The sequence below is a fragment of the Argiope bruennichi genome, chromosome 4 (assembly GCF_947563725.1).
Source record: "Argiope bruennichi chromosome 4, qqArgBrue1.1, whole genome shotgun sequence".
NCBI lineage: Eukaryota > Metazoa > Arthropoda > Arachnida > Araneae > Araneidae > Argiope > Argiope bruennichi.
The window spans coordinates 96,582,564-96,726,742 of record NC_079154.1 but is presented as its reverse complement, the minus strand read 5'-3'; the positions used below and the strand labels follow the sequence as shown (position 1 = coordinate 96,726,742).

Below are 144,179 nucleotides of genomic sequence, written 5' to 3'. Positions count from 1 at the left end.
TGCTCATCCGATCATTAGGAAAGAAAAATGAATCTAAATAAACATTCTAAAACTGATGCTATTAAAAGCATGTAAAATTTAGCTCCTTTTACAAAACTTAGTGAATGAATACTTTATTCAGTTTTAATTCACTTATCGTTAAAGATTTACTAAGATAAAAATGCCTTTAAAGAAAATGCACACACAGCATAATGTGGAAGAAATAATCATAATTCATTTATAGAATAGGATTAAGGCGTTTCTTCATATGCAAATTTTTTCCAAAGTTCTATTTGGAAAATTTAAATTGCACTAATCTTATTAAATAAATTGCAAAATTAAAATATTTTTTATAGGGATTTTTTTTTGCACCATTACTTTGACAATTAACAAAAAATCTTAGATATCAATAATTTTAACTAACAATAAAAGATAAAAGTATGCTGACATTAATCTGAAACAATTTATAATAATATTCATTTGCATAAGGATGATAAAAGATCCATTATTCTTTGACACTTAATGTGAATAATAATTATTAATAAAAGATTATGTACATTATACAATATTATTACATCCACTAAACTTAACAATTTAGTGGCAATTTATGTGCTAAAAGTGCCATGACACAAAGCCATTACACAAAGAGTATTATAAAATATGGGTTATATACAAAAAGTTTACATCAGAATCTGACAACAGAAAATATCAAAATATAATATACTGGTTACAAATATAAGCATTTTAAAAGGGGAAATTCTCATTTTTTCCAATTTTCATTTTTATATATTTATTTAATTCTTTTTCATTCTTTTATATTTTTTCTTCAATTTTCTTCCATAAAAATTTTTTAATAATTTTTTTTTTCATTTTTTTTCATTTTTTCAATTTTTTTTTCATTCTTTTTTTTTCCATTCTTTTATTTTTTTTCATTTTATTTATTTTTTTTCGTTTTTTTTCTCATTTTTTTCATTTTTTTTATTCTTTTTTTATTTTATTTTTTCATTTTTTTCTTCATTTTTTTTTTATTTTTTTCATTTTTTTATAAAATTCACTTTTAACAATAAAAATGCAGTTGAGAAATACACAATAACAGACAGAAAAATGTATCCTATTAACAGACATTTCCAAAAAAAATTGATAAAACTTAACCCCGTATAGCGCAATTAATTTTTTAACCACAACTGTTCAAATCGAAGTAAAAGGCCTTTAGAATACATACAATACTGATATTAATTTATCAGCTTAATTTTATAGAATTAAATTTTAATAAAGCAATAACTCATTCTAAATCTTAAAATGTCATTAAGATTTCTTTATAAAAAAAATCTTTACTACTCCAAAATAAAGTAATAAAATGATTTTACATTTATATTCAGAATCTAATCGCAATATTAAAATATTTTTATATATTCAGTAAAATTATTGCGCAACATAGAGTTAATATACAGATTAGGATATCAAATAATGTCGCATTAATTCGTTTCAACACATTTTGAAACCAAAGTGATGATCGGAGAAATTTCTGGGCATAAACTTTCTAGTTCAGAAATTCAATTTTTCTGCATGGACTTTCACTTTAAATGCAATTCTTAGATTTAAGATTTTTTCATATATAGACAAAAAGAAAAAAAAAATGAAATTCAATAAAATACTGCAGCCTTTTAATTTTAAACTCCTAAAAAATTTAATATAAAATTTCCACGGAATAAAGTCAAACCGATTTTTCAAATTTTACGAACTTAAACAGAAAATTAATATTTAAAAACAGAAAATATTTTCCGTTTTTATTAATTCGGTATAAGATTATAGCGACGTATAAAATTTTACGACTTTGCATGTCGCATGCATTTCATTAAGCATTTTCATTTGAATTGAAAACTTGAAAGACGTTCATGGCACTTTCACATGTTTGAAATTAAAATATTTACTTGTAGACTGAGACGCCAAAAATATCGCTTTCAATATATTCATACTTCCGACAGCGCTTAAATTATTCATGTCAGATTAATAATAATCTTATTGTTAAATTTTATTTAAATTTAATTTCATAAATGTAATTCACTAAAGCAAAGTTTTTAGTCTGAGAATCAAATTCCAATTTTTAAAAATTTAATTAACATTTTGCATAATTTCCTGCTAACAGTTAAATTTGAAATCATTGAGAAAAATTGAAATAACGAAGTTTTATAAATAACAAAACTTTGATAAAAATAGGAAAATGTTGAATTAACACACATTTTATCTTCAGAAAAAAAGTCTCCAGAAATTTTACAAAGTAAAATTGTTTATCCGATGTTGAAGCTAATATATCCACGATAAATTATTTGCACCAATGTATTACCATTGCATTTGTCAAACAAAGAATTTATTTACTAAATAAAAAATTTAATGAACATTTCCTTTGGATCTCTTGTTCAATTCATCATTAAACATATTCATTCGATGATTTATAATAAACGCGGGAAACCGTAGTACTACTTTCATTCGAAATTGCAACATCACAAATACTTGGTATGGCTATCATGGATTTCAATATACACAAATCAGTAACACTAACATAAGAAATGTAATTAATATCTATACAATAAATGTATGTAAATGGTATAAACATATGAAATAAAAAATTATTAGAAGCAGCAGTCAATATTAATCAGATCTTAAAATAGCCATTTGAAGACAGCAACACTAGTAGCAGAACGCTGTGCAATTCAACTGGGGAAAAGAGTTCAAATGGGCTTCACAAACTGCTTTGCTGCTTTTTTCGCCAAGACCAAGGAAAAATGTGCGACTAGTCATTTGAGTCTGAATACACACATCCGAGACTTTTATAAAGGAGCATAAGGTATTATTTTCGATGCTGTGAGGAACGCAACAATCAGAAAAGATGTCCAGTAACAGCCCACGCAATGGTAGAGTATGTTCGCAGTACAGTTGGTTTTGATGACAGCATAGTGACGTCTTCATTACATTTTTTTTTTTTTTTTTGTAATAAGAGGATTCCTTTTTCACTTAAATGTTTCTTTATACACCGATAACTTCAGGTAAATTTACAGCCTTGAAATAATCACTCGTGCAATTAGAGGCATTCTCCTCCTGCTAAAAGAAAACAATGTTCGTTCTTTTTCTTTTTTCAAAAGGCGTCATAACTTGGTATTTTTTCTCTCTCAAACGAAATTTCCGAGGGAATTTTTGGTAGTTCTTTTTTCGATTGATTTTGTGTGGAAGATTCAATCATGAAGAATCAGTTTTTTGCCCAGAAAAGTATCTGCAGTAAACAAAGTTTTTCCCTCCATTCCACAGCAATTTCTTTTTAATTTCAGCATTTGAGTAATAAGTTATTTTTTTCCAAATTCAATATACATGAAATTTTTCATAATATTTTTGCATTTTTTTTAAAGAGGGATAGTTTTATGATTTTTTAAAAAATAATTACTTGCAAGCTTCATTTCTTCTCTTGCAAATGTTTAAAATTTTTCCTTTTCTTATAGCAAGAATTTTATTTTTTTCTGCAATTCTTTTATTTCTTTCAAGTGTTTGCAAAAGTTCTTTCATTTCATCAAAGAGCTTTTTTTTTAATTTCTTCGTTTTTTTGTTTTTTTTCCGGAAGAGTCGATTTTTTTGCAAGACTATTTCTTCTTGCAAAAGAGGTTATTCATTTGAAAAATTTTTTCTTAGGAGATTTTTTCCCCTCGCAATAATATTTTTCTTGCAATAGTTTATTTTTTCTCGCAATAAGTTTTTATTTTTCTTTCGCGTAAGAAATTACTTCTCCTCCGTGCAAAGGAATTTAATTTTTCATAGTATTTTTTTTTTTATTTATTTATTATTTCTTCTGCAGGAAATTTTTTTTTTTAAATTTCTTCTGCAGGAAGGGTTTTTTTTTTTTAATTTCTTCTGCAGGAAGGGTTTTTTTTAAATTTCTTCTGCAGGAAGGGTTTTTTTTTAAATTTCTTCTGCAGGAAGGGTTTTTTTTAAATTTCTTCTGCAGGAAGGGTTTTTTTTAAATTTCTTCTGCAGGAAGGGTTTTTTTATAATTTCTTCTGCAGGTAGGGTTTTTTTTTAAATTTCTTCTGCAGGAAGGGTTTTTTTTTAAATTTCTTCTGCAGGAAGGGTTTTTTTTAAAAAATTTCTTCTGCAGGAAGGGGTTTTTTTTAATTTCTTCTGCAGGAAGGGTTATTTTTTTAATTTCTTCTGCAGGAAGGTTTTTTTTTTAAATTTCTTCTGCAGGAAGGTTTTTTTTTTAATTTCTTCTGCAGGAAGGGGTTTTTTTTTAATTTCTTCTGCAGGAAGGGTTTTTTTTTTAATTTCTTCTGCAGGAAGGGTTTTTTTTTAATTTCTTCTGCAGGAAGGTTTTTTTTTTTAATTTCTTCTGCAGGAAGGGTTTTTTAAAAAAATTTCTTCTGCAGGAAGAGTTTTTTTTTTTTAATTTCTTCTGCAGGAAGTTCTAGTTTGCTTTCCTTTGTTGTATATCTTCATATGCATTCACTTATCACAAAACTGTAAATTTAGATACTCTGCCCGACGTAATCAGTCATTTATACCAGTATTGGTTATCACAATGCCAGTGGTATGGATACAATGACTACAGCAAATTGATTTTCTCAATGGAATGATGAAAGTCCCGGAAAGGCACAATGGTGCAGTCAAAATAGAGCTTTGCAGAACTGAATTCTCTTCTAATAACGACTACACAACTGTTAAGAAGTCACAAGTTAATATCACAGAAAAGAAATATATATGCATTTCATTGAGACATTTGAAATCAGTTATGATGTTGCAATATTCGAAAGATAAAAAAGTACAATCTATTTCAAAGACATAAAACTAAAATTTTCGAAAATTGCATTATTAACAATGCTATGTAGAATTTTTTAAAACTACTTATCCCTATTATCAATTTTAAAATAAATAGCATCGTCGAATTTTTTTTCCTTTTGAGAGTCATACTACATGAATATCATTTTAATTTTATGCTTGCAAATTATCATCTGTTATAACTTGAAGTCAATTAAAGGAAATGTTCGAACCGTTTCAATCTATCTGTATAAATATATGGATAGAAATAAATTTAAGAGAACAAGAATATTAAATTAACTTCAATTATTATGTTAAGTTGACAAAGACTTAATATTTCACGATTGAAATTATAATAGCTTTTTTTACAATCACAATTGAAGAAAACTATAAACACATGTAATGCTTTTCTGCAAAATAATTTTATAATGATATAAAGAAACAATTTATCACGCGTTTATAATAGCAGATTAAATCAATTTCTCTTATAACATCTTATTTCAGACATATTTTAATCACGTTTTTTATTTCAACAAAATAATGCTTCAGAAATTGTACTGAAATGTTTAATACACTGGTGCAAAGCATATAAAAATTTCATTTCCGTTCTAAAAAATATTTTTGAAGTCTCAGTCTTTACAACAAGAATTATGCACATATTTAGCGGACGTAAGTCACTTCTCATTTGACAAACAGTACTTTGTCTGCGATTTATAAAAAATCTAGTGTCCGTAAAGGGCAAAATTATATTATTCATATCATCAAATGAATATAACAATATGCATACTTAAAAAGAATGCATTGAAAAGCTGCAAAAACAGAACATTACAAATAGCATACCAATATAACTTCATTTATAATTATCTTGAAAAGAATTTATTTTTCAAACATTTATTAACGTAAATGAGCTGCATTTCTAGAATTAAAGTAATAAAGCAATCTGATGCAATATATACAGAAATAGGAAATAAATGAAATGGAAAACAATGTTTTTTAATATTGGCAATTTGAAATGGTATCTAAAAATAGATGCCATAAAAATGTAATTAGAAGAATAATAAATTAGAAGAATTAGAATTAATTTCTAGGTTGGAATTTTTTTTAGAATTACTAATTTAAATATAATATTTTTTCATTTAAATAAATTGTAAGAGAAAATATTATTGTTTAAATTTATTTAATAGTTTAATTTGATGAGCAAACTGGAGATACATTTCAATAGACAAAAGTCATCCTAACTGCATTTATAAGTTTTAGCAATCTGCAGTATTAATTATAATTACTGCATATTCTGCTGTAATTATTATTAATACTGTACATTAAATTAATGATAAAGAGCAATCGATAATCGATAACAAGCATAAATTAATAGACTTCATGAAATCGTAATTTCAAGACATATTTGATTTTGTTTTCTAAAATGAAACATTTCATACAAATAAGCAATTGTTTTAATTGCAATTTAGATTTCATATTAGAATTTATCTTCGTCTACAAATCGAAACTCGGACCTAATAGGACAAATAAAATCTTCAGAATAACAAAATTTTAATTGAATTAAACAAGAAACTAATAATTTGATGTGGAAATAAAATATCAAAGCTTAACAATCAAATACAATTGGGATAACAAGGAATTTCAAAAATTCTCTTACATTTTTATAATAAGAAAAAGTAACCTTAATAGCTAGCTTAAAGTTTTTATTTTATTACCCAATCGGAAGACTTCTGGATATTATAAGCATTAAAACACTCGATATTGAATATTCTACATATTCTCGATATATGTTACTCGCCAAAACCTGCGCCAAATTTCAAAAAATTAGCAACAAATTATACAAGAATGGATCATTTCATGCCTATTGCATGAATTTGAATTAAATTCATAATAGAGGGAGAAATTTGAAATTAAATTTTCAAGCTCACTGCAAAAGTGATAGGCGTACTGGGCGGCATATCATGTTATATAAATTTTGGGAATTCATACCATATTTTATATTAACCACAAATTAAGGTAAAAAAATGAGAAATACAAATTATTGCTTAATGGGCTATTGTTTCCTTGACCATAGCGAGAATTTGCAAAATTTCGATGCAATCTGTATTTGCCTTTTTTTCTTTAAATATATGAATGAGCAGTTAACTGAAAATTAATCATTCATAAGCTCATTACTCTCATTTGTGAAGTGTCGAAATCACGAGAAATCACACAGAATATTTGAAAATTTGAACTAGATTATTAATGTGAATCTCGTGCCACTGTCCAATTCTGGAATTCGTTTAGAAATTCAATTTCAATCGAATCATTGAGCCCCGTCCCAGATTTTTGTTTTAAAAAACTTTATCGTAAATAAAAATCCTAGAAAGTCATCCAAATTACAGAAGATTCTTATATCAAAATGAATCTCTGCATTAAAATTTTTAAGAATTTCTGTACTTGAATAAAATCAGAAAATGAATTTTAGTAAATCGTTAATATCAAAATGAAATATATTCCTCCTTTTGAACTGTGTCGTTCAAACAACCAACTAGTTTCTTTTTGTTAAATATGCAAGAAGAATGTAAAGCGAATCTGATTAATAACTTGAGATACACATGCAGCATCATTGTATTAAATATACTGCCGAAAATTTTTTTTTCGACTGTTACCATAAAAACTGTTTTCTTCTATTATCAAAATGGTTCACGCGGTTTGATAGCAATATAACATTTCCATGAAAAGCCTATTAATTTTTGATATTTATTTTTAAAAGCCATTATTAACGCGACCTGTAAGTGACTTAAAAAAGGCAGTGTTTAAAAGGATAGAAAACTGGAAAATAATTTAGAAAAACAGAAGTTAACTTCCTCCGACACTGATCATTTTTCCTGAAGGATTTTTTTAAAGTAAATATTGTAATGAAAAAAGCTAAAAATTTTTAATATGGAAATGCCTTATTTATGCACTTAAAAAGAAACTGGAGAAATAATTTTAAATATTTTTGATTCATTGGCAAACGATTATGAATTCCTTGCAATAGTTTAATATTTCACCGTAATGAATTTGGTTCAGTCCACATAAAATCTATAAATATTTCATTCGTCGCGAAGTAATAATAAACATAGATTTCGGTAGTTGTTTATTTTTATCAACAGCGATAAATTCCCCCAAAATTGAAATCATCGCCAAACAACGTAACGATATCTTGACATTTGCATAACCTTGGTGATCTTGGTCTAAACTAAATATTTCAAAGTATTTAAGAAATTGCAAAGTAAACTTGTGGGACGCAAAAATAAGTACCAAGATTTCTTATTCTCTTTCAAGGAAAGGATGTGTCGGAAGTTTCTAATATGCATTATTTTTCATCAATTGGATTAGAATATATTTGTAACTACACAAAATGAATATAAAAAAGTGAAATAAATAGAGATGTGAAATGTATTTATCCTTGTTCAAGATTTTCAGCTTATTGATTGCGATCTAACTTTACTTTCAGCAAAATTTGTTCAAGTTTTTTTAAGATTAAATTTGTAAAAAAGCATGCCCAAGTTTTTTTAAGAAATACATTATAATTAATCAATTGAATGACTGCTGATTCTGAAAAATTTACAAGCATTCATTTCTTTACAATTGCGTTTGATTTTAGGAAAAAATGATATAATTCTTCGGTTGGCTATTAAAATTTTAAAACAATTGTCTTGATAGATTGAGAATGGTTGCACTTAGTTATATTAGCATTCTATTTCACAGCATAAAAGCTATTATTGCGAAATGAATCTCATAGTTCTGGAATGTGATTAGAGGACGAGGATGATACCAGGGTCAATAGTTTTCCCTCCAATTTACGGACATGACCATTGGGAGAACTCATCTTGCCCATTCGATTTTAATTTTACTAGATTCGTATATACTTGCTTCCAGTTTCGAATCTTGAATTTTGATGTTGGATATCAGAGAATAAAGATTTTGTTAGACAGAACTTTTCTGATATTTTCGGTTATGTATCACTTAAGTTTTGATAAAAATTTATATATGCTTCGCTTTGGGTCATTTCATCAGTGTGCCCTTTATCTACTTTTGCTGGTTTATATATAAAAATATTTCATCAGCGCAAGTTTCCCCCCCCCCATTTACAATTTTTCCTAGTAAGTTTTGGAAGATTTTTTTTGTCTTTATTAATTTACAATGCAAGTAGTGTCGCACAATTTCTTAGAATAAAATATAATCATCGTATACTTTAAGGTTTTTATACTTTAAACTAGAAATACGCATTCCATAATGGATTTGCATCATAATTATTCGTAATTTGATGATCAGAAATTCATGATTTATTAGATAAATTTTCATTAAAATAGAGAAACGATAAATTTATTTAAATTGTTAGAAATTCATAGTCTATTGGATTTAGAGAGTTTATGTTGTTCATTTTTCTCATTAGTTTGAGAATAAATTTTGATGCATTTGTCAGTTCCATTATGATGTGCATTTTGCATTACTTATGAAAATTATGTCTTTAGATTTTCTACTGACATCCAGTCTTTTCGCTACAGTAAAGAAATTAAATTTTCCCCCATCAGGGAAATTAAATATTGGAAAGGTAGAGAATGTAGAGAGTATTAAAAAAAAGTCGCTGAACTAATCCGAGACATTGAGAGGTTTGGGTTAAAAAGCGTGTTTTTTCCATTGCATTACTTACGCATTCAAACACCCTCCATGACAGTAATTTTTTTATTCGATAAATAAAGTCATGTAAATCTATGTCATTTAATGTAAGGAATGCAGGGAAAATAATTTTAAGAACTAAATTTAAAAAGGTTTAATTATCAACATTTTTTTTTCAATTACATAAAAAAATTGCAGATTAAATGTAGTCAACGTTAAGAAGTGGCGAAAGCAAATGTGGCAGGATATTACAATGTTCACGATTTTAACTAGCCCTCTTTGCGAAAATTCCATTACTTGAAACAATAAGTTTTAATCTGGATTAGCACTGGTCATCGATACTAAAAAAAAAAAAAAAAAAATTCAGAAATGCATAGACCATTTATTTACATGTCGTTACATAATAAAAGGTACCAGTTAGCCATTGTGCAAAACACTAAAATTACTAAAAGTGGTGCACAAGGTTTGAAGGGCTTATACAAGAGGAAAAAAACCCAATGATCGGCTGCGTTTTAATTAACCAAAATAAAATATTTAAGAGTAAAAATTCCATTTGATGTCAAATTTTTTGTCTTCGCAGTTCGATTTCGTTGTACACGAATATATTGATATTTAGGTCTTTCTATTTGTATATCATTCGTAATCCACATTTAATAGCTATATGTCAAGTGGTCTTTCAATTTCTAAAAGGTAAATTTTATATTCGTAACTTTTGGCATTCCAATTTCCGACTGCATTTTAAGTTAAGTAAGAATTTATCACAATAAATTATTGCTTCCAAATATAAGATCAATTTAATAACGAAATTTTTTAAAGAGGATGAGAGGATAAGACTGGATGTACTCGCAAAGAAAACTAATATCGAAATTTAAAACTGAAAACAACATGTATTTTCTTATAGAAACGCTTTCATCATTTTTCCCAGCATTTTACACATTGAATGATGAATAGCATTCCGGTTAGGTGCAGGTGGAATTGAAATGTTATTGCTGGAAATATTTTTAACAGTAATTTGCATCTGATAAATTCGGAAATTCTACTATTCTCTGTAAAATATTAACTCAGCATTAGAAATTATTCTACAAATTTAGCATTATATCATAATTATAACATTTTTTAAAAGTTTGAGCAATTTCAGGGATTGAACATAAGGTCCTTTTAAACAAACATAACATCTGGTCTAAAATTAAATAATTCTTATGAATATGTTAACATATTTCTGCATTCAGCTTGTGCTTTTACCTAGTGACAGTATAGATAATATTTCCCCATTATAGAGAGGTGCGTGAATTTTTACTTCAACATTTCTGAAAACTAAGATAATAAGCATCCAAAAGATGAAAAATTGAGTTACCCAGACTATTGCAAGAACATTTGCATTTGAAGGCAAACAGAACTGTAACCGTACAGAATATTTCTTCCGAGATTTTGTTGATAGCACAAAAAGAATCACCAGTAAAAGAAAAGAACAGATTGTTATTTGTTATTTTCTTTTTAATTCAAAGACGATTAAAAGATTATCATTAAGAACAAGAAGTCATGATCTCAAAAATTTAAAACCCAACAAAGCTCTTCAGATGAAAAAAAAAAATCTGAATAGATTCAAAGCCTCGTAATACATCCTTCAATCACTGAAAAAAAATATATGATGACACATTTTACTGTCCAAATTCAAGTTTAAATCTGCAAAAAAATAAGAATCGGAGTACTGACTTCGAATCGAACTCACAAAAGTTAATGTTTTTATTAATAAAATGATGCGACTTTCTTCACGTATTTTTATTTTATATCTCAACAATTCGGTGAGGTAGAAAAGAAATGTATTCTTCTAAATTTATATTCAAGATATTTTTTTCAATCAAAAAAAATTTGAATCTAACAGAACAATTTTTATGCAAAAGCAAAGCTAAAATATTTGTCAATATTCTTGATCCTAAAATATGAACTAAGCCAAAACAAAATTAGCTTTAAAATATATAAATAAAGAAGTAAAAACCATTTGCGTAAATGCACATCAAACTACTTCACATAGATTTCAGAAGAATACAACAGTTATCAAATTCCAAGGAGGTAGGAGTGAAAAATGAGCGACACAGTTTTAAAAATGCTTATTCAGGAGTGCATTATAGATTTAATCTTCAAAACGAATTATATTTTTTTTATTTTCCGAAGCTAAAGTCAGAATACAGTGTGATATTTCTTTCACAGTTAAAATATGTATGAACATATAAAAAAATTTCAATTACTGCGTGTCAGTTAAAAATATCATTAATTTTTTCTAAGGAATTTCATTTGCTGTGCCATTTCGGAATGAAAAAATTCTATATGCAGATCAAACAAATAGGAAACTCCCAATATTTTAAACCATTATTTTTTAAACTAGCGCAATGAAACAAATACTAACTAAAATTTGACAAGGGGCTAATTTTGACGAGGGACTAGCTAAAATTTGAAGTAAAACTGATCTGAAAGGTCAAATATGTGGCAAAATTAATTCTAAATAGAAATCTTATTTGATAATATTTCATTTATATTGCATAGAGTGAGTGGTATATAAATGATCTCATCGAATGTGTGCTATATAAATGTTCGCGCATCGAATAACAGTAAATTCATTAAGGTAAATCGAAAGCATATCGCTGTTTATTTTCTCATGTACGAATAAACATTATAATTATCAAAATATAATCATTAAAAAAAATTCTAACTCAAAATTTTCATGAAACTCCATGCTGTAGATCTCCCTAAATTCGAAAAAAACTTTAAAAAAATATCTGAGACAAAGATAACTCAAACATGCTTTGAGCTAGACGGATGAAATTTTGTATGTAGACTTTACACCACATTTGTAGATTTCTATCAACTTTTGAACAAAATAATTATAGATTTAATAATTTGTAAATTTCTATCATATTTTGAATAAAAGTTGTTACACAAATTTAACATCTTTAGTGTAGACATTTGTCAAACTTTTCTGGAAAATCGGTGAACAATAATTTTGAAAGCAAGAATTTTGCAGCAATAACAAAGTATAAAAGACAAACAGTAACAAGGTATTAACTGAGCATGGAAACGAGATGGAAAAATTCATCCCACTGAATATAGGGTCCGAAGAAGTTACCAGTAATGACTCCCAACAAATAAATGGAATATTAGCAACCATTATTCACTCAGCAATTTAGAACCAAGTATCTGTACAAAAATTGAATAAATTGATTATCTCATAAGCTATATATTTAAAACAAAACATATAATCTTAATTCTTTCCCATGCGTGCATGTGAAAACTATGTTATGTCCTAACAGTGATGAATATGGAGTTTATGCAATGATGATAAGGCAATGATCATCACAAAGCATTGATGATATGCTTTAATATGGCTGAAAATTTCTAACTATATATATCAACGTACATGCTAAGAGGTGAATATTTTTTTCAATTCAAGCTATTCATAAACATTCGTGGAAAATGTTTCCATATCCTTTTTGCAAGTGAAAGACTTTTAGAGAGAACATCTAAAACCTGTTCTAACATTCCAAAAAATAGTGTTCGTTTTGAAATGATTAAACATAAAATGATCATGTATATTTTATACAGTACAGCGATATTAATCTATAGCTGTTCTTTAGCCAATTATAATTTCTTGGAATTTAAATGACTCTGCGGGAAGATACAACACTTCACATCTGTAGACATGCAAAATAATTGTGAATTTCATTATATCCACCTTTTACAGCCAAGACTTGAAGGACATCTTTTGAATATTCAACTTTTAATTCTCACCCATTCTCTCTCAACATATTGCTTTTTATTTTCATAAATTATATTTTAAAAAAATTAAAGCTCAAACTAAAATTGCTCAATTTATATTTTAATAATCCTGACGACTCGAAACAACTTTCGATTAAGCATTTAAAAATAAAAATTCACTCAAGTTTTCAATTTATTTTCTTTCTTAAGCCGAATTTACCATTCCAAACTAAATTTTATTTGTATCTCAGTATCATTTTGTTTTATCTTCCCTAATGAAATCCTGCTTTCTCCTATTTTACTACTCGCGAACTCATATTTGGAAAAAATTCCAAAGTTTTAGTTCATATCTGCAGATCCAAAACGAGAAAAATAAATCACTCACGAGTATGAAAGTATAAAATAAAATTTATTCTGCGACTCTTAAATTTTAAAATGAGAAGAATAGTAGCAATTTATTTTCTCGTTAAACAATGAAATATTTGATTTCTAAATTCCTAGCAATTTTAAATATAAACTGTAAAGAATTCATTAAACTTTATTTCAATTTATCATGTAGGGCCAATTTTATGTTTCTATGGTCACTCGCAGGAGAAAAAATACATTTTTAATTAACCTTCAACAAATATGCATTTCGCACAAAGGAGGAATTGAAGAGAGTAAATTCATTTGGAAAAAAATATTAGCGGCTTCAATGAAAAGCCCAGTAAACCAAACATATTTACTTTTGAAAATTTTCGATTAATATCTTCATTGAATTTCGGTACGAATCGCCGCATCATCTACTTTCGCACTTCCGCCTACATTTTTTCACGAGAAGAAAAAAAAAATTAAAGCCTATTGACTATAGTTTCATTAAAACTAATGAGAAAAATATTCTTTTAGAATGGAAATGACGCAAATTTTTAATTGCTGCAGTTTCAAAATTCAGAGCAATTACAACAAAGTTAATTACAAACAATTTAATAAAAAAACTAAAAATAATTACGAATTAGATTTTGCATGTGATGTATATATTTAGAATACACAGTAAAGTCAAAAATATTTATTTTAAAATTTAGTTAGCTTTATATTTTTCAACTATTTCTCCTGCATTCTTTGCTCTTATTAAAAATTGTGAAAGACTACATTTAAAGAACAAGGTTCGAATAAAAGAAGTATCAAACTGTTTATAAATATGAAAATTATTTGCCAACATCTTATAAGTGTAATTTTTAAATACTTTCAAAAATTAATAGTTATACCTAATTTTTCATTGTTTCACTCATTTTTCAAATTTTTATCACACATTAAATTAATCACAATAAAATAAAGTTAGAAGCGGAGTGTATAAATTCATTTACAATTAAGTTATTCAATAAGAACTTCAAACAATATGATGGGGAATTTGCACAAACAATATGATGGGGAATTTGCACAAACAATATGATGGGGAATTTGCATATTGTTATTTTTATCATCATGTAAGAATAGATGGAAATTGGGACTACGTCAATAAATTTAATTAATGTACGTTCTAGAAATATTGTTCTAATCATACAAATTACGGCTTAACTTTTGAGTTGTGCGGGCTATTATATTTTCAAGTAACGCCGTGTAGGCTGTTTCCTACTCTCTACTGATGGATATTCTCGCCATGACTGACAAAAAAAAGCGAAAACATAAAAATTGGACCATTTCGTTTACTCATGAACATACATTACTGATGCAGTTTGGCAGTACCTTAAAAGAAGTTTCCGAATTGACATAATTCAACTGAAAGATAATGTGAACAGCTTGAACTAATTTTCAAAACAGTTTTCATGTATGAGCAAACTAAGGAACGTATTAGAACAAAATGATTTCATGAACAATGCATAAAGTAAAATTGTTTTATGCTCTTTCCATTAAACTAAGGGATTTTAGCAAGTTTTTCAGATTTTATTTTGAGCCCAAATTTCCACGAAAATTCCTATGATGTATATGCTACAAATAACACGAATTCCATTCCCAAAATTTATGATACTAAAAACACTACGATACTAACGAAACCAAAAAAAATACAAATCTATATACTAATGATTTTTACTTCATTCAAACATCCTAAAAAGATGCATGTAAAAATTTTTTCCGCGCTGAACTTCGATACCACAATTTTACAGCAATTAAATATTTTATCGTATTTTTAATTTAGATTGTTTGTATCATAATAGTGTCTTACATTTGTTCAGCATATGGTTTAAATTGCAGCAATTTTGATCAGGAAATTTTTATTAAATAGCGTTTGAGATTTTGTTTAAGTGCCAAGTCTGTTACTCAATTAGTACAAGGAAATTCAACTGAAACAAAATCGTTTTCCAATGAATAATAAATATTTACTTGTAACTCAACTACGAATTTAAAAATAATTTAAGCGAATTTAAATTTCCATGAAAGTTATCCGACGGAAGATAGCACTTCAAGCATTATTTGAACTAAAAAAACAAAATGAAAATTTGAACAATACTAATGCATTACCAAAGATTTGTAAGCGATAACAATACAGGAGGACGATAAACTTAAATGTCTCCATCTTCTTTTAGTTACAAGATATGATATACAATAAAAATTTGATTACATTCATCGAATGAACAACTAGATTTGAAATTATTCCAAGGACTAGACAAGAAAACATTGATGTAAGCCTAATACAGCCAGTAATGTTTCAATAATCTAAGATCCGAATTTATTACGAAATCGCTAACTGATTATATACACAAATGCATATATGTAATCAATATTACTAAAACAATTTTAAAATATTTCAATCATTCTTCTTGCATTTTTAGTGTGTCGTATGCGAAGAGAGTATCATAACCACCAAAAAAATTCGAATGCGAGATTTTGACGAAATCGTCCACATATCAGACTTCTCTGAATCTGAAAAACACATTTTTGGATTCATACTTATCTGTGTCTGAACACAGTAACTCAAACGCTTTGAGCTATACAAATGAAATTTCGTATACTGTTTCTAAGGCCAAATTCATGAATTATCAAATTTTGAAGGAAGTCTCTCAGAATATACATAATTAGTACGATAAGAAAGGGTACACAGATTTAATATCGATTGCGTAGATATGTATCAAGCTTTGAACGAAATCGTTCAAGGAAGTCACCGTCTATCGGTTTGAACGTTTAGCAATCGTGCAAATGCGTTTATTCAAAATCGTAATGATTTAAAATATAAAATAAGATACGTTATTTTGAAACTGCAGAGCAGTGACAAATTTTGTTTTCTGTTGGTCGGAAAAAATACGTCCAAAACATGCACTCAACTTTCTGGTACTTGTGCATTACCCGCATTTAAGTGGCTAAACCTCAAAGATCGTACAGTAATATGATCTTTCGTTGCTATTATAATCTAATGGCATAGGTTAATAATGCAGAAGTACGTTTATTACAGAGTAGGGAGAAAATATTTACTCTTACTGATTTAATCCTGATGAGAACTATAAGGTTTAAAACGCACAATTGGTCAAATCTGCAATGGATCTCTTACGATTCATTGCTTAAGAATGAATTTTAATTATTTTATACTCTTTAAAACATACTGGAAAAGAAACCATGTTTAAGAAGAGACATGAAATACCGCAAGCGCTAGGAAAGGACTCAAATACTACCGTATCATTCAAGCCTACTAGAAAGATCAAAACAATATTTTAATACTAGATTTTTCGTATTACTAATATTAAGAGAAATAAATAATATTATTAAGAATTGTTGCTTAAAAAATCAATACCTAGATCACTTATTGCAGTAAAATAAATTTCTAACCTAATTACTAATAACAAGACAAAAATTATATAAAAATATTTGATGTTTACATGTTTAAATATTTTATTAGAAAATAGATTTATCCTAGCCTCGAGGAATGTTGAATACTCTTATCTTTGATAATGGAAAAAAAAATTCACATTGATATGTAATAATTTGCGACATTTTTTTCCATTTTACCTTACCTTAGCTATTAGGATTAAACTACATTGCCCTTCGTACAATATAGTTTTATCTTCTTTCGTCAAACCAGAATGAAGTGAATGTTTCATTATTACGTACAGCACAATGTCGAACACGAGTAATAGATTAGTGACTGCAAACTAATTAATAATATTGAAAAAATTACAAAAATTCCAGTTTGCTCATCCGATAATTATGAAAGAAAAATGAATCTAAATAGAATAAATATTCTACAACTGATGCTATTAAATGCATGTAAAATTTAGCTCCTTTCACAAAATTTAATGAATGAATCCTTTATTCAGTTTTAATTCACTTATCGTGAAAGATTTACTAAGATAAAAATGCCTTTAAAGAAAATGCACACACAGCATAATGTGCAAGAAATAATCATAATTCATTTATAGAATAGGATTAAGGCGTTTCTTCATATGCAAATTTTTTCCAAAGTTCTATTAGGAAAATTTAAATTGCAGTAATCTTATTAAATAAATTGCAAAATTAAAATATTTGTATAGGGATTTTTTTTTTTGCACCATTACTTTGACAATTAACAAAAAATCTTAGATATCAATTTTAACTAACAATAAAAGATAAAAGTATGCTGACATTAATCTGAAACAATTTATAATAATATTCATTTGCATAAGGATGATAAAAGATCCATTATTCTTTGACACTTAATGTGAATAATAATTATTAATAAAAGATTATGTACATTAAACAATATTATTGCATCCACTAAACTTAACATTTTAGTGGCAATTCACGTGCTAAAAGTGCCATGACACAAAGCCATTACACAAAGAGTATTATAAAATATGGGTTATATACAAAAAGTTTACATCAGAATCTGACAACAGAAAATATCAAAATATAATATACTGGTTACAAATATAAGCATTTTAAAAGGGGAAATTCTCATTTTTTCCAATTTTCATTTTTATATATTTATTTAATTATTTTTCATTCTTTTATATTTTTTCTTCAATTTTCTTCCATAAAATTTTTTTCATTTTTTTTTTATTTTTTTATATTTTTTTTCCATTTTTTTTCCATTTTTTTTTTTATTCTTTTATATTTTTTTTTCATTTTTTTTTCATTCTTTTTTTTATTCTTTTATTTTTATTTTCATTCTTTTATTTTTTTTCTCATTCTTTTATTTTTTTTTTTCATTCTTTTATTTTTTTTTCATTCTTTTATATTTTTTTTCATTCTTTTATTTTCATTTTATTTATTTTTTTCATTCTTTTATTTTTTCATTCTTTTATTTTTTTCTTTTTTCTTTCTTCATTTTTTTAATATTTTTTTCATTTTTTTATAAAATTCACTTTTAACAATAAAAATGCAGCTGAGAAATACACAATAGCAGACAGAAAAATGTATCCTATTAACAGACATTTCCAAAAAAAATTGATAAAACTTAACCCCATATAGCGCAATTAATTTTTTAACCACAACTGTTTAAATCGAAGTAAAAGGCCTTTAGAATACATACAGTACTGATATTAATTTATCAGCTTAATTTTATAGAATTAAATTTTAATAAAGCAATAACTCATTCTAAATCTTAAAATATCATTAATATTTCTTTATAAAAAAAGCTTTACTACTCCAAAATAAAGTAATAAAATGATTTTACATTTATATTCAGAATCTAATCTCAATATTAAAATATTTTTATATTGTCAGTAAAATTATTGCGCAACATAGAGTTAATATACAGATTAGGATATCAAATAATGTCGCATTAATTCGTTTCAACACATTTTGAAACCAAAGTGATGATCGGAGAAATTTCTAGACATAAACTTTCTAGTTTAGAAATTCAGCTGTTCTGCATGGACTTTCACTTTAAATGCAATTTATAGATTTAAATTTTTTTATATATAGGCAACAAATGAAATTCAGGAAAATACTACAGCTTTTTAATTTTAAACTCCTTAAAAAATTAATAAAATAAAATTTCCATCGAATAAAGTCAAACCGATTTTTTTCAAACTTTACGAACTTAAACAGAAAATTAATATTTAAAAACAGAAGATATTTCCTGTTTCTATTAATTCAGTACAAGATTATAGCGACGTATAAAATTTTACGACTTAGCGTATCACATGCAGTTCATTTGAATTGAAAACTTGAAAGACGTTCATGGCACATTCACATGTTTGAAATCAAAATATTTACTTGTAGACTGAGACGCCAAAGATATCGCTTTCTATGCTTTCAATATATTCATACTTCCGATAGCGCTTAAATTATTCTTGTCAGATTAATAATAATCTTATTGTTAAATATTATTTACGAATTAAATTTTATAAATGTAATTCACTAAAGTAAAGTTTTTAGTCTGAGAATCAAATTCCAATTTTTAAAAATTTAATTAACATTTTGCATAATTTCCTGCTAACAGTTAAATTTGAAATCATTGAGAAAAATTTTAACAACCAAATTTTATAAATTAAAAAACTTTGATCAAAATAGAAAAATGTTGAAATAACACACATTTTATTTTCAGAAAAAAAAGTCTCCAGAAATTTTACAATGTAAAATTGCTTATCCGTTGTTGAAGCTAATATATCCACGTTAAATTATTTGCACCAATGTATTACCATTGCATTTGTCAAACGAAAGGTTTATTTACTAAATGAAGAATTTAACGAACATTTTCCTTTGGATCTCCTGTTCAATTCATCATTAAAAACATTCATTCACTGATTTATAATAAACGCGGGAAACCGTAGTACTACTTTCATTCGAAATTGCAACATCATAAATACTTGGTATGGATTTCAATATACACAAATCAGTAATACTAACATAAGAAATGTAATATCTATACAATAAATGTATGTAAAGGGTATAAACATATGGAATAAAAAATTATTAGAAACAACAGTCAATATTAATCAGATCTTAAAACAGCCATTTGAAGACAGCAACACTAGTAGCAGAACGCTGTCCAATTCAACTGGGGAGAAGAGTTCAAATGGACTTCACAAACTGCTTTGCTGCTTTTTGCGCCAAGACCAAGGAACGAAAACGTGCAACTAGACATTTGAGTTTGAATACACACATCCGAGACTTTTATAAAGGAGCATGAGGTATTATTTTCGATGCTGTGAGGAATACAATAATCTGAAAAAGTGTCCAGTAACAGCCCACACGATGGTAGTCTATGTTCATTACATGAATTTTTTTTTTTTGTAATAAGCGGATTCTTTTTTCATTTAAATGTTTCTTTATACACCGATAACTTCAGGTAAATTTACAGCCTTGAAATAATCACTCGTGCAATTAGACGCATTCTCCTCCTGCTAAAAGAAAACAATGTTCGTTCTTTTTCTTTTTTCAAAAGGCGTCATAACTTGGTATTTTTTTTCTCTCAAACGAAATTTCCGAGAGAATTTTCGGTAGTTCTTTTTTCGATTGATTTTGTGTGGAAGATTCAATCATGAAGAATCAGTTTTGTGCCCAGAAAAGTATCTGCAGTAAACAAAGTCCCCCCCCCCCATTCCACAGCAATTTCTTTTTAATTTCAGCATTTGAGTAATAAGTTATTTTTTTCCAAATTCAATATACATGAAATTTTTCATAATATTTTTGCATTTTTTTAAAGTGGGATAGTTTTATGATTTTTTAAAAAATAATTACTTGCAAGCTTCATTTCTTCTCTTGCAAATGTTTAAAATTTTTCCTTTTCTTATAGCAAGAATTTTATTTTTTTCTGCAATTCTTTTATTTCTTTCAAGTTTTTGCAAAAGTTCTTTAATTTCATCAAAGAGTTTTTTTTCCCCCGGAAGAGTAGTTTTTTTTTTTTTTTTGCAAGACTATTTTTTTTTTTTTTTTTGCAAAAGAGGTTATTCATTTGAAAAATTTTTTTTCATGGGAGACTTTTTCCCCTCGCAATAATATTTTTCTTGCAATAGTTTATTTTTTCTCGCAATAAGTTTTTATTTTTCTTTCTCCTAAGAAATTACTACTCCTCCATGCAAAGGAATTTTAATTTTTCATAGTAGTTTTTTTTTTATTTAATTATTATTTATTTCTGCAGGAAGAGGTTTCTTTTTTTTTTATTTCTTCTGCAGGAAGGGTTTTTTTTAATTTCTTCTGCAGGAAGGGTTTTTTTTTTAATTTCTTCTGCAGGAAGAGGGTTTTTTTTTTTTAATTTCTTCTGCACGAAGAGTTTTTTTTTTAATTTCTTCTGCAGGAAGAGTTTTTTTTTAAATTTCTTCTGCAGGAAGAATTGTTTTTTTTTAATTTCTTCTGCAGGAAGAATTGTTTTTTTTTAATTTCTTCTGCAGGAAGAATTGTTTTTTTTTAATTTCTTCTGCAGGAAGAGTTGTTTTTTTTAATTTCTTCTGCAGGAAGAGTTGTTTTTTTTAATTTCTTCTGCAGGAAGAGTTGTTTTTTTTAATTTCTTCTGCAGGAAGAGTTGTTTTTTTTAATTTCTTCTGCAGGAAGAGTTGTTTTTTTTAATTTCTTCTGCAGGAAGAGTTGTTTTTTTTAATTTCTTCTGCAGGAAGAGTTGTTTTTTTTAATTTCTTCTGCAGGAAGAGTGGTTTTTTTTAATTTCTTCTGCAGGAAGAGTTGTTTTTTTTAATTTCTTCTGCAGGAAGAGTTGTTTTTTTTAATTTCTTCTGCAGGAAGAGTTGTTTTTTTTTTAATTTCTTCTGCAGGAAGAGTTGTTTTTTTTAATTTCTTCTGCAGGAAGAGTTGTTTTTTTTAATTTCTTCTGCAGGAAGAGTTGTTTTTTTAATTTCTTCTGCAGGAAGAGTTGTTTTTTTTAATTTCTTCTGCAGGAAGAGTTGTTTTTTTTAAATTTCTTCTGCAGGAAGTTCTAGTTTGCTTTCCTTTGTTGTATATCTTCATATGCATTCACTTATCACAAAACTGTAAATTTGGACACTCTCTGGTCGACGTAATCAGTCATTTATACCAGTATTGGTTATCACAATGCCATTGGTATGGATACAATGACTACAGCAAATTGATTTTCTCAATTGAATGATGAAAGTCCCGGAAAGGCACAATGGTGCAGTCAAAATAGAGCTTTGCAGAACTGAATTCTCTTCTAATAACGACTACACAACTGTTAATAAGTCACAAGTTAGTATCACAGAAAAGAAATATATATGCATTTCATTGAGACATTTAAAATCGGTTATGATGTTGCGATATTCGAAAGATAAAAACGTACAATCTATTTCAAATACATAAAACTAAAATTTTCGAAAATTGCATTATTAACAATGCTATTTAGAATTTTTTAAAACTACTTATCCCTATTATCAATTTTAAAATAAATAGCATCTTCGAATTTTTTTTCCTTTTGAGCGTTATACTACATGAATATCATTTTAATTTTATGCTTGCAAATTATCATCTATTATAACTTGAAGTCAATTAAAGGAAATGTTCGAACCGTTTCAATCTATCTGTATAAATATATGGATAGAAATAAATTTAAGAGAACAAGAATATTAAATTAACTTCAATTATTATGTTAAGCTGACAAAGACTTAATATTTTACGATTGAAATTATAATAGCTTTTTTTACAATCACAATTGAAGAAAACTATAAACACATGTAATGCTTTTCTGCAAAATAATTTTATAATGATATAAAGAAACAATTTATCACGCATTTATAATAGCAGATTAAATTAATTTCTCTTATAACATCTTATTTCAGACATATTTTAATCACGTTTTTTATTTCAACAAAATAATGCTTCAGAAATTTCCCTGAAATGTTTAATACACTGGTGCAAAGCATATAAAAATTTCATTTCCTTTCTAAAAAATATTTTTGAAGTCTCAGTCTTTACAACAAGAATTATACACATATTTAACCCTTAGCGGACGTAAGTCACCTCTCATTTGACAAACAGTACTTTGTCTGCAATTTATAAAAAAATCTAGTGTCCGTAAAGGACAAAATTATATTATTCATATAATCAAATGAATATAACAATATGCATACTTAAAAAGAATGCATTGAAAAGCTGCAAAAACAGAACATTACAAATAGCATACCAATATAACTTCATTTATAATTTTCTTGAAAAGAATTTATTTTTCAAACATTTATTAACATAAATGAGCTGCATTTCTAGAATTAAAGTAATAATGCAATCTGATGCAATATATACAGATATAGGAAATAAATGAAATGGAAAACAATGTTCTTTAATATTGGCAATTTGAAATGGTATCTAAAATAGATGCCATAAAAATGTAATGGAATAAATTAGAAGAATTAGAATTAATTTCTAGGTTGGAATTTTTTTTTAGAATTACTAATTTAATTATAATATTTTTTCATTTAAAAAAATTGTAAGAGAAAATATTAATGTTTAAATTTAATTAATAGTTTAATTTTATGAGCATACTGGAGATACATTTCAATAAACAAAAGTCATCCTAACTGCATTTATATGTTTTAGCAATCTGCAGTATTAATTATAATTACTGCAAATTCTGCTGTAATTATTACTAATACTGTACATTAAATTAATGATAAAGAGCAATCGATAACAAGCATAAATTAATCATGAATTGTAATTTCCCGACATATTTGATTGTTTTTTAAATTAAACATTTCATACGAATAAGCAATTGTTTTAATTGCAATTTAGATTTCATATTAGAATTTATCTTCATCTACAAATCGAAACTTGGGTCTAACAGGAAAATAAAATCTTTAGATTAACAATATTTTAATTGCACTAAACCAGAAACTAATAATTTGAAACTGGAAATCAAATATCAGATCTTAACAATCAAATACAATTCTGATAACAAGGAATTTCAAAAAATTTCTTACATTTTTGTAATTAATAAAAGTGCCCTTAATAGCTAGCTTAAAGTTTTTATTTTATTACCCAATCGGAAGACTTCTGGATATTATAAGCATTAAAACACTCGATATTGAATATTCTACATATTCCCGATATATGTTACTCGCCAAAACCTGCGCCAAATTTCAAAAAGTTAGCAACAAATTATACAAGAATGGATCATTTCATGCCTATTGCATGAATTTGAATTAAATTCATAATAGAGGGAGAAATTTGAAATTAAATTTTCAAGCTCACTGCAAAAGTGATAGGCGTACTGGGCGGCATATCATGTTATATAAATTTTGGGAATTAATACCATATTTTATATTAACCACAAATTAAGGTAAAAAAAATGAGAAATACAAATTATTGCTTAATGGGCTATTGTTTCCTTGACCATAGCGAGAATTTGCAAAATTTCGATGCAATCTGTATTTGCCTTTTTTTCTTTAAATATATGAATGAGCAGTTAACTGAAAATTAATTTATCATTCATAAGCTCATTACTCTCATTTGTGAAGTGTCGAAATCATGAGAAATCACACAGAATATTTGAAAATTTGAACTAGATTATTAATGTGAATCTCGTGCCACTGTAAAATTCTCGAATTCGTTTAGAAATTGAATTTCAATCGAATCATTGAGCCCCGTCCCAGATTTTCGTTTTAAAAAACTTTATCGTAAATAAAAATCCTAAAAAGTCATCCAAATTACAGAAGATTCTTATATCACAATGAATCTCTGCATTAAAATTTTTAAGAATTTCTGTACTTGAATAAAATCAGAAAATGAATTTAAGTAAATCGTTAATATCAAAATGAAATATATACCTCCTTTCTAACTGTGTCGCTTAAACAACCAACTAGTTTCTTTTTATTAAATATGCAAGAAGAATGCAAAGCGAATCTGATTAATAACTTGAGATACAAGTGCAGCATCATTCTATTAAAAAATATACTGCCAAAAGATTTTTTCGATTGTTACCATAAAACTGTTTTCTTCAATTATCAAAATAGTTATCGCGGTCTGATAGTAATATAACATTTCCATGAGTAACCTATTAATTTTTGATATTTATTTTTAAAAGCCATTATTAACGCGACCTGGCAGTGACCTAAAAAAGGCAGTGTTCAGAAGGATAGCAAAGTGGAAAATAATTCAGAAAAACAAAAGTTAACTTTCTCCGACACTGATCATTTTTCCCAAAAGAATTTTTAAAATAAATATTTTAATGAAAAAAGCTAAAAAAATTTTAATGTGGAAATACCTTATTTATGCATTTAAAAAGAAACGGGATAAATAATTTTAAATATTTGAGTCATTGGCAAACGACTATGAATCCCTTGTAGTAGTTTAATATTTCACTGCAATGAATTTTGTTCAGTCCACTAAAAATCTATAATTTAATATTTTATTCGTCGCAAAGTAATAATAAATACAGATTTCGGTAGTTGTATATTCTCATCACCAACGATAAATTCCAGCAAAATTGAAATAATCGACAAACAACGTGGCGATATCTTGGCATTGTTTGCATAATCTTGGTGATCTGGGTCTAAAATATTTGGAAGTATTTAAGAAATTGCCAAGTAAACTTGAGGGACGCAAAAATAACAAGTACCAAGATTTCTTATTTTCTTGCAAGGAAAGTATGTGTCGGCAGTTTCAAATATGCATTATTTTTCATCAGTTGGATTAGAATATATTTGTAACTACACAAAATGAAGAATATAAAAAAAATTGAAATAAATACAGATGTGAAATGTATTTATCCTTGTTCAAGATTTTCAGCTTATTGATTAAAATCTAACTTTATTTTCAGCAAAATTTGTTCAGATTTTTTAAGATTAAATTTGTAAAAAATAAAGCACGCCCAAGTTTTTGAAGAAATACATTATAATTAATCAATTGGATGACTACTGATTTTGAAAAATTTACAAGCATTCACTTCTTTACAAATGCGCTTGATTTTAGAAAAGAAAATTATAAAATTCTTCGGTTGGCTATTAAAACTTTAAGCAATTGTCTTGATAGAGTGAGAATTGTTGTACTAAGTTATTTATATTAGCATTCTATTTTACAGCATAAAAGCTATTATTGCGAAATGAATCTCATAATTCTGGAATGTGACTAGAGAACGAGGATGATACCAGGGCCAATAGTTTTCCCTCGAATTTCCGGACATGACCATTGGGAGAACATTTGATCTTGCCCGTTCGATTTTAATTTTACTAGATTCTTATATACTTGGCTTCCAGTTTCGAATCTTGAATTTTTATGTTAGATATCAACGAATACAGATTTTGTTAGACAGAAATTTTCTGATATATGCGGTTATGTATCAATTAAGTTTGATAAAAATTTATATATGTTTCACTTTAGGTCATTTCATTAATATGACCAGTACCTACTTTTGCTGGTTTATATATAAATATTTCATCAGCGCAAGTGTTTTCCCCCATTTACAATTTTTCCTAGTAAGTTTTGGAGGATTTTTTTTTGGTATTTATTAATTTACAATACAAGTAGTGTCGCATCATTTCTTAGAATAAAATATAATCATTGTATACTTTAGGGTTTTTATACTTTAAAATGGAAATATGTCTTCCATGATGGATTTGCATCATAATTATTCATAATTTGATCAGAAATTCATAATTTATTAGATAAATTTTCATTAAGATAGAGAAACGATAAATTTCATTTAGGTTGTTGGACATTCAATGTCTGTTGGATTTAGAGCGAGTATGTTGTTCATTTTTTTTTTCATTAGTTTGAGAATAAATTTTGATGCATTTGTCAATCCATTATGATGTGCATTTTGCATTACTTATGAAAATTATGTCTTTAGATTTTCTACTGACCTCCAGTCGTTTCGCTACAGTAAAGAAATTAAATTCTTCCCATCAGAGAACTCTAAATATTAGAAAGGTAGAGAAAGTAAAGACAGTAAAAAAAAAAAAAAAAAAAAAAAAAAAATCGCTGAACTTATTTGAGACATTGAAAGGTTTGGGTTAAAAAAAAGCGTGTTTTTTCCACTGCATTACTTATGCATTCAAACACCCTTAATGACATGAATTTTTTTATTCAATAAATAAAGTTATATAAATTTATATCATTGAATGCAAGAAATGCAAGGATTATTTTAAGAACTAAATTTAAACCTTTTTAAATCTAAAGTTAATTATCAATAATTTTTTTCAATGACATCAAAAATTGCAGATTAAATGTAGTCAACGCAACAAGTGACGAAAGCAAATTTGGCAGGATATTGCAATGTTCACGATTTTAACTAGCCCTCTATGAGAAAGTCCCATTACTTGAAACAATAAGTTTAAATCTGGATTAGCCATCGACACTCAAAAAAAAAAAATAATAATAATTCCAGAAACGCTTAAGCCATTTATTTACATGACGTTTCGAAGACAATTAGGCACTTTAGGCAGTTATTACATTTTAAAACATCGTTCATTACCGCATATACTTTACTTTAGCGAGCAACACAGTCTTGGATAATATAATAAAGGTATCAGTTAGCCAGTGTGCAAAACATTAAAATTGCTAGAAGTGTTTCACAATGTTTGAAGGGCTTGTATAGAAGGGGAAAAAACCAATAATCGGCTGCCTTTTAATTAACCAAAATAAAATATTTAAGAGTAAGAATTCCATTTGATGTCAATTTTTTTGCCTTCTCAGTTCGATTTGGTCGCACACGAATATATTGATATTTAGGTTTTTCTATTTGTATATCATCGGCGTCCTTGCATAGCGCGTCTTCCCCGTGATCTGGGCGTCCCGGGTTCGAGTCCCGGTTTGGGCATGGTTGTTCTTCCGTTGTTCTATCTGTGAGATGCGTGAATGTGCCATCCTGTAAAAAAGGGTTGTGCAAGCGAATGAGTGATGCGTGAGTAGCTAAGTCGTACTCTTGGCCCTAGTTGGCGCTACTAAACAAACAAGAGACGCTCCCCCACCGGCTTAAAATCGCTGTCTTCGTAACAGCGGGCTTATCCGTGGCAAGTGCCATAAGAAACAACAACACATATCATTCGCAATACATATTTAATAGCTGTATGTCAAGTGGTCTTTCGATTTTTAAAAGGTAAATTTTATATTCGTAACTTTTGGCATTCCAATTTCCGACTACATTTTAAGTTTAGCAAAAATTTATCAAAATAAATTATTGCTGGCAAATATAAAAAATTTCGTTATTAAGTTGATCTTAAGGAGGATAAGACTAGATGTACTCGCAAAGAAAACTATTATCGAAATTTAAAACTGAAAACAACATGCATTTTCTTATAGAAACACTTTCATAATTTTTCCCAGCATTTTACACATTTAATGATGAATAACATTACAATTAGGTGCCGGTGAAATTGAAATGTTATTGCTGGAAATATTTTTAACAGTAATTTGCATCTGATAAATTAGGAAATTCTACTATTCTCTGTAAAATATTAACTCGGCATTAGAAATTATTCTACAAATTTAGCATTATATCATAATTAAAACATTTTTTAAAAGTTTGAGCAATTTCAGGGATTGAACATAAGATCTTTTTAAACAAACATCTGGCCTAAAATTAAACAATTCTTATGGATATGTTAACATTTTTCGTATTTTTGCATTCAGCTTGGACTTTTACCTAATTACAGTATAAATAATATTTCCTCATTATAGAGAGGTTCGTGAATTTTTACTTCTACATTTCTGAAAAGTAAGATAAGCATCCAAAGATGAAAAATTGAGTTACCCAGACTATTGCAAGAACATTTGCATTTGAAGGCAAACAGAACTGTAACCGTACAGAATATTTCTTCCGAGATTTTGTTGATAGCACAAAAAGAATCACCAGTAAAAGAAAAGAACAGATTGAATTAAAAAGAAAATAACAAATAACAAAGACGATTAAAAGATTATCATTAAGAACAAGAAGTCATGATCTCAAAAATTTAAAACCCAACAAAGCTCTTCAGATGAAAAAAAAAATCTGAATAGATTCAAAGCCTCGTAATACATCCTTCAATCACTGAAAAAAAATATATGATGACACATTTTACTGTTCAAATTCAAGTTTAAATCTGCAAAAAAAATAAGAATCGGAGTACTGACTTCGAATCGAACTCACAAAAGTTAATGTTTTTATTAATAAAATGATGCGACTTTCTTCACGTATTTTTATTTTATATCTCAACAATTCGGTGAGGTAGAAAAGAAATGTATTCTTCTAAATTTATATTCAAGATATTTTTTTCAATCAAAAAAAATTTGAATCTAACAGAACAATTTTTATGCAAAAGCAAAGCTAAAATATTTGTCAATATTCTTGATCCTAAAATATGAACTAAGCCAAAACAAAATTAGCTTTAAAATATATAAATAAAGAAGTAAAAACCATTTGCGTAAATGCACATCAAACTACTTCACATAGATTTCAGAAGAATACAACAGTTATCAAATTCCAAGGAGGTAGGAGTGAAAAATGAGCGACACAGTTTTAAAAATGCTTATTCAGGAGTGCATTATAGATTTAATCTTCAAAACGAATTATATTTTTTTATTTTCCGAAGCTAAAGTCAGAATACAGTGTGATATTTCTTTCACAGTTAAAATATGTATGAACATATAAAAAAATTTCAATTACTGCGTGTCAGTTAAAAATATCATTAATTTTTTCTAAGGAATTTCATTTGCTGTGCCATTTCGGAATGAAAAAATTCTATATGCAGATCAAACAAATAGGAAACTCCCAATATTTTAAACCATTATTTTTTAAACTAGCGCAATGAAACAAATACTAACTAAAATTTGACAAGGGGCTAATTTTGACGAGGGACTAGCTAAAATTTGAAGTAAAACTCATCTGAAAGGTCAAATATGTGGCAAAATTAATTCTAAATAGAAATCTTATTTGATAATATTTCATTTATATTGCATAGAGTGAGTGGTATATAAATGATCTCATCGAATGTGTGCTATATAAATGTTCGCGCATCGAATAACAAACAGTTGCAGTAAATTCATTAGGGTAAATCGAAAGCATATCACTGTTTGCTTTTTACTATCTCATGTACGAACAGATATTAAAATTATCAAAATATAATCATTAAAAAAAATTCTAACTCAAAATTTTCATGAAACTCCATGCTGTAGATCTCCCTAAATTCGAAAAAAACTTAAAAAAAATATCTGAGACAAAGATAACTCAAACATGCTTTGAGCTAGACCGATGAAATTTTGTATGTAGACTTTACACCACATTTGTAGATTTCTATCAACTTTTGAACAAAATAATTATAGATTTAATAATTTGTAAATTTCTATCATATTTTGAATAAAAGTTGTTACACAAATTTAACATCTTTAGTGTAGACATTTGTCAAACTTTTCTGGAAAATCGGTGAACAATAATTTTGAAAGCAAGAATTTTGCAGCAATAACAAAGTATAAAAGACAAACAGTAACAAGGTATTAACTGAGCATGGAAACGAGATGGAAAAATTCATCCCACTGAATATAGGGTCCGAAGCAGTTACCAGTAATGACTCCCAACAAATAAATGGAATATTAGCAACCATTATTCACTCAGCAATTTAGAACCAAATCTCTGCACAAAAATTGAATAAATTGATTATCTCATAAGCTATATATTTAAAACAAAACATATAAACTTAATTCTTTCCCATGCGTGAATGTGAAAACTATGTTATGTCCTAACAGTGATGAATATGGAGTTTATGCAATGATGATAAGGCAATGATCATCACAAAGCATTGATGATATGCTTTAATATGGCTGAAAATTTCTAACTATATATATCAACGTACATGCTAAGAGGTGAATATTTTTTTCAATTCAAGCTATTCATAAACATTCGTGGAAAATGTTTCCATATCCTTTTTGCAAGTGAAAGACTTTTAGAGAGAACATCTAAAACCTGTTCTAACATTCCAAAAAATAGTGTTCGTTTTGAAATGATTAAACATAAAATGATCATGTATATTTTATACAGTACAGCGATATTAATCTATAGCTGTTCTTTAGCCAATTATGATTTCTTGGAATTTAAATGACTCTACGGGAAGTTGCAAGACTTCACATCTGTAAACATGCAAAATAAAAAATGTGAATTTCATTATATCCATCTTTTACAGCCAAGACATGAAGGGCATCTTTTGAAGGTTCAACTTTTCAATCTCATCTATTCTCTCTCAACATATTGCTTTTTATTTTCATAAATTATATTTTTAAAAAATTAAAGCTCAAACTAAAATTGCTCAATTTATATTTTAATAATCCTGACGACTCGAAACAACTTTCGATTAAGCATTTAAAAATAAAAATTCACTCAAGTTTTCAATTTATTTTCTTTCTCAAGCCGAATTTACCATTCCAAACTAAATTTTATTTGTATCTCAGTATCATTTTGTTTTATCTTCCCTAATGAAATCCTGCTTTTTCATATTTTACTACTCGCGAACTCATATTTGGAAAAAATTCCAAAGTTTCAGTTTATATCTGCAGATCCAAAACGAGAAAAATAAATCACTCACGAGTATGAAAGTATAAAATAAAATTTATTCTGCGACTCTTAAATTTTAAAATGAGAAGAATAGTAGCAATTTATTTTCTCGTTAAACAATGAAATATTTGATTTCTAAATTCCTAGCAATTTTAAATATAAACTGTAAAGAATTCATTAAACTTTATTTCAATTTATCATGTAGGGCCAATTTTATGTTTCTATGGTCACTCGCAGGAGAAAAAATACATTTTTAATTAACCTTCAACAAATATGCATTTCGCACAAAGGAGGAATTGAAGAGAGTAAATTCATTTGGAAAAAAATATTAGCGGCTTCAATGAAAAGCCCAGTAAACCAAACATATTTACTTTTGAAAATTTTCGATTAATATCTTCATTGAATTTCGGTACGAATCGCCGCATCATCTACTTTCGCACTTCCGCCTACATTTTTTCACGAGAAGAAAAAAAAATTAAAGCCTATTGACTATAGTTTCATTAAAACTAATGAGAAAAATATTCTTTTAGAATGGAAATGACGCAAATTTTTAATTGCTGCAGTTTCAAAATTCAGAGCAATTACAACAAAGTTAATTACAAACAATTTAATAAAAAAACTAAAAATAATTACGAATTAGATTTCGCATGTGATGTATATATTTAGAATACACAGTAAAGTCAAAAATATTTATTTTAAAATTTAGTTAGCTTTATATTTTTCAACTATTTCTCCTGCATTCTTTGCTCTTATTAAAAATTGTGAAAGACTACATTTAAAGAACAAGGTTCGAATAAAAGAAGTATCAAACTGTTTATAAATATGAAAATTATTTGCCAACATCTTATAAGTGTAATTTTTAAATACTTTCAAAAATTAATAGTTATACCTAATTTTTCATTGTTTCACTCATTTTTCAAATTTTTATCACACATTAAATTAATCACAATAAAATAAAGTTAGAAGCGGAGTGTATAAATTCATTTACAATTAAGTTATTCAATAAGAACTTCAAACAATATGATGGGGAATTTGCACAAACAATATGATGGGGAATTTGCACAAACAATATGATGGGGAATTTGCATATTGTTATTTTTATCATCATGTAAGAATAGATGGAAATTGGGACTACGTCAATAAATTTAATTAATGTACGTTCTAGAAATATTGTTCTAATCATACAAATTACGGCTTAACTTTTGAGTTGTGCGGGCTATTATATTTTCAAGTAACGCCGTGTAGGCTGTTTCCTACTCTCTACTGATGGATATTCTCGCCATGACTGACAAAAAAAGCGAAAACATAAAAATTGGACCATTTCGTTTACTCATGAACATACATTACTGATGCAGTTTGGCAGTACCTTAAAAGAAGTTTCCGAATTGACATAATTCAACTGAAAGATAATGTGAACAGCTTGAACTAATTTTCAAAACAGTTTTCATGTATGAGCAAACTAAGGAATGTATTAGAACAAAATGATTTCATGAACAATGCATAAAGTAAAATTGTTTTATGCTCTTTCCATTAAACTAAGGGATTTTAGCAAGTTTTTCAGATTTTATTTTGAGCCCAAATTTCCACGAAAATTCCTATGATGTATATGCTACAAATAACACGAATTCCATTCCCAAAATTTATGATACTAAAAACACTACGATACTAACGAAACAAAAAAAAAATACAAATCTATATACTAATGATTTTTACTTCATTCAAACATCCTAAAAAGATGCATGTAAAATTTTTTTCCGCGCTGAACTTCGATACCACAATTTTACAGCAATTAAATATTTTATCGTATTTTTAATTTAGATTGTTTGTATCATAATAGTGTCTTACATTTGTTCAGCATATGGTTTAAATTGCAGCAATTTTGATCAGGAAATTTTTATTAAATAGCGTTTGAGATTTTGTTTAAGTGCCAAGTCTGTTACTCAATTAGTACAAGGAAATTCAACTGAAACAAAATCGTTTTCCAATGAATAATAAATATTTACTTGTAACTCAACTACGAATTTAAAAATAATTTAAGCGAATTTAAATTTCCGTGAAAGTTATCCGACGGAAGATAACACTTCAAGCATTATTTGAACTAAAAAAACAAAATGAAAATTTGAACAATACTAATGCATTACCAAAGATTTGTAAGCGATAACAATACAGGAGGACGATAAACTTAAATGTCTCCATCTTCTTTTAGTTACAAGATATGATATACAATAAAAATTTGATTACATTCATCGAATGAACAACTAGATTTGAAATTATTCCAAGGACTAGACAAGAAAACATTGATGTAAGCCTAATACAGCCAGTAATGTTTCAATAATCTAAGATCCGAATTTATTACGAAATCGCTAACTGATTATATACACAAATGCATATATGTAATCAATATTACTAAAACAATTTTAAAATATTTCAATCATTCTTCTTGCATTTTTAGTGTCTCGTATGCGAAGAGAGTATCATAACCACCAAAAAAATTCGAATGCGAGATTTTGACGAAATCGTCCACATATCAGACTTCTCTGAATCTGAAAAACACATTTTTGGATTCATACTTATCTGTGTCTGAACACAGTAACTCAAACGCTTTGAGCTATACAAATGAAATTTCGTATACTGTTTCTAAGGCCAAATTCATGAATTATCAAATTTTGAAGGAAATCTCTCAGAATATACATAATTAGTACGATAAGAATGGGTACACAGATTTAATATCGATTGCGTAGATATGTATCAAGCTTTGAACGAAATCGTTCAAGGAAGTCACCGTCTATCGGTTTGAACGTTTAGCAATCGTGCAAATGCGTTTATTCAAAATCGTAATGATTTAAAATATATGAAATAAGATACGTTATTTTGAAACTGCAGAGCAGTGACAAATTTTGTTTTCTGTTGGTCGGAAAAAATACGTCCAAAACATGCACTCAACTTTCTGGTACTTGTGCATTAACCGCATTTAAGTGGCTAAACCTCAAAGATCGTACAGTAATATGCTCTTTCGTTGCTATTATAATCTAATGGCATAGGTTAATAATGCAGAAGTATGTTTATTAGAGAGTAGGGAGGAAATATTTACTCTTACTGATTTAATCCTGATGAGAACTATAAGGTTTAAAACACACAATTGGTCAAATCTGCAATGGATCTCTTACGATTCATTGAATAAAAAATGAATTTTAAATTATTTTATACTCTTTAAAGTATACTGGAAAAGAAATCATATTTAAGAACAGACATGAAATACCGCAAGCGCTAGGAAGGGACTCAAATACTACTGTATCATTCAAGCCTACCAGAAAGATCAAAACAATATTTTAATACTAAATTTTTCGTATTATTAATATTAAGAGAAATAAATAATATTATTAAGAATTGTTGCTTAAAAAATCAATACCTAGATCACTTATTGCAGTAAAATAAATTTCTAACCTAATTACTAATTACAAGACAAAAATTATTATATAAAAATATTTGATGCTTACATGTTTAAATATTTTATTAGAAAATAGATTTATCCTAGCCTCGAGGAATGTTGAATACTCTTATCTTTGATAATGGAAAAAAAAATTCACATTGATATGTAATAATTTGCGACATTTTTTTCCATTTTACCTTACCTTAGCTATTAAGATGAAACTACATTGCCCTTCGTACAATATAGTTTTATCTTCTTTCGTCAAACCAGAATGAAGTGAATGTTTCATTATTACGTACAGCACAATGTCGAACACGAGTAATAGATAAGTGACTGCAAATTAATTACTTAATAAATATTGCAACATTACAAAAATTCCAGTTTGCTCATCCGATCATTAGGAAAGAAAAATGAATCTAAATAAACATTCTAAAAATTGATGCTATTAAAAGCATGTAAAATTTAGCTCCTTTTACAAAACTTAGTGAATGAATACTTTATTCAGTTTTAATTCACTTATCGTGAAAGATTTACTAAGATAAAAATGCATTTAAAGAAAATGCACACACAGCATAATGTGCAAGAAATAATCATAATTCATTTATAGAATAGGATTAAGGCGTTTCATCATATGCAATTTTATTTCCAAAGTTCTATTAGGAAAATTTAAATTGCACTAATCTTAATAAATAAATTGCAAAATTAAAATATTTTTATAGGGACTTTTTTTGCACCATTACTTTGACAATTAACAAAAAATCTTAGATATCAATAATTTTAACTAACAATAAAAGATAAAAGTATGCTGACATTAATCTGAAACAATTTATAATAATATTCATTTGCATAAGGATGATAAAAGATCCATTATTCTTTGACACTTAATGTGAATAATAATTATTAATAAAAGATTATGTACATTAAACAATATTATTACATCCACTAAACGTAACATTTTAGTGGCAATTCACGTGCTAAAAGTGCCATGACACAAAGCCATTACACAAAGAGTATTATAAAATATGGGTTATATACAAGAAGTTTACATCAGAATCTGACAACAGAAAATATCAAAATATAATATACTGGTTACAAATATAAGCATTTTAAAAGGGGAAATTCTCATTTTTTCCAATTTTCATTTTTATATATTTATTTAATTCTTTTTCATTCTTTTATATTTTTTCTTCAATTTTCTTCCATAAAAATTTTTTAATAATTTTTTTTTCATTTTTTTTATTCTTTTATATTTTTTTTTTCATTTTTTTCATTCTTTTTTTCATTCTTTTATTTTTTTTTCATTTTTTTTCATTCTTTTATTTTTTTTTCATTTTTTTTCATTCTTTTTTTTTATTCTTTTGTTTTTATTTTTATTTTCATTCTTTTATTTTTTTTTCATTCTTTTATTTTTTTATTTCATTCTTTTATTTTCATTTTATTTATTTTTTTCGTTTTTTTCATTCTTTTATTTTTTCATTCTTTTATTTTTTTTTATTTTTTCTTTCTTTATTTTTTTTTTTCTACTTCATTTTTTTAATATTTTTTTAATTTTTTTATAAAATTCACTTTTAACAATAAAAATGCAGCTGAGAAATACACAATAGCAGACAGAAAAATGTATCCTATTAACAGACATTTCCAAAAAAAATTGATAAAACTTAACCCCATATAGCGCAATTAATTTTTTAACCACAACTGTTTAAATCGAAGTAAAAGGCCTTTAGAATACATACAGTACTGATATTAATTTATCAGCTTAATTTTATAGAATTAAATTTTAATAAAGCAATAACTCATTCTAAATCTTAAAATATCATTAATATTTCTTTATAAAAAAAGCTTTACTACTCCAAAATAAAGTAATAAAATGATTTTACATTTATATTCAGAATCTAATCTCAATATTAAAATATTTTTATATTGTCAGTAAAATTATTGCGCAACATAGAGTTAATATACAGATTAGGATATCAAATAATGTCGCATTAATTCGTTTCAACACATTTTGAAACCAAAGTGATGATCGGAGAAATTTCTAGACATAAACTTTCTAGTTTAGAAATTCAGCTGTTCTGCATGGACTTTCACTTTAAATGCAATTTATAGATTTAAATTTTTTTATATATAGGCAACAAATGAAATTCAGGAAAATACTACAGCTTTTTAATTTTAAACTCCTTAAAAAATTAATAAAATAAAATTTCCATCGAATAAAGTCAAACCGATTTTTTTCAAACTTTACGAACTTAAACAGAAAATTAATATTTAAAAACAGAAGATATTTCCTGTTTCTATTAATTCAGTACAAGATTATAGCGACGTATAAAATTTTACGACTTAGCGTATCACATGCAGTTCATTTGAATTGAAAACTTGAAAGACGTTCATGGCACATTCACATGTTTGAAATCAAAATATTGACTTGTAGACTGAGACGCCAAAGATATCGCTTTCTATGCTTTCAATATATTTATACTTCCGATAGCGCTTGAATTATTCTTGTCAGATTAATAATAATAATCTTATTGTTAAATATTATTTACGAATTAAATTTTATAAATGTAACTCACTAAAGCAAAGTTTTTAGTCTGAGAATCAAATTCCAATTTTTAAAAATTTAATTAACATTTTGCATAATTTCCTGCTAACAGTTAACTTTGAAATTATTGAGAAAAATTTTAACAACCAAATTTTATAAATTAAAAAAAACTTCGATCAAAATAGAAAAATGTTGAAATAACACACATTTTATTTTCAGAAAAAAAAGTCTCCAGAAATTTTACAATGTAAAATTGCTTATCCGTTGTTGAAGCTAATATATCCACGTTAAATTATTTGCACCAATGTATTACCATTGCATTTGTCAAACGAAAGGTTTATTTACTAAATGAAGAATTTAACGAACATTTTCCTTTGGATCTCCTGTTCAATTCATCATTAAAAACATTCATTCACTGATTTATAATAAACGCGGGAAACCGTAGTACTACTTTCATTCGAAATTGCAACATCATAAATACTTGGTATGGATTTCAATATACACAAATCAGTAATACTAACATAAGAAATGTAATATCTATACAATAAATGTATGTAAAGGGTATAAACATATGGAATAAAAAATTATTAGAAACAACAGTCAATATTAATCAGATCTTAAAACAGCCATTTGAAGACAGCAACACTAGTAGCAGAACGCTGTCCAATTCAACTGGGGAGAAGAGTTCAAATGGACTTCACAAACTGCTTTGCTGCTTTTTGCGCCAAGACCAAGGAACGAAAACGTGCAACTAGACATTTGAGTTTGAATACACACATCCGAGACTTTTATAAAGGAGCATGAGGTATTATTTTCGATGCTGTGAGGAATACAATAATCTGAAAAAGTGTCCAGTAACAGCCCACACGATGGTAGTCTATGTTCATTACATGAATTTTTTTTTTTTTGTAATAAGCGGATTCTTTTTTCATTTAAATGTTTCTTTATACACCGATAACTTCAGGTAAATTTACAGCCTTGAAATAATCACTCGTGCAATTAGACGCATTCTCCTCCTGCTAAAAGAAAACAATGTTCGTTCTTTTTCTTTTTTCAAAAGGCGTCATAACTTGGTATTTTTTTTCTCTCAAACGAAATTTCCGAGAGAATTTTCGGTAGTTCTTTTTTCGATTGATTTTGTGTGGAAGATTCAATCATGAAGAATCAGTTTTGTGCCCAGAAAAGTATCTGCAGTAAACAAAGTCCCCCCCCCCATTCCACAGCAATTTCTTTTTAATTTCAGCATTTGAGTAATAAGTTATTTTTTTTCCAAATTCAATATACATGAAATTTTTCATAATATTTTTGCATTTTTTTAAAGAGAGATAGTTTTATGATTTTTTAAAAAATAATTACTTGCAAGCTTCATTTCTTCTCTTGCAAATGTTTAAAATTTTTCCTTTTCTTATAGCAAGAATTTTATTTTTTTTCTGCAATTCTTTTATTTCTTTCAAGTTTTTGCAAAAGTTCTTTAATTTCATCAAAGAGTTTTTTTTTCCCCGGAAGAGTCGTTTTTTTTTTTTTTTTTTTTTTTTTTTTGCAAGACTATTTTTTTTTTGCAAAAGAGGTTATTCATTTGAAAAAATTTTTTTCATGGGAGACTTTTTCCCCTCGCAATAATATTTTTCTTGCAATAGTTTATTTTTTCTCGCAATAAGTTTTTATTTTTCTTTCTCCTAAGAAATTACTACTCCTCCATGCAAAGGAATTTTAATTTTTCATAGTAGTTTTTTTTTATTTAATTATTATTTATTTCTGCAGGAAGAGGTTTCTTTTTTTTAAATTTCTTCTGCAGGAAGAGTTTTGTTTTTAATTTCTTCTGCAAGAAGAGTTTTGTTTTTAATTTCTTCTGCAGGAAGAGTTTTGTTTTTAATTTCTTCTGCAGGAAGAGTTTTGTTTTTAATTTCTTCTGCAGGAAGAGTTTTGTTTTTAATTTCTTCTGCAGGAAGAGTTTTGTTTTTAATTTCTTCTGCAGGAAGAGTTTTGTTTTTAATTTCTTCTGCAGGAAGAGTTTTGTTTTTAATTTCTTCTGCAGGAAGAGTTGTTTTTTTAATTTCTTCTGCAGGAAGAGTTGTTTTTTTTAATTTCTTCTGCAGGAAGAGTTGTTTTTTTTAATTTCTTCTGCAGGAAGAGTTGTTTTTTTTAATTTCTTTTGCAGGAAGAGTTGTTTTTTTTAATTTCTTCTGCAGGAAGAGTTGTTTTTTTTAATTTCTTCTGCAGGAAGAGTTGTTTTTTTTAATTTCTTCTGCAGGAAGAGTTGTTTTTTTTAATTTCTTCTGCAGGAAGAGTTGTTTTTTTTAATTTCTTCTGCAGGAAGAGTTGTTTTTTTTAATTTCTTCTGCAGGAAGAGTTGTTTTTTTTAATTTCTTCTGCAGGAAGAGTTGTTTTTTTTAATTTCTTCTGCAGGAAGAGTTGTTTTTTTTTAATTTCTTCTGCAGGAAGAGTTGTTTTTTTTTAATTTCTTCTGCAGGAAGAGTTGTTTTTTTTTAATTTCTTCTGCAGGAAGAGTTGTTTTTTTTAATTTCTTCTGCAGGAAGAGTTTTTTTTAATTTCTTCTGCAGGAAGAGTTGTTTTTTTTAATTTCTTCTGCAGGAAGAGTTGTTTTTTTTAATTTCTTCTGCAGGAAGAGTTGTTTTTTTTAATTTCTTCTGCAGGAAGAGTTGTTTTTTTTAATTTCTTCTGCAGGAAGAGTTGTTTTTTTTAATTTCTTCTGCAGGAAGAGTTGTTTTTTTTAATTTCTTCTGCAGGAAGAGTTGTTTTTTTTAATTTCTTCTGCAGGAAGAGTTGTTTTTTTTAATTTCTTCTGCAGGAAGAGTTGTTTTTTTTAATTTCTTCTGCAGGAAGAGTTGTTTTTTTTAAATTTCTTCTGCAGGAAGAGTTGTTTTTTTTTAATTTCTTCTGCAGGAAGAGTTGTTTTTTTTAATTTCTTCTGCAGGAAGAGTTTTTTTTTAAATTTCTTCTGCAGGAAGTTCTAGTTTGCTTTCCTTTGTTGTATATCTTCATATGCATTCACTTATCACAAAACTGTAAATTTGGACACTCTCTGGTCGACGTAATCAGTCATTTATACCAGTATTGGTTATCACAATGCCATTGGTATGGATACAATGACTACAGCAAATTGATTTTCTCAATTGAATGATGAAAGTCCCGGAAAGGCACAATGGTGCAGTCAAAATAGAGCTTTGCAGAACTGAATTCTCTTCTAATAACGACTACACAACTGTTAAGAAGTCACAAGTTAGTATCACAGAAAAGAAATATATATGCATTTCATTGAGACATTTAAAATCGGTTATGATGTTGCGATATTCGAAAGATAAAAACGTACAATCTATTTCAAATACATAAAACTAAAATTTTCGAAAATTGCATTATTAACAATGCTATTTAGAATTTAAAACTACTTATCCCTATTATCAATTTTAAAATAAATAGCATCTTCGAATTTTTTTCCTTTTGAGCGTTATACTACATGAATATCATTTTAATTTTATGCTTGCAAATTATCATCTGTTATAACTTGAAGTCAATTAAAGGAAATGTTCGAACCGTTTCAATCTATCTGTATAAATATATGGATAGAAATAAATTTAAGAGAACAAGAATATTAAATTAACTTCAATTATTATGTTAAGTTGACAAAGACTTAATATTTTACGATTGAAATTATAATAGCTTTTTTTACAATCACAATTGAAGAAAACTATAAACACATGTAATGCTTTTCTGCAAAATAATTTTATAATGATATAAAGAAACAATTTATCACGCATTTATAATAGCAGATTAAATTAATTTCTCTTATAACATCTTATTTCAGACATATTTTAATCACGTTTTTTATTTCAACAAAATAATGCTTCAGAAATTTCACTCAAATGTTTAATACACTGGTGCAAAGCATATAAAAATTTCATTTCCTTTCTAAAAAATATTTTTGAAGTCTCAGTCTTTACAACAAGAATTATACACATATTTAACCCTTAGCGGACGTAAGTCACCTCTCATTTAACAAACAGTACTTTGTCTGCAATTTATAAAAAAATCTAGTGTCCGTAAAGGACAAAATTATATTATTCATATAATCAAATGAATATAACAATATGCATACTTAAAAAGAATGCATTGAAAAGCTGCAAAAACAGAACATTACAAATAGCATACCAATATAACTTCATTTATAATTTTCTTGAAAAGAATTTATTTTTCAAACATTTATTAACATAAATGAGCTGCATTTCTAGAATTAAAGTAATAATGCAATCTGATGCAATATATACAGATATAGGAAATAAATGAAATGGAAAACAATGTTCTTTAATATTGGCAATTTGAAATGGTATCTAAAATAGATGCCATAAAAATGTAATGGAATAAATTAGAAGAATTAGAATTAATTTCTAGGTTGGAATTTTTTTTTAGAATTACTAATTTAATTATAATATTTTTTCATTTAAAAAAATTGTAAGAGAAAATATTAATGTTTAAATTTAATTAATAGTTTAATTTGATGAGCATACTGGAGATACATTTCAATAAACAAAAGTCATCCTAACTGCATTTATATGTTTTAGCAATCTGCAGTATTAATTATAATTACTGCAAATTCTGCTGTAATTATTACTAATACTGTACATTAAATTAATGATAAAGAGCAATCGATAACAAGCATAAATTAATCATGAATTGTAATTTCCCGACATATTTGATTGTTTTTTAAATTAAACATTTCATACGAATAAGCAATTGTTTTAATTGCAATTTAGATTTCATATTAGAATTTATCTTCATCTACAAATCGAAACTTGGGTCTAACAGGAAAATAAAATCTTTAGATTAACAATATTTTAATTGCACTAAACCAGAAACTAATAATTTGAAACTGGAAATCAAATATCAGATCTTAACAATCAAATACAATTCTGATAACAAGGAATTTCAAAAAATTTCTTACATTTTTGTAATTAATAAAAGTGCCCTTAATAGCTAGCTTAAAGTTTTTATTTTATTACCCAATCGGAAGACTTCTGGATATTATAAGCATTAAAACACTCGATATTGAATATTCTACATATTCCCGATATATGTTACTCGCCAAAACCTGCGCCAAATTTCAAAAAATTAGCAACAAATTATACAAGAATGGATCATTTCATGCCTATTGCATGAATTTGAATTAAATTCATAATAGAGCGAGAAATTTGAAATTAAATTTTCAAGCTCACTGCAAAAGTGATAGGCGTACTGGGCGGCATATCATGTTATATAAATTTTGGGAATTCATACCATATTTTATATTAACCACAAATTAAGGTAAAAAAAAATGAGAAATACATATTATTGCTTAATGGGCTATTGTTTCCTTGACCATAGCGAGAATTTGCAAAATTTCGATGCAATCTGTATTTGCCTTTTTTTTCTTTAAATATATGAATGAGCAGTTAACTGAAAATTAATTTATCATTCATAAGCTCATTACTCTCATTTGTGAAGTGTCGAAATCATGAGAAATCACACAGAATATTTGAAAATTTGAACTAGATTATTAATGTGAATCTCGTGCCACTGTAAAATTCTGGAATTCGTTTAGAAATTCAATTTCAATCGAATCATTCAGCCCCGTCCCAGATTTTCGTTTTAAAAAACTTTATCGTAAATGAAAATTCTAAAAAGTCATCCAAATTACAGAAGATTCTTATATCAAAATGAATCTCTGCATTAAAATTTTTAAGAATTTCTGTACTTGAATAAAATCAGAAAATGAATTTAAGTAAATCGTTAATATGAAAATGAAATATATACCTCCTTTTGAACTGTGTCGTTTAAACAACCAACTAGTTTCTTTTTGTTAAATATGCAAGAAGAATGTAAAGCGAATCTGATTAATAACTTGAGATACACGTGGAGCATCATTGTATTAAAAATATACTGCCGAAAAATTTTTTTTCGACTGTTACCATAAAACTGTTTTCTTCTATTATCAAAATGGTTCACTCGGTTTGATAGCAATATAACATTTCCATGAAAAGCCTATTAATTTTTGATATTTATTTTTAAAAGCCGTTATTAATGCGAACTGGAAGTGACTTAAAAAAGGCAGTGTTTAAAAGGATAGAAAACTGGAAAATAATTTAGAAAAACAGAAGTTAACTTCCTCCGACACTGATCATTTTTCCTGAAGGATTTTTTTAAAGTAAATATTGTAATGAAAAAAGCTAAAAATTTTTAATATGGAAATGCCTTATTTATGCACTTAAAAAGAAACTGGAGAAATAATTTTAAATATTTTTGATTCATTGGCAAACGATTATGAATTCCTTGAAATATTTTAATATTTCACCGTAATGAATTTTGTTCAGTCCACATAAAATCTATAAATATTTCATTCGTCGCAAAGTAATAATAAACATAGATTTCGGTAGTTGTTTATTTTTATCAACAGCGATAAATTCCCCCAAAATTGAAACCTTCGCCAAACAACGAAGGGATATCTTGGCATTATTTGCATAATCTTGGTGATCTTGGTCTAAACTAAATATTTGGAAGTATTTAAGAAATTGCCAAGTAAACTTGAGGGACGCAAAAATAACAAGTACCAAGATTTCTTATTTTCTTGCAAGGAAAGTATGTGTCGGCAGTTTCAAATATGCATTATTTTTCATCAGTTGGATTAGAATATATTTGTAACTACACAAAATGAAGAATATAAAAAAAATTGAAATAAATACAGATGTGAAATGTATTTATCCTCGTTCAAGATCTTCAGCTTATTGATTACAATCTAACTTTATTTTCAGCAAAATTTGTTCAGATTTTTTAAGATTAAATTTGTAAAAAATAAAGCACGCCCAAGTTTTTGAAGAAATACATTATAATTAATCAATTGGATGACTACTGATTTTGAAAAATTTACAAGCATTCACTTCTTTACAAATGCGCTTGATTTTAGAAAAGAAAATTATAAAATTCTTCGGTTGGCTATTAAAACTTTAAGCAATTGTCTTGATAGAGTGAGAATTGTTGTACTAAGTTATTTATATTAGCATTCTATTTTACAGCATAAAAGCTATTATTGCGAAATGGATCTCATAATTCTGGAATGTGACTAGAGAACGAGGATGATACCAGGGCCAATAGTTTTCCCTCGAATTTCCGGACATGACCATTGGGAGAACATTTGATCTTGCCCGTTCGATTTTAATTTTACTAGATTCTTATATACTTGGCTTCCAGTTTCGAATCTTGAATTTTTATGTTAGATATCAACGAATACAGATTTTGTTAGACAGAAATTTTCTGATATATGCGGTTATGTATCAATTAAGTTTGATAAAAATTTATATATGTTTCACTTTAGGTCATTTCATTAATATGACCAGTACCTACTTTTGCTGGTTTATATATAAATATTTCATCAGCGCAAGTGTTTTCCCCCATTTACAATTTTTCCTAGTAAGTTTTGGAGGATTTTTTTTTGGTATTTATTAATTTACAATACAAGTAGTGTCGCATCATTTCTTAGAATAAAATATAATCATCGTATACTTTAGGGTTTTTATACTTTAAAATGGAAATATGTCTTCCATGATGGATTTGCATCATAATTATTCATAATTTGATCAGAAATTCATAATTTATTAGATAAATTTTCATTAAGATAGAGAAACGATAAATTTCATTTAGGTTGTTGGACATTCAATGTCTGTTGGATTTAGAGCGAGTATGTTGTTCATTTTTTTTTCATTAGTTTGAGAATAAATTTTGATGCATTTGTCAATCCATTATGATGTGCATTTTGCATTACTTATGAAAATTATGTCTTTAGATTTTCTACTGACCTCCAGTCGTTTCGCTACAGTAAAGAAATTAAATTCTTCCCATCAGAGAACTCTAAATATTAGAAAGGTAGAGAAAGTAAAGACAGTAAAAAAAAAAATCGCTGAACTTATTTGAGACATTGAAAGGTTTGGGTTAAAAAAAAGCGTGTTTTTTCCACTGCATTACTTATGCATTCAAACACCCTTAATGACATGAATTTTTTTATTCAATAAATAAAGTTATATAAATTTATATCATTGAATGCAAGAAATGCAAGGATTATTTTAAGAACTAAATTTAAACCTTTTTAAATCTAAAGTTAATTATCAATAATTTTTTTCAATGACATCAAAAATTGCAGATTAAATGTAGTCAACGCAACAAGTGACGAAAGCAAATTTGGCAGGATATTGCAATGTTCACGATTTTAACTAGCCCTCTATGAGAAAGTCCCATTACTTGAAACAATAAGTTTAAATCTGGATTAGCCATCGACACTCAAAAAAAAAAAATAATAATAATTCCAGAAACGCTTAAGCCATTTATTTACATGACGTTTCGAAGACAATTAGGCACTTTAGGCAGTTATTACATTTTAAAACATCGTTCATTACCGCATATACTTTACTTTAGCGAGCAACACAGTCTTGGATAATATAATAAAGGTATCAGTTAGCCAGTGTGCAAAACATTAAAATTGCTAGAAGTGTTTCACAATGTTTGAAGGGCTTGTATAGAAGGGGAAAAAACCAATAATCGGCTGCCTTTTAATTAACCAAAATAAAATATTTAAGAGTAAGAATTCCATTTGATGTCAATTTTTTTGCCTTCTCAGTTCGATTTGGTCGCACACGAATATATTGATATTTAGGTTTTTCTATTTGTATATCATCGGCGTCCTTGCATAGCGCGTCTTCCCCGTGATCTGGGCGTCCCGGGTTCGAGTCCCGGTTTGGGCATGGTTGTTCTTCCGTTGTTCTATCTGTGAGATGCGTGAATGTGCCATCCTGTAAAAAAGGGTTGTGCAAGCGAATGAGTGATGCGTGAGTAGCTAAGTCGTACTCTTGGCCCTAGTTGGCGCTACTAAACAAACAAGAGACGCTCCCCCACCGGCTTAAAATCGCTGTCTTCGTAACAGCGGGCTTATCCGTGGCAAGTGCCATAAGAAACAACAACACATATCATTCGCAATACATATTTAATAGCTGTATGTCAAGTGGTCTTCGAATTTTTAAAAGGTAAATAAGGTAAATTTTATATTCGTAACTTTTGGCATTCCAATTTCCGACTACAATTTAAGTTGAGCAAAAATTTATCAAAATAAATTATTGCTGCCAAATATAAAAAATTTCGTTATTAAGTTGATCTTAAGGAGGATAAGACTAGATGTACTCGCAAAGGAAACTATTATCGAAATTTAAAACTGAAAACATTTTTTAAAAGTTTGAGCAATTTCAGGGATTGAACATAAGATCTTTTTAAACAAACATCTGGCCTAAAATTAAACAATTCTTATGAATATGTTAACATTTTTCGTAATTTTGCATTTAGCTTGGACTTTTACTTAATTACAGTATAAATAATATTTCCTCATTATAGAGAGGTTCGTGAATTTTTACTTCTACATTTCTGAAAAGTAAGATAAGCATCCAAAGATGAAAAATTTAGTTACCCTGACTATTGCAAGAACATTTGCATTTGAAGGCAAACAGAACTGTAACCGTACAGAATATTTCTTCCGAGATTTTGTTGATAGCACAAAAAAAAAAATCACCAGTAAAAGAAAAGAACAGATTGAATTAAAAAGAAAATAACAAATAACAAAGACGATTAAAAGATTATCATTAAGAACAAGGAGTCATGATCTCAAAAATTTAAAGCCGAACAAAGCTCTTCAGATGAACAAAAAAAAAAAAAAAAAAAAAAAAATCTGAATAGATTTAAAGCCTCGTAATTCATCCTTCAATCACTGAAAAAAATATATGATGAAACATTTTACTGTTCAAATTCAAGTTTAAATCTGCAAAAAAATAAGAATCGGAGTACTGACTTCGAATTGAACTCACAAAAGTTAATGTTTTTATTAATAAAATGATGCGACTTTCTTCATGTATTTTTATTTTATATCTCAACAACTTGGTGAGGTAGAAAAAAATGTATTCTTCCGAATTTATATATATTTTCTATCAAAAAAAAAGATTTTTTCCACCAAAAAAATTTGAATCTAACAGAACAATTTTTATGCAAAAGCAAAGCTAAAATATTTGTCAATATTCTTGATCCTAAAATATGAACTAAGCCAAAACAAAATTAGCTTTAAAATATATAAATAAAGAAGTAAAACCCATTTGCATAAATGCACATCAAACTACTTTACATAGATTTCAAAAGAATACAACAGTTATCAAATTCCAAGGAGGTTGGAGTGAAAAAGGAGCGACAGAGTTTTAAAAATGCTTATTCAGGAGTGCATTGTAGATTTAATCTTCGAAACGAGGTATGATTTTTTTTTTCGAAGCTAAAATTAGAATACAGTGTGATATTTCCCTCCCAGTTTGAAATCAGTATGTATGAATATATAAAGAATTTCAATTTCTGCGTGTCAGTTAAAAATTATCATTAATTTTTTCTAAGGAGTTTAATTTGCTGTGCTATTCGGAATAAAAAAAATTGTGTAAGCAGATCAAACAAATAGGAAACTCCCACTATTTTAAACCATGAATTTTTTTGAATCTAGCGCAATGAAACAAATACTAACTTAAAATTTGACAAGGGGCTAGCTAAAATTTGAAGTAAAACTGAACTGAAAGGTCATATATGTGGCAAAATTCATTCTAAATAGAAATCGAATTTGATAATATTTCATTCATATTGCATAGAGTGCTATATAAATGATCTCATCGAATGTGTGCTATATAAATGTTTGCACATCGAATAACAAAAAGTTGCATTCAACTCCCGAGGCTAAATCGAAAGCATATCGCTGTTTATTTTCTCATGTACGAATAAACATTATAATTATCAAAATATAATCATTAAAAAAATTCCAACTCAAAATTTTCATAAACCTTTCTAAATTCGAAAAACACGATTAAAAATATCTGAGACAAAGATAACTCAAACATGCTTTGAGCTAGACGGATGAAATTTGATATGTAGACTTTACACTAAATTTGTAGATTTCTATCAAATTTCGAGCAAAATAATTGTAGATTTAATAATTTGTAAATTTCTATCATATTTTGAATAAAAATTGGTACACAGATTTAACATCCACAGTGTAGACATTTATCAAATGTTGAGTCAAATCCAATAAGGGGTTAACCATCTGTCAATCTGCATTTTCAGAAGCATGTAATACGGTAACTGTAACTCATGATGTAAATATGCCACATTAAGTATCTAATTTTATGACTACAATTGCAGATACGTGTCAGATATTTGTTTTCAATCGCCTGGGAGAAGCGCATCTAAAACAAAATTTGATTTGCGAATACTATTAGCCGCATGTTAGGAATTAATCGCTAGAAAACTCGCCAAAAAATCACACGATAGATTCAGTAAAAGTATTAATTACACGCCAAAGTTTTATATTTATTAACTGCTGTACGCCAATGTCATGTAAGGTATCATCTGCCTTACAGAAGGTCTTAATTTTTAGGGTTTGAGAGGATAACATTTAATAGAATATGCAATCAAGTTTTGAGCAGATTTTTTTTCCATTAGGTAGATTTTGAAACTAAAACGTTATCATTTGTCGGTATGGAGTGGAGAGCGGACGGGTTGTTTGCTTCTGCGATGATGCAAACAATTTGATTCTTTACTTTTAATATTAAAGTTGTATTTTAAAATCGTTTTAATGTATATTTTTGATAAATTTTTTTGAATGACCTTTTAATGGTTTTTTTGATAATTTTCCTGAACATTTTCCAAACTATTGACCTTCAGTTTTTTCCCTTCATATTTTAATTTTACTCAACAATCATCGGCATGATTTGGCATTCCTCTTTTTACATCTTTCACTTTACGACCAGATTTCACATTTAGCAGATATTATACACACAATGAATGTTCGGCTTTAGCTTTAATCATATTTATGTTTTATTTCAAAGCTACGTTAGGATTATTTTAAGACGGATCTCGTGATTCTGAAAGGTAGACATAAAGTAAGGACAACATCATAGGAAGAATATTCGTGAAAAATAAAAACTAAGATACCACTTAATGCATTTTTTGAATTAAAAAATTACAATTACTATCCGCGCTAGCATATCCCGTGACCAATTGATAATTTTTAAAATTATACTGGTTAGATGAATTCGCCAATAATGCCTATTTGTTAAAAAAAAAACAGAATAAAACTTGCATGTAATCCACTGCAGATATTTGTAGATCCAATGTAGCTTTGACGTGAAAACGCCACAGTCGAAGAAATTCTCTATAGCACCATCCAACCTGCAAAGATACAAGAATTTTACTTTTGGATATTGGGAATTGTGGAAGTTAAAGGGCGAAAAGGGATCGCTAAACTACATTCAAAACAATTTATTTTACAAAAAAGGGAAATATTTTTTAATCGTAACTGCGCACGTAAAACTGAAAGCACTGAAATCAATACTATACTATAAATAAGCAAAATCTCAATACTTATAATTTATTTATTCATTATGATGTAAAATGTATCATGGTAATTCTAATTTATTTCAATTATTTCGAACAGAATCTCAAGAGCATTGCGATTTTGTTTACAAGTTCTAGATAACAATATTCTCTATTTTGTTCACTCAAAAACATTTTTAAAAGCTTTTAAATTATTCATTGTTTTCTGTATTGCTTTTTATAACGTTTTAAAAAATACCTTAAAATATAATTTAATTTTAGATTTTTTTAAAGCTAAAAATTTAATCGATTAAGTTCTAAAATATTAAAATGGCATATTCTCATCCAAAACACAAAATTATACAAAATTCAATAATATATCAGGAAAGGTTTAAAAATTTAGTTACGAAATTAAAATTCAAAAAGCTTATTGAAAGTTTGAATAACTTGCGTTTAGAGCGAAAAGATTACTAAGCATCTTCTTGTGAGGAATAAATAAGAAATGTATTGTAATGAGATTACATTTTTATATATCAAGTCTCAGTACTAAGTTTGTTATTCGCCGTACGTGAAAAGTACTAGACTCGGCAAAATTTGCTTTGGTGGATTTACGGTTAATTTTTTTGAATGTCAAATTACACTGAAGGCTTCAGACATTAACAAGCCACAGAGTTTAGCTAAACCAACTTTTCTAATCATCAAATCAAGGTCAGAGGAGATGTTTTCTCTCACCAGCTGCTTCTCTTTCGTTATTTGAAGCGGTCATTTATTATATACTCGCTAATAAATTCCGCCATCGCTGAAAGCGAAAAATATTTTCGGATCTAGTTTCAGTTTTGCAAACCATGAACATTAGATATCGAAATATTATAAAAAATACATTTTTTCATATGTAAAGAATCTTTAATGTAAAAGGAAAACTTATGATCTATCATCTCCAACTTCGGTTTTATTTATAGTATGTCTCCATTTAAAAAAAATCTCATACAAAATGAATTTAAAAAAAAAAATCAATGGAATCTTTTTAATATGATAAAATTTATATAACATTATCTCTAAATTATTTGATACCAAAACTATTTTATTCACTTTGCAACATTAGAGCAATTGCAATTAGAATTATTGCAATTAGAACAAAAGCTACCAAATTTTGGAATTGATTATTAACTGCTTAAAGATAGTTTTAATTAGCATATATACTTACAAATGAACTTATTAACAAATTAACTTCATACATAGGAACAAAGGAACGTTACATAAGAACGAATTAACTTCAGCTATGGACCCTTAAACGGTGAAGAAATAATTTCTCAAAACTTAATTCTATTTTTAATTAAAAATAGAAATTTACGCTAATGGCATTTAATTATTACATAAAAACCATTGGTCAATGATTTTAAAAATACTAAAATTGTTGGCTTTTTCAAATACCAGTTTTATTAGCTGTAAACTTTTAAATTAATAAAAACTTTCAAAGTTAATTTAAAATACATTTTGTTTTATATAATCCCATATAAGAAAACTGACAGTTATCAATATAAATATACTTCAATTGCTACCATGCTAAACAAAAATTTGTATCGGATTCATTTCACTCTATTAGTACTAATTTGAAAATCAGATTTTTTTTAACATGAGACAAAATATTTCAATCTAAATGATTTTCAAACTTTGGTGTGTTTTTTTTCTTTTTTCTGTAAACTGCTTAATTTACTAACTACTACATTGGAGAAAATGCAACGGTTGATCTAATCAAACTAGGCGAAGACAAGAGACAAATCAAGCTAGTAACATTATTGTTATGTTTTGGAATAGAACTCCCGTGATTCATAAATAACTTTTCACCATTAGTTTTTTAAAGCACTTAACATGCATGATACAGGCTTAAAACAAAAGCAACTGAACTTCATTCAATAATGGTGTCAAATGCTTGTAGTAAATTAAGTACGATTAATTGAGAAATAACATGAATAAATTTACACAAAATTGGTCTCAAGATATTAGAAATATTATACAATTATTGCATAAAAAATAATCGCACGAGTTATTAAATTCAATTTCGAAAACTATAATATCCGTATTAACGAGAAAAGGCATCTTATTTCATTTAAGTAATCAGTGCAAATGCAACTTAGAAGAAAATACAATATAAAATATTCATAAGATTTTTATTAAAAAAATAACAAAAATGCGTAAATTTTTTTTGTATATTGGAAACCTTTAATAAAAAGAAACCATCTGTCGCAAAACCAGTATTAAAAGTCCTTTCTTCATAACATTGAATTTCATTGATTAGTAGATTATTAGCTGTAGTTTTATCATAAAGTATGCGAAATTATAAAACAGGACGCTAATATAAAAGATGATAAAATAAATCCTGCAAATATTAATTTGAATCGTTTTAATTCTTAAACCAATCGAAGTCGTTAACTTTTTATGAGTTTACTTTTCTGCAAAGAAAGCTGGGTTTTTAGAGGGAGGGAGGATATACTGTCGCATTCAAGGGGTATGGACGGAATATAAATAGAGAACAGCTGAAATAGAGTTAGTGAATCTTTATTTAGTCTTCCTGTTCGAAATGTTTTAAGTAACAACTGCAGCTGCAACTTTTAAAATAATACAGTATAATCCGTTTACACAAAGACGTACATTGTCTTGTTTAATATGTTAATGATTTATAGCTAAAGCTGGAAGTGGTAATGATCTAATGATGTTAAAAATGTATCTCAAATTTGACAACTGAGAATAATTTATTTTCATATCTGCTGACTGAATGTTTGTAAAATCCTTTTCACGTGGAACTTGATCAACAATCGGGGGAAGGAGGGGAGGATAATACAGGATCTTAACAGTCGGTGCAATGGAATCAATGGGGGGAGTGAAAATCAGCTTCCATTTATCAGTGAAGAATTTATTATTTAACAAAATTCATAATGCTGAATATTAGGATATCAGTAACAACCTGCAGTACTAAAAATCGCCATAGTAAATAAAATAAATTCTTGAGTAAAATGAATTTAGAAAAATATATTGTTTCAACAATATTCAAATGAGGATCACCAAGAAGTCTTAGATTCAAAAATCGGGAATGATGGTTTTTGACAATCTTGAAAGACTAAATATTTCTGAAAATTAACTTCCGGATTCTTCGCAAGTTTACTAGAGTTTAGGACCCAAATTCATTACTAGAAAAAAAGCGCACCCCCACACCCTTTTCATTAGCGAATTTGATAAAAAGGCATTTTATAAATATGGTACACGCGCAGTATTAATAATAAGAAGGCAAAAATGTAATAAATTGTTCAGCCTTTGAATTTCTTCGTAACTAAAATAGTTTGAAAATTTTCTAGATTGAATATAACGAATAAGGTAATCACAAGTTCCACGATAATTAGTTTTTAATATTTAGTAGCAATTTCTAAAATATCCAGCCTTTGAATGCAATATTTACGACAGTACTTACAATTTTTAATTTACAAGAATATAGTTCACATTAAAAAAACAATCACTATTTTATGTCAAGATCCCTTTTCTTTCTGTACCTATTAAGTATCAATTCTTTTATGAACATGAATTTAATGTAAATTTCTATGATAATAATTCTTTCTACTAATAGCTGTGCCACTTGTATCCGATATGATTGTGCTTTCGATTATCTGTTTCAATTTGACACCCAATCTCCTTAGAATCCAGAAAATCTTGTTTTGAAGCTCAGTAAAAATTTCCATTTAATCACCAGTCATAAACCTCATTTTATGCATTGCTCATGTCCCATAACATTTTGATAGACAAATTGTTTATAAGCCAATTTAAAAACAAAATTATAGTAATTTTATAATACGAAAAATAGAGGAATAAGCAAAAAAATCTGATAAACTTAGACATTTCATCCAACTCTAGGACGAGAAAGTCCAGAAACAGGAATGTCAGGATCCAGAATTAAGTCATTTGGAACTTTGACCATTAGCACTCAGAAAAATAATTCGATGCATAATTATTCACCTAAAAACTTGTTTACTGCTCTTAAAAACATATATAAAATTATTTTAACTTAACTCTCCCATTTAATTAATATGCATCTTCTTACTATGCAGGTATTTTTAACAATGAAAATTAAATAAAATGTCAAAATGATGCACCGTCTTGAACGGTGAGTGAGAGTCACCATCCGAGTGCAAAGGGTTAATTTAGCAAAAACTTATTGCATGCAAATGTCTTCAGATAAGAAAACCCCTTCAATCTAAGAAATCGTGCAGATGATTGCATACACTATAATTTAAATCCACAAAAAAATTTGGTAAAAGGAAATTACGCATATAATCAATCTTATTATAGAATTGCATATATTTTGAGCTACATCACCTAACGAGCTGATTGCCGATCCTGTCTTCTCCTGTGCTTATAAACGGAATAACTCAAAAATCAAGGAACCTGAGTAAATGGAATTTGGTATGTGATATCCTATCTCTAATTATACGCTTGGACTCGAATGAATAAACAAAGCTAAGTCCAAGTTGCATAATATAATTTCTTTCACATGATATACGTAAATTGTCCTATTAAAAAGATATTTTTATCTCTAAAATTAGATTTCATTCCCAATTGGCTTGGTTCTACTCAGCGAAAATATTTAAATATACGAAAGAAAGGCCCAAGTTAATAAAAACCATAGATAGAGGGACGGGATGAAAAATGAAGATAACGAAAAAATATAAGAAGGAATCAATTTTGAAAAATAGTTATTGAAACATTTTTTTAATACGTTTGATATACTTAACTTCTTCAGTTATTAAATATGCATTAAATACTTTTAGCAAGCAAATAATGAAGATTTTTCAATATGTATAATTTTTTATTGAAAAATTTATGCATAGAACATACGGGTATACAATTTGAATCAAGAATCTATTCTTCAGCGGTTCTATGGTGTATCCGGGAATCAATCAAATTTTATGCATCAATAAAATAAATAACATTAACAGAAAATTTCTTTAGCATTTAAATTAATAAATTCTGATTATCTATCCCCCCAAATCATGACTGCACATGAAATATGATTGTAGAAGGAAGGAAAAACAGTAAAAATAGTCTTTTTATATGCTCTTTTTATACGTGAATTTTAGAAATTTAATTACATTTTATTTTCTAGTTTCGTTATATTTAAACTCTCCATCAAGATCCCTCGGTAAAAGTGTAGTTTAGTGTGCCTTTGCTGCGCCAAGGATGTCAAGTCGCTAATTATGATGGCGGACAAAATAAACACTTCTGGAAAACAGTTACGGTTACCACATCCTGCATTAAAATTATGATCTTTACTGATAAGTATTGTTTTATCTGCGATTTTTTTTAACCTTTGGGATCACTATTGCTGTTTAACAATTTTGAAATAAAGAAATTTTTTAAACTGGCTGCCCCGGTTTGTTGTGCAGAGAGCAAAGTTTAGAGCATGCGATGCCTTCGGCATCTAAAGAAAGCACCGAGCAGAATTTAAATTAAAAAAAAAAAAACACAACTTACGACTTTGCCAGCAGAGGGAGCAGGATCCTCGTAGCTTCGCTAGCTCATTGAGTATAAGGCCTGTATGGATAACAGGAACAGTATACAATCAAAAGAAAAGAAGCAATTAAACCATTCTCCATACAAAATTTAGAATAAACACCCTTTTTCCCAACTTCATAAGCTCGTAAATATATATATATCCACTCGCCTTTCATCCATTCTGCAGGTTCAAAATATTTCCTGCCATCCAATTCACCACACATCCGTTCTTGAACAATTAGCGACATAACGACTTATCAAGAAAACCGTCAGATCAGAAAAAGAAATACAAAAAGTGCAAGGAATTCCATTGCAGACGATTTTTTAAATTAATAATTCAAACAATTTCTAAAACGCATATCGACAGTTAAGCATAGCAAAATAATAAATATTTTCGGTTCGTAATCACATTAAAAATAGCATTATTGTGTCTTATTAGCAACAAAAAAACTTTGAATTATGATATAAAATTAAAATCTTTAAGTGATATTTATTATTTTTTTATTTAACGTTTTTCATTAAATAATTGTAGTTTATGTACAACTCAATCACTGTAAAAAGCAGTAAGCAAAACAGTATTAGGTTTGCTATAAGATCGTTTCGTTGAGTTAACATATCGGCGGCAAACTCGGGGATACACTAAACTACATTTTAACCGATCCCACTACTTGGTGGGTTTTTTTCCCCAAGCTCGAATTAAATTGTTTCAATAATTACGCAGAACGAGACAAACTGATTAATAATTTATCTTTTGGGTAAAGTGAAGAATCGCCCTCTACTTGGCGCCATTTTAAAAACAAAGTTATATTTCCGATTGAATTTTTATTAATTTTTAAACATCATTCCTGACTGAGAAGTAAACAAGGCGTGAAATTTGACAATTCTATGCACAACATTCTACCTTGTACAATTTTTTAAATGATCCTTGCATCAAAGTTTGCAAATAGGGAACAAACCAAACCTTATGTAAAAATTAAATTGATAATTATTAAAGAATAGTTAATATATCTATTAATATAATATTAAAAAGGATTTTAGGTTTCTTTTTTGTAAAAGTGAGTTTATTATTGCTTTGATTAAAGGATGCTATAATCAAAGTAAACAGCAATCGATATGAATACCACAATGTAATTAAATATAAAATTTAATTATTAAAATAAAAAATAAGTGTTATTCAAGATCCATAATTATTCTTTCATCAAATAGTATGTTATTTAAAAAAAATTTGCAATATACTAAATTGTATGAATATTAGAATTTACATATATAAACACAATAAAAAATACATATAAAAATAGCATTAGATCAGAAAAAATATTAGTTCGATAAAATTTAACTAAATTTTTCGAAAAAATTTATCAAAATTGGATTAATACGTTACACTCATTTCCAAACTAAACTACATAATCATACTGTTCAAATGAAATCTTTATTCATTTTTAATAAAATATATGCTCGAAAACAATCGAATCGTAAAAGTATTTTGTTAACCGTATATTATTTACACATTTAAAAAGAAAAAAGAATTAAAAGAGCTTTAATGATGCATTAAATGAGCTCATGCGTCATCGAAGCAGAATAGAACGCAGACCCTTGCTCTAACAAGTGTTAATTTGAGGGCGCGTAGGGAAGACGCCATCCTACGAACTTTTATCCAAAGCTCTAAGGCGAAAGCTAACTTGCATTAGTCCTAAACAGAATTACCCGTTATCAATGTTGACACCGCACTTGGATTTGAATCTGTGAACACCTTCATTACAGTTGCGGGTTCGAAAGTTCCAATTCGAAAGATTAAGGCCAAAATTCATAAAGAAAATCCCATCTTAATCAAACACGAAACAAAACACGTTAAATTAAAGCAATATGATGAAACTAACTAAATTGATACAAAAGTTAAACATATACAATAGAAGTTTAAAATTAGAACTTTCCATTAACACTTAAAACCTTACGAAACTAGACAATTCAAAACGAGTGTGAGATGATAGAATAAACATATTTATAAGTTTTATTTCAATTCATACATGTCAGATTCTCTGATAAAATGGAATCATTTCCATCAAACCATACTAGGCAATCTAAAATTTTTATTACTCACCAACACATTTGCTGTATTACATGAATTAGATATAAATTTTTAGCAAGAAAAATAAGTCGAAAATATATTTGCAGAATATCTATTAGCATTTCAAACTTATCTGAAATGGTATATTAGCCAAAGTCTATCATGCAACAAACATTCATGGAAGACCCGATATCGCGTCCATAATAATGCAAATACAATATTTAACAAAAACTAAATAAATAAACTTACCCAATTTTCTTTCTTTAAAAATAAGGTTGATAATGGTTATGGAAAAATCATCAAATTGTGAATGGTGGTGATATTGCTGTTTCACAGCAAACTTCCCAGCAGACGACGAACTGAACAAAAACTGAGATTCAATCAACCACAAGGATGAGTGCGCGCGCATACTTAATTGAAATATGCAAACTAACTTAAGTGGATAGCCAATCAAAATTAGTCTCTATTTATATTTATTTTTGTTTAAATACCGAATGTTATGATTCGTTATCCATTTGAACATAATGAAGATTTCAGTTTTGGTGAAGATTGAAAATTATTTTCTTCGCAGATACTGCGATGAAGACTTTCTTATTTTTTTTCATTAAATGAAAAGAAATTGGAAAAACTTCTACATTAAATTATGATTGGTTATAAGAATTTCTAGATTGTTCCTAACTTAATGTTAAAATGATCGTTCGCTCTAGATAATTTTTTTGACTGTTCCGATTAAAAGAATTTTTATCATAGTCAGGATAAACATTACGCATTTTTCATGCATTTTTGTAAAAACTCACAAATAGCGTTTTTCTTTCTTTTACTTATTATTTAATCACGTCTTTTAAAAAAATTAAGTGAAATTTAACTGTGCAAATTAAGGGAAATCGCATAATTTTTTCTGATTCTTAATATAAGAAAAAATAGAATATTGTTGCCCTTTTTTTAGATATTAATTATATTTCCATGTAACAATTCTTTTGAATGCCATTATATTTTAATAAGAGTCTCGAATTATCATTAAAGTCAATTGTCCAGATTAAGTGAGGTAATGCTTATTCCGATTTTTATCCAATAATATATCTAGGTATTTTGAACTCATAATATGTGTACGCTATTTTCTTTTAAATCTCATGTTAGATGTTATAGGATATATCGTAGACGCTGTTGCATGAGCGCAATGAAAATCTAGAAAATCGTAAAGGATTCCAACTATAGAGCTATGGATATGCAATCACTTTCTACATCTGCAAGTGGTTCGAAAATAAAGTAGCAGCTAAAGCAATTGCATTCCACAATTGGAAATATTCCGAAACTTTTCTTCATTTCCAACAAACTTCGAATTGATTCCATTAGAGATAATAAAGATTAATACTTTTTTTAACAAAACTATTATTATTGATTTAACTAGACATTCGATCAAATCACTTTTTATTTTGAAAAAAAAAAAAAGAGCGTGTTTTTCTTTTGCGCTAAAACACTTCTTTTTAATTTACAACTAGATGATATACATTTAGCTGTTATTAAAGATTTATGAGTAATTTTTACTTTACGTAAAAACTACTGTTTTATTAAAAAAAATTATATTTTCTATAAAATACAATACATAATCCATTTATTGTTTGCAGTACTATACATATCAATTTTCACTACTAATAAAACAAAATCTTTTTAATTAAAATTAAAATGTATATATACGTCGAAGCAGACGATAATAAAAACCATTTGCGCAAATTTTGTGCCACTGCTGATGTATTTCAAAATTCTTCTTGTACATTTTGAGAGAATATTATTTAAATAATTAATTTTCATGAATAAGAACCTTAAATGTAAACTGCATCAAAAGTGTTCATCATACAAATTGATTTTCATATAGTTGATCATAATTGATCATACATGATGATTTTCAATTTCATTTCTTTCATTTTTTTACGAGAACGTAATAGCACAAACATTTACCTCATTGTATAAGCAATTGACAGACGATAATTTCCTCTGACAGACGATTTCTCTTACAGATGTCGTGAAAATCGGCTAATTGACTGAATTCCGATTTTTGCACCAGCTCTACAAAACAAAATATTTTTACTACATTTTTAAGTTCGGTTAGTACTTATGTGGGAATACAAAAATTTGAACATTTATTCCTTTCAAGACCTCGCTCCAAGGTACTTAATTCCATGTGAGAGCGTAGTAGATAACACTGTTACTAGAGAGTATTCTATGTGATAGGGAAGGATATAACATTTTTATTAAAGAATATGCGAGAAAATTTTCGGAAGCCCATTTTTGCTTGTTTAATTTTAATTAATGTTTCATCATAAAAACATTTAGAAAGATTAGTTGTGATAAGTTTCCTCTCTCATTTTTTATGTATCGAATATAATTACTTCATTTTGCTGAATAATCAAAATTAAATATCAAAATTCTTTTTAATATCAGCCACGATAGCATGTGTGATTTCTTGCTATCACTATTTGAAAATGAATTAGCCGGAGTTCTGCATTTGCTTTTCTGTCTCCAGTTTTTAATTCTTCTGACACATCTCCATCTTTTTTAATTGAATTTAAAAAATAGCAAATCTCTTAAATTTTCCAAGCAGTTTTTAACACGTTCGTTACTCTGATACATGCTTGGGATTCGAACCGCACTATCTAATAAGATGCTTACTACAATTAAGCTACAGAAAAGAAGATATCTAATTAGACAGTAGGATTATAAATGTTTAGGTTTAGTTTAGTTTAGTTAATGTCCGGTTTTAAAGCAACACTACGGCTATTTTGGGATGGAACTCGCAATTTTGAACCGCGGTCAGATGACGTAGAATTATTTGGGATATCTATTGTTATGTTTAATTTTATAATAATGTAAGGGGCATTTGAGATGTCAAAGCGTTTCTAAGTGATTTTTGCATTTTAAATTACAATATTTTCATTGCTTCACTTTCAATTATCTATTAATAATCACTGATTTAAATCTAAAAATTCAGCAATTCCATATGTGTGATATGCGAATGAGTTGACGGACAACAGATGAGGCATGCAAGATGAATGTTTGAAGGAATCGGTTTTTCGAACTGAACTGACTGTCGTTTATTACTATGCCAACAGGAAACTATGCTTTGAAACTGAAACTGACGTTTATAACTATGCCAACAAGGCTTTCGAAAAAATAATTATCTACTTCTCCATTTTATAACAACTCTCCCAAAATTGTTTGATTTTTTTAATTTAACAGTAAAATATTTATTTTTTAATGTTTTTTTTAATGTTTATTTTCTATACCTATTGAAATCGCCTGAGATCGTCTGCAAGTTAAAATAAGCTCATTTTAGATTTGAATCCAAATATCGACCTGATAAATTATTTTGAATTCCAGTTTTTTTGGGGGCGATTGCTTGATATAAGTTTTTGGAAGAAGAGAACGATGAATGACGGAAGTCTGTATAAACAGGTGTCAGTAAAACACTCTTTAGTTTCGACGTTCGTCTCATAAATTATGCAATTTTTCAATGAAGTCTCAATTTTCGTCCTTAATATTTTTATCCTTGGGTACAAAAGAAATGGAAATTCCTTTTTTCATATTACTGATAGTAACAAGGTAAGAAGTTTTACTTGAATTTTTTGAAATATTTGCTGTTGGTGAAATTCATTTTGATTTTGGTTCGTTTTAAAATACTTGTTAACTTAGAATATTATCGGCATTAATTCGCTGCATTTTGAACTAAAGCATTTTAGGAAATAAATTAATTTTCTTTTTAGTTTATATATAAAGACCTTCCTTTACGTGAATTCAAAGCTGCGCAATTTCTTATTTTCTTTTACCGTATCGAATATTTATCCCCTTTTAATATGCGAAGTTCTGAGACAATCGGCAGGTAGATAAAGTGGTTAATATTCTAAGATAATTTATATTTGAAAGTTGATTGTACAATAGTCACGGGAGGACTGTTTCATCAAATGGAGAAAATAGGTAGTTGGTTAAGTACACAAAGGTCGCATTTTTTCTTTTTCTTTTTTTTTTTTGCGATATTAAGATAATTTAACTCTTGCTTTTATCAGATTTATTAAGGTTTTATAATGAGAAATATTAAAGTTAAAATAAAATATCTAAAGTTTATAATGATATTATTAGGAATATTTTGTTTTCAGGTTTTTTTTTTTCTTTCTTCTGCTTGATTCGCGAACCAAAACCATGACTCCGTTTTAATGGAGAGTATTTAGAATTGTTCAAACGCTTTGAAATTTCTTAAGTTTATTTGGTTTTTCTTATTTAAATTTTTTAGAAAATATTTTAAAGGTGAATCGCAGTTAAATGTTTTGTTATTTTAGTATTTGTAACTTAAAAATGCATATAAAAATATAATAAAATACTTTTTCTTTTTTTAGGCGAAAGTGAGCTTCAGAAATTTTTTGTCGAAGATTACACCCTAGTTATTGCATCCAATTAGCTAACGCTGACAGGTGATGAATTTAGGGATATTATGAAAGCTGAAGTGTCGAATCTAGCATATCAAACCGAGATTCACCTGAAAAGCAAACAACGTTTTCACAACCCTGATAAGAGTCGGCTCGCTTATAAAAGGATTCAACATATAAAAGAAAAGGTAAACATCTAATAGTTTCATAATAAAAAATTAGCATTTAGAAAAATAATCACTATGTATCAAACAAGTTTGCTTTATTTTATTGTCAGAATAATGGCTTCCTTAAATCGTTTTGTATAGTATTTTTATTAGCATTATTTTGCATCGATATTTATAAACTATATTTTATCTTTCGTAATTTTTTTCAATTGTCTTCCGAGCCATTCTCAAACTTATTTATAGTATAGAAACGATCACCTCTCATTTTATTTCCATTTATAACTTACAATCTGAATTCAATGTCATAAGCAGCAAATGGCAAAAACTGTCTAGATATTACCTAAACTTTTTACCTAGAAAAAAATCCCTATAATTTGCCTACCCCTTTGGCTTGCAGTTATGTTCATTTTTTGATAGACAATCTTTAATCGACTTCATATGAAATTTAGACATGTCTATAAATATTGCCTAAAGGCCATGTATTTGATTTCACTTCTTTAGTTCAATGCGTTTTTGTCATCTTGATAGACCAATAAATACGTCTATTGGACCAAAGAAGACCTGAAAATACTGAGGTCCTTTTATTTGACCATTACAATACTTTTTGTATTCTTCTTATGCGAGAAGAAAAAATATCACTTCAAACAAGTATTGTAAAATATCCGTCAACATCTATGCTTGTTTCGTTTGTCTCGTCTTTATTTCACTTGATTGCATCAGTTAATGAATTTTGTATGTAACATCGCACACTTTACTGAAAGAATTCTTGTCGCTGTCAGTCTTGCAATAGCACTTTACGGTTCCAATTTTTCCATGTTTCAAAAATGAATGGTTGCCACATCATTCAGTTTTGTATAATGCATCACAAAATTTCTAGAATACTTGCCTATAACTATTGGTAATTAACCAGTTAAAGTATTTAAAAATGTGCTATCAAGGATTATCAGCCAACTGTCCTGTTATCCACGATTTCCCATATTAATTGTTTAATCTAAATGCCTAGTTTCTAAATTCACCCCCCCCCCCCCCCACACACACAATTCTTTCAAATTCCGCAAGTTCATTTTCCTCTCGGAAATCAATCTTTGATTCTCTAATTTAATATCGCATAACTACGATTTTAGTAAAAACTTTCAAATATTTAACATAGACAATATTTTAATTGGATTAATACTATAACTGCATAAAAATCGATGCGTAACATCTTTCTTAAGCTGAATAATTTTCTATTCCATTAACAATAGTGTCCGTGTAAAATTTAAATAATAAAGGCAAAACTCATTGGCTTAAAAAGCCATTAAAGTATCATTTATCGGCTAGAAAAAACGAATTAACAGTTTTTCATTAGCAATAAAATTGAATGTTAATTTTTTAATATGAAAACGATTAAGAGTTTAGATTATAAATTGATTTCAAAATATGGAAATAAAATAAAATATTTAAAACTTGGAAATTAGGCTTGTATTAAAAATAAATCTGAATCGTGTTTGAATATTTCTCTGAAATTTTAGAAGGAACAGAATGTTTTTGCTGCTATTAAAAGGACAAAATTAGCTTAATATGCAATCCCAATGAGTTGGGTTTTTTTTTTTCAAGCAGTAAAAAATCTTAAATTACTAAGGATTTGGTAAATAATTTTGATACACCTATATAAAAATATTATAGGATCAAAATAATTACTCTCTATTGCCTTAGTGAAAGAGTTCCAGATTATAGTGTATAATTATTTATGCTCGATTATGCTATACTTACCTATGCCATCATTAACTCGATTAGTTTGTCGATTGAAAAAAATGTTTCTTCGAGTAATTGCCATGGACACCAATGCGATGTCAAGATGCAATGCAATGTCAAGATGTGATAAGAGATATCATAGTTAGAAGTGACTCAATTTTAAAACCATTGTACAACTGAAAAAACTTAACTTCCTTGCTTTTAAATATCGATAAAGATGCTTCTGATTGAAACAAAATAGTTTAATACTTAACTATATTTAGTGCTTATATTTGACTTGTGCTGTAACTTTGACTTTTTTTTATTAAATAGCAATTTTAAAATGAGTTAATTGTGCATAAAGACTAAGCTATAGGTTTTTGCTTCAAAACGACTCACGCAGATTTGTTCTTTTCAGCCTTCCAGTCTACAGACAGTTTTCAACATAAAAAGAAACCAGTTGTATTTCTGTACAGTATTAAAGTCGAAAAGTTATAAGTTTATGGACTTTATGGCATAAGAGATGAACAAGGTTGCATATGAGCTTTACAAGTGGACGGTTCAAATATCAGTGCTGAATGAAAATGGACGATGAAAGGACAATCGATGTGTTCGTGATGCAATGAATCCTGCTTCTATAAATAGGCTAAAGAGCAAAAAGTTTCTTAAGTCCCATCACATTCGACAAAAAGTAAGATCGCATGATTTTGGAATCTTGGTAGATCACACCTAATTTTAAGAGCAAGCTAAATTAAGTCATCACATTGTCTTAGTATACGATTGATTTTTTTAATAATTATGCTTAGTAATTAAGAGTAATCGGATTGTCTTTCTAAAAAAATTCTGGAGTTCAGAACCAATCGAATAACGCGCGAATAATATATATAATTGTATAATCTCCAAATTATCAGCTGAAAATATGTTCATTTATAGGAAATGATTCTTTTACAATTGAAAGAAATTTCAGTATTTCTCTGCCCGTTTAAACGAATTAGAATATTTAATAGCAATGTAATTTAATTTAACCGCAGTTTAATTATCGAACGATTTTATTCTAAATTTTCACGTATGTCCCTCTTCAATTTAGACATCACCCATCTCTTCTATTCCTATTTTCAAACATGTTATTTCTGAACTTGCAGAAAGTGAGAATTTATTGAAGAATCTTCAGCTGTTCCTATTCCATTAAAAAAAAATATTAAATTTTTTCCAAATTGGTACACCTAATGTTCTTTTCATGGCTTAAAGATTCTTGGGTTAGGGATAAGTGAGATCCATAAAGGGAGATGGTTAATAGATACGGTGGAAAGCCTAAAGAACAAATCCTAACAAATTTAATTTTGACCTGGAATAATGAAATCAAGACTGTAAAAGGGCCACAAGTGCTTCCAAGCATTTTGAAAAGATAATTTAGTCGGTTTACTTCAGAAACAAACAAAAAAAAATCGCATTTCTAGATTTTAAGAACAGTTTTTAAAAAAATTAACACATTTTGTATTGTAATTTTGAATTTTGGCAGTTATGAATGAACTGCAACATAATTTGTTCTTAGTAAAATATTTATTTTCGAATGCTAGTTATTCCTGTCGGATGAATGCATGATAAAGAAATAACACCAGTTCAAAAAATTCTATCGGCTGTTTTATGAGTCGTTAAATTTTGTCAATCTAGAGATTTCACAACTTGCTTCCTCATAATCAGTTTAGAAAAACTAAGTATATCTACAGATAAACTAAATTATTTAGAAGAGAAATTCTGCATATCTTTCGGTCATCCCTGAATATTGTTTTCAAAAAAATGTCAAGTGTCGAGTTATATTTCGAGAGCTTCACATTTATTTCAATCATTATAGCTATCGAGTGTAATTATTAAAAGTTGATTTTATTTGGGAACCTAAAGCATGGTGGGTTCTACCATTTATTGCCACATGAACAAAATTTTAGAAACAATTCTGTAGACGATTTTTCTTGTGTAACGTCTAATTTAAAAACAATTTATTGAATTTCAATTTCTATAGTTAAGTTTAGAGAAGTTGATATTGATTTGCTTTGGAAAATATTTAATAAAACTTCAAATGCCATATTGGAGAATTAATGATATTAATCGAAGTATTGCACTGCTTTATCATTAAATCTAATTAAAATTTTAATGTAATGCTGGAATTTATCTATCTTCTAATGATTAATACCGAATTGCAAAGAATTTATCAACTGATATATTTAAACATTTACTAAGGTCTAAATTTCGAAATCTAGTTTTTCCAGCAGTCTTCATTCTGTGCTCATCGCTTTTTGAGATTAACCTTCTAAGCTCTCGATTATTTTGACAGAATAAATTCGTTTCTAGAAATTGAATCTTAAAGTGGATAAATCAATGTACTATACTTCTTGATATGTAAAAGAAACTTTGAAGTTTAATTTTTCCCATTGAATTTGTAAAAATCTGCTTTTAAACTAAATATGAAAACCAGGAAAAGCTTAACAGCCGCTTAGAATAATAGCTTAAAGAAAAATAATAGATTGTTTTGTTTTTCAAGCAATTTTAGATTTGCAGCAATTAGACTTCTTTCATTGAGATAATGCAGATTGTTTAGTCTATCGCAAAAGACGCGTCTATTACGCGTTTGTAGAGTGCATGATTTGATGCACTTCAGTAAACGCTGAAAAATGAATAAAATATTTTTCAGAATAACTCTCGGGGTTTACAATGATTGTTAGTCCTTATCAAATATTTTTAAAGTTTGATGGGCGTTCATATTTGAATTTTTTATCGTTCTTTTATTTAGGAATTAAATTTTAAAAAATTAGAAATCTTTTTTAATTTAAAATTTCAGAAAGAAATGTTACTTTATTCATCGATTATTAATTGAAATTTTAAAATGTGTTTTTATAGTAAAAACATAATTTCCTACTAAAACTTCCAGATTAGCTCATTAAGAATAGAAAAGGAAAACTCGGGAAAACTAATTTAGCTAAGGTAAAAGTTAAATGCTAGAGCGAAAGAATGGACAAATTTTGATGCATTCAAATAGATTTCAACTTGTGAAACTCAATCAGTAAATATATGTTACAGTTGAAAATCTGCAGTGTTCATTTCTTTACTTCTATGCCATTTTCTAAAGACGAGGGGTGGGGTAGGGTAAATACATAAAGAATCGAAGGCTTGCAAACCAATCAAGAAACTGTAAGATTTCAAATTGCATTTGCTATTTTTCTAAATTTTTAAAAATTAAAATAGCCTGCTGTCAAGGTGTGTATGGGGCTTAGTGAAAACTGGTACGATGGCATATGAATAGAGAATCTTGTGGCAGACGGTGTCCAAATTGGAAAGAGAATTTCCCGAAATGCCCGCATGATAAATTCCATTTATTTAATGGAGTGGTATATATTCATTATATGGTAACAGCTGTAGGTGTTAGTGAATAGGTAAAAGATGTGGATGTGCAATGGGCTGTACAAGAGTAAGAACTACGGATTGTGGTGGTGGATTATGTGTATGGGGGGGGGAGGGAACTTTGAGTATTAGCAATAATGTATCAGTGAGTACGACACGGTGCAGTGGAAATGCAAGGAAGTGCAGTGGCTGTGATTTAAAATATATGGAAGCTGAAAAAAAAATTAGTAATAGTTGTTGGAATGTTTCTCTTCATTTATGAAAATGCGTTGTTCAGCTGTAAATGTGTCGAGTAAAAATCGTCACCGTGGGTTATGTGTGGGGAGAAACTTTTCAGGTCTGTCAGTTTCGTTTATGTGTGGGGTGAAATGTGGGGCTTCTTGTGGGGCATCTGTCGGTGTGGGTTATGCGTGTCTGCGAGGGACGAATGTGGGGCTTCTGTCGGTGTGGGTTATGCGTGTCTGCGAGGGACGAATGGGGGGCTTCTGTCGGTGTGGGTTATGCGTGTCTGCGAGGGACGAATGGGGGGCTTCTGTCGGTGTGGGTTATGCGTGTGTGCGAGGGACGAATGGGGGGCTTCTGTCGGTGTGGGTTATGCGTGTGTGCGAGGGACGAATGGGGGGCTTCTGTCGGTGTGGGTTATGCGTGTGTGCGAGGGACGAATGGGGGGCTTCTGTCGGTGTGGGTTATGCGTGTGTGCGAGGGACGAATGGGGGGCTTCTGTCGGTGTGGGTTATGCGTGTGTGCGAGGGACGAATGGGGGGCTTCTGTCGGTGTGGGTTATGCGTGTGTGCGAGGGACGAATGGGGGGCTTCTGTCGGTGTGGGTTGTGTGTGTGTGCGAGGGACGAATGTCGGGCTTCTGTCGGTGTGGGTTGTGTGTGTATGCGAGGGACGAATGTGGGGCTTGGGCAATGTGTGGAAGTTGTCTGCCTTGTCGGCATTATATGTTGATTGTTGTATGTCTTTTCTGTTTTGGCAACGCTAATTATGAGGTCTAAAGTATATATGGAGAGAAAATTTGTCATTCTTGTTGACGTGCTGTAATGGAGACATCTTTTGGGTGTATGCAGTTGTCAGTATGCTTTAACTGTAATATCTATCCTACATAATAACTTTATCAATATACTTTTTGTATATAATAATTTAAATGTATTTAATTATTTTAACCATTAAGATTCGTTTAGAGTTTCTGTCCTTAGCTTTCGCAATTTTCGAACTCCTTTAACATTTAAATTTATCAGTTTTCAAAATTTTGCTCAAATTCAATATGTAGCCATTAGAAAATTGACATTTTTAGCATTATGTCAAATCTTAAAGGATTTGTTGATAACACGAGAAGTTACTTTGATTTATAGTATTTTAAAAAAAGGCAATTTTGGATTTTATTAAATTTTATATCCAAGACCAAAACACAATGGATAGATTTCCCTAAATTTAAATTTTTATCTTAGTTAAATAGCTTTGATTTTAAATTAGAAGTTAAATAGTAAGGAAAATCCCTTGACTTAATTGCAGCGAAAATCCAGTTCATGTGGTTACAAATGAGAACCCCTCAGCACTTAGGATCTCATATCATTTCTAATGATAATCGATGATTATTATGACTGTAATACGTTTTAGTTAAATAACTCGCCACTTGATTGTTTTCTTGAAAAGTATATGAAGTGAAATCTGAAATGCAGAATTTCGTATTCTAAATAATCGAAATTTTCTTGTCGAAATACTCTATTTTTCACAAAATTGATTGTGATGAAATCCTTTGTAAAATCACTAGCTTAACCGAATTTATATATATAAAATGTCTAGCAGAATTTTTAGAACTACGCTATTTCTTTTAATATTGCATTTATTTGATGGAATAACTGGTATTCTAAAATCAATATTTTACTGAGAATAAATCTTGCTGCAGTTGAATTCAGAATTATTGGAACTTAAATTATAGTCAAAAGTTTAATTTTTTAAAACTGTTCATAAGATCTGAAACGGCGATAATTCGTTTGGCCATGAAATTGTCTGAATTATCCTTTTAAAATGACTTGAAGAAACTTTCCCTTACGGTAAATTAATTTCTTAGTCTTCTCCCCTCCCCGCACCCCAGAATTAAATTGAAAACATTAATTCAATAGGCTTCACTCTTTCTGTCGTTTCTGCTAGGCGCTCTCCTTTATAGCGAGACATACCGCATGCCATAAAAAGTTCTCTTTGACGCCGTTTCAGTTATCCATTAGGGGAACAGATATCGCGTATATCAACGAAAATTGATATAAACAAATTAGTAGGCCAAAGGCTTAACTTTCTAATTTAATGGCCAATCATATGTGGGACATGTAATGTTATTTTAATTCTTATAATATAAGGGAAATTTTAAAATGTCGAAGTGTTTCTAAGTGGATTTTTGTTAAAAATTAAACTTTCACGTAATTGCAGATTTAAGTATAAGAATTTTGCAATTCGAACATCATTGTATGCAAAGGGAAAGAAAAAGAAAGGGGAGACTGAATTAGTAATTACTAGTTATCAAACGAAATGGAAGAGTTCCATCGAAGTTGGAATTAAACTTATTCATCCATAATTTTATTTAATGGATCTTCCAAATTTTCCGCAATAAAATCGTCTGACTTTAACTGAAACAATTCCACAAACAAAAGGAATTAAATAACAAATAAAATAGTTAAGTTGTCAATAGCAAAAATTAACACAGATAACTATTAGAGTGGGTAAAAAAAATCTCCCAATTAATAAATTGCAATTGATTAAATTTTTAAAATTCATCCAACGATTTATTTCCCATCAATACTAAATTTTCTTTCGATTGTAAAGGAATAATTTCCAGTAAAAACAGTCTTGAATCTGATAATTTGATTTTTTTTTTTGTTATCAATCCTTTATAATTTAATATATTTAAAAATGGAGTAGTTAAAATAGTATACTAAACTTTTAGTATAATATAAATTTTCCACTGATGTCGTTAAACTAGAAACTAACTGTTGATTCCAAAAACTTGTGGTTTTTTACTACATGGTTACAAAAATCTAAATTTCTGAGTTACTACTGATAAAAAAAAAAATCAAGAATAAAACTTTGATTTATATGACGAATGTTTCTGTTATGAAAGATGCTGATTGTTTGGAACCATCACTTAATTTAAGTACAAAGTGAATTTTGAGGAGCTAAGCAAAAGTTTACAAATTTTGTGACTGGAAAATTGCAGCTTCTTTAGACAGCTAGTTTCGCAATCTGTTTATAGCAGCTAAATAATGGCTTTTGTGCAATATATCCCAAACTCGGAGAACTAGTTGAATAAATGACTACTGAAGATGGTGCTTGATGGTTGTTTAGGAAAATGCTTTCTGAATTTGTTAAATGAATAGAAAAATATAGGAGTAATTTTAAGCTTTTAGAAAATTGCAACATTTCTTCAGCTGCTCGCGTTCTCAGAGATTAAATTCTTGAAATGAAATCTGATGAAATAACTGAACGAAATAAAAATAAATTTGGAATTGCTTTACAATAAGAAATAAACAGAAAATCCAAAATCTGAAAAGTGGATTGAAGAGTGAAAAAAACTATTAAAGATAAACATCAAAGCATTACCATGAAATTCAAATGAACAGCTATTTTTTAAAGAAATCGTAATTATAACATTAAGCTCCGAAATTAAAAAAACAACTTGAATTGGTCGCTTTGAAAATATGATGTATATGAAAGGCTACTGCACTTCGCCGATGTGCATGTACTTCAAAAAAACTCGCAGAAAAATTCTAATTTTACTATCATTCTGAATTTTATTTGAATTTTATCCACTCTCAACTCTGGAACTGCTTCCAGCATTTTATTCTACAATTTTAGAACACTATTTTTTGAGAGTTTTGGAAGCTTTCTACAGAATTTTAACTAAAAGCCAAGATTCCTTCTGGATTTCAAGTCTAGAATATTTCCTGTAGAATCATGAAGTCTTTTGCTGCCTGTTGAGTGAATATTTCCTAATCCGGAGCCATCTTCTTTCTACATCAACTGGCCTAGAGCAAGCGAAAATTTTTACTCGCTGGGCATTGATCTTTTAAAGACTAGGTAAGTTGGTGAATTTCGGTAATAACAGAACAATTTGCTTTCAAATGATACATGATCGTTTAGCCTTAAGTGCATCTTTCCCATAAAACTAATTAGATGCTTATAAATCATGCAATTAGTTAATGGATGTATAACATGATTCAATATTTTCAAAGTTACCGTTACTAAGCCAATTTTTAATATGCATGGGAATTATATTGCATGAATACTGTAATTTTTATTATCTCAAGAAGGGACTTTCTACATGAAGTAAAATAAATGGTAGTCTGAAGGAGCAAGATCTGATGAATATGGGGAGTGGGACAATACACACAAAAGAAACAATTCTTAAACTTTCGTTGATCTGACAAAATGTGGGAAAATGTGGTTCTTTTCGAAAGCAACTTTATCATGTATTTTGAAAGTTTCTCCCTAAATATTTCGTTCAAACTCATACTGTTTGTACAAATTAAGCCATTGATAGTTTCTTCAAATAATTCTTAATCTGCAATCTATTGAAATCGTATTTAAATCGCCGAAATCACTCTTTTCGAGTTGTATTTGACGGGGGATGCGCGCCGTAAAAGTCGAACAACAATCTGAGTTTGCTTTTTTTGTTATGAAATGTAACAGAACTTAAATCAAATGCTGCTTATTTGGCAAAATCTTCGCAGGTATTCTGAGCTAAAATACTATATCGATTTTAAATATTAAAAGTCACATACTGATTTTTAAACGCTGGTATCAAATTATTCAATTAGAGCTTTCCTGATGTAAGCAATAACAGCACATCTATTAAACTAATGCCGAGTCGAATGTCTTTATAAACCAATGCTTATAAATACTTTGCTGGTCGCATTTGCAGTTGAATTCCTTAAATCGCAACATAACTAATTTTGATGCTATAGGAAGTAAGTTTTCAGTAACTAGGTGGTGTAAAAATTTTCTTAACTGTTATTATTCTAACACGGGTCCTTCTATATTGATAGAATAAAAACTGTTTCTATTCGTTTTAGGCAAGAGATAAACTCGGAATCCTGAAACTGTATTTTGTTAACGGTTGTGAGCAGAAAGGTGGAGCGTTATGTCGCATAATTCCTCGAATAGTTATCGTTCACCTTGTTATTAAAAGCAAGCATCTCGTCCTTTCATCTTACCTCTTATCCTTTTTAACGAAATAAATGCCTTTAAATGCATGCGCAGAAAGTCGGAAGGTTTTCAAATTTGAGTGAAAAATATTGTGCGAGCATAGGTATGTGTAACCTAATGCCCTTGTAATGGCGCTCTTGCAGATTCAAAAAATACTTTTTTTGTATCTTTTAAAATATTTTCATTGGATTTTTCAATTTGTTTTTATTTCTAATACAAAGGAAAAACTATTGGATTTGTTGTCAAAATTCGATCTCGACATATATACGAAACTACACATGTCGGACCTCCTTAAGTAAAATTTTTGGGAATTCTGATTGTGAACAACATAATGGAAGTTTTAAGCTAAACAACGATTTTTTTTGCAAAGATTTGTAGATTTTTCAAATTTTGTATTAACTTCGTAGTAATTTCATAACTGCGGAACGCTAAGAGCAAGATGGATAAAATTTAGTAAAACAATTAACATCTGAAGTAAATATACCAATCGTATTTGGAGATAATTCAAGAGGTCGACTATCTGCTGATATGTATTTTCACAAGCACTCGAATAAATTATTCAAAACTGCAATGGCAGATATTTACATGGAGATTTTTTTGTCTGCAATCCTAGCTCTGAGTCTAATTTTGGTTAGAATTCAATCAGTCGGAATTTAGGAATCTGAAATACATTCGGTTTTTAATTTTGTATTAACAGTAAAAAAAAACAATCGCCAAAGATCGCATGCAAATATGCTAATTCTTAGCTATTATTCTCCAATGACATGAGGTTAATAATACACAAATACTCTTCGTTTGAGTATCCCGAGACGATCCCATTTCGACTTTCCTCTCACTAAAGGGGTGAAACGCGGGGGGATGTACGCATTTCGGGAATTAAATTTATTGTTAAATGTAAGCATCTTTTTCTTTCATCACTATTTTATGGAGTTAAGATGGGTTTAACGCATGCGTAAAAGCGCAGCGAGTTTTAAAATCCGTTTGTAAATAATAAATTTATTAATTTTGGAAAGACAACATTTATTCCTCGCAAAGTCATACAAACTTTTGAGCAGAGATTGTAATATGCAAAACCTGATGATAATTAAATATTATTCCATATTATGATTTAAACATTTCCCTGTAAATGATTTCAGCTGTGAAAATTGATGAAATGGGACACTTTCAGTAATGAAAGGCAAATTCTTATTGCTGTTCATTTTTTCGGTGCTGAAATTCCAAGTGATACCAAATTCAAATAAATGAGTTACGTGACACTGCTCAGCAATCTGTTACTATTAATTTTTGGCCGCTCGATTGATGAATTAATAAAATTAATCCATTTTTTTTTCAGATATCGTCTGATGAAGTGGAAACCAAATGGAAGAGGATAATCCAGGAATTGTTTCAGTTATCATCAGACACGGGAAGTATCAGCCTGTAAGGACACTGTAAGCGGACAATGGACCTCCAACGCCTGGAACTGTGACAGCTTATGGTCTTTCTACACTTGTAACATATTCCTTATGGTCAGCAATAATTTGAAGGAAATGAATGCATTATTGAAATGTCTGTCATCTTGGTTCCAAATATTATTCCAATCGTTTTTTAGATTCTTGTCGTGGGACATTCGTATTCGATTCTTGGGCTTTTGAAACCTTCCTATTTACTTTTCTTGATTCTAATCGAATTCCTTAAAGAATCTTTAAAATTTCTAAAGTACATTACAGAAACTTGGTAAAATTTGATATATTATATGAAATCTTATACTGATTAATGGAAAATTATTTTATATCGTTGAATTTTCTAAAATTCAAAAAGTTTATTTGATATTCAGTTAACGTTTTGTTATAACGTCATTTCTCAATTTTTGTCTAATTATAATAGCAATATTATTGAAATATTCATACTAAAATGTCTAAAGAAATTGCATACTAAATTTTTTATTTTTGAAAAATTAATCCATTATGTAATTCAACCGTATTTTCAGTTTCATGCCATATAAAAATTCAACAAATGTCGTTTTTGATTAGACTAGATTTTAAAAGTATTTCATAATCTCGAAATATTAATGATTAAAATAACGTGTATAGTTTCAAGGCGATCATTTATGTTTTAAAAGTCATGGCAAATAACGAAGTAAATATCTGCTAATCAGATTTAATCCTTTCATATAATTATCGCTGATAAAATAATAGCAACAGGAATTTATAGCAACTGAAGTATATAATAGCTGAAGCATATTAATTATATTGAATTTTTGTTCATCTTTTATCATATTTCTGTCTGATCTCTAAAATGATGCATATTTGTTTAAATCCTTAATGATAATATTTGAAAAGATCTTTTTAAGTTGAAGAATGCCAAGGCACATTTCTAATAGATTTTAAAAACTTTTTAACTGTATGACTAAACTTAATTTTATTGCAAAATTTCTTGTGTAAATTGTGTCTATCAATAAATTTAACGCACATTATTGTTCTCTCAAACCCTTATTCGACAGAAAATGGAAATTTGCCATTGTATATAGACTCGTTAATTTTGGTAGCGTAAGCTTGTAAAATGATATATGCAGTCTCAGAATTCTTTAATTCTGCATAGCTGTCGAATAAGTGATTTCATTCTTGAGTGTCTATAAAGAAATGAATCCAACTATATGTGGCATTGATTTTAAAGACGACCTTGAAATTCATTGTTTTATAACTATAAAATCTTGATCAAGGATTCAATTTAAGACCGATATTTTGTCATGAGTAAAAGTTTGTGCTTTTCTTGTTTAAAATTATCGAAACTTCTCATGACAAAATTAAAAACATGCATATAAAGAGGCTTTTAATATGAACTCAATGTTTCGAATTATGATCTTATTTGGTATTAAAGTTGTAGTCAAATTCTTTTAATCTAGTTTTTATCGAAGATTCGATAAAATCGAAAATTGTTAAATCTAGACTAGCTCGCATGAAGCTAATGTGAATGTTGAGCGTTAATTAAAATTTACATTTAAAGTTTTATGTCCAAATGTTTCAAACTGTTAGAATGTTTAATATAGTTAATAAAATTTAAATTAATCCATTTACACCACATCCGTGAATAAGATAGTAACGTTTTCTAATAGTGAGCTGTAAAAATTCGCATTTAATCAATATGGAAATCTTTCTAGACATACTAATGTCTGGCTGTCGTAGAATATTATGCTGATGATAATTGAATAATCGTGTGCGTATTATTTTACTCACGATTGCAAATTAGTAAAAAAATTTTATCAAGAAATATATTTTAATCCGATTCCACTTTTAATAAACTTTGGTATATCGATATGTGCAATAATATGTTATTCTTAAAAAGCATAAATATATTAATTGTGGTCTTTGATAAATGTGTATAATTTTAAGCTTTAAAAAAATTTCTTTGGAATTCAGATTTTATCACTTGGATAAAAAAATAATTTCGCGAAGATTTGTTTTCTATCACTAAAAAATTATTCATTAGTAGCATCCACTTAAAGATTCTTCTAATATGACCCTTAAAAATAAATTCTAACTTTTCCCTTTAAACAGAGAATACAAAGCGTTTAAACAATATAATTATACTCTAATTTTTTTTTTTAAATCGTTTCTTCGGTTGGATATTCTTAATTGGTTCGGCCGGCCAACCAATCAAGAATCATCTTAATTTAAAAAAAAAAAAAAAAAAAACATTATTTGATCATCATGTCTGATCACCATGATGATCAAAGTGTTTTAAATAAGTGTAACTTCATTGCAAAATTAACTTTTACAAAAACTAAATTTGATATAAACTTCATTTCCAGAATGAAATGCCTTCTTATTTGTATCTAAAAATTTGGATGCTACTAATAGTAACAACGTAGGTGCAGTCTTTTTTTAAAATTCCATTTCAATATTAAAATTTACTAAGTTCTTATAATTCAGAAATTTTTTTAAATTAAACTTATTCTCTCATTGTAAAACAATTTATCAAATAAGAAGTTAGATTAACGGTTTCAGAATATTTTTAAAAATATTTTTACCATATTTGAAGTGGTTGTCTTTGTTTAACAACTAATTAACCTATCTGATATTTTCATGATTATAAAGTTGAAATTTTTTAATAAATTTTTCACTCGATTCCTGATATGCAGAATTTTGAAACTTTTACTCACATGTGTGATCTGAATTGTACATTTATGCAGTTATAGTTTTTGATTTACAAATTTCAATATTTTCAGCATATAATTGTATGTTTATTGTAATTCATTTATTTCTACATTGGTGGCGCCACCTGGTAATAAATTTTAGAAAAATTAATTTAAAGAAGCCATAATATATGTATAATAATCATACTGTAATATGTATTGCTAACAATATATATTAGTAAAAAGTGAGAAGTAAAATGATTGAATTATTAAATTCTGTTATTAGTAAAACTTTTTACTAATTTATTCTGAATATATTAAGTAGAAGAGTAATATCAGATTTTGTTTAGATTTCAATAGAATTACTATTGAATAATTTTTAATGTATTATTGTTGAATATTTTTTGAAATGAGTATTTTTTCACTTTTAATAGTGCAGTGTTCTTGTAGTTCATCATTGTCTTTGTATCGCAGAGTTGGAAATAAAATTCTTTTTTCCGCATTTTAATTGTTTTTTTAAGATGCTAGAATCTTGATTTAAGCAAATAATTCAAATGAATGACTTAGTGGAATTTAAATTGCTCGAACCATAATATAATTAAGCTTTTCTCTTGCTTATGGTTGAACATCTCCTTACAGGAAGTTCAGTCTCTTCTTACATTCATTTTGAACGATCCTAGAATAATTTTAAAATATCAAATACTTTAAAATTCTTGCACTTTAATTGTTCAGATCAATTATTATAATTCAACTGTTATTAATGAATACTACTATTATAAATGTAGTATTCATTAATAACAAATGAATGAACCTCTCATAAATGTGAAAGTTTGGATGTTTGGTCAATCACGCTAGAACGGTTGAACGGAATTGGATGAAATTTAGCGCTGAGATTATAGTCTGGAATAGAATATAGGCTAGTAATTATTCCACTTAATTGAGTGGTTAATTTTTTATTAATTAAAAACTAACTTTCCCGCCAAATATTAGAGGGCTAATCCCGCGAAAAATGAGTAAGGCTTCAGTTTTTTCCCCCACACTAATGAGCTTAGGCTTAATATATTTTCGACCGATTATTCCAAAGGATTCTGTTTATTTTCTTGGTGTTTGATGCATTTAAAATTAAACATTGTTACTTAATCGATCTTTCGGATTCATTCTGAAGTACTTTTAAACTAAATTAAAATAAAACAGATTAAAGGCAATTAAAAATTTCTAATCTGCATTGCGTTACCCCAACTGGCATTAAAAATTCACGCATGCGCAGTGTGTTCTGATTGCTGACAACTGTTTTCATTTTAGTTAAAAAAATTATGCGTTATACTGTTTTAGCTATCTCGGTCGATAAATAAAATAGACTTGACTTGATTTTAAAGAAATACGGACTCGCCGCTTTGTTTCATTTCATTTGTAAATCAACTGTTTTTAGGTTAGTTGTGTGTTTTTTGTAACTAAATTGTGTTTATGTTAATTATACATTTTTCGCATATACTTAGTTTAAAGTGCATCGGTTTTTAGGTTTGTTTTAATTTTTTTGATTTGTTATTTGATAGTTTTTCGAAATGCCCAGAAGACGCAAATCGAATCTTCCGAAGAGGAGTAATAACGCTCGGGTTATGAATGTAGCTAGAAGACCTGTTTACAATTTTAGTGAGCACTTGCGAACTTCAACCCCCCTCCAGCTGTGGGATAAATACAACGACGCTTTATCAGGAGATATCGTGCATAGGCTGGATGGCACTCAAATGACCTAATCACGAAGCTTAGATATTGATTGAGGATAAAATGATTTCCATACCTGGTAAATATCTCGCTGAAAATGTCCCCGACCGTAGCGAAGAGGGGAATTTCAGGCGAAGTTATGAAGGAGCTAAACTACGACATAGAAGCGCAGGTCAAGGAAATGACTCTACGATTACTTTCCAAACAGCGTCAAGTCTACGAAACGATTCTGAACCGAGTAAATAGTGGAGAGGAGGGATTATTCTTTCTTGATGCACCAGAGGGTAGGGGTAAGACGTTTGTGCTGACTCTCCTGCTAGCCCAACTCCGCAAGGACCGCAATATAGCTCTGGCTGTATCTTCCTCGGGCATTGCTGCAACTTTGCTTAACAGTGGCCATATTGAACATTCCGTTTTCACATTGCAGCTTAATCTTGCAAGCGAACATACCCCAACATGCAACATCACCAAAAAACGACCAAAGACAGACACTACCGAGTGTTGATCAGACCGTCAGTTCTCATACATATATATCAAAATTCCAAAAGAACGAAGTCGCGGGTAAAACCTAGTAATTTAATATATTTAAAGCTTTACTTAACATTTTATAACTTTCAATATATAAATTTCAAGTCTATGATTGCAGTTTTTGTAAAATAGGATGGGTAGTAAAAGTTTGAATTATTTAATCAAAGTATACAAAATTTAGTTTCGAAAGTATTCAGAAAACGGCAAGCCTTTTAAAAATGTATACTTTCAAAATGGTTAGATGTAGAGTATAACATAGAAACGATTGATTTCGCAAATTTATGTACAGAGGGGTATAAACATTCGTACGAAATCCAGATGGAATGCCGATTATAGTCTTGTATTAAAGTTAAAAGAATTTTGAGGATGTCATAATATTAAACCATGCTCAAATAACGAATGCGACATTTGGATCGGCATCTTACCTTGTTGAATTTCGGTTGAGATAGATAATCGTTGCGAGAATGAAAACTTTACACGATGCCGGCACTTTTGCACAAATCTTCGTCTCACCATAAGAAACTTGCACGTAAATTATGCAAAACAAAATTTATCAATAAAGTATTTGTACATATCAAGAGGACTTTTGTTTTTATAAGAGCGTCAACGAGCATTATCATAGCTTTTCTATTAACTTTATTACGTTTACGTTTTTTATAATATTAATAAAGCAGCTTTTTCCAAGTTTCATTCTCTATGCATTGCACACTGCCACCATTTGTAGTACACAATTCACACTTTCGTTGTCACACACAGTGCTCACTCTTCAATTATCACTCCATTTGCTTTTAAAACGGAACAAAAACATTTATCGTGATTTTGATATATTTATTTAGAGGAGTTAATAAAATCTCTTCAGTTAAGACTATCCTGGAAATTCCGAAATGTTATCCGTCAAGATTTTCGCAAACTTAATGCTTTTGTGTTACATCTCGGTTTATTAATTGTTGTAAAGGAATGAATCATTTTACTTTAAACCATTGGTTCATTAAAAGCGAAACTTGGTACAATTTTTATCTTCTTTAGAAGTAGGTAAAAATTGACTTCTAACGGCTCGTAACGAGAGCACATATTTTTATACTTCAAAAATTTAAATGCTTTGCTTAAAAGTGAGTAGTAAAATGAACGTAGTAGTAAGCAAATCTGTTACAAACAACGATTTTTCTGGTTAGACACTGCGAATTAAAAACAAAATGTTAAGAAAAATATTTCGAAAGATGCACTGACGTAGATGGAAAATAAGCCAAATAAAATCGCAACTAAGAATCGGGAACAATTTTCCGCTTTTTCAGAATTCAGCCATTTATTATGAATTTGAATTCGCTTTTACAGGCAATGGATGTATTTAATATTATGAAATCATAAGATTGTTTTTCAATATAAAAATTCAAATGATGTAATTTAAATTCTTCCAAAGATCCAGCGTGTGTGGTCTGCATCAAAACCTCCTCATATACTTTCTAATAAATATCCCAGAGAATGCCTTTGTGGTATTGGCGTACAATAGTTACGAAGTAATAATTGGCGTGAATATAGCATTTTTACTGAATATATTGTGTAATCCTTGGCGATTAATACTTGGCATGCGATGGATAGTACCCGAAGATGTAATTTGTACTTTAGACATGTTTTCCCCAACCGATTGAAACAAAAATTTCACACAGGACTACAGTTGTAATCGCAAAACCCCATACTAAATTTAAGCCATTGCGTCTTAGAGTAATTTACGTTTACATATTTCTGAAAGTATAGACAGACAGACAATCAATTTCTAGTTGGATTTGGCTCAAAATTTAAAAGGTGTCTAGACTACAGATGTTAATTCTATGTATCGAATTTTACATAGAATTTTACTCGGGTCTCTTCGTTTTGTAGTTATCGTTTTAAATTATATTTGAGCGGCTGGACAGACAGACTTCTAAGCGGATTTTGCTTAAATGTGGTAATTTAATGTTGTGGTGGTAATTTAATTTAATGTTGTGGTGGTAATTTAATTTAATGTTGTGGTAATTTAATGTAAAGACCGCATACCAAATTTCATCTATCTGGACCAAAGAGTTTTTGAGTTATCTTTGTCGCAAACAGATAGACTGATAGAATTTTTTCCAAAAATGTGTTTTTTGAAAACAGAGACGTCTAAAACGTGGCGATTTGTCAAATTCTCGAGTTCAAATTTTTTGACAATTATGATACCTTTCACTATATTCACAAGAAAGTGAAAAGCAGTTCGAAGAAACGCTTAATTTTATTTCACTTAATTTATACCGTATTATTTAATCTCCTGTACATCAACTTAATATATTCTGATTTGTATGCTTCTATGAAAACAAATCATTTACGAACTCAGATTTGATTTTAAAAAATAGTTTTTCAATTAGTAAATTAAATAGCGAATCTTTTGAGCCAATATCTCCAACTGCTTTGTAATAATTGAAATCCAATTTATTTTTGAATTGGTTACCTATTTTGCGCAGTCTATTGACCTTTTCAATACTATCTTACTCATTCGTCTACAACAGACTGACTCCGTAGGTCACAACTGTACCAGCTACAGTTAGAAATAGACCTTTTTCTATGACGAGCATACCACCCACCGTCACATTAGAATTAGAATCTTCAATACTTGCAAGCAAAAGCGAGAATGTCATTAAACTGGATTCATCAGCAGGAGAGTTAACGATTCTTCTAGAACATTCTATACCGGCATCTCGTAATTTTCTACTTTCTTCTTGCACTCTGCATCCATTTAAAATTAACCTACTGAATAGATAAACGGCTATGAGGAAATTCCATGAAAGGTACCATATGACCACTTTCGTTTTTAAACTCGCTTCTTCCGACAAAGCTATGTGATGTAAAACATATAGATGAACACTCTGTACAGTAACAAGGTACACACATTCAGAACCGGCCTTCTTTTCAAAAGGGCCTGGATGCAAGAAGTCATTTGGGCCCTAATTTTTTTGTTAAAAAAAAGGAAAAAAAAAATACATATCTGAACATATATAATTAATGCCTATTTATTTAATGCGTGATTTTTTTTTTTTTTTTTGCTAATACATCAATTATTTCAGAATAAATTACAATTTTTTGCAATTCCTTTTTCGATGCTAAATACAGCAAGTGCATTTAAGCGTTCTGAACGGAAGCTTGACCGAAGATAATTCTTTATTAATTTTAATTTGCTGAAAGAGCGCTCAGCACTTGTTGTGGTAACTGGCAACGTAAAGAAAAGTTTTAACACAGTTAATAGATTTAGAAATAACTCATTATAATTATTATTTAGTATGCATTGCAATATGTCTTGTGAGTTATTTAATCTCTTTTATTCAAAATAAAAACCCCGTAACAAACAAATTATTAGTTATTATTATTGGATTAGGTTTTCATCTACATCTGTGTTATAAAACTTTACAAAGTTTTTGGAACATTTCTCTAATTCATATTTTGTGTCTTGTGACAAAGCCTGATGACAGCTACGCAAACACCTTCAATAACTCTTAATCTCTCACTTAGAATAAATTTTTTTCCGGGCGTCTTTGTGGTTTCTAAGGTTTAAGACTGAAATCATGTATAAAGCTTAAAAGGTAAATGTAGGAAGAAGGTATATAAATTATTTATATCATCATTTTTCAAAATGTTAAGTTTTTCCATGCATAAAACATATTTCTAATTAAAGATGAGTTTAACAGAAAATGAAAAAAGCTACAAAATGTAATTATATTTACTACATTCCATATTATTAAATTTTAACAAAATGAATGACTGCATTTCATTTTAGAGGTTTTGAGCATTATTGTGCCACTTGAAGCTTCAATTCAGTTTCTGAATATTTTTTATAGTAAGACACAGTAATTAAAGCTTCGGTAAGACTTAAAATCAATGTCCAGTTACTGCAAAACATGACAAAATCGTGCCAACTTTCTGAAAACTCATCAACAGTCAATCAAATGATGGTCTGCCTAGCCAGGACTTATAAAAGCTAAAAAATATAGTTTATACATAATAGTTTAAGTATAGTTTTATAGTTTGCACTTATAATAGTTTTTTTAAAAAAATTCGAACTCCATATTTTGAGGAATCGGCACGTTTTAGATCTCCCAGAATCTGAGAAACTATGAGTCTATCACGCCTATGAGTGAACACAATTATTCAAAAGCGTTTTCAGCTTGATGGATGAAATTTTGTATATGGGCTCTACTTCAGATTTTAAAATTTCTATCAAATTTTGAACAAAGTGCATTCCGAGGAAATTTGTCAATTCGGTGGTCCGAAAATAATTTAACACGATAGCAACAAAACGCAGAACGCTAAATGAGTAATATTTGATGTACAGATTTAACATCTGATGATGTCATGCCCGTGTTACAACGGAAAGCTCTTGTAGCTTTTGAGGGTAAAGACCCCTGAGAATCCGAGGGTAGAAGTCTGACTTCCAGCTCATACGAAGGTGGCACTCACACACTCGTGTGCACAGCCCTTTTTTAGACGGTCTCTTTCACACACCTCACGGATAGAATAGAGGGGGAAGGACAACCATGCCCGAACCAGAACTCGAACCCTGACGCCGAGATCACGGGAAAGATGCGCTACCCCTAGGCCAGGAGCCGGTGATTTACCATCTGAAGTATTTCAAATTTGGATTGACCGTCTTTCGATCTGCTCGTTCACAAGCGTGTAAACGCAGTAACAGCTACTTAATCTGATAATTTTTCTTATCACTAAAATAGTTTGGTATGGAATTTTGAGTTTTATTTGGTTGACAAATGAGCGTCCAAAATGCATATTCGGTTTTCTTCATTATTTTAGGAAGTATTAAAGACTCATGTAAGGAATTTTGAAAATTAGTGCTTTTTGAATTGATGTTTTTTTCTGCATTAGTTTCGCGTGAATTTTTATCTTTCAGCATATTTTTGAGCGTTTCTTCTCTTTTTCTTTCACTTTTCTTTTACCTTCCACTTCCTTTGCTGAACTAATTACTCCACTAATATGAGATGGCAATCTACCTCAAATACAGTACAGGGCAGAAACTTATTTCTTAATATATTAAGTAAAAAGGAAATTTGTTGTCAAATTTTACTCAACGCATTTTTTACAAATTTTAATCAATTTCAATCTCGATCGATAGTATTCGTTTTAAAACCCTCATGAAAAATCTAGTTAATATTCAAAAAAATATATACATTTAAACCCACATGATTTAATTAAATATTAACTCCCCTCTTTGCTCCCTTCTAGTATTCTATGCTTGATTATTAGATTTATTCCATTGTTAACTTAGTAATAATGGAATAAATCTAACAATCACTCTTATTATTGTTGTTAGCAGAAATATTACTGTTTTATGTTAAACAAACGCACACAATACAAACAATATAATAGTTGAAACAATGAATCCACCTTCTGCTGCTCTGTTAAGAATCATTTTTCTTTTTGCAACTGATCGTTGTGTGACTTTTTTTTTTTTTTTTGCTGAGCTATGCTTGGTGCGTTTTGTGAATATTTCAATGAGGCTACGGCCATCGTTGGATGGATCGTCCTATGGACGATTTTGGAACTGTTTAAATATTACATGTTCCCTCACTTACCCTCAATCGGAGATCTGTTTTTCGATCCCGATTTGGATCAAGATGTTGATATACCATCTGATCCACCTGCGACTAGAGTAGAATCCGTCCCAGTGGTTCGCTCCTACACGGTATTTAGGATTTGCCAGGCTTTAGAACTTCCAGCGAAACTGGCTCCATCTGCAACCCAGAAGTCTGATATCCCTGTTGTAGAATCCTATATGGTCTACAAGCTGTGTTCTGCTTTGGGTTTGCCTGCACGGATGGCTCCTGTCGGAGTGCCACTTGTAGAATCCTTTGCGATCTACCAGTTCTGCTTAGCCTTGGATATTCCAGTGAGATACCGGTCGCAGAAGGACGCAGTTTAACATCAAAACTGTCGTCAGCTGCCCGATGCAGTTTTCAGATCAGAACTGTCTTCGGATGCAGCGATGGAGGGTGGGTGGGCGGGGAACGAAAGTAGCCCACCTCCACGTGGTGTTCCCTGGGCAACGGTGCAGTTTTTTGGAACTGCAACGGCTAAGAGGCTACTCAAGTATGAAACAAATAAGGAGCTTTTTATTTAGTTTGACAAAACTGCGCATCTTATTTTTAATTTTGCGTTTTAATGCCCCAAAATTTCATTATAAGCATCAATTATGATAGCAACAACTGCAATGTTTTTTTTAGATATACGTAAGAATTATATATTTTTTATCCTAAAAAAAAAAAAAAAAAAGAATTTAAAATATGTATTTGACAAAGAATTGTTGTAAAACTCACACATACAGAAAATAAGTAGCGTTGACAATCATAAATCTGAAGGGGGAATCTTATAATGAATTGAATTTGAAAAATTATAGTGATAAAAATTTACAAATTCATAACATCATTCGTCGCCATATATTTATAGCCGGCTATGACGAAGTAGATTAACGGTCTTATGGTCAGAGCCAGCCTTCTCTTCCCTCAATTCATTTCTCTTCCCTCCCCAGCCTTCTCTTCTCTCTTCAAAGGGGCTTGGGTGCAAGAAGTCATTTGGGGCCCTACCATTTTGTAAAGCAAAACAACAAAAACTACAACAACAAAAAAAAATCCCAAATCTGAACATGCATATTTATTTAATGCGTGATTTTTTTCTGTTAATATATTAATTATTTCAAAAAAATTATAATTTTTTGCAATTTCTTTTTCGATGCTTAATACAGCAAGTGCATTTAAGCGTCTGGACACGTGCTTGACCGAAGATAATACTTTATTAATTTTAATTTGCTGAAAGAGCTCTCAGCACTTGCTGAGTCACATTAGTTACTTCAAGAAACCCTATAAATGACTCGTTAATAGTTAACCTTTTCTCTTCAAATTTTACATAACTAATAATAATTGAAGTTTGTTCCTTATGGGAAATATCAGTACAATCCCTTTAAATACTATAGTACAGGGCTGTTTTTTACCATGTTTAATTTTGTTTAGGACTTCATTTCCTAATGCAGAGATAATTAGTTCCTATGAACTATGTGCTAAATGATGCACGATTCTATTTTTCGAATTTATTATTTTATTTATATGATCCGTTAGCACACTGTCGTATTTACTTAATAATTCGATCAAACATAAAAAATTTCCATTATTAGGCTATTCTTTTATTTCGTGATTTCCTCGAAGTGGAAGATTAGAAAAATAGAGTCATTTAACTTGATTTGTTTTACCTATAGTTGAAAGTAAATTTAGTCGTTTTAGTAATTCTTCCCAAGCAATAAACGAATTAAAATGACAACTAGAACGCCCATGATTTTGAATTACAGTTGACAGCTTTTTCCAGTTATTTTAGCCTATAAATCATATAGATTGATCGTTTCTTCTTCTTTTGCAAAACAGTATACAACAAAAACAAAACACGGATTCTTGCGTTTTTGAATAAACTAACCATTTGGCATTTTTTTTAAGTAGTACGTAGGGGAAGATGATCTACCTTAACACTTTAAGCAAAAGCCTGTGTTGTACATGTCTGTTTAGCACAAAACATTCTAAATTTATCAGTTATAATACTTGGCCATAAACCAGGATCATTTATACTCTCTTGATCGTATTTGTTATTGTCATTTCCGTCATTATTTTCTGATTCAGTCATATTTGTATAAACACACGGTTCTTCAACAAATTTCACCGTTTCAACATTTTCATTGCTTCTTTCCTAGTTGAAGTTTGAATTGTAATTTCTGAAGTTGAAGTAATTTCTTTTCCAGAATCACTTCGAAGCTAAGAAAACTGATCTACTTGTGACTTCTTGTGATGTTTAGCTTTTCTTCTTTTTTCTTTTCTGATACCCAGAGCGATATTTCATTGGCATGGACATGGTTATATCTCACAGTATTAAGAATAAATTATCATATTAATATATGCTATACTCTACGCTATTATCTAGCAAGTAAGATAAGTGACTGTAAATCTACATACCTTATAGTAATAATATTTGCAAATTTGCACTAGACTATAATATATACTGTAAACTTCGTATATTTCCAAATCCGTCGAAAATCCGTCGAGTTAGTTCAAATTGATGATTGCTATATTTTCTATTTGCAATGAGAAATTGAAAATTCCACAGACAAATGCTCAAAGCAGTCGATGAAAGTAACTGATACAAATCTTTATACGTTGTGCTGATGTCTCAGATGTCATCTAAGAAGTTGATCGTAAAATGTGACATATGATTCACTTGTGATCGTCTGTTATTCTATTAAATGTGATGCAACCTACCAATTGAATAAACGGCAAGTGAATAAGATATCTGTCATTCAGTGCATTTATTTATTAATCGGACAAAAATCGCTTACTTCAACTGTTTACCATAAGTTCTAAATAGGTAAAGAGTTCTAATTAGGTTTAAGCTATCAGATTTTTTATTACTCAAATCTTTGCTACAAAATAGCAAAGATTTTTGCCGACAGAACTTTCACATTTTTGCCCATCGGTGGAAAAGTGGGTAATGAGAAAGGGGCAATTGCCCTACCTTATGGAAAATAACTGAATGCTCACGGCGTTTTCGATCTATCTCAAACGAAGTTGTTTGCTTAAAATGCAAAAATATTTTTTAAAAGTTTTAATGGCGAAAGTAAGTAAGTAATGGCTTTGACCAATTTTCTTCTTCTTTTCTCTCTCTTACACAACCCCAAACACGCATTCTAGAACCCCGTATTTTTTTACGCTTAAAGGGCCCCACTTTTAATTGGAAAAGCTGACAGCATGACGTCTACCGCTGGTCGAAATGAAGCTCCAAATGTCTACTGAATCTTCATTACGCGAGAAAACTAAGCACAAAATGAACTAGACTGTAGAGATATAAGAAAAGAATACAGGAGGTGTATTTTCCTTTCGCTTTTTCTTTCTTTCTCGAATTCTTCTTTCTTTTCCAGTTTAGGTTTCGTATTGTTCAAACTTCCGTTGATTTAAAAAAAAAATCTTTACTCAGATTCTCAATGTCATACGAAAATGCAGTTTTAAATTACTTTAAAAGGAAAATTCCTTTTTATCAGAGAAACTCACTATCAACGGCAAAAATGTGAAGAGACATAACCAAAAAGAATCGCAACTGAAAATTCGAACGAGGATTTTAAAGAGAAAATAAGAATTGCATTCTGATACATGATCAGATTATCACATTTATTAAAAGAAGAGACATATTGCGTGAAAATATTCCTTGGTTATACTTGTAAAATATGTACTCCATTTTGTAAAATATGTAGATAATTTTTGATTCATTTAATCTGCTTGAAACTTTCAATTTATTTCATTCATGGCTTCAAACTGCATACATAGTCACATTTATCTATCATTTTCAGCAATTAGTTTCTATTATTAGGATCTAAATCAAATCGCTTAGGTTGTAAAACAAAATAAGCGATGCTCCACATAAGAATAATAGCTCCACATTAGAATTAAAAAAAAAAAAAAAGGAAAATTTGGATAAACAATCTAAGATAAATTCCAAATATCAGTAAGCAGTTATTTGATTGTCTCAACAAGACCAATGCATGTACTGCATATTTTATTTTGTCTCAACAAGACCAATGCATGTAATACATTATTTTATTGCACGCTTTCAATCATTGAGATTTAATTTTTAAATAAAAACAAAATGTAGAAAGAAACCAATTCAGAAATTTCTTAGCGAGTTAGAATACATCTTTTATTTGTCGAGTTATATTTTTAACACTGATTTATGTATAATTATGTGACAAGGAGAAGTTAAATACTTGTTTTTAAAAGTTATTTCACCGGCGTCCTGACATAGGGGGTAGCACGTTTTCCCCGTGATCTGGGCGTCCTGGGTTCGAGTCCCAGTTCGGGCATGTTCTTCATCTGTTCTATCTGTGGGACGTGTGAATGTGCCCCCCCCCTGTAAAAAGAGGATGTGCAAGCTAATGTGATGCGTGAGTAGCTAAGACGCTCTCTTGGCCCTACTTGGCGCTACTAAAACAAGAGACGCACCCTTGGCTTAAAATTGTTGACTTCGTCAGCGAGCTTTCCAGTGGCAAGTGCCATTAGAAACAACAACAACAACAAAAGTTATTTCAATAAATAATCACATGTATTGCAGCATTAAGGCTTGAGCCTGACTTTCAAAACAGTATTAACAAAAGAAATCAACTAAAGGTACTTAAGGACCCAGGGACAGGATAAAAATAATTATAGGGGCATAAAAAAGTAATATAAAATTGTTTTATATTACTTGAAGCAAAAGTAAAATCAGCAGATTTAGTAATTTAAATTATTACAGTGAATAAATTAATACAGTAATAAATGAATATAACAGAAAATGTAAACGAATGGATTTGACTTCTGGAATAACATGATGAAAATGAAAATAGTTCTTTGGATCAAATCTGTAAAAGCAAATTTAAGTTCTCATCGAGAATTATGTTAAAGAAATTTAATGGAGTGATTAAAATATCAGTTTAGTAAAATTAATAATGATCCAACTGTTATGAAATTAATAAATTTAAATGCTAAATAGAAAGTATGCTGCCCTCTAACAGAAAGCAAGAATTGGTTGAACATTTTCTATCATTGCCAGAAAATTATCTCAAATCGGTTTCTTTAAAGTCACATATCAGATGAGAAGATTTATTAGTAGAAATCTATGTGAAAGATATTAAAATTTACAATTTCTTGGAACTTATGAAATCAATCGTAACACTTCCAATTTTATGTGATCGGATTAAGAAAAGGCATCGGGGAATACTTAGGAGTAACACTTGAGAAATAAATTGCAATGTTGTTTTCTGTTAATGGAGTGGAAATTTGTAATTACGATTTCTGACACTTTGAATTATCTCAAATTATTTTGCATCATTTCTTTGAAGATGAATAGTATGTGCAATTTGTAGATAAATAAAGTATAATAGGTGGTATCAAAAAATGTATATTCGTCAACTGAATTTAAAAAGTTACAGGTTGGAAAATATTGCTAATAAAAAGAAACTAAACATATTAAATATTTATGACATGAATGTCGCAGATGACTGTATGTTCTTTTTTTTATATAATCCCTTCCACTTATAAAGAAGAATATTAAATCAAGTTTGAAGAACATAAAAAAAGAGCTCAGAAATCCAAAACGTGAGAGTTCTAACTGGTGCGCTACGGGGAAACTACTGATTAAAGCAGAAAGCGGCCCATCGCTTGTATCAGAGTAGAAACGGTGGACTCGGTTTGTGTTCCAGACTCATAAAACGACTTTATTGCTCCTTTTCAGAGGCTCCGACTACAACCGATCGTAGGGAAAATCTGTAATGAAATCCTTCTTCTATATTTATGACTGACATGCAACCCAAGTATACAGAACCTCTCTTCTCAATCTTCCATTGAAGGTTATTGAAAACATGTTAATAACAAAGCATTCGAAATTAATATCATCATTTCAGCAAATGGATTTTTTCAGTCTATTTGACTCAATCAAGCAAATAGTTTCGAAGTCGCATATTTTTTGAAATTTTCATTAGCTATTTATTTAATTGTGATCATATAATGCTGGATATATTCGTAGAATTAAAAAGTATTGGTCGTGCAAACGAATTATTTTTCCAAATGATTATTTAAATCAAAAATAAAACAAAAGAATTGATTGAAAAGGGATGAGAAAAGGATTTTTCCCCTAATGCCAAAAGAGTTCATTCAATAGATGTTAAAAAACTTCAGAGATTGGAGAAGGATCTGAAGATACTGCTTATTTGTAACAGCCTTTTGAATAAACGCTTTAATGCTTAACTAAACTAAACACATAAAAATACTGATAAAAACTTAATAATTATTTGACACAAATTTTAAATAAAATTATTATCGACTTTTATATTTAGTTGCTTCCGTTTTGTAAAAATGAAATTGTGCAATCAATTTTTCATACACTTCCTGATATGCTAATGTTACGAATTCTTGTACATTTATGTATTTTCGATAGCGCCGGCGTCCTGGCATAGGGGTAACGCGTCTTCTCCGTGATCTGGGAGTCCCGGTTTGGGCATGGTTGTTCTTCCTGTTCACTCTGTGAGATGTGTGATTGTGCCCTCTTGTAAAAAGGGGTCGTGCAAGCGAAAGAGTGATGCATGAGTAGTCGTACTCTAGGCCCAAGTTGGTTCTACGATAAAAACAAGAGGCGCTCCCCTTTAGGCTTAAATCTGCTGTCTTCGAACAGCGGGCTTGTTAGTGGCAAGTGCCATAAGAAACAGCATTTTCGATAGCTATACACTTAATCAATATTTTCAGGGACAAAAGATTAACTATTTAACTTTTACTTACTTTACAATTATTATTACAATTAATTACCTAACTTTTTAACAATTAAACTATTTTAATATTTTTATAGCTGATATTAATAAAAATACCATTCCATATTAATGATGTTTTAAAAAGTTGATTAGTCCACCTGTTTATAAATTTAAAAGACTCATTTCAAGTTCCAATAATTTTTTTAAGATCAAGAATGATATATTAAAACAAAAAATAGAAAATAATTTTAAAAATAAAAGTAATTCTCATGTTCACTACACAAATAAAAAAAGTTTTTTCAGAACAGTTATTTAATTTCTTTCTTCTTTTTTATTAATATAAATTTAGAGTTTTCACATATTAGGTAGCAATTAACAGACACTTTTAGCAGTTTACTGATAATTCTAAAAATGTAATGAAAAAAATATCGATTTAAAAATTTGTTGTAATTATTATACTGTATTTTTATTTACTCAAATTCTTGTAAAATGAAAATTTTTATTTAAAAAAAAAACTCGAATTGTTTGAGCTGAATTTCTTAAGAATTTGTGTCTGTAGTTAATTCTTTAACTTCATTGCAAAAACTGTATAGATAGGTATTTGCAACAAAATATTTTAAAATTTCGAAATGAGGCATTTTTTTTTACAGCCACATGAAAGCATTACCCATGTCTAATGCAAAATAATTATGAAGAACATAAATATTTTCACAATATAATCTAGTTTCACTTGCTTAATTCAGTGATTCGTGACACTTTTCTGAATATTGTTTCTCTTTTTAAAATCCTCTTGCATACAGCATTTCTCGATTACTGAACCGTATCATGCATTTTCCCCTTTCTTTTGAACATTTAGTTAGTGTAATTATTTAAAAAATAAAAGAATTTTTTAATTTTAATCTCGGGAATTTGGAAAATCTTTAGAAGCAGAGCATTCGAAATTTATTATTCCAGAATGTTGCCTTTTTCTTTTCCTTTTTATATACAAAGTATATTAAAAGGAAAATTGCAAAAGTCGAAAAAATCTATTTCGAGATTTTTTGATAAACTTGCGTACATTGTGGAGTAATATATATATATATATATATATATATATATATATATATATATATATATATATATATATATATATATATATATATATATATATATATATATATATATATATATATATATATATATTGGAATAGGTCTTCTGTGATTATGATAAATATAAACGTACATAGCTAGATGAATGAAATTTGGAAGTCTCGATATCAAATTTGTAGATATTTATCAACTTTCACAAGAAGATTGTTTGTCTGTCTGTCTGCAGGCATGTGAGCCAAGAGCGAGATGAATGAACTTAAATACAAAGTTTTATCTTCAGAATTGTAGAAATTTGACAGCAGAGATGACTACATGAGGATTTGTATATTAGCGTGTATGTTAATGTAATAATTCGAAAATATAACGTGTTTTAACCAGACTGTTTACGGCCCGCTCTCAGCCTAATGACCATATACAGCTACCGAGTTTAAAGCAAGCGCCCACAGTTTCTGAGTTTTAATAATGAATTCTTCACCATCGACCACTAAAACACTTTACACCCGATGGTGCAAAGTGTAGAGCTAATCTATAGCCCTTGTGCAGATTAAAGTCTTTAAGATAAAATTTTTATAAAACCTGGAACAACTATAAATTTAGTTGATAATAAATAATGATGATAAAATGAAGGATTTATAAAATGAAGGAACTTTCACTCAACCTCTACTAATATAAAGATAATTGTGTATATTTGAGTGTGTCAGAGTTCTACAGATCAGACTATTTTAAAATTTTAATTAGAATTGTAATTAATTAACATTTCTAAGGTAACTTCCGAAAATATATTTTGAACAAATATAAATTTTACACTGATTCAAAATTTAAAAATTGCTTTTTTTTTATGATACCTAGTGGTGCACATTTTCCCTAAATGTTGGCAATCTTTAATTTATTCTACCCAATTTCCAATAATAGATTACCTTGTTCCCCTGAAATTCAAATCGTTTTCATTGCTTCATCAAATCATTAATCACATGATTTTTTTCCCATTTAAAACTAAAGAAGATGGATTCCATAAAAATGTGTGTCATTTGCAAAACGAATAAAACAGTGAAATTACATTATCATGGAAATGGGAAAACAGAAGAACTGAACATTTACATTTTTAATAGCGCTATGACTAGTCTCCATTAGAAAGATTGATGTGTTCAATGGACATAAAATATGTAAGAAAACTAACATAAATGCACTTTAATGGAATTTTGAGGAAATCATGGACTTAAAATTGATTCAACTGAAATGAAATATAACCAATATCTCCAAAGAGCCAGTGTCTTCCCGATGGTGTGGAGAGGGGGGGGTACCAGCTCAGTGTCGTCCTCGTTATCAGACCGCGGTTCAAAATTATGAGGTCTGTCTCAAAATAGCCCTAGTGTTGCTTTACAACGGGATGTAAATATAACTAAACTAAACGAGCCAGTTGCTAACCAACAAATAAAGTAAAAATGTTTAAAACTTGCAGATCATACTTGAGAAAAACCAGGGATTGTAGTCTCAAATTTTTCTCACATACTTTCAAATAAGTTAAACAGAGGAGTTTCACAGTTTCTTTGCTTAAAATATATCCTATTGGATAAAACAATAGCAGCGTGTTTGGTACGGTTAGTCAACCATCTAACTCTCCGACCCGCCCTAAGGCACACGGATTAAAACCATAGAACTGAATGACCGGACCGCCGCAACAGCAATTGGCGGGAACTGTGGTTGAGTCCTAAGGGCCGTCACCGGCCACGGTACAACCCTCCCCGAAGGAAGTCCCGTCATCGATGGGAGGAGCCAGATCCCCCACCTATTAGTGTACCCTCCAGGGTGGCGAGATCCAACCACCATGCCGGAAGCATCTCATCCTCATTCCGAGGTGCCCCCCCCGAGGGTCTTTGGTACGGTTAAAATGGAATTCCATTCCAAGTTATCAATATTTAATTTTTTATGGAGAAAAATTCATATATATAATTTTTTTCATTATTTCATTTTGCAATTTTTAGTAGTTTTTAAGTGATTAAGTTTTTAAGTATGCATTTTATCTTGAGTTTATAAAGTACAGTAGCATGGAAATTCCATTTTTCTGACATATTAAAATTTCTTATTTAAGAGCTTTTTAAGTGATTTAGTATAAATCAATTTTTTTGAGCAATTTCAGCAAAGTTTCTTCAAAATTTTCCGAACGATTTCATAAATATTTTTTTCCCAACCCAGAAGACTTTTTGTGCTCTTGATTTCTTCAAAATAGTATCAAATGAGTGTATTCAATGCCCACTATATCCTTATCTCTACTAATGCTGAAAGCTAATGGTGTGTACTGTTTTCTATCTATTGATGCTCTAACATTTTATATACAAATGTAAATTTGTGAAATTTGGCATATTTTAGGGAGAAAAGATGTCCCCCCTCTTAGCGATTTTTGAAGATTCTTTTATTAATTAAAAATTAATATAAATACAATTAATTAATACTTAAAGCATGGTAATTTATTTCATGAATTATTTAGAGTATATTTCAAAATATTTTTAATATATTTAAAACAATATTTTTAATATTTAATATTCTAACTTCTGGAAATATTATTGCGCAAAAATACTTTCTTAAAATTCCAAAAAAATCTTTTCAGTGATAAAACGTAATTACGCAATTCTTCCTTAATTTTAAAATATGTGTAACTATGTTTCTAAATATGCAGCATTATTTCAATTGATGTACTTAAGTCAAATTAATTAATGATTTTATCAAATCATCAAGTAGTTTGTTTTTCTTCTGTTGAAAATTATCATAATAATTTTTACTTTCTCATATGTGAAGTATATAAATCATAACTGAATCCTAGTTTAGGATGCCCCCGAATTCGCTACCAATATGCTAACCCAAAGAAGCAAACGGACTATTTTTTCTAGTAACCCTAATACTGATTTGTTTATAATTTTTTTTTGCTTGTTGAGTTGTATATCTACTACAGCAGTTTTGTGAGAAATTAAAATTAAAAATAATCGAGAAATAAATATCCATTAAAGAATTTAGTTGAATTACGTTTTATAATTGAAAATAGTATTATTGCTAATAAAATATTCAGTGCTATTTTTAAAGTGAACTAAAGTATTATTTTACCTAAATCATCAAAGGATTCGAATTCGAAATTTTGATGAATTTTCACATTTCAGACTATCCTGAATATGAAGAACATCTTTTGGAATTATGTCAGTAAGACGCTCTATTTGTCTGAGAATGCTAAAAAAAAAAAAAAAAAATTAAAAATACTTTGAACTGAAAAGATAAAATTTGATATGTGATCGTTACACAAAATTAATACTCTTCTTTGAAAAAGTTGAATTTTATATTAATAAAAAACTCTTAGTACTTTATTTATTGCAATGTATCTTTTAAGATTAAAATATATGTTTAATGTTATTTGTTATGTACCTACTTTCATTTAATAATGATATGAAATTAATATCATTAAATGCATAGTTTCCACGTTTTATTCAGAAATCTTTTGAAAAAAGTGACAATGGGGAAAAAATCAAAATAAAATTAATACAACAAATGTTTACATATGGAAAAAATCATATAAAATACATTACGAGAAACACACTAGAAATTGTTTGAACATTAATAGGCCACAAGAAAGACATACAAGACATTTTTTTATATAATAATAATTATACATTAATAAAAATTAACTGCGTGCTTTAAAAAGGCACAAACAACGTCGTTAGTGAATTTCCGAATACAACTATGAATTCATTCATGAAATAAACTTAAATTCAGTCTTGCATACAGGATCTCAAGTTGAAATTCATTGAAAAATATTTCAAACATGCTCACACATATTTTAAAATAGAACGTAGTCCATTTCACTTAAATATCTTCCTTATGTCACGTAATTATAAAGAATAAAATAGATACTCCACACACACTGCATATGAACAATTTATGGAACGGGTTTCATAACAAGCGTAACACAATTATGCACAATTATTCATTATAATTTCAATGACTTCATGCACGAAATGTAGCATTAACGCTCATAAGTTTGAAAAACATCCACAGTGCCCTGGAAAAAAAATGAATGCATATCCAATTTACAAAACTGGAACACAAATTAGCTTTCTCCAACATTTTCTACTCTCCATCAAGTCGATCGTGAAATGTGTTTGCTAATCAGGGCTACCAAGATGGTGAAAGTAATTAAGAACATAGGAAAAGGTGATTGGTAGTTCGTAATGGCGGTATTGCAGCCATCGCTTTCGCAGGTATATACACAGCCTTTATACTCTCTTTTTTCGCCCTCGTGGTACACGAACTCACAAAAGTTACCAAGGTCCCGAGCAGAACAAAAGCGCCTTGTTCCGACGAAACCTAAAATATAAAGTTCAGTTTAATTAGTTAAACATAAATTCAAACGCATAAGACGTAAATAAGAAAAAATAAGTGTGAAATAAGTCATTAATGCCGGGTTTACATTCGTCCTGTTATAAGTAAGCCAGTAAGCAGATAATTTCATAAGATAGATTCAGGCATTCTATTCTTGCCGGCAATTCTTCTATAAATTGCCGTTTTGGCGTTCCTGAAACTTTCTTATTTCACCGGTATCATATTAAAATAATAGATATTTACACAAAGAAACATGGTAAATAAAAAAAATTAAATTTGGAAAACTATAGAAAAATAAAATGAAAATTTCGCATTAGAAAGAACAAAAAATGTCGGAATTAACCTATGATAAGCGATCAATTTTTTCAAAAAAACCACCAAGTTCTACAAACGCATGCGCGGTAAGAAAAAAAATACAATACAGCAACATGCTGTGCCGTCGGGACAATTATTTGCCATGGACCAAGCAGCATTTTCCAGCCTTTCTACGCATGCGCTGCCAACTGGCCGTCTTATAATTGGCCGAGTGTAAACCCTCCATAAAGGGAGCATAAGGGGACATCGCCACATATATATATATATATATATATATATATATATATATATATATATATATATATATATATATATATATATATATATATATATATATATATATATATATATAATATTTCAACGCTATTTATTATTTTTTGCTAAGTAGAACATATTCCAAAAAAAAAAAAAAAGAGCTGGTGTTGACATTTGAAAATTTTGTAACTGTAATCGTAACTGTTGGTTAGAGTTTAACTGCTGTTTTTCATATAATTCTTGAACGTGTACCTCAAAATACTTGAATCAAAATTTTATTCCGTTCCTGTGAAGGGAATGATAGAAATGGTCTCATATATCGGGATAGTTTGTTTTATCACCTTGTGTGTGTGTGCGTATATATAACGGACAGAAAACTGAAAACTACAACAAGATGGGGATTTATGTAGAATTAACTTTTCGAATAGATGGATTTTAATCTACTTTGGGTATCAATAGCATTTAATATGGACAATGAAAAAAACTGCCTGCTTGCTATGCATCATCAAACGAGCTGTTTTGTTTTGGTGAAGTAACAGCTATTATTGAATCTGAATACAGCCAATAAACTTTCCGATTTATAATGATGATCAACAGATAGCGAATCTTCGATGGAAAGACTACGGATTATATTTGTTGTTGGTGGTGAGTTTCTTGAAAAATAATTTAGCTTTAAATTTATTTAATGCCTTTCTACTACGCAAAATTATTAGTGTAAATTTTTATTGTGGTTTGTTTTCTTTGCGATAATGCATTTTTGGGTAGATACAATAGATGCATTTTATAAATAAAATATAAGAGAAAGTTAGAACTTAAGTTTTTAGTTAAAAGATGTTTATGATAATTTATTTCAATCAGTTAGTTAAATCAAAATGCACAATACAGTTAGTTGCGCTTTTAAAAATAATTCAGGAATAAAGTTTTTTTATAAATTTGTAATAGATTTCGGCTTATTTTGTATATCAAATGCAGATAAGTGAAGTGAAAAAAAATCTATAGTTTCCTTTTTATGTAATTTTCTTGGTTAATACTATTTTATGATCAAAACTGCAATTAAAATATATAAAAGAATCCACTTTTTAGAAACACCAAGGCCGGAGAAAAAACAAATAGTTTTTAAAAAATGGTGCAAAAAATTTTTGCACTAAAAATAGGAGCTACCAAATGGAGAAATGCACTTCAAATAGATGAATCAAAACTTTAGAATTTAATTTTTAGTTTGTTTATTATTTGTTACCATGTTCAATAATTTTATAGCAATAAAGAATAACGCAAAGAAAATCGAATATCAAACTCTATACCTGAGCAGCTTTCAAACGGGGAAAAAAAAAAAAAAAAAAAAAAAAAACGGTTGAAGTGAAGATTAATGTTACCTCTTCTCGAGTTTCTCGCCAATATGGCAACCCAACGGAACGCTCTTCTAGCAAACCTAATGCTGTTTTGTTTACTACTTTTTACAATGGTTGAGTTGTACATGAACTACAACTATTTTATGAAAAATGTTAAATTAAAAATAATAAAAAATATTGATTAAAGATTTTAATTTTGTTCTTTATTATAATTAAAAGTTTTTTTTACAACTAATAAGGCACTTCAGTTTTATTTTTAATGTGAATACGAACAGAAAATATTCATTCTTTAGCAATTTTTAATTGTCAGTATACGCTTTGAAAAATCGTCTGACTTTTTACTTTACGAAATCGTCTGCATTCTCACTTTAAAAGACAGCTGCAATGGAATTCTTCGCAGTTCTCGTAATTCTTTTGGTGCTCTAACGGTTGGTTATCTTGATAATTTGTTATGTCGGCAATTGTGCAAGAATGGATGTCGGGTAAATGGGATGGAAGACAGTATTTCGAACCTGCAAAACGGATGAATTATGAATGGAATATATATATATACACACACGAGTCGATGAAGTCAGGAAAGGATGCTTGTTTGAAATTTTGTTTGGAGAATGGTTTGATTGCTTCTAAGTGTGATGTCCGGTGTGTGGTGAGAATATGAAATTGATTGATTTGGATGAGAGTATCGATGGAAATATCTGGTGTAGCAGAAAGAAAGGACTGAATCCGCACCATGTTAAAAAGTCTGTACGAAAGGGTTCCTGGTTCGATAAAAGTCATTTGAATTTAGGAATAATTTTATACATGACATATATGTGGTTAAACCGAATGAGGCGTGAAAGTATTTTGAATGATTTGAATGCTGCAGCAAGAACGATGACTGATTGGATGAATTTTTGTAGAAGAGTGTGTGAGGAGGCCTGTTTAGCCTTTGATGGAAAAATCGTTGGGATTGGAAAGATTGTTGAAATTGATGAAAGTAAGTTTGGAAAGAGAAAATACAATAGAGGAAAGCGAGTGTAGGGGAGTGTTTGGAGGATTAGTCAGACATACAAATGACTGTTTTTTTGAAGTAGTGCTTGAAAGAAGTACAGATGTTTTACTTGAAGTTACAAAAAGACATATTCTTCCGGATAGCACCATAATTTCAGTGTTGGGCATCTTATAACTGTCTCGATAATGAAAGTTATCCGCATTTAACGGTGAACCGCAATCTGACGTTTAAAGACCCGGAAACCGGATCCCACACAAATTCTATCGAGGGAACTTGGAGTGCCATTAAAAGATCTTTACAAGGGACAAAACATGTAGTCGGAGAATTCGACGGCTACATGGCAGAGTACATATGGCGCAAACAAAACAACGTCGCGATAACAGAAAAAGTACACCGATTCTTCAGAGAAATGTCCCGACCGTACCCTGCCGAGACAACTGATTAAATAAATCAAGTAAGTGCATTAATTCTTTAAAATTCCCACTGAAATTCGTTCCTATAACGTCCTTTATTCTTTCCTTTCTACTGATTACATACCGTTCCTGTTATCCACACAGTCCTTATGTTCAATGTGCTAGCAAAGCTACTAGGTTCCCGCTCTCGCTGCTAGGGAAACCGTGGGATGTGTTTTTTTTTAAGTTAAAAAATTCTGCTCGGTGCCTTCTATAGCTGCCGAAGTCATCGAATGCTCTAACTTTTGCTCAGCCTTTCTGGGGGAAAAAAAAATACTTATCAGAAAAAAATCATAATTATAATGCGGAAAATGGTAACCGTAACTGTTCCGTAGAAGTGTTTTTTTACATTGTCCGCCATCTTTATTGGCAACTTGGCATCATTGGCGCAGCAAGGGGCACACTAAACTTATTTACCAAAAAAATCTACGTTTATTTACTACTACACATAAATATTCATATTCGCGTGTTTAAACAAATTCTGCCGTACGAACTGATTCTAGGTATCATATAATTTTCTCATTCTTCCGGATCTGATATTTAATTTACGAGGCATGCGTACTATTGAGAAATTTAAACCCCAAAAACTGCAATTTAAAAGCTTCAACTAAAGTTGTATTTATTTCTTAAAATATGGCTTATCCATTGGATCATCAACTGTTTCGTCCACAGAAAATAATAGACATTTCTTTTTAACTTTCTTCTCATTACTACTATATTTTATTTGGAACTCTTCTTTTAGATTTATCAATACTATCCATTCAAAGCAAGTCGCTGCAACAAACACTTTATATGCAAGCTGGTGCCTTTGTCCTGCATGCAGTGCACTAGCTAAGTCAGTTTTTGTAGATCCTTCAATCGGTAATTGATTAAAACTAGTATTGGTCAGCAGGATGTCCATTTTTATAGTCATTTTATTGCAAGATTCATCTTACAAAGGCACTAGTTACCCATACAGTATTATTTTTCAAAAAAACTTTTCCTTCTCGTGATTTTTATTGAAGAAGACAGCTTATTCCACTAAGAAAACACAAACCATAAAGTTAAAAGAATATTTATGAAACTAACTTATAAAGTAAATATTTTCTTTTTTAAAAAAACTTTTAAAAGAAAGATACATTGTATTTAGAATGCGCCAATGTTGCTCCATCTGAAACACAAATGAACTTAGTCAATTAGAAATAAGTATTCAGTTTAAATTAAAACAATAACAAAAAAAAACCGACATGCTTTCTAGTTTGTTGCTTTTTATTTCAATTTAATAAATGTCTCTAAGATCATTAAATTTATTTCATATGATAACCAGGTATTTTCACCTAGCGTTGTAAGCGTTTTTATTTATGGTATGTTCTTTGCTTTTATATCATTTTGATGTTGTTTGGTTTTATAGTTTGATAATTGTCTTATGATATATTTTTTTAATTTCTGTTTGGATTTGAATTTAGAAATAACAGTTTGTTTATTATAGTCTAATTTTTATGCCATCGCTTTATTGATATTATTTTTCTTGATTTTGAAAAACCTCAATTTCTTGGGATTTTCGGGTCACGAGGGGTCAATACTTGGTTTGAATCTCTGCTTGAGGGTAACCCCTGATAAAGTTTTCAGGCCGTATTCATCGTTTCCACCTTTTTTTTTCATATCTTTTTATTCATTTTTTTTTGTAATTTAAACTTAATATTTACTTCTAATTGGTTTATTTTACTACATAATTTTGATTTAATTAGGCTACTCGTTAAATATTATAAGCAATCATAGATGGTTTACTTTCAAGATTATCCTACATCCAAAAAGTTTATCCATCTTTAATATTTCTGGTTGACAAGTCGTCTGTGACACACACAAATTCCAAGGTTTTTCTCCTTAACAAATATGAATCGCAACCATGAAACTAGACAAAAGACCTCAGGCTTTCTTACATCCACGAAAGAATAATTTGGAATACGCTCTGCTAAGCATCGTCTGTGTTGTTCGGAAAGAAAGATCCTTTTTTAGATGAGGTCTTCCGCGTTTATGAGATACCGTTAACTCATAAAAAGAAATCTTCATAAAAGCATAAACCTTGAAATGCATAGCATTTCTCAAAAATGCCGGGTGGAAGAATCACAGAAGTTATGTTTAGGGTTTTACTCATTTGCATTTTGCGAACTAATTTTAAGGAATGTTGAGTTTTTTAAATCCTGCATAATTAAATTATATAATGTTAAATTTGATATAGATATGCAATTTAGATCTAAATATCATATGCATAATTGCATCTATCTAGCTTTTGAATTCATCACGTTCACATATACACGGACAGACAGACTTGCTTAGAGATCTGGTTCAGAATTTTATAAAGATTGCCATTCAATTATCCATTTTCCTTATACTAGGAAAATTAATTATCTAATTATATATACAATATGGACAGACAGAAAGACGTAATTCTAAATTCTATTTTCTTTCGTTGTCTAAATCCAATCCATGATCAAACAAGAGATTAGAAATGCGTTCACAGTTCTTGTGCATTGATGCTGAGAAGTCTTGAAAAATGTTTGTTCAGTATTTATTGCAGTTTTATCGATGTTAATTGCTATGGAAGTTCAATCTTAAGAAATGAAAGTACAATTAACTAGATTTTCGTAGGCGTGAAAAAGTCCGTCCAACACATCAGAAGAAATTCATTAATTTTATTTAATATTAAAATAGAGATCCTTATATGTATTAAATGACACGAAAAAATTTATCACACTTATATATAATAATTTTCAATCAAAACACTGCTGTCTCAACATTTTCTCACACTCTGAATGAAGAGATAAAAATCCTTAATGCTTACAACATTCTTTAAAAGATACGCAAAATTCCCATTCATAAATGGACACATGTCAAAAGAAATCCCTATCAAAATCTCATAGTAAAATCGCTGAAGGGAAGAATTTTGATATCTTCCGCTCTTGTGTCGCGATGTTGATTGTCGTATTTCTTACCACTGATTCTTTGTACGTAAATCATGTTACGTACAAATCATGTTACGTACAATCATGTTACGTACTTGGTGAAATAAATCGAAGTTTTAAAATTTCTTCAAAAGTTTCTTCTATTTGGTCACGCAACTGCTAAAATAAATTTCGCATATATATGCAATGTAACAAAATCATAACTTACCATTGTAAATTCCGGTTGTTTTAATGCAGTATCGAGCTTCAAATACATCTGCACATGAGTCAGCTCTTAAAGGATTAGGATGCATGAATTTTTCCAGACAATCTAGATTATTTGTAGAATTGCAGCGGTAACATTCGATGCACAATCCTAAACGATTACAGAAAAGAAAAAAATTATTAGCTGGCGATGGATGATAATTGAAGAAACAATTTATATTTCCGAAGTCAATCAGTTCTTTCGCTATTGGCACAGAATACTAATTAATTTTACTAATAAACTTTACTATAATTTTGAAGTTTTATTCTTTTATTTTTCAATTTTGATAGTTAAAAACGCCTACAGAATGGTAAAAAGATGTAGATTAAATTTTCAAAAAAATTCGACTTAAAACAATTACGTATATTTATTTTTCAGAGCAATAAACAAATCTTTGCATTGGATGAATAATTATGCATCGAATTACTTTTCCGAGAGCAAAGGGTTAATTATTTAAAACTTCACAAAAATTTTTAGAAAGAAAAGAAAGCGAGACTAATAAAACTGATTTCAAGAATTTTACACGAAGCAACATTTTTTAAAACTTTATTATACTTTAAACGTATATCCCAAAACAGAGTTAAAGAAACTGGGAAACAATAAATAAATAAATAAAAAATTATTTCACATCCGTTTATTTCATACATTTCCAATTAATCAACTAGTATTCAAAACATTTAAATTGAAAAACATGGAAGGCTATTGAACTCATAAAGAAAATAAATCCATTTTCCACAGTTATCGTAGCGACCGATCGTTTTGCAACGATTTTCCGAGATCGTGACGAGGCCTTCAGAAATTAACAGCAGATTCAGCGAAAATTTTTATCTCTGGTTCGAAAAAGCGCTTAGAAAAACTTTTTATCGATATATCTACATACAATCAGCTTCAGGAAAGGGTGTCCTATCGCTGTGCTCAAATATCGTTAATTACGTTTTGGACAATTCAGCAAAGAATGGCAACACATTAGCTGTAATAAAATTCCTTTTCTTTCGTTTCATTTAATAAACTTGGAATCCCAAAGTTTTTTTTAAAAGCTTAATTGATCCGACCTTGCCTTTTCAGCATGTTATGAATTACCTAATTACAGAAGAAAGAACCGCAATTACATACTTAACGTCAGCACGAAGCTTTAAAGCGAATTGAAATTATATGAAAATCAACATCTCGTGTAAATGACCTTCATGCTGATTCAGCAAATACATCTGCGTCTACAGTGCTGTAAACGCAAATGACTCTAATAATAACATTTTTGGACATTTTTAGATTAATGCTCACAGAAAGCACTAAATTGGTTTAGGATCATGCTACTTCTTTTAAATAAGCATCACTAGCAATTCGATCACAAGAGTTAAGTTTACAGAAATAAGAATTTCTCAGCGTTGCAACCAATCTGCCAATAGCATTAAAAATTACTGGGTTTTTTCCCCAACAAATTATACATTGAATTTATGAATAATAAAATAGGAAATAATGGTTTTAAGGTTATCTATTATTATTACTTCAGATCTTCCAATTTTATGAATATAAGGATATTTTAGCTATTGGAGGGGGGGTGGGGGGTGGGATGCCATTTTCAAATAAAATGTTGCAAGATATAGTTAAAATAAATCGTTACACGAATAGAAGTTCATTTTGTTTTGAAATCGTTTGCTATCCTTTTCCAATTCAAAAGGCTGATTGTAATTAAAAGAGAGGTGTGTTTCAGGAAAGGATATTCCATGACGCAATCGGACAAATTTGATACATATGCTATATTTTTCAGAGGATGCGATTTCGATTTCGATAAATTTGAAGTATAAAGAAAGTGTTAAGAAATTCAATCATTAGCTGAAAAAAAATCACATTAAAAATATATTTATCATGACAATAACACTATATGAGTACGTAAAATAATATCTAATAAACTCCATAAAAATGAAATTTATTTCACAAATAAGATCAGGCTCGAAAATAATTGTATATAATGTTTATTTAAAAAAAAACACACAACTTTAGGACATTGTTTTCATCATTGTACTTTCTGTCCGCGTATTACGATTGAAGTTTCTCTCATTAATTTTATCTATTCCACTTTCAAATGGAAATAGATGAAAATGATCTAGGAGCACTCTTTGTATAGCATATATTCCAGTAGTATCATAAACATATCGTCAAAATTCGATAAGATTTATAAATATGCTTCACTACTGACTGCCTTGATTAAAAATGGCTAATAATATTTTGTAGACTGCAAACAAAGTAAAATTTATGACTTATTATATTATTCCAACAAAGTTCCATCAAATGGGATTCCCATTTTTTTAATTTCAATTAACTGCTCAAATAATGCCCATTTAACAAAATAAGGATGTTTATCTAATCAAAATATTACGCCTCAATAAGAGTATGATATTTCACGTAAGCAGGAAAATTATTCAAGTATTTTCTACCAAGTGGTCATCGCATCGGTTATGAGGAAGATTATTAAAAATGGAAAAAAGGCCTAGAAGCCTCAATAGTTTTTGAGTCATTTCCAAAGTCCTTTATTCTTGTACCTTAATTGAATTAAATCAGACCATGCATGCGAAATTATTCAAATCAAAAATCAAGTATTTTGTTTAAAATTTGAAACATAATTCTAACAATATTCCTAATTCATTGACTTTTGTAAGTTTTGAATTATATTGTCTAATAATCGTAAAAAAAAAAAAATGCTTTATAATTTAAAAAAATATTCGATCTTTAATTAATAAAAATTTAAATTGTGTTATTTTTTATTTTAATTACTTTTTATACTATTCTGCGTACAATTGATTTTAAATTTCAGTTTTAAAAAATTTTTATACACGGCATATTGAAGCAAACTTTCTTAAAAATGATTCGTACTCTAATAGTTTGCTATTTCATTTTATCGAAATTTGTTTGTTAAAACTAATTATTTAGACAATAAATTAAAAAAATTATATTTGGTAAGGAAAAAAGGATTCCAAGAATTGCATTAATTATGGGCTCTATAGTATTTAATACGGCACTGCATTCGTCTGAAGAAGAGGGACGAATCGTCAAAATTTAGATTTCTCTTTATATATATATGACATGAGGCGGCAGGTAACTTTAAAAATGATTAAAACATCATTTCACATGAGAGTATTCAGTGGAGGTTTGTGAATTTTCCAACCGAAAATGCGATTTTTATTATAAAAGGTTTCACCCAAGGCAAAGAATCAAAGGAAAGGTCGCAAGAGAATTTCTGGTCAGATCAAATTTTTCCTCTTGAAGCAGAGAGGACACTCCTTAGCCATCTTGTTTTCATCTCGAGTAAGTAAGACGATTCTCACTTAGAAGTCAAATGAAGAATTCACCGAGAATAACATTGCCTTTTAAAATATAAGTGGATCTCATGAAAAATTCTCAGATGTTTCCAAGAAGAATGTCATTTGAATATTGAGTTTAATAAGGAATACATCTGTTGCGTAGATAGTTAATACCAGTGTGCATATATAGTAAATACCAGTGTGCATATATATAGTAAATACCAGTGTGCATATATATAGTAAATACCAGTGTGCATATATATAGTAAATACCAGTGTGCATATATATAGTAAATACCAGTGTGCATATACAGTTAATACCATAGTGTACGTATACAGATAATATCATACCATAGTGAATCTTATGGTATTATTATGTGCCTTCTTGTTGCTGAGAATACAAGATGGCAGTTTAAGGAGCGTGTCTGCCATCAATTATGCCATAAACAATTGCGCATGTATTGATTTTTCACCTGATAGTTTATGCATAAGGTATAAATGTGCCATGGGAACATATTAGTAATTGCGTTAGATTAAGATTTATTTTCATTTGCAACCTCCTACTTTCTTTGTTAAATCTCAAATCCATTATTGGTGACTTAAAGAACAATTTTTTAGCGCATCATGATTAAAATACTATCAACTGAAATCTCGTATATCAAACTTTAACAGAGCTTGTTCAATAATTCATAGCTCATCAAGTTGATCTCTCTAAATACCATCTCCTTAAATTAGGTTATAAATGTTCATAGCAAGATATACTAATCAAATTCACTAGCCTGATATTTACAACTATAATAATGAATTTAAATATTTTTATATTATCTAACACCTGATGGCCATGGGAACTTGATCATAGATTGCCAGCTTTGATTTCGGAAGACGGCAGGTTCACAGTCCAATTAAAACTGTATATTCACTATTTAAGTGGAACTTGTATGAAGTTATGGATCCTCACACAAAAAGAATATGGAACTTTGCAGAAAAGAGTGCGAGTTCAGGTCATTCTGTTGTCATTTAAATGAAAAATATGAAATGGCTCTCGTGTAGCTACAAAATGGAACATCAGTCTAGCGAGTCAATGGACAGTAGTCACGATATTTGAAACCGAGAAAGCCACACAGTTTGACTTATTTGGAAATAATGATGGTAGCTCGTGATTATTGACAACTCAAAGAAATAGTACAGTATCTAAAATTTGTTTGGGCAAGAACTCCACCCTAAAAAACATATTAAATAAAGCAATGGACTCCTAATGTTATAGATCCAAATCAGATTTCAATGAAAAGAATAGACAATTTCTATAATGTCAGGGTTGAAAATCGTATCATCAACCAAAGTACTGAAAATACGACCTCGACAATGACTATATTTTATTCCCCCCGTACGTCGGACTCTGCTACAAATGTAGGATAAAGCAGGTAGGTCACAACTAATTAATCAATGGTGGCGGTTTCCAAGACGACAGTGTAGGGAATTTGACCTTTAATCTTATTTCGCAGATATTGCTAGGGATGTTTTTTTTTCCCCTAATTCATAAAAAAAAAAAATCACACCCAAGTGAAATTATAAGCAAGAACATTTTCACATTCTTCTTATGTTCAAGAAATACCTAATCAAAAATAATTAATTATGACTAGCATAATTCCCACCAGAAAAATTTATCCTTTTCTATTGTAGAAGAAAGTAAAAAGAAATCTGGCTTTTTAGTTAACTATTTTTCGCTATAAAGTCAAAATACATTTTCAACCAGAATCAGATTTTGATTTATAGTTAAACTCTTTATTTTACATATGCCTGTGTGAAAGAGGAAGCTAACAAAAATATTGAAAGCAGTTACTCAGTTAAGAAATGTTACCTAAGTGATATCGAAAATGTAAATTATTTGAATAAAATTCTTTTAACTACATTCATATTTGAAAAAACGATGCGTATTATTTGTACATTATTCTTAGTTGATTAGAAGAAGTAATCGTTTTCTTTAACATTTTTTATTCAAAATTTCAAAGAAATCATCCAATTTTCAGTTCTTATCAAGATTTTTGTGCAAGTCATGGCGAGAGCACGATACAGCATACCGAATAGGAAGATAAAGAAAGAAATAAAAAGTATTCACAGATAAAAAATAATTTTCAAACTCAAAATTTTGTTTCCGTGGGGAACTGAATGGTCCGCACAATTTACAAGTTGCAGTTACGAGAGTTCGAGCGATTAAAAAATTATTTTTAAAATGTAATTTACTTAAAAATTATTAATATATATAATATATAATAAAAACTTCCGTTTCCTTTCAGTAGCCTAGCTTTTTTGTAATTTGTTGTGGTCATTCAATTTTAACCGTCGCATCAGCTGTCCATCTTCCTGAACTACTTTTCTTGCTATATTACATAGCAAAGGGAAAGTGGAAGAAAGTTCGTTTTATGAAAAATTACAATCTTTTTCATAAAACGAACTTTCGAAACAGTACAATCTTTTTCATAAAATGAACTTTCAAAACAGTACAATCTTTTTCATAAAACGAACTTTCGAAACAGTACAATCTTTTTCATAAAACATAGCGGATAAAATGTGAAAGTAACACAGAGCTAACTATCAAATATGCTACTTACATATTTCGGAAGATCGAAATGTGCATTTAGCAAAAAAAAAAAAATTCTAAAAATTTTTTTAAAAAAAATTTTAGTGAACATTTTAATTAATTAAAAAAAATTTAGTGAACATTTTAATTAATTAAAAAAACTTTATAACACATAAGGAATTTCTAAGTCATCTTAAAATTCATAAATATTTTTCAATAATATCAATTTTTTTCCATATATTTTTAAATTTTCAATTAGTTAACAAATATTCTAAACCTATTTCACAACAATATATTTTAATATTTCTTCCTGGCTTTTTTTTTCTATTTTTAATGGTCAAGATATCAAGATTCGACTTTTTTTTTCATAAAATAAGCAAGCTTTTTTGCAAAAGCCTTTCTTTAATTTTTGTTTGTTTGTTTGATTTTACATACAATTAATATTAACTTCAGAATCAAACAATGGTGGAAAGTTTTTTAAATGCTTGTATACATTGCTGTTCTTTCAAAGCATGAGTTTGATCTATCAAAATTTGAAGTTTGAAAATATTTTGCCGAAAAAGCAATTAAAATCAAACGATACAAAATATCTAATTAAAATTTTAAGCAATCATTAATCGCGACGTTCGAACTGGTCGCCAAACGCGTCTGGTTATTGCAGTATAAGTAGTTTGTTGTACAAATCACGGAAGCTTGCTTTTTCGTTACAAACTGTTTGCTCACAATTACGCTAAAATCATCAAACCATGAACTCATAAAACGGTAACTGATTATTTATTTCATAACTGCATCCGTATTTATTTCTTGACCGGAAATCTTATCAGCGGCGCACGTATGTTTTCCGGTTATTATTTTTTTTATTTCGAAATTATGTCAGCTGTCTTTATGAATAAATTTAGATATAAGCATTAAGTTAGCTAAAAGTTACCTTATTACTCATTAATGATTTCGTTTTTTAAATTAGATTTCATCTGAGATTCAGTAAATTTTTTTGGCATCATTTGGGAAATTAAGGGAGTAAATGATTCCATAATTGACGTGCTAAAGGTCTTTAAATACGTAATTCAGGAAATGTTCGTACTATTTTTAACGTTAAAAGTGCATTAAGTTACTCAGTCATCAGGCAGCGATTCAAAACTAATAATAAATTTACAATAATTCATTGCATAATTTCAAAACTGGTTTTATTCCAAAAAATGAAATCCAACAACAAGATGGAAACGTATCTAAATTTTCCATTTATCTTGAGAATCATACGAAACCAGTAATAAAATTCGATTTCATTCGAAAATGAGCATGTCAATTATTTCGTTCGATTTTGAATATAATTAATGTACTATGAAAACTAAAAGAATTATCTGAATGGTTCAAAGTTACGAAAACATTCTTTATTACATAATATTTGAATAAAATTCTGGTTAGAATAAAATGAATTTTTGTAAAAAAAAATTCTAGCAGTTTCTATCGCGCACCTAATCAATATTTAAAAAAAAAGGGGGGGAGAGCTCTAAATCCTACTAATTATAAAAATCTGGCATTACAAAAATCAGTTTTATGGGAATCTTTGCTCTCAATTTTTCGTAAGATCAATTCTCACAATATTTTCCAATCAACTTGGTATCATACTGAGTAAAAAAATTGTTTTAATAAAGATATTTTGCTTATCAAAATACAGCAATATTAGATTTGTTAACGGAATACTACATATTATGATGGCTCTCATGAGACGACTTGGCAAAATCTATGCCTAGTTTCAACGATCATGGCAGCTAAAATCCAAACCGTCTCCCGTTTAAAAGTTCAGATTCATTATAGCCTCATCGTAACGAACAATTTTTGTGCTGAAACTTTTTTAATTGCTGGAAACCTAAGTTTGCAATGCATTGTCGGGCACATCTCAGCAGCTACAAGGGAGGTGCCAGCACACGTGTCGTCCTCGTCATCTGACCATGGTTCAGAATTACGAGGTCAGTCCCAAAATAGCCCGTGTTACTTTAAAACGAGACGTTAATATAACTAAACTAAACTCAGTAGCTACATTGTGTTCCATCCTCTTTGATCCTCGTGATACTAAATCTTAAGTAAGAAAGCGGTGGGGGTGGGTTGAGGATAAAACTTTGTTTCTCCTCTATCTTTGGACAAAAAGAATCTGCAGTTCTATCATGCCAATAGGAATTTTCCTAAATGCTATAAAACCTCTTTTGTACTTCGTTCCTATAGACCTTTCTAAAAATGATGCATTATCGGATCTTGGTTAAAATGAGAAAAGCTAATCATTTTCTGATAGCTGATTAACTGATTAAATAAGCAATTTTCAGAATCATTTAAGCTAATCGTTATATTTATTGTTTGAGTTTTAAATACTATGAAATTCAAAGAATTAATGTATCATTAATTCATTACAGGATATATGATTATTCTGAAATAATTAAATTAAGTTATAGCATTTTTATTTGGAACAACTTTTTCTTAGTAACCATAAATATTTCTTCATATTGAAATATTCATATTTCTCTTTTCTTGAAATTTTGTTACGAAGCATATTAGAAAGCAATCATTGTTGGACATATTAAGATAAACGTATTACAATTGATAGAAATTAACTACAATAATAGTTACTGCATTTATCACAATTTTCCCCCTTCTGTCTTATTTTTTCCCCTCTTTTTTTGGACATTAGTAAAGAACAGTTCATAAGTCAAGTTAAGCTTTGAAAAAATTTTGTACGCTTTGATTACCATATTGTTAAAACCAAATTTTTATTAAATCGCTGCTAATTGTATATCTGTAAAAGGTATCCATCTATGATATTATGACATAAGAAATTATTTAACTCCTACTTCAATGGTAATATTCTTGGATCACCCGTTCTTAAAGCAAAGGGCTACCTCCTTCATGAAAGTGACTGTTAGATAAAAAGGGCTTTTAATAGAATGACATGAGCTAGGTAGATTCTTGATGGTGAGTGTGGATGGATTTAAGATCTTTTTTTAGTGCATCTTCATCATTCTCACAAGCATCATCTTGGTGAATCAAAATATCTTGACTCGAATAATCAATTCTCCAAATTTTAAACATAATTTCATCCATGTCAAGATTTGCAAAATCATAAAAAATTGCGTTTGTCCTCAAATATTTTCACTCATTTTCATCTAATGTGATTATTAGAAGAGTCTTCTTTTATTAACTTTATCAACTAAAAAAAAGCAGACCAAGCTAATTAAAATAAAACATAAAAATGACGGGGAGAGGGAAGACCAGTAGGAGTAGTCTCTCTGAAACTTTCCCACGTATTCTAATAAATGTACTTTTGCGTTATTAATCTAGCCACTGGCCATTGGTAGTTACGAAAGAGTCAATTAGAATGCGATCTTTGGCGGTTAAACATCGGGATGCAGTTAACATTTTTTTAAAAAAATGTATTTTAGGCTCTTTTTTTTTTTTTTTTTTTTTTTTTTTTGACCGAATGACACCATAATTTGACACAGAACTGCAATTGAAATCACAAGAGATGACATGCAAAATTTCATACATTTAAGTCATTGCATTTTCAAGTTGACGCTAACGCATTTGCGCGCTCATGTCAAGTACACACACTGACAGATGATTAACTGATCTTTGTCAGATATTGTTCAACATTCAACCAGAATCTACACTGTGGATTTTTAGAATTGTGAACCAAATTTCATTTACTTAATCTGCTATGTTTTTGAATTATCGCGTTCATACTCATGCAAAGAAACAGACCGACATACAGTCAACTCCTAAATGGATTTGATTCCAAATATGATACAAATCTGCACTTTAATGCGTGTCCAAATTTTATCCATCATTTGATTTTGTAGTTATGGCGTTTATATTCGGATAGCCGAACATAAAAGGCTTCCTCCAAATGGATTTCATTCAAATTTTGATAAAAATCTACATTATTTTTAAGATTATATACCAAATTTCATCCGTCTAGTTCCAAGCATTTTTCTGTTATCGTGTTCACAAACTAACAGACAAACACAAAAATGTGTTTTTTGAGGGGAATTAGGGAGATCTAAAATTTGGTGATTCGTCAAAATTTCGATTTTTTTTTTGTTTTTTTTTTTGACGATTACAATATTTTTTTTATATACTTCGTATAAGACAAAGTAAAAAGATCCACTTTTATAAGAGTTAGAAAAAACAACATCGATAAGTTGAAAATTGATGAGGCGGCGTTTTATTGAATGCTATAATTATTGTCCCTAATATTGAAAAGAATGAATTACGACCACCACGGAAAATCCGAATATTAAGAGCGGAGCACTATTGAATATATGCGATATTTTAATATTTATTTTTCACTCTGAAATACATAGGAATGAATCTGGACTAACATAAATGGATGTACTAATAGTTGTATTATATTTAATACATAATATAATGCGTATTTGTGACACTGAAATGAATATATAAAAATGAATCGGAATCAAGGAAAAGGACGTACTATGAGCAAACTCATCTCATTTTCAAGGCTAAACCTTTGTGGTGAGTTGATCGGCATAGTGGGTACTAAGAAATAATATCGAATACCTGTAATATTATAATGACTGTTCCTGATATTGAAATGAATCCGGACAAAGCCAAAACGAAATAATTTTAACGAAGGAATTAAATAATAATAACGAACGAACGAATTTTCGTATACCTGTGATGTTATAATGATTGTCTCTAACCCTTATATGAATAGGAATGTATCAGTACCAGGCAAAATGACGATGCACCATCATCGAATACATGTGATGCATAATGATTGTCAACGCTGAAATGAATAGAAATAAATCAAGATCAGGTTAAAATCACGCATTATCTAATACTTGTGATATTATATCGATATTTGTGATATTAAATCGATTGTCCCTAACGCTTAAATAAGAAAGAATCTGGACCAAGTCAAAAAGGCGACGCACTATCAAATACATGTGATGCATAATGAATGCTCCTAACGCTGAAATGAATAGGAATAAATCAAGGCGAAGCCAAATCCATGGACTGATGATTTCCTGATACAAATCCATGATGATGAAAACATGATACACTGATTGTTCTTAACGCTGAAGTGATAGAAATGAATCAGGATCAAGCCAAAATAACAGCCCACAATCGAATACATATGACGAATAATGATTGCCCCCAATGCCGAGATGAATAGGAATAAATCAGGACCGGCCAAAATAACGTACTATCGAATACTTGTGATATACCTATTTTCTCTAACGTTGAAATGAAACAGGAGTAAGCCAAAACGTCGACGCACAATGGAATACATATGATGTATAATGATTATGCTGAAATGAAACTAAACTAATGCAAAATAGCGAACTAAAGAAGTTTTATTATACTTGGATTCCAAGTTCCATTATTGTTCTAGTTCTTTCTTTCGTACAGCTCAGTACTTTTTATTTATTTATTTATTTTACGAACCTCTTATACTCGGTTTAGAATTATTTTGTAGAATACAAGCGTACGCATCATTGTGACAAGAAACTAAAACACTTTTTTATAAAACTTGTAAATTCTTTTTTCCTGGGCATGAAGCAGAGAACGTCACATTCGCCTTTGATGACGTCAGCGCGGGTCATGAGAAATGAAGCCGCACGTGACAAGAATTATGAGCGGAAATAGAGATCATCTCTATCCAAAGTAATGAAATTGAATGGAGCGGCCAAACAAAACGGGAGCGCGATGCCAAAAATAATATTAAAAGAAAGGGAACCTCTAGGGACTTGGGGTCACGCTTTTCAATGCGAGAAGTCTGTTCTTTTTCGCATCTAAATATAACTCAGATTACTTTTTACGCAGAAAAATCATTCTAGTATTTCTAAAACGCCCAGCCAACATAATTAATTAAGAGCTTAGAAGTAGGCGGAACACAGAATAGAAAAAGAATCGATAATTTACAATCTTTTCTGGTTCTTTTGTAATTTAATGGATTAGAAATATAACCGTAAAAATATGCGGGACAAATTAGTAATTATTCAGTAAAGTAAAAATGAAAGAATGGTTATATAAATTTAAAAAAATAGATAATAAAAATTTCATTAAATAGCCTTATCGATTTGTGAAAAATTATTTTACAAATAAACAAAAGGAAAAGGAAAAAATACAATAAGGCATGCATTACAAATTTTCATAATTTTTTTTAAATCTTTTGCATTAACGTAATATTTTGAGATAGTTGTTTTATATGATTTATATTAATTAATAATAATGTTAATAACAGTTCTATGCACTTGATTTTTCTCGAATAATCTGTATAATTATGATAATTATGTCGTAGAGTTAGACCTGGGGTGGAATCGACTCGGCAATGTCTCTTATAGAAACAGGGGTTCTTTTTGTTCCTAGCTCTAAAGTTATTATACTTTAAAAGTATTCGAATCTTCTACTGAAAAAAAAAAAGAGACGCGAATAATTTTTACTTATTAAAACAGTTTTATTTGAATTTTATATAAAGTTTTCAATAGTTAGCAGGAGAATAGTAAATTAAATAACCCTTATTTTAGTGACATTCTTCATGTGCAATTTAATCATTGAGTTTTTTTTTCAGCAGGTATTTACACAATTAGCTCAACAGAAAAAAAAGAAGAAGAAAAGTTATGGCAACATAGACTTAGCCACCATAGCTTAGCGCGTTTAGGTATTTTGCAACCCTAAATAATACACATTATTAGGCCCTCTTTTAAATAAACTAGAAAATTTATTTTCGCGTTCAACACATTTATAACTTAATGAGCATATTAAAGATTTATTCTACGTAAATTTCTTATTTCAGCAATTTTATAAGAATATGTAGCAATTTTCAATTCGCTCATTATGACTGCGTGGCATTCAAGGACGGATCTAAGTATTTTGTGTACCTATGATGACATTTTTGCAAACATGATGCCCTAAATGCAAATTTTGACGACCTATTTTTAATAAGTTGGAATAGTCTAATTTCACATTTCAATCCATTTTCAATAACCTAAAATAAATCATGTTCATGATTTATTTTAGATTAATTTATCTATCTGTCTATTATAAGCAAGCATATGTGGCATAATAATCGTTCTTATTATTTATAGCCGAATGGCAACAGTCATATATAAACAAACAATTATACGGTCATTGCAAGCTGCTTCATTAAACATTTTTACAGCTGTACTTAATTTTCACGCTTCACTTAATTAACGGAATTGCAAAATATTATTAGAAAAGTTCAGGGAAGGGCCTCCATTCTGTCAAAAAGAAGTAAAAGGAATCAAGATGGTAGGAAAAAAGCGTCAGATAGAAAGTTTAATCTAAATAAGCTTAACCGTTGCCAGATAGTTAATTGCTATGATTTGACTGGGCAAATTCATGTTCATTTTTTCTTAAACTGAAAATGATATTTGCATTGACACAAAAATGATTTTGTATTATCTAAAAACTCAAAAAGTTATTTTTCTAAAAGTTAATTTTCTTTTCATTTCTCTACAATTCTACGCTTTTTTAAACAAGCGCTTCTCTTTAAAGAGAGCCTTTATATTTCATGGAGGAAATTTTGGCCGAATAGCGTTGTCGAATGCGACTCCGAGGGGTGTGAGCAAGTGCGAATCGACGAGATTTTGTCTCTGGTTCAGATATGGGGCTAGAGGTGAACAGCAATAATATTGAGAAGATGTTGAAAGGACAGTCAGATGACTTATGGAGCTCATTTTGTATCACAGTAAAAAGTTTCGGAAGAGATTTGATCAGGAAAAGAGGGAATAATAGATTAATAACTTTCCAGTGAAATAAGAGAAATGCTGAAAATGTAGGAAATTATTGTTAAGAAATATCACACTAATAATGCAATGGCTATGGGCACTACAAATTCTTTTAATGATAACGCTGTCTCATTTTCGCCAAATTTTGAAGCGTAGCCAAAAATCAATGACTTTCGGTAACTTTCTTATAAATAAAAGCATGCATTATAAATAATAATCTACATTATTATATTTTTTTAAAAATGGTATCCATTGTCCTATACTACAATGAAGAAAAAAAAACTGCTTCGTTTAACGAGTGTTTTCGCATCATGACTTAGATTCAGAAACGAATAAAGCCGATGTTCAACTGTATTTAACAAAGAGTTAGTATTATTATAATATTTTATAATTCATAGAATTTATGTGTGTGTGTGTGTTTTACAATTTTTTTTTAATTAAACAAACAGCAAATAATGGCTTTTTAATCGAACTGCCTATAGTCCCCTCTTAGATAAGCGGTCACAGGCAACTGTCAAATCTATCAAGCCTAAAATCCGCCACCAAGCCAACATTGCAAATACAATATGGATATGATAAAGGGTACGTTCACAAAGGTGGTTGTCGCTGTTTCGGTTGACAGCTGAAGATACGTCAGTCGCATTCACATGGGGCTTTCAGATAATCGGTTATGGTAAGCGGCGGCGCATATTCGGCCGATTTCGGTTTTGCATAACTATATTTTCTGAAGAAATGGATATCTGGAAAGCAGAAATACCGGCGAATCGATTTGAATGGTCTACATTACTTGACATTAAAAATCACTGAGGAGATGACCAAACTCAAAGTTCCGAATATAAGAGATAAATCAGCTAAATGTTTCTATTGACAATACGCTAAAATAGAATTATGGGAAAAAAAGATAAAATTTATATATAAGATATATTAACAAGAAAAATATATTTAATAGTAAGTGTAAAAAAAAATTATTAAATGTTTATTTATTGCAATCATATCTCTTTGAAAAGTTTCTTCCTTTGAAAATCGTAATTCATTATATTGTTACATAATTTTAAAAAAAGGGCCGTTTTATTTGTATTTGTCTAGAATTCAAAATCTTTACTTGTTTTTTGAAATGATTATATTAAAAAGGGTAGATTGCATAATAGTCAAAATACTGTGTTCCCCCGCTTCAATGTCGCATACAAATATCAAAATTGTATAATAAATTCTTGCTTCCCAATTTAAAACTGTTATATACTTATTATAAGCCAAATGCTTACATATAGCTTGTAAATGCAATCAAAAAGCTATTAATGAATGTATACACTATTTAAATGTTATTAATGAATGCATAACCACTCAACTTTTAGATGAGTATTCATATAAGGAACACAGAAAAGGATTTGACATATTCCTCTAAGGATTTTGACAATAATTTTACAGCATATTCATGTAATGGCCTATTAGAAGATAAAGATGTGTAGAAAATTGTAGAGGATCGTTATTACATCCCACTTTCCCTTATAGCAGAGTGTGTCCATCTATCTATCAGACAGATCATTCAAAAGCTATTTTTTGACTTTTAAGGTCGCGCAAAAATAATTTTCGAGGGATAACATTTCCAAAAAAAAAAGTCTAAAAAGCCCTAAAAGTTTAATTTTAATCAATATTAATTTAATTAACTTTTGGACTTTGAAAAAATAGACAGTGATCTCCGCCGCCCTTCCCCCTTTTTTTTCTTGAAGAACAAATAAGCCAACTTTTATAAATATCGGAGTATATCGTATTATGTCTTTCATGCATTTGAATACAAGTACAATACTAAAAAACATTTCTTTTTTTATAAATAACGTGTATATAATTTAAGTTACCCTTTGAAAAAATCATAAAAGAAAAAATAATAATAGTAAAAAAAAACTAATAGGCAAAATGTTATCAAACCTAGTAACAGTTTACAGGAGTAAATGGAAAATGTTCTCATGGAAATAGAATATGTTCTCTCAAATCATGTTGTCCAAAATGGTTCAGTTATGGATGTTGAAATTCTTATTTATGTAAAAATGGGCCTCATCTGTTCACAGGATGTTCCATTGGCGATGTTCGTTAACAATATTTCCTACGGCGCCACTGCCTGCAAATGGTGTGTTTTTAAACTTTTTTTTTTTTTTGAGAAAAAATAAATGTACATGTTTTTCTATTAACTGTTATCAGTTTTGTCACATTCCGTTCAATGGTTTTTCTTTTATGACCATACGAAGTGTAACTTAATTATAAAGTTACTGTACACTGGACTCCCGATTATCCGCGGGCGGCTTATCCGCACCTGCCGCAATAAGTTTTTTTTATGCTTCCAAGCAAAGAGAAAATGCTTCCAAAGCAAGAAGCAAACACAAATGACTGATTTCTTCGAAAAGGTGCAGTTTTACAGTTATGCTTTTGTAATTACATACTACATTAGAGTATTAGTACATATGTATTGATTTTTCTGTGCATCCTTGACGCCTCTCATAAGTACAAAGCAATTTTCTGTTTTCATTAACAAAATGCATTTTAGGTTAGTTTTGAGTGATATACTAAAATAGTAAGCGTTAGTTAAACATTTCCTACTGTTTATTTTACGTTTTATTGTACATAAAACGATTTTTCAAAGTTGGAATGATTGTTTTCTCTTCTGCTATACCCGTTTTTAGATTTTTTCGGATTATCCGCGATTTTTGTTATCCGCGGCGGCCGCGCCACCCAATTCCGCGGATAATCGGGAGTGTACTGTATATAGATATAATGAGAGTATTAAATGACACAAAAGAAACTAATCACAATGAGAGAGTTAAAAGCAATACGACAGTTCCATTTCTTAAATCTGCATCTTCCCCAAAGCGAGGTTCACACAAGAATATCTACAAATAATTTTTGGAAAAGAAAAATATAAAGTTTTACAAAATGAATTTTGACGATATTAAAATTCTTTTTAAATAATTCCGAACATTATCGAATATGTTAAAGCTTTTATAAGAAAAGGAAGCACAATAATGTCCATTCGCATTCAATTTAAATAAAACCAAGTTTCGCATTAACTACTCATTCAACATTTCCAGCAACCATGAAATGTTAACGGAAATTCGAGTTTTGTGGTATGTTACCCAAGCACAGCAGTTTCTTTGTATCAAAATGTCTCAGTTGCATCATCGGGGTCAGCCTTCATTCGTTGAAATCGCAAGCTTGAAAAGCATTCCGACAGAGATGTTTTATTTCATCGAAGAAGGTCATTAAAAGAGGCAAAAAGAAAGCGAGAAAGCTTTTGTCTGGCTAACAAGACAGTTATGGAAGTTTATGGCAGATTTTCAAAAAAGAGCGAATATAAAAGAACTCTGAAAACCCCCAAATAAAACAGATTTTTAATTTCTCGTATATAAAGTATTGTAATCGTCAAAAAATGCGAACTTGAAATTTTGAGAAATCTCGACATTTCAGACCACTCTGAATCCGAATCACATATTTTTGACATTATGTCGGTCTTGTGAACACGATAACGGAAAAACGCTTTGAGTTAGACATTTAGTACAGGATATCTACTCCACATGTTTAGATTTCTACCAAATTTTGAACGAAATCTATTCACAAGAAATCTGTCTGTTTAGATTTCTACCAAATTTTGAACGAAATCTATTCACAAGAAATCTGTCTGTTTAGATTCCTACCAAATTTGAACGAAATCTATTCACAGGAAATCCGTCGTTTTAGATTTCTACCACATTTTGAACGAAATCTATTCACAGGAAATCCGTCGCTTTAGATTTCTACCAAATTTTGAACGAAATCTATTCAGGTAATCTGTCTGTTTACATTTCTACCAAATTTTGAACGAAATCTATTCGCAGGAAATCTATCTAGCTATACGAGTACAAATGAACTTGATAACAGCAAGACGCTAAGAGCAAGGTAGATAAAAGTTGGTAAAGAAGTTTAGCATCTAAATTATAGATATTTGACAAATTTTATACCAAATCCGTCAAAAGACTGACCATTTGCAATTAACTATTAAATGCAATGACTTAATTCAAAAACATTCTTAGCATTTGAATACAATTATAGATTCGTGTCGAATTTTGGTGACAATTGGCGGGGAAAAAAGTCTCAGTAATATATATTATCACGATAGTTTCAGGACAGATACTAGATTTATGCCAAAGAACTATATTTCACAACTACCGTTTATCAGTGCCTTGCAAAATATTCGCGGCCCTACCCCAAGTTCACAATTTTATGTGGAAGAAAGGGGATAAGCCCTTTATTAGAGAATATGAGAAAAAGTTTAGGTAAAACCACTCCGGCTGGTTTAAGAATAGATAAAAGTAGATTAAACAACTGGAAATCTCCCTCATACCAAAAATCTAAGAAGTTTTTCAAAGAATAAATAATATCATGCACATTGTAATTTGATGTTTAGATCTCATTATTGTATTGAAATTCAAAATGGTTTCACTGTTTTATCAAATAATTTATCGCGAGTTTTTCTTCTGTACTTGAGTTTTTTAGTTATATTAACGTCCCGTTTAAAGCAACACTAGGGCTATTTTGGGACGGACCTCGTAATTTTGAACCTCGGTCAGATGACGAGGACGACACCTGAGCTTTCACCACACCAGCGGGAGGACGTTTGGTCATGACAGATTTAACGCGCAAGAGACCCACTTACACGACGGTTCTTCGGTGGAATCCGATCACGAACCTGAAACTCTCCTCTTCCGAAGTCGAGATCTTACCACCGGGCCATCGCAGCCCCTTCTGTACTTGAAAACAAAGGAAGAAACATTGTTTATTATTTAGCATAATAAACAGTGTTAGAAATAATTTCAGAATAATAAAGCAAAGATACAGAACATAATAATAATAGAATAAAAATAAGTAATACACAATACCGCGGAAGACAATGAATAGTTAAAAGAAAGATGATTCGAACACTTAGGTTTTTTAAATACCGTTATTATGCAGTGGAACTTGATTCAATTAGGAATTTTTATTTAGAGAATATATAATAGATATAGACAGAGCTGATAGAACATGTATAAGATTGTTAAAGTAATGCTACTTCAATGTATATCACCATATCATTCTTAAACATACTTTGGTGAGGGAATAATAAGCGTTAATAAAGTTTAATTTAAATAAAAAGGAACTAATATTCCTGGTGAACCAACTAGTCGACAATGGCGGCCAGTCTGTAAAAAAAGAATTTAGATGGAGAATGCCTGTCAAATGCATATAATTTCAAAATTCTAATGAATGATTTCAAATATCGTTGACAATCATACTTTACGATGTTATGAGAAAATATATAGTAGCTGAGAGCTGAAAGACTAGCTAGGAAAAAGAGTTAACTTTATTTCTAGTAGAATTCCAAGTTAAATGTGGAACTTATGGTTTTCAAAAAATACTCTCTTGTTTAGAGAAGAAAAAATGTAACTTCAATCGTTAGTTTCCGTATTAATCAAGAAATGAAACAGTCTGCCACATTAATATGTTGCAAGATGCAGGTACTACCTCCATTTTATTGCCCATTTAGTGTCAAATAACTCTCACTCTCAGTCACTAAGAACCTAACTTTTCTACTTTCAACTAACCTTGGTCTCTACAACTTCAAAATATAAATATGTAATGAAATCAGCCCGGAAATACGTGCAACCAGAAACACGCAGCTTTAAGATGGACTGCAATCAGCGAAGAATTTGCAGACGAAACAACAGATGAGTCAAACGTAACTGAGGGGAGATATAAGGACTAAAAAATGTAACTTTCTGTTCGTACAGCCAAAATGCATTATGCATTTCGATTATTCTTTAAATAATATGATAGTTGATTTATTTATTTGTAAATTCTCAGAAGTAAATAAAACCTATATAGAATCCCTTCAGTGATTTTACTATGAGATTTTGATAGGAATTTCTTTGCCACGTATTGACTTAGGAAAGGGAATCTTAGGTATCTTTAAAAGAATGTTGTAAGTAATCTGGATTTTCATCCCTTCACTAGGATCGTGAGAAAATGCTGAGACCAGAAGTTTTATAGAGAGCGTTTAGAATTAATTAAATGAAAAGTGGGAATTGGATCAGGAAATAAAAGAATAAAGTTTATATGGGCTAAATTACGATAAAAATGTGGAAATTAATTAAATTAGACTTTAAAATGCCATTACATATATATATTGCAAAAAAAAAAAAAAAATAGTTTCAATAATCACACATGTATTATTTTATCTGGAATTGAATTTCCCAACCCTTTCTGAACCACAGCCCGAAAAAAAAAAAAAAAATTCCAACACTCCCATCTTCTATAATGATTAATCCTACCAAATATTAACATACTATTGCATATTATCTGTATTTATCTGTTTATCTATTAATAATTAGAAAGTGTAAAAATAAACAACCGTCAAATATAATAAAAAATTGTTTATTACAAATTTAAAAATGAACACAAAATTAATCATAACTTTCTTTTAAATGGAATGTCGAGACTGGTGAGTTTTTAACAAATCGTTCATTTCGGACTCAATATCATAAACACCGGTAGCAAATCATCACTTCCAGTGATGTGCAGTTTATTCCTTCGATAGAAAATTAGTTTTTCAATCGAGACCATGTTCTGCCAAATGCGATGACGGAGAAGCAATTAAAAATGTCTGTACTCTTGCCCACAAATCAAGATAGAGAGCTGGTATTGATTTTTGAAGCTAGGATTCTCAATATCCATTTCTAAATTTTGCTTTTAGTTCTTCGTTGGTTTGCGTTCTGCTTTTTCTAAATTTGATGATCCTGATGCATCTGTATTTTTTAGAAAATATTTAAAAGTAAATCTAGTAAATTCATGTAATAACAATTGATATGTGAATTTACTAGTTCAAGCATGTTATTATATTAATTTCCTAAACAGGTAGATACCACACGGTCGCCTCCCTTGTTTGTCTTAAAGCGTATTTTCCGCCTCTCCAATTATCCATTATCGCGCTAGCAATTTCATGAAAGGTTCAAGGGCTCACTTGGGAGCAGTACTGCCTCCGTTCAGAACTTATGAGCTGGAAGATTTATTTACTTATTTATTTCTTGAGAGAAAATACTTTCCTAATATGAAAAACAACTAAAATGTATTATAAAGAATATTTTCACAAAACTTAGAAAGTTCTAACTTTTTTTGTTTATAATTTTCTGAAAAAAAAAAATTGCAAAACTTTTTTACTTTCTTGTATAAGAAATATATAAAGAAAAAGTAATGCAATTGCCAAAACATTCGAACGAGAAATTGCGATTAATTTCCATATTTTAAGGGGCAGCGGTGGCCTGGTGGTAAGGTCTCGGCTTCGGAACCGGAGGGTTTCAGGTTCGTGACCCGATTCCACCGAAGAATCATCGTGTAAGGAGGTCTGTTGCACGTTAAATCCGTCATGACCAAACGCCCTCCCGCTGGTGTGGTGTGGTGTGGAGAGGGGGGTGCTAGCTCAGGTGTCGTCCTCGTCATCTGTCCCAAAATAGCCCTAGTGTTGCTTCAAACGGGACGTTAATATAACCAAACCAAACCATATTTTAGTGCCTTCCTGAGTTTAATTCAAAAGTGCTTTGAGTCAGACGGATGAAAGTTGGTATATGTGGGTTTAATACGAAATTTAAAAAATTTTGCCAAATTTTGAATGAAATCTATTTACAAAAAGCTTGTCTATCCAGCTGTTCGAATACAAGTAAACTCAATAACAATAAAATGCAATGAGCTGGGTAGGTAAAATTTGGAGATATTTATTAAATTTTAAACCTAATACGTCAATAGGTTGATCCTTTTTATATAGGTAAACGCAATGACTCAGTAAAATCCTTTGTCATCTAGTCACTATAACTGTAGTTTCGTTTGAAATTTTGAAACGCAAATAAATACAATAATTAGAAAATGTAAAGAGTTAGAAGGATACAATTTAGCAAGCTGATTTGGCATCTGAGACGTAGATCTGTATCAGATGTGAATCAAAATTAGACAAGTGAGTAATTATCTGCCAATCTATAATTTTGCAAGCATATAAACAGAATACAATGATTGTAATATATGGAATTTTGTATGGGATCATGTGACTAAAATTGAAATTCTATGTAAAATTTTAATTCTGTGAACTGGTATGGTTCACAATAAGAAATGCTCCTACTATAAATGTTACTCTGATTAGAAAAAAACTATCTGTTCTTTTCGTATGACTATAACTCAAAACTGACGATAATTCTTTTATTCCTCCATTTGCATACTGCTGGAGGTTCAAACTTTACGTTCATGAATTTCATCTAAAATGAGATAAAAATCTACATTCTTGTTAGAATGATCGAATACTAAATATCATAGTGATTTAGAGTCGTATAAAAACCTTAAACCTACTCCGACCCGGAAAATCTGGATGACAGGAACACCGCAACAGCAACACTGGCGAGAACTGTGGTTAAGTCCTAAGAGTCATCACCGGCCACGGTACAAACTGTGGTGGTAACTTCATGAGCCAGATAACAACCTCCGGACTGGAGTGATCACTTTTGTCTAGTGGTTATGTCACTCGATTATGAACCCTAACGTTGCCAGTTGGAACCTCAAGAAAGCACAACTGTGGGTATCAATGTATCATTACCCACTATGCAATCTGGCCGGCAAGAACTTAATTCTTTCTCAACTCGAGAGTGAGCTACTTCAATTTCTTCTGTTAATCTTTTTGTTTTTGTTGTATAAAATAATATACTCTTGTTCCTTGTTAAAAATGCAGCAGCGTCGTTTCTTGAAGCTCTGAACATTTTAAGCGGAGGAATCATCCTATAACCCCACAAACCCTTCCCTTAGGAAATACGTCCCGTTATCGTTGGGAGGAGTCGATCTCTACCTTTTCCTACACCCACCAGCATGTCGAGAACCAACCACCATACCGGAAGCTTCTCATCCTCAATTACGAGGTGACCCCCCCCCCAGTGAGAGAGAGTCGTACAATAAAGTATAATTTCGAAAATGGCTCATGAATTCAAGAGTAGGGTAATTAAAAACACACCCCACCGTGGAAGCTATCTACTATCGCAAACTAAAATTTTTTAATGATCACATTATTTTTCTCGTCGCACTATTACGAAGTGTCATTTTTTTTTTTTTCCTTTTCATTTCTACGATTAATTGCTCTTTTGCTCACTTCTTTCATGAATGAGAAAGCCAAAAGCAATAAGTATGTCTCAAGACATCATACGAATTCTATAGTAGCGCACATTTAACCGAATGTCAACAAGTAGAAGACCGGATTTCACGAACGTCATTCAATTTCACAATCCTCACACCGAGTTAACGTATTTTCGACACACTGAATTCTTCCAGAAAAGCTTTTCGTTTTCCCACCTCCACGCGCGAGTTGCCATTAATAAGTTTCGAGATCGATACATTTTTCCACCCCTTTTCTACAAATTGTCTTTCGGAGCTGTCACGAAACAATTTTGATAAGCGGACATTAATAAATCACACTCGAACGTGACACAGAGGCTTAACTAAAAGAGCAAACAGCCAATGGTTCCACTGTGATTTTTCGTAAAAGAGGTGAAGGCAGTTGTGGCATGCGATGAAAAGTTATGAAACCTTGGATTTATTTCGCCGATAAAATAAGGATTTTCTGAGTGAATGATATGACGTTTGGTGTCTCGATCTTATTCATATTCTTGAAGCAGTCATTGTCAACCAGTTGGTTAATAGTTGCTGAAAATTTCAATTTAATATTTAGACATATAACTAACTCTCACTATATAAGATGCCTTATATCGTTCTGTACATTGTACTATGTATTTCCCTAATTTTGTGGCAATATAATTAATCATTCAAATAGCAGCATTTAAGAATGGATGCATTTTAATAAATTTGCATCATTGGTTAATTATTAATTTAAATCTGAATTGTAGGAAAAAAATTTAAAAAAAACCCACGCTTTTAAATGAAACCAATTTAATATGGTTTAGTTAGTTAGTTAGTTGGCTATATTAACGTCCCGTTTAAAGCAACACTAGGGCTGTTTTGGGACGGACCTCGTAATTTTAAACCTCGGTCAGATAACGAGGACGACACCTGAACTGGCACCATCTCTCCACACTACACCACACCAACCAATTTAACATGGAAAATTCAGCTGAGTCTTCTTATGTTGATCATCAATATTGGAACAAGCGGGAGTGCCCTCACTAAAACTTTATTGCATACTCTCTAATAAACGTTTCATGCCAGTGAACCAGAGAACATTGGTTTACAATAGCAATGATATATTAACTTTTGGCGTGCATTTAGCATTTTTAATGAATCTACCGTGCCATCCTTGGCGATGAATTCCTGGCATTCCGTTAATAGTATCCAAAAATCGATTGCAAGATTTAGACACGCTTTTTTTCAACCGAATGCAATAAAGATTTGACAGAAAACTGAACTTGTAGTCCCAAAATTCTATACCAAATTTGACATATTTAAATTATTGCGTTATGGTCTTTATAAGTTTCTGAAAGTACAGACCTGCAGACTATCAACTCGCTGTTGGATTTGGTTCAAAATTTGAGAGATGTCTACACTTTAGATGTTAGTGTTAGGAATCTGTGATGCAGCTTTCCAGCATAGTTGGTTCCATAGGAGGTCCTGGAGCTTGGCGACAAACTTGGCGACTTTGGCTCCAAAATAGATTATACCCGAAACATAGAGAATTTTCCCGATCCGCCCAGTAGGAACCGAGATACGCCTCGAACGTTCCTGATTGGTTGAGAGGCTTCTATCACCGCCTCCTGAGACCTATAAAAGGAAGCAGTCCTGCCACTGCCGAGTAGTCGTGAACCAGTGGAGTGCGAGAATAGTCGGAAGCGACAGTGAATTCAGTAGTCGTGAACCAGTGGAGTCGACAGTAAAGAACTGGCCTTCCAGAGGTAAGCGGAGCAGCGACGGAGTGAAGCTAGTGCTGAACTAAGCTGTGTGCTACTGTCTGCAGTAGAGTCTGTTGTAAGCTGCTGTTTATGCTGTTTTGTATGCTGCACGTCTCGGCTGAAGATAATCGTCTTTTGGCCTGTATATAGTTGTCTTTTCGTGCTTTCCTGTGTGTCTTCGTGTAAATAAACGTCGTTGTATTATTTTCGACTGCCGCCTGCTGATTGAGTGTTCTCCACACCATATAACTCCCACTATCCAAAGGAACCCGGAAATTTCGTAACAATATGTATTGTATCTTATCTATCTCTCTGTGTTTTATAGTCATCGTGTTGATTTATATACGAAAAGTCGTACAGACGAACTTCCTCTGAACAGATTTTACTCAAAATTTGATAGAAATCTGCAAATTTAATGTAAAGGTCGTGTACCAAATTTCATTCGTCCAGCTCAAAGCGTTTTTGAGTTACCTTTGTCACAGACAGATAAACGGACGGGTAGATATTTCCACTAATGTGTTTCTCGAACTCAAGGGAGGTCTAAAACATGCAAATTCTTCAAAATTTCGAGTTCACATTTTTTTAACGATTTCTATACTTTCTCTATACTACATATACAAAAAAATAAAAAAAAGCCGGGATAAATTATTAGAAGCAATGATGAAAATGATTTTTACTTCAACAATGAAATATAAAATTGTAAAATACACTTATTATTAATAATAAATGTTTATTTTACTAATTTTTAAATATTATCTAAGAATAATTAAAAGCAGAAAACAATTATATGACGAAAAAGTGGCATAAGTGGAAAGATAATTTTTAAAAATTTTAACGTGATGTAAAAATTAATTTTGTGCTGTAAATTATAGCGGTTTTATCGTGGTAAATTTTAAAATGATGTTTTTTGTAAATTATCGCGGATAAACTCAGAAAATTTCACAAAATTTTTAATTAATTAAAATTTTATCTCAATTTTCAAAAACTCTTTCCAAGGTGCACATTTCTCCCTCAAAAGTCTATTTCAAACGGCCTGCCTTGTAAAGTGCCAACAGATACAATTATCTTTATTACTAACAGAAATTATAATTTATAAGCTATCTTTGGCGAACAGCTGGTTTTAATGGGATTAATGGTTGCTAAAAGTGTCGATCAAATATTTTATGTAATTTGGATTTAAAGGCTTATGCGACAAAATATTTTTAAACTTCAAATTTCGATAACTCATATTATTTAATCTATTGACTGAGCTATGTAATTAATCTATTGATTAATTGATCTATTGACTAATTAATCTACTGATTACATTAATCTATTGACTGAGCTATGTATTTGCCAAATTTTTTCTCATATCGGCTAAAATTTCAATTTTAATTTTAAATGGAAGTGGTTAAACTCGATTTAATACAAAAAGATTTTTGATTAAAACAAGCAAATTTTTTTAAAATATGAGAACACAAAATAGTATCTTTCAGCATTTAAGTCGATTGTGTACTGTAGATTTAAAAAAATTATGAAATATTTTAGAGGTTTATTCAATAAAAAAATTTTCTGATTCAAAATTAAATTCAGTTTGCTACAATAAGGAAGCAATTTCTAAGCGATAAGAACGATATATATTTAAACAACGTGTTATATTACAAAAAAAAAGTGGGAATCTTTACAAATGAGATTTATTATTATCTATTACTATTACAAAACATTTTCATCGCATTCTTGATATTCCAGGATGAGTATATGATTTGGTAGCTGCAAATAATTATTTCTGTTTCTCTGTCAATACATATTAGCTCCTATTACGAGCGGTATATGCAACGATCCTCAGAGGTACGACCCGTCATTAGCCATGGGTTTGTTAATATGGCAACACCGCCATGTTGCTGTTTTTCCAGGGAAGCTAGAATCTATCTACTTAATTTCAACTTTTAATCCTCATATCAAAGCCCCCACTCCCGACAAAAACACAAGCCACATTATATGGTATTAATGAAATTTTATTTTTGACTATTGTGTATTTGAAAGTTAAAGTAATGTCAATGATATAAATGAGAAATAAATAAAGCAGTGTGATAAAACAGGACGAATAAAAAGAAAAGAAAATCAACTTTGAGAACCTAAAAACCTACTGGATACTATAATTTCAATGGTTAATTTTATCGCTATTGCTACTTTAGCTGAAATTATATAATTCAAATGCAACAAAAGATACCAAACTATTTTCTACTCTTTCCTTTTCTTCTAGAAAAAGAATTCTTCTAAAGAATTTTTTCGGTTTTAAGAATGAATTTATAAGTAAGTTATACGAATAATGAAGATTTCAAATATAGATATTATAAACAAATTCTCACATTGAGAAAAAGTATGAATATTATCGGAAGGCTTTAATAATAATAAAACATTTATTAAAATATAAAATTAGTTTTTGCAAATGATCGTACTATTTTTCATTCTCTGTAACCATTTTTATTTTCTTTATCATGATAGAATATTAGTGACTTCAGTTGTCATGACAGAATATTCAGTTAATTCAGTTTTCATGATAGAATATTCAGTTAACCCTTTAAAGGGCCATTTTTTTCTAGTCATATTGTTTTAAAATATTTTTAGGCTTGAAATTAGAATAAGAAAAGGGATTCATTTAGCTTATTAGATAAATTTAATTGGATTAATTAATTAATTTGGTTAATTAATAATTAAGTGACAAACCAAGACACATCATTTTGTGTGAGATAAAGAACTGAAGCATCTAAGTTTCTGTCTTTCTAAACAAATTTGTCAGAACTTATGCCAACCTACATAATTTCATACAAAGATTGATAAATTTGGTGGGAAGCATACTTCCCACGGCCTTAGAAAGGGTTAAAAGGATCTCTTGAGTAGTTTAAATTGAGATTGCACATTAGGCAATTGGAAAAGTATAATTCAAATGAAACCATGATTTTGGAAGGTAATTTAATCACCTCAATTGATAATTTTCAAAAATATTTTAACGTTTAAAATGCACCAGTACTTTAGAAAGTACTGGTGCTTTTTCATTCCTTACTTCCCGTTAAACAGCACGTTACATATTGAAATAAGAAATAATTATGCTCTAATTACAATTGACGAATCATTCGTTCGCTAGCAGAACAATAACAATACGATCACCATGATGTAACAATGATGAACAGAACCAAGGATAAAGCATTATTTTTCTATCGATTAATCATATTATTATAAAAAAAATAAAATACACGCATTATTAATACCGTTTTCAAGGCGTCACTTTAGACAGGCACCTAATGGATCTATATCCCTCAACTCCAGTCGCTATGCCATTGTCACATCGATTTCCAACAAAAGGAATTCTTATAATTCCCCCTCCCCCTGTCATTCTTTTAGCTCTAGTGTGAATTTGATGAATGAGGAGCAATAAAATGGCTGAATTAATTGATTTCTTGAATATGGGTGGGGCATTCACACTTTCCATCATTAAAAAGATGTCAAACACATATCAGGAACTTCTTTGGCAAAAAAAAAAAAAAAAAAAATCATACTTTTCTGCATTCATTTCTATATATTTGTTGATTTTTGCAGAATATATAACAATAATGACATAGTAAGATTATATATAGCGTTAGGGGAATTATATTTTATTTTCATCTCTTTATTAAATTTTGTTCCAAAGACATGGAAAATAAATTGTTGTATATTTTTCTTCATTAAAAATTACGCCCGAGACACCAATATGCCTTTACCCATCTCTCGCTACGCCACTGTATTGTGCATCATTTTTACTAAAATAATCAAAGAAAATGAACAGGGCCCAAAATTACTTGCCAATAAAAAAAACTGTAGAAATTTTAATATTAAATTAATTGGTCAATATTCCTCATTGCAGTTTCAACAAAGATAATTTGTTTCTTGATTTTTTTTATTATTATTTATTAAATATGCAGTCAATCATTTTCTTCATAGAAATTTTTGCTGCATTCAAATTTAAGAAATAAAAGAAATTTCTTGCAATTGTCTACGAAAAATTGTTTAAATTTTCGTTTTCTTTTTGGTATTTCTGGTACTAAAAGATGTTTGCTATTCATTAATAATATCGATTGTCACAGATTAAGTAATGAAAGTTTTAGTAGAAAATCTTATGCACATTAGTAAAGTGTTAAGAAATGGAACCTATATATATATATATATATATATATATATATTATTTGCAGTACACTTTAAATGTAAATATAATAACATCAGAAATTTTGTTTTTTTGCAAGTGAATCTGCTCTGACCATAACGTTCAAAAACCCTCAAATCAAAAATAATCATTAAAATCGGATTGAAAGAAATACTGATATACTAAGAGAAAAAAAATGCTGAAAGAAAATATTAGTGATAGCTTTCTTTTGGTCCAATTTTAGATTTCAAATAATTAACCTTTGTTCTTTACTCTCATGATTAGGTTTATCGCCCACCGATAAAACAGTTAATTTTAGCATATAAGAAAGACATAGCTGAGTTGTTTGACGCCAAAACAGAAGCTGAGATTTGAGCATTCGTTAATGACAAAGAAGCGACAATATTTTTAACTCTACCTAGCTTTACAGACTGCGATTTTAATAAACCTCTATGTTCTAGACTTCTTGAATCTAGAAAAGAACCTTTTTTTGAGTTATATTTGTTAAGTGATTTTTCTGTTTTGTCTGAACATAATAACTCAAACATGCAATGTCTCAATTTTTTTAAATTTTTACTTCAGTCTTGCAAACAAAACCGTAGACTTAAGTCAAATTTTAAAATGCAGTCAATCTAAAGGAAGATATCGAATGAATTCTCAGTTTTCCTCATTAAAATACTTAAATGCACAAAATGCGACGTGCGTCAATATTTGAGACACCGAGGAAAACTTTCCCGCTGGTTCTCTAGAAAATTCGTGGAAGAGGTGGAGGGATTTGTTTACTTATGGGGTGGCCTGCTGAGACGGGAGGTTTATGAATAGAAACGAATCGTTGATGGGTTTCTCCTCTCTTCTATTTCAGCATCTGTATGGCTGAAGGGGATGTCATATGGGTACACTGAAAAGGAAAGTCGTCCAGAATTTGAAACATTTGCTGGAAAATGAGGTAGTTTTGTACTGAAAAAGTCTGAAATTACATGTATATCTTGTAGTAATGAGATATATTTTTGAATGAAAAACTGGCATCCTGTTTAAAAACAACTTTTTAGAAAAAAAAAAAAAATCAAAAAGTCTATTTTTCATGCAATTTGGAACTTTAAATTTTCAAATAATTTTCCAAAATCTTAAAAAAAAAATTTTTAAGTGATATATTTTTGAGTGAAAAACAGACAACCTGTTTAAAAACAACTTTAAAAAATATCAAAAAGCTTTTTTTTTCATGCAACTTAGAACTTTTAAATTTTCAAATAATTTTCCAAAATCTTTAAAAAAAAAAGTGAGTTTTTTTTTTTTGTTTGTTTTGTTTGCAGCTTTTAGATTTTTTTTTTTTTTTTTGCAATAAAATCCTTCAACTATGCAAAGACTACAATTGTCAAAAAAATTCGATGCTATAATGTAAACGAGTTTTTGTGCTTTAAATCTCTTCATTTCAGAAATATATATATATATATATATATATATTGGAAATTACGTTTGTTTCCGACCGTGTGTATATAAAAACGATTATTGGAATACACAGAATGAGTTACATAAAAAAAAAAAATTAGGTACATGGTATTAATACTAAAACTAGTAGATGTGTATTTAATTTTAAAACTTTCTTTAAGATGAATTTTCTAAAAGGCGCATGCTTCTACTGTAGTTCCTCCTTACTATACTGCGTAATTAAATTTTAAAATATTCCATATTAAGACGGCCGAGAGGAGAACACATCCGCTTGTTTTCAATGTAGAAATTTTTATTTAAAGGAACGTAATTATAGTACAAAAATTATCTTTGCTTGATTGCGTTCTTAACGACAAATTTCTTTTTACTTTTTTTCAATTTATCTTATTGGGATTGCAACTCAGATATAGTGATGAAAAATTGTGGAATATATAAGCAGTTTCTAGCTCTCCTAGTGATATAATAATGACGGAATGAGTCGATGTTGGGCCGTACCACTTCATGGGTGGTAGAAATATGGACTGTACTGTCATGGGGATCATTTTGAGTACATTCCAGTACCTGGTTTATTGTCGTAGGGATTTGATAATTACATCTGACCTAGATATTTTGGCATGGCGCGAGTACTTCGTTTTTTAACTGCTTTCAGCGGGATGTGTGGTTCCAAAAACAAAGCAATGGAAATGAGCTCAAATAAACTTTTTCGCATATTCCCTATTAAAGAAGTTATTTTTCCTGCTTCCTCCCTCGTAAAAATTACAGGCAAAGTCAAGAATATCGCAAGTACTCTGATTTTTATTTCAGCATGAAAATGTGTGCTTCGTAGTAAAGAAAATCGAATATACATTTCGGACGTCTTTTTTCGACTGACTGAACCAAACCTTGACACAGGACTACAATTTTAATATCGAATCACAAACTATATACAACAAAATATACTTACAAAATATACAGCGACAATATAGAACAAAAATTTTATCTATATAAGTCGCTGTAATTTAAAGTTATATCGTTGATATATGTGATAATGTACAAACTGAACAGATTGCACATCCATAGCACATATTTCCTTTAAAAAAATTTATTACGAATCTTAAAGTTGGATATTAGAAATTTATGCCAGATTTTTTTTATTTTTTTTATTTGTCAATCTCATTGCGTTTTGTAATTATCGTTTTCACTTGCACATAGATAAAAGATAGACTTTTGAGAATGAATTTTATTAAAAATTTAGAAGAAATTTTCAGAATTAGTGAAAAGAACGCATACCAAATTTCATTCGTCTAGCAAATGCGTTTGTGAATCATCGTATTGATATATAGACTGATACATGTAATCCTAAAAATGGGCTGTTTTGACTCATTTAAATCTGAAACTGGAGATTCCTTAAAGTATGAAGAATCTTTTGATGATCATAGTACATTTCTCTGAGAAGGTAAAAAATTGCAGTCGCAATTTATCCCTTGTCTTTCCGAGGCATCAAAGCAGTAAAATAATAATAATAATATAATAAAATAAACATTAATTCGATTATATAAAAGTAGCGTAGGATAAAAAAAAATATTGAAGGAAATTCGGGGCTCTGATCTGAAACATCACAGCATGGCAATGCATCAAGTATAATTAGATTTTTTAAAATTCTATTTTTAAAATCTTTTTCTTAATTATATAGCTTGATAATATGTATACAAAATTGCATTTAATACGCTGCAATTTGATTGTGTATAAATGAAGTCCATAAAACAATGAAAAATATTGTCGTAAATTATATATAATATATTTTTAAAAGTTAATTAAAATTAGAGAAAAACTGTATAGAACAAAAATAGAAAAAAAAATATAGAAAAATAATTTTATAGATCTAAAAATGACTTCTAATATATTTCTAAATTATTAAGAGTAAAACGACAAAATTTTTATCTAATTTCAATTGAGTGTCTACTTAAAATTTTGAAAATCCCTTCATACTGAGAAGTTAAAATCCAAAAAAATAATTATGTATCCAAGTTGTAGGTCCAACAGTTAGCTCTACAGAGCTTTTCGAATGATTTTTCCCTCTTGCTGGTCGCAATTTGCATACAGTGTGCCAGTCTATGAATATTATCATGTTAAACATACAATAAACAACCTATAAACATTATCATGTGGGTTGATAATGTTAATGTTCGCTTTAAACTGATAGTGACATTGTTTAATATATTTTTCAACTTAATATGTGAAAGTACTGAGAGAAACAAGCAGAAGGGAAATCGAACTGGTACAGATACTGGGAAACGGCAAGGAAGGAATGAACTGAAAAATTCAGTTGTTAGTTAATGATGAAATGACCACAAAGTTTATACATTTTATTGATTTTATCCGAATAATAACCACAAAAGTCTTCTCGACAGTTTATCTGATACTTTATAAAAAAAAAATTGAAAGAACAACGAACGATGAAAAAACGAATTAATGTGTTCTTGTTTTAATAAATCGGAAGAACAATAAACGGTGAAAGAACGAATTAATATGTTCTTGTTGTTTTAAAATTCTATCTCTGTAACAGGAAAAAATCATTTATATATCAACATACCGCCAACATAAATATATACAGTATATATACGCAAATTTTGTTTTTTGTTGTTGTTATTGTTGCAAATATGACATCTTAAAATAGCTAATTCTTTTTTTCATTCGATTTTATCATTTTCAGCATTATACCAACGATATAATAAATATGTTTTGATATTTTATATATATAAATAAAATGAAATATAATGAATAGTTTGTACTCTCTAGAAATGTAAATTATTGAATGGATTTTCATCAGATTTTCTTCCTAAGTACTTTTGATGTACAAAGAAGGTAGTGAAAGTTTAGTAACAATTAATTTATTAATACGTTTTTTTTTTTTTTAATTCAGTTAAAAATATATTTCAAAGTATAGACATCATCGTGTTGCTACTTCTGCTGAATAAAAAATTTTACAAAATGTTGAAATAAATTGTCTATCCTTCTTTAAAAATTAAAATTGTTATTTAAAAGTCGTTTATTATATTCTGTAAATTTTCAAAAATTTTATGAGATATAAAATTTGTTAGGTATAATCGATATCATCATTTTAATAAAAAATAAATTTGAAGAGGAAAGAGATATTTTTGTATTTCAATCCTGCATTTGATAGTAATAGTAATAAAGACGAAATTAACTCGAAAGATAGCATGTTTTTAAAAACTTAATTCATAGAAGAATTTGATTAGCGAATTTAACATTTAAATTTTTGATATAACGTTGCATAACTTCTGTGGTTTAAAAATTAAAATTCCACAATCATGAATATACATTTTGATTATATTTGTGTGCATTTATAAAATAACAAAATAATTTACTTCACCTCGTTTTAAATCTATACATTTAACTAAATTAACTAAAAAAAATAAACAATATGTCATGCATCTTATTTCCTAATAAATTAAAATAATTGTAACTTGAATTTTTTTTATATTTTTATAGTGTATATGTTAATGAATCTTTTATTTAGGGATGTTTTTATTATTCTAATAATTCTTCGAATGAATTCTAGCATATCAAATGAATTTGAGTACAAAAATATAAAGTAAAGTCGAAAAATATAAAGTGGCTGATAAAATTATATTTTCACCAAGGTTAAATTCTAGTTGATTAACACAATATGCATTAATTAAACAGAAAAAAAATTAATGAGTAAATTACTACAATAACCATAAAATAATATTTTAACATCTTAATGAGTAAATACACTTTAATTAAGTTAGTATAACAATAACAATTTACCCTTATTATAGAAATTATTCACCCTTTTGTCATGAAAGTTTATTATAGAAATTATTCTCCCTTTTAAGACTTAGTTCTTTGGCATAATATTGTTGTTATATGAGATAGGCATTCTCAATATAAATTTTATATGAAATTTAAAATGTATTGATTATGAAAAAAAATATTTAATATAAATCTATCTACACGTGATTAAATACATTAATATAAATAAGCTTTTTATATATTTTTCGAATATCAGTTTATCAAGTTACGATAAATATATATTACGTTTATACCTCTTGAAAACATTAAAACATTGAGAAAATAAAACTACAACATGAAGTAAAAATCATTTTAAACAATAAAAATAAACACTGAGAAAATAAAACCACAACATGAAGTAAAAATCATTTAAAAAATAAAAGTAAACACTGAGAAAATAAAACCACAACATGAATTAAAAATCATTTAAAAAAATAAACATTGAAGAAAATAAAACTCTAAAAATGAAAAATATTGAGAAAATAAAATTGCAATATAAAATAAAAAGGGGGAAAAGTCATTCAAAAAATAAAAACAAACATTTCAACTACCATAGAGCGCTAACTAAAATGAAAACAAAAAAGAATCTTCAGAAACAGCACAAACAATGCCCAGAAGAAATATCGAAATGAGCCGACATTCCGATGCATGTGACAAAAGAACTTTCTTCTAGCACGAGGGTGAACATATTAAAAATACAAGTTCTCATTTTAAAAATACAGGATATATGTGTGTGAATCTTTATTTGGATCTTATTGTATTAATTTCACCAATACTATGATACAAAATGGCATTAATCAGGAAAGAAATATTTGTTTATTTTCACCGATTTCATACAAATTATTACAAGAAATTCGATACAGGGGCTTATCAAGAAAGAATAAAAATTAAACCAAGAGTCATACCTGCAGAAAATAGTCCAAAAAGAGTCATTACACCCACAGCTAAGCGCACGTTATTTATCATTTTTGACGCTTATTTCTATACTAGCAACTCACCACACCACGCTGCCTGGCTTCTGAAGAATCAGCGAGCATAGAAATCCAGCTGCCCAGCGTCTCTTGTCATGAAAGAAAGAAGAAATAAAAATCACGTAAGTCATGGACGAATAGTTAGCTCGGCCTTGAATATTTCAGCATTTTCCCTTCATTATGCAAAAGATCGTGCTGCCATCTGTTGAGGTCATTTGAAACTATCTTTTCATGATTTTTTTTGTAAATTTATTTATTTTTTCATTGTCTAATTTATTTTTATCCCTCGAGTTTTTCGATGAAATGCATATTATTCTCTACCTTTGCTGATAATGGACTATTTAAAAAATAAATTCGATGAAATATACGTGACCATTATTATGAACCATGCAGTGTTGATTTTGACAATATAAAGCTAAATTATTTTGAGGCTGCTACTAATACTTATTGTCTTAAATTCTCAATCAGCTAAGCGCTGTGATGTAAATAGAAACGATTTTAAGGTTCACAGGATCTTAAAACATGTGTATTGCGTCTTTAGTACCTGCAGTGGCATGGTGACTGGGGATAAAGATTATTCAAGTGCTAGTCTTACGGGGTGCTGTGAAGACATTAGTACGTTTGCATTATTTTTTAAAGCCAAATATGATGCAAAGATAAAATAATAATAATATCATGCTCGAGACGTCAATACCTTTGCTAAAAAATTTATTGATCAAGATATTTTATAATATCACCACGATGTAATTCGATATCACGCATTTCATGCTATAAGGTGAAGAATATTGCAGAGCGATTTGTGTTATGGGAGAATAATAGTAAAAAGCTATAAAATACTAGTTAGGTCACTGAACACTCGTGGCGTTGAATTTGTTATATTTATCCATATTTCGGAGAATATTTAAAACTTTGAAGTAATATAATTGATATATCCATTTTTGTTGATTTAGTTTATAAACAAGAATTCTGAAATGTAATTGGCCCTGGAGAATATGAATAGTCCATTCTATAAAACTGAAGTTTTTGAATTCTTTGAGATTGTCTTCTACGTACAGAATATAGAGAGGATGGAACATATATAATTATTAAACGATATATAATTATTTGATAAAAAACGAAATAAAAAAACTTTGGAATCTAATGACTGCGTTTCTAAATTTTCGAATTTTATAAAATGCGAAGTTTAAAATTATTCGAAATGATAAAGGTTTATAAACGATTATCGGTTATTCGGACACAAATTACAACATAAAGTGGCTACACTACCCCATCATAATTCCAATTGCATACACAAAAATTTAAAAATCATGCGCCAAGACAACATTGGCGGGAACTGTCATAGAGCCCTAAGGGTTTATCATCGATAACGATGCAATCCTTTCTGTAGGAAGCACGTCCCATCGTCGTTAGGAAAGAGCCAACCCACTACCTTTACTATAACCACCAAAGTGGCGAGAACCAATTACCACATAAAAAGCTTCATATCTCCATATCTGAGGTGTTTCTCTAATGGGATATATTACTAGGAAAAATATATTTCAGAGGGAAAAAAAGTAGGATAAAAAACAAACAAACAAGAGTAGGGTTTTTTTTTTTTTTCTTCTTTTTTTGTAAAATTATCCGTTTTAAACAATATCTATGAAAATATTCTAAATTTCTAGAATAATAGAAAAAAAATTGGTAAATTTATCAACCAGACCTATTAGCAGAGTTTTCAATAAAAGATAGAACAGTTCAGTTTCTTTCGGAAAATTGTGTGACTGTAAGTTGTTTTCTTATAGACAGATGTTTTCAAGCTGTCGTTACACGTCATGAAACATTTGCATATCCTCTTGTTCAATTATATGTCAAAGCTATATCAATAGCATTTAGATAAACCTTGCGAATCATTTTAACGTGTATAACATCTTCTGATGAGTCTTCAGCTACGTTCTCATCACTTAACCCTTTCTAGGGCCGTGGGAAGTATGCTTCCCACCAAATTTATCAATCTTTGTATGAATTTATGTAGGTTGGCATAAATTCTGACAAATTTTTTTAGAAAGACAAACTTAGGTGCTTTATTTCTTTCTCTCACACAAAATGATGTGTCTTGTTACTTAATTATTAATTAACCAAATTAATTAATTAATCAAATTAAATTTATCTAATAAGCTAAATGAATGAAGCTAAAGCTAATGAATGAAATTCTTATTCTAATTTCAAGCCTAAAAATATTTTAACATAATATGACTAGAAAAAAAGGGCCCTTTAAAGGGTTAATATAAGCTGAACTAGTAAGGATCGGTCATGGTTCTCTCAATCCACAGGGCGATATTTTGCCAAATTTTGCATCCCGGGTTCCAAGGTCACCCCCAGAGAGCATTGACCGGAGGGAAAAAAAAGGGACGGGGTGTAAAGAATCTAGGAGAGACAGGAGAGGAAGCCATGTCCAGTTGGCTTGTGTTTGTTGATGGTTAAGAAAATATTTCTTAAACTACCAAAGCTGTACATTTCACAACAATTAACCCATGTACATAATGTAAATTTATGTAATTAAAACTATAGCATAGAATCTGGCTCTTGACTTTCATTTATGCCGACAGGCAGTTGACCACCTCTACATGAAATGACAAATGAATAGAACGGTCCACCTGGGCCGTCGGCAAAAGCGGGAACTCGTCATAGCTGGACGGGAAAAACTTTACTGAACTATTTTAAAATCTTCCACTTCACACAGTTCAACAGCATTGAAGAACATAAATTAAGTAAAAATTTGCAACGGCGCTCGCTATCACAGACTTAGAATGACTGTCGACACTCACTGATTGGCAACTCAGGCTGTCAGTCATACTGACAGCCAGCAAGACTTACACATCTAACAAAAATAAAGTTTTCAGAAGTATTTTTAAATTTAAGATGTGCATTTAATTCAAAACTGGTGCCTGTAAATATATATTGGTTGATCAGTTTGATAACTAGAACCCTACTGGATTTAATCTAATTATTATCTTAAGACATGTGACATTGTTCGGGATGGATTTCTTTGAAAAATTCTGTAGAAAACTGACTTTTTCAAATTTTTGCATAAAATAGATTGATAAAAAACACTTATGAAACTAAAAATATATCAATTAAAACTAAATGTTAAAAAAATGGTTGCTTTTTCCCTTGCTAAAATTAGTATAAAGCAAAAACTTTCCAGCACAGAAATTTATCAAATGATTATTTTAAAATTTTGTCGGTAATTTAAGAAAAATACTACTAAGTGCCTGAGCTAAGAAATAGACTGTATTTCTAATCAGTCTTTAAATACTGACTTTGAATCGACAAATAACATAACATTTTATATATATATATATATATATATATATATATATATATATATATATATATATATATATATATATATATATATATATATATATATATATATATATATATATATATATATATATATATATATATATATATATTGTGATGCATTAACAAACAATTGCAAAATCTTTCTATGTAAACAGATTGCTTATTCTGCAGTTCAGAAACTGCAGAATGTATTAAGAAATTATTATACTAAATAGAAATAATAAATATGCTTTAAATTTTTATTTATATTTTCATAATTTTATTTCATCAAAATTCAGAATTTGAGAAAATAGCAATCCATTATGCAAAATATGCAACGCAAATATAAAAATTCATCGCCACATCCCAAAAAATCAATTTGTAAACAAAATTCAAACGGTTTTACAAAGAAGCTAAGAATATTAAATAAAACAAATTTAATACTTTTGCCAAAAATAAGCTTTTCACTGTAGTAATGTGCCTTAATTAGAATTTTATATTTTTCTTTTTTTTAATACAGATGAGCGCATTATACATGCAATTTTGCAAATCATCAATGAAAATATTTTCATCTTTCCGAAATCATGGGGAATATATGCTACGAAAATTATAAAAAAATAGCTGAAATGTATTCAAGTTATAATTCAAATTCTTGCACTCTTTCTCTTAACCTATTATGCAATCTTTCCTTTTCTATCTAATAGGTTTCTAGATCAAGAAAAATAACTGATATTTTTAGAAAATTCCTAAAGTGATTAGTAATCTTGAAAGATTTTGCAATGTTTGTTTGCGAATAATGAAGTTTAAGAGAAAGTTGCTTTTCCTGATTTTTCTTCAAACAAATGCTTTCAACCAACCAAGTTATCGCAATCCCGAATTCTCTTATCATTTCTACACAAACTTTAGTCATACAGTATGATATAAAATAAGAAATCCACATAATTGCTATTAAGATAGGGAATTTTAAAAACGCAAACAATACATATGCTATGGAAATCATTCAAATGGTATAAATGGGCGTTGATAATTTGATGCAGAAATTAAATGAATAATGCTTACTATTTAAACTGAAATTATAAGATTTTTAATATTGTAGATTGCAAGAGCGTAATTCGTTTTGCTAAAGAAACCAGTTTTCCGTAGTATTTTTATTGAAGTCCTGAAGCAAATGAGCTCATTGTTCCAACCCTTATACCTGCGACTTAAAAGACCTGTAAATTAGAGAACTAACATAATTAAATAAAATACAAATAATTCATTCTGTAAAAAATATATACAACGCTGAAAGCAAATGTAAATTTTATAATAAACGTACACCCAATAGTAATATAGATAATTTAATTTCTCTACTATGGAAGACTCTATCAATGGCTCTTTTTAACTTAGATTTGAAACAGTGCTTCTGAACGTTATTTTAAAATGTTTAATTGTGAAAAATATAAAAATTATTATGAAACAACCGATGATTTTCCAGATGAATAACTGATGATAATGATTATTTTGAGCAAAAAGTAATTCGTAATTTCGAGTTACATGTTTTTAATATTAACTAAGTTTTGGTTCCAGAAATTACATTTTGATCCCACAATGATTCGCGTCAACCCGACAGGTAGTTCTACGCCTAAGCAAATCGACTGTGCGGTTCCAAAATCATATTTTTTAGTCTAAAATATAGAAAAAAAATTTCTAATCTCTAACAATAATAAAAGTGAACTGTTTACTTCTGTTGGTACTTTATAGAGGAATGACCTAGAGTTATCAAATTTTATATGGTAAAAAAATGTAAACATTTTGAATTTTTTTTTAGAAAAAAAAAAAAAAGAGTACGAATATGAATCATATTCATCATGAATATTCATAATGAATCTAATCAAATATTCATAATGATACGAATATTTATGAATATTATTTATATCATATACACGATTAGGAATATTCATACGGGTCACATAAATATTCGTATTTTTTTAGATTACTGTGAGTTATTTTAAAATTGTTTTTCAGACTAACCAAAAGTATTTTTTCGACATCTTAAAACATTTTTTCTTACAAAAATGCTAATCTCTTCGCCTGAATATAAAAATTGTAGTCTTTGGGCAAGGTCGTGTAGGTCACTAGAGCTCAGACTTTATTTTCAGAGTTCCGCACATGAGCGTTTTGTGCTTCGTAATACAGTGTAGAGAACCAGGTATATTTTTTTGAAACGCATTTTGCCAACTCATTGAAACCAAAATGTGACACAAAACACAAATTTAATTGGAGATCATCTATCGAATTTCATTTATTTAAGTAATTGCATTTTCGAGTTATCATAGTTGCATGCATGCAAGTGTATCACGAATTTGGGTTAAAATTTAATATCAATCTATACTTTAAATAGTAAAATTCTGTAATAAATTTTATCTATTCCTTCTTTACATTTCATAGTTATCGCGTTCATGCACTCAGCAGACAAACTTCCAATAAATGGGTTTTCTACAGAATTCAACAGACATCCAAAAATACGGTTTAAAACCTTACACAAATTTTATCTGCTTAGCTCAAAGCGTTTTTAAATCATCGTGTTCACAGATAAACATAATTCCTAAAATGTGTTTTCCATATTCAGCATGATTTTGAAAACGTGAAGATTGATTAAAATTCGGAAATCGAATATTTTAGCGATTATAGTAATTATTCTTTAATTACTTAGTCAATAAGAAAGTAAAAAAAAAGCATGTAAATTTCACAGAATAAAGCAAATCAAAATAAACATATAAAAAAATCTCGAGAGATACGAACTATTTTTTTGATAAAATTCATCGCCTGTGTTTACCTTCTTCAGACTATATATTTTTC

At 29.3% G+C, this 144,179-nt stretch overlaps 1 protein-coding gene and 1 long non-coding RNA gene across 2 annotated transcripts; one reads left to right on the top strand and one right to left on the bottom strand.

Moving 5' to 3' along the window:
• The first annotated feature begins 60,989 nt into the window (after positions 1-60,989).
• LOC129966779 (uncharacterized) lies at positions 60,990-65,313 on the top strand. The gene is made up of 3 exons (XR_008784294.1): positions 60,990-61,105; positions 61,894-62,111; positions 64,222-65,313. It is a non-coding gene; the product is annotated as an uncharacterized LOC129966779 (long non-coding RNA).
• A 30,349-nt stretch (positions 65,314-95,662) lies between these two features.
• LOC129966505 (U-scoloptoxin(05)-Sm1a-like) lies at positions 95,663-138,130 on the bottom strand. Its single transcript, XM_056080939.1, has 3 exons — positions 137,952-138,130; positions 103,038-103,184; positions 95,663-96,510 (listed from the first exon to the last, which is right to left on the bottom strand). The coding sequence occupies exons 1-3, from the start codon at positions 138,010-138,012 to the stop codon at positions 96,284-96,286; spliced, it is 435 nt and encodes a 144-aa protein (XP_055936914.1). The 5' UTR covers positions 138,013-138,130; the 3' UTR covers positions 95,663-96,283.
• Between the last annotated feature and the right edge of the window lie 6,049 nt (positions 138,131-144,179).

Excerpts from the sequence above, each read along its gene's own strand:
- LOC129966505 (XM_056080939.1), bottom strand. The coding sequence starts at position 138,012 with ATGATAAATAACGTGCGCTTAGCTGTGGGTGTAATGACTCTTTTTGGA. Across the intron at positions 103,185-137,951 it reads TTTTGGACTATTTTCTGCAG|GATTGTGCATCGAATGTTAC; the intron begins GTATGACTCTTG and ends GTAATCGTTTAG. Across the intron at positions 96,511-103,037 it reads AACAACCGGAATTTACAATG|GTTTCGTCGGAACAAGGCGC; the intron begins GTAAGTTATGAT and ends TTTATATTTTAG.